Source organism: Protopterus annectens, chromosome 2.part1, assembly GCF_019279795.1.
Source record: "Protopterus annectens isolate FY-2018-M chromosome 2.part1, PAN1.0, whole genome shotgun sequence".
Lineage (NCBI taxonomy): Eukaryota > Metazoa > Chordata > Ceratodontiformes > Protopteridae > Protopterus > Protopterus annectens.
The window spans coordinates 470465037-470609215 of record NC_056729.1 but is presented as its reverse complement, the minus strand read 5'-3'; positions in this window follow the sequence as shown (position 1 = coordinate 470609215).

Genomic DNA, 144179 nt, shown 5'->3' with positions numbered 1-144179 from the left:
ATCCATCTTCTTACCAAGACTTCCAATAGGACAACAATATCTAAGTTATGCATCCAGTTGCAACCCTCAATGTTTATTAACATTAACAATTTCAACTACTTCCATTCTCAGGTCCATTCAACCCCCGAGGTGGTGGTATGATAAAAATGATGCAGATGAAACTCAAGTAATCTATCAGCTGACACAATGTAAGACCATAAACTTGTAAATAATTGTTATACAAAAACATGCATGCTGTTAGCCTAAATTCGAGTATATATCGCAAGAAAACTTATTCTAATAGTTTCTTGCATTTTCAGAGTTGCCATCCCCACTATATCAAGAAGAACTTGGTCAAAGGCCAAATGGTCAGATTATCCAGGCTAATTAGTGAGGATGAACGGCTAAACATTGAGCTGACCAGCTTGACTGCTATGTTTACAGAAAGGGGTTATCCACAAGAAATTTTGTCCAGAGTTAGAAAAGAAATAGAAACTAAGAGAATTACATCTTTTAAACCTATTTTGCATGGGGGTTTAATGAAGAAATTCCAGGAGGGGAATGACTTGGCTTCAGAGTCCCATGCACAACACAAAAAACGGGCTATGATTTTTCCATATAATCGGCAGGCAGGACAAATTATTAGAATTATTAAGGACACTTGGCAGAGTTCTTTTGACAGTGATACAATAAGTATTATAGGTAACACCCCAACTTTTACATATAGTAGAGGTATGAACCTTAAAGAATTGATGGAAGCTGAACCTAACATTGAGACATACAAGAGCTTCAAAATGAGTAAATGTGGAGTTTGTAGTATATGTAAGTTTATTAATAATGGCCCTTATGTGGCAGTTCAAGGCTTCTATAAAACTATTAGGTGTCCTGGATTCTGTAACTGTAACACTAAGATGGTAGTGTACATCTCTACATGTTTGAGCTGTTCTACTTTCTATGTTGGGGAAAACAACAAGAAAGTTAAGGCTCAGAATCCTGGAACACCTAAGAGACATCAGGAACAAAAGAAGTAACAATGCCTTGTATATGCACAGTCTGAGTTGCCCTCATTTTAAGAGATTTCTGTTTTTTGTAATAGGCAGAATTCCATTTAATGACAAAGGAGGTGATTTAAAAGTTTTACTTGAGATGATCTGGCAGTTGAGGCTGGATGCATCTAGACCTCCAGGCATTAATGATCACATCTCAGTCTCTAGTATTTTAAAGTACAAATCTACATTTGTTTGAAGAATGTTAAGTATTATATTATTATTATTTTTTATTTACTATTTTTATTTACTACTTTTATACAAATATGTCTATATAGAGATTTTTTTAAATATTTGTGTTTTAAGTTGAACAACATTTTGTCTAGTTATAAGTTACTGTGCTTTCTAAAAAGCATAGGAGTGATGTTCTAATCTATGAACCTATGAACCTATGATGTTTTACTGTGACTTTAATTTACAAATTGCTTTTTGGCTGGAGTTGGTTGCCTAGAGGGGTGTGTCTGTAACTAATAGCTTTAAATGTAACAAAGATGAAGGGCTCTTTTACTCTGATGATGCCTGACTATGTATGTGGGTTAAATCGCTAAGTTATCTGTTCATATGTACAGAATTATTATGTGTTTTTTCGCTCTTTTGGTCTATTAAAGTTTGCAGTGTCTGGGGAGCTGAGCCGGTTTATTATTTACACAAAACTCAAGTAATATTAAATTTAAATCCATTATATTCAGCATAGATGGATCAAGTACAGTTATAGTGCCTGTTACAGCTGACATGGGGGGATGGGAGTAAGTGGCAGGATCACCTCACCTATGCTCTGGGGTGGGGGGAGGTGTTTCCCAGTTCGGCTATGCTCCAGTGCAAGTGGAGATTTGCACAAAAGCCTATGACTGGGAACAGAGGCTTGGAACCTCATCCTAGTGATGATGATGATAACCCATAGGAGCATGTATGTGCAAGCATGCACACATCTGGGAATACAGGTCCTTCCCAGACGTGTGCATGCTCGCATGCAGTGCCTTCCCAGATGTGTGCATGTGTGTGCATGCCAGGAAGGCACTGCATTCCTTGCATGATGCAGTGCCGACATCACCACCAGAGGAAGGGGTTAGGGTGGGATTAGACTGGGAAAAATGGATCTTTTATCTATGGCAGCATGATGCAGGTCACTGACTGGATAGATTGTCTGCCATTCAGACTAGAAAGATAGGTCTTTCTTCACGTCCTGTAGGTGGGGGTGAAGCATCCATAGTCATGGCTGAATTGGAAGGAATAGCTTCCTTTAGGCTGCAGTCTGTGGGGTAAGAGAGATATGTTCAGCCATGGTGAGGAGGTGTACATCTCTGCAGCTACTAGCTGAAACAGTAACATGCTTGTGGAGGCACCAGGTGTCCTCATAACTGTGACAGTGATCTGACAACCTGAGGAAATTAATTTCTTGAGTCCATTTCAAGAACACATAACAAAAGTAGTTTAAAAATAAAAAGTGTGGCAGTGCAAAATGTCTAAAAGCTTCTACAGCTTTCAAAGCTATTGCTGGTTCTTAACCTGTTTCATCAAGAATCAGGCACAAAGCCAAAAATAACCATGGACAAAGTCCCAAAATGAAGGTACACTTTAAACATTGATACTGTTCAGCCAGAACACTGATATAAAAAGATCTGTTTTACCATTCCTTTTCTGAAAAGTAAGAAGTCTTTACTTGTAATGCTAAGCCTGACTTACTGTAACCATCAGTGTTGTGTCACAAACCGAAAACATTTTGGAGTGACAGAGCATCCTGAGCCAAAATCAAGAACATCCTTGAAAACCCAAATGTTTATCAGCCTTCCCCACCACCATATATCTGCTCCTTGTGTGTTGTTATCTATCCAGTGTCTCTGCACCCTGTTGTGTCTATATCCACCTGTCTCTCTGTCGTGTTTTGTGTTTATCTCTGCTCCTTCATACTGACCTATGCTCCTCCTCTTCCCTTCCCATTTTCCTGTTAACATTCCCATCCATCTGTCTTATTGTATAAATAAACAGGACCCTATCCCCGCAAAATTAAGGATTCCCTGCCTCCCCCAACCTAACATCTCCTATACTTGCTGATTTTCTCTTTTCCTTACTTTCCTATACATCTTCTTCTCTCTTTTTATGCATGTGAGAGGTGTCTATGCATGTGGACTCCATAGCACAGTAATGACAATTACTATATAGTTATATATTATTATGTCCTGCTTTGTGCTGCCCAAATGCAGGATGTGTTAGCACAAGCAGCATTGCCTCCACACACACACACACACACACACACACACACACACACACACACACACACACACACACACACACACACACGCACGCGCGCACGTGTGTGTGTGTGTGTGTGTGTGTGTGTGTGTGTGTGTGTGTGTGTGTAAAATATTGGCAATGCACAGATTAATACCGATATGCAGTGCTTTGTGAAGCAATGGTTTCACCTGTCTTGAAATTTGTGCAAGCTGACATGCAGGTCGTAGGCAACTTTTCCAATGAGCATTTTTAATTCAAAATTTAAGGTTGTGGTGAGTTTCACCACAATGTGCTGTATTGTGCAAGTTGGTAATGCATTTTTAGGGGGGTTTGCCTTTTTCTCCATTGTGGTGTGACTATGGAATTGATGTATATAATATAATGGGTGTAGAGTCCCCACATAGGGTGTGTAGGGGGGGGCTTGCCCCCATCCCCACAATTTTTTTAGGGTTTTCAGCTCACTGTTTTTGATATTTAGCTTTTGGAAAAAGGCAAACCAGAAGAATGTGCTTCGAAAATTCATAGGTAAATTTGCAGTCCCTAGAGATACATATATTTATGTTCATATAGTGTGCCTTGCCTTTCAGTTCTGTGTTCATCTTTCACTGTACAAATGTGTTTGTGTCTTTCATGCACTACTTATCTACCTAGAACTGAGAGCAGTTACCAGCACAAAAGCGCCACCTGTCCAGCTATATATATATATATATATATATATATATATATATATATATATATATATATATATATACAATTAATCTATGTGCTTCTTCTCACTACTGCAAAGAGGTACAAGCCCTGTTTAGGCACACAGTGCTTCCCTGTGAATCCCACACTGTGAATTCAAACCATCAAACACACCTCTAAAGGCCATCATAAAGCCCAGACTGCACTACTGACCGCAACACTGGTGCACAAACCAAAATGGACCTCCAACAACCTAAAGTTTTAACCAGCTGAATCTATGCAAGTCATAAAATTGTCTGCAAAATAAAAATAAAAATAATACAAGCCTAATTAAAAATAAACTACCCTAACTATTGAAGCCCCATTAACTGCCACCTTGACAGTCAAAATCTTCAAGATGCAATAAATAAAATAACCTACCATTACTACATCTGTCTTTTTCACAATGCTTAACTACTCCATTACAAAGTGTACCTGTGGAAAAAAAACTGTTCCCAAAACCCCCTGTTGCATTTAATCTTTTGGACCAAATTTTGGATAGAAGAGGTCTGAAAAGTGCAAGATTACTTAGCAGGAAAAAAAAGAATAGCTGCCCTTTCAGACCTGTCAGAGAAATTTCAATTAAGATGCAGCAGATTATTATACAGCTTGGAAGAAATACATCCTCCTCTTGTGAAGAACCTTCTGACACTGCCAGTTGCTTTGGCAATTAGCAGGCTTAAAGCACAAGCAAGTTTGAAAACGTATTATTTATTTTTATATCCAGATAGGTTGGTTGAAACAGTAAGTTATTGTTCAGCCATAAACCAGGAAAGTAATTCAAAAAATGCAAACTGCAAGTACACATTTCATGAAAAGAATAACATTTTTAGCTAAGGAATACAAATCTGAGTAAATAAATACTTAATGCAATGCTATAGGTGAAGATCATCTTAATGTTACAAGAAATAAAACATTTAAAGATTAATATAAAACAAAATCCAGTTAGTTGATAAAATACAAAATAATATTAGTTTCACACCAGTATATTTTTAATTTTATAAACCAATATATTCTCAATGGCAGTAAGGAAAAACCGCAGACAGAAATACTGGTTCTATAAGTGGTAACCTTGCATTTTAACCTGTTTCTACTTTCCCACGCTGTACTTTTCAGTGAACTAGTAGCTGCATGTCAATAACTGCTCAGCCTTTGCATAAGCCAAACAGTTGTTCTGAGCTAGAATAACCTGTTTTCTTTCAATTTTAAGAGCTGTCTGTGTTTCTGTGTTTATTCTATTTTAAGAAACTGTAAATTATGAATCAGTGTGTGTGTGTGTGTGTGTGTGTGTGTGTGTGTGTGTGTGTGTGTGTGTGTGTGTGTGTGTGTGTGTGAGAGAGAGAGAGTCAGTAAAGATGCCAGTTTAAATTAGCCTGTTTTATTTTCACATTTCTATGATTTCCTAAAAGAGCAGCAAAAATAAACAAGCATTTTCTCAAGTTAAATGATGGCTTGCTATGAAATTAAAAAGCAAAGCGTAACTTGGGCGAACCACAAAACAATGAACCAAAATGTCCAAGAGATGGTCAGTAAAGGCAAGTGACTAATAAACACAATGCTAGCGTAGACAAAAGTTTTATTTCCGTTTTCATCGTGAGACTCCTTCAGAACATAATTCAAACACAATACCAGTTTCCATATAAATAATAAATGAACAACCAAAAATCAATTATTCAATCAATTATTTAATTTAATTAATTAATATCAATCAATTAAACTAAATTAAAATGCTCTTATTGCTAAAATAGTGAACCTAAAAGGTGTACCTTCTTAAACACAAAATCTATGAAAATAAAATATTACACATATACCAATGAAATTTAATCTGACCAGTGTTTTTATTGAGACCAAGTTGTCTATATTTTAAAAAACATTTAATATTAATGTCCTCATTCAAACCTGGTCTTTTGTCTGCACCAAGTTTCACCTGCCATAAAGCCTCTCTTTTTTCTAGGAGATTTTTAACCCCCCCCCCCCGGTCCCCATTAACTACTTCTAAAACGGTGAAGACAAATTTCTTAAACTTACTACAATTAACAGAGTGTTTAAATAAAGTATTTTTATCATCTCTAATTTTAATACTGTAAACATGTTCCCTTATCCTTTCTTTTAAAGTATGAGTAGTCATCCCTACATAAAAATCCCCACATCTGCTACAAAAACTAATATAAACTACCCCTCTTGTTTGACAATTTACATAACCTGGTACTTCAAATGTTCTATTTAAATGTTCACACATAATGTATGGCCCTTCATAGATATATCTACAAAAATTGCAATGTCCACATTTGTGCATCCCCCTCCTATGTGTGACCTATATAGGGTTACTAACTTTGACATGACCTCTATATAACAAACTTTTAATATTAGAATTATTTCTAAAAACTAATGTAGGGTCTATCTCCCATAACTTTTAATACTTCATTATTTCCTTCTATAATTTTCCAATTATTCTCTAGTATATGCTTAATACCTGTATTGTCAACAGTCATATCAAGTGAACAAACAACTCCCTTTGCAACATTGTGCCTGGAAATATTGTTTTGATGGATGTTATTAAAATCCAATTTTATTGACCCCACTAATAATGATGGATATAAGTCATCTCGCTTAGTCATAATTTCAAACTCTCTTAATAAGTCATTATAGTCTGTAGTCATCCGACATGCTCTTATCAATTGCCCTTTAGGTATATTCTTTTTAACATGCATCAGATGATTACTATTGAAGTGCAAATAACCATTCATCAAAGTCTTTTTATGAAAAATCTTACTATGTAATGATTTTGTTCGCTCATCCCACCTTAGTGAGACATCCAAAAATTTTCACCTTTATTTCCCATCACGAATTTCAAAAAAGCAGAAATCAAATTCAGGTTCTTGACAAAATCATCAACAGTGATACTATTTCCTTCAATGATAAAATCATCCACAAACCTAGAGTAATAAAGAATGTTATATTCACTCTTTAACTTTTCCAGTATATTAACCTCCCACCATGCCATCACTATATTGGCATAAGCTGGGGCTGCTGATACCCCATTGCAACCCCCTTTTTTGTCTATAATAGGAACCATTGAACAAAAAGAAATTGTTATTAAGCACTATCTCTAAAAATCTACAGACAAATTTAGCTTTGAAAATATCAATACCAGAATGAAATTATAGAAAATCCGTAATAGATTCAACACCTTCATAGTGGGGAATGCAAGTAAATAATGACACTACATCTAAAGTGAACCTAATGTGTTTAGCACTATCAAAGTGAAATGAAGAAAAAAATGTTTTTAACTTCATTAAAAAATCCTAAGAATCTTTCAAATATGATTTTAAATTCTGCACGACCGGATTTAAAAAAGCATCAATTACTAATGCCATGCCTTCTGTTACCGAATGTGGCGAACACACTATCGGTCTGAAGGGAGGTTTTTCCAAATTTTTATGTGTTTTTGGTATTCCAAAAAGAATACCAACCATTGGTTTTTTCAACCAAACAAAAATCATATAATTCCAAGTCAATTTCACCATTCATAAGTGCATCATACAACAAAGAATGAATACTCCGATTGTTTTCAAAAATATAACGATCAGTAATTACTTCGTATTCATCATTGTTATTCAACAAAACATTAATACTGTCATTACATTGTTCAACAGACATAACGACAATGTTCCCACCCTTGTCGCTCTTCATGAGCCTAAGATGTCTCTTACTCCTAAGCTCATGAAGGGCCTCTCATTCTTTATATGTTAAATTGTCAAACCACTTTTATATTCCTTTTATTTAATAAAGTAAAAACCTCTTTTAAACAGACATCCTCATATACACTAACAGTGCTGTTTAAAACTAGAGTAACTGAAGAGGGTTTTACATATTAACTGTTTTTTTCACATTGTGCATAAGAAACTGAAGGTTCTAATTACGTATGTATTTTTAATGTCTATAACAGTTCTGATATAATCAGCCCTTTTCGTTGGTATAAAATTAAGACCATACCTCAATATTTGCATTTCCATGTCTGTTAAATCAACATTGGACAAGTTTATAACACTAAAACAGTTATGTACACTCACTATTCGTCGTCCGTTGCTGTATTTGAAGTTGTCAAAACTCTGGTTCTTAAAGTCCTTGTTTTTAACCCCTTTGAATCCTTTTTTAAAAAAGATTTCATTCGAGCACCATTGTCCAATTTTTGTTTGTTCACGGGGTTACTCACATCTTCCTCCATTACTGTAGGAGCCGTTTCCTGCACGTCACCGGAACTTGAGCCTTCTCTAGACTCCGAAAAAAAGTTTTTAAAGGGCCAGACACACTCCAAGATGTTTTATTATGACCAAAAGGTTTATAACCTTGTTGAAACTGTTTATTTTGGCTAAACCTACCCTTAGAAATCCCCTCTTTATCCTTATTGTCTTTACGTATAAATATGGGATCAAAGTGGACATAAGCAGTATTGTTCTCATACGCTGCTACATCCCGTAGCAGCTTGTTATGTTTACGTGCAGTTACTTCATTAACATGCTGCCCAGTCTCCTTAAAAGCCCTCTCGTAGTTAGAACTGTCACCAAAATCCACCAAAAGAGGGTTCACTTCAACATCAACCTTAAGTATGTCATCCTTCAATAGTGCCATCTTTTTGCTGTTGTTTTCAATAAGTAATTTCAATAACTCAATACCGGCATTATTAAAGAAGGCAGTTAAGGTCGTGAAAAATGAATCATTACTGTCAGTGCCATTAGGGCACTTAAAAAACCTTAAACCCTTAGGCACAATTTGTAATTCTATACATCTTTCAAAGTATCGGTTCTCTAAGTCCATTGACTTGTATTTCTTCAAAAATTTACCTAATAACTCACATTTTGAATTAAAGTCTTCGGTCTTAGCTCTAGTGACCCTATAATCTGCTTTTCAAAAAGAGTCATACTTAGTGTCCAAAACTGATCAAATATTGTGAAAAGAGACACCCTGTCCCCTCTCACCATTACCATTGTTGTGAGTTACATTTCTAAGATGTTCCACTTCCACTTCTACAATGGTCCTCTGGTTGTCATCAGAACTGGTGGAACCTGGAGTGGAATTGTTGGCATGAATAAAAGTGTCATGTTGTTTGAGAACCAAAGTCTGCAAAGATCTCTGAATATCTTTCATCGTGGTCAATAAAACATGTAAAACCCCCTCTCCCTTCTCCGAAGGATGTAATGACAAATCCATCAAAGGTTCCAATGCTGCCTCGACCATCCAAAATGCCACAAACCAAAACAAAATAAAAAAGCAAAGCGTAACTTGGGTGAACCACAAAACAATGAACAACCAAAAATCAATTATTCAATCAATTCCTTAGAAGTTCTCCTCCTAGTACAAAGAGAGGCTTTATGGCAGGTGAAACTCGGTGCAGACAAAAGACCAGGTTTGAATGAGGCCATTAATATTAAATGTTTTTTTTTAATATAGAAAACTTGGTCTCAATAAAAACACTGGTCAGATTAATTAAATTTCATTGGTATATGTGTAATGTTTTATTTTCATACATTTTTGTGTTTAAGTAGGTACACCTTTTAGGTTCACTATTTTAGCAATAAGAGCATTTTAATTTAGTTTAATTGATTGTTATTAATTATTTAAATTAAGGAATTAATAGAATAATTGATTTTTGGTTGTTCATTTATTATTTATATGGAAACTGGTATTGTGTTTGAATTATGTTTTGAAGAAGTCTCACGACAAAAGCGGAAATAAAACTTAGCATTGTCTTTATTAGTCGCTTGCCTTTATTGACCATCTCTTGGATGTTTTGGTTCATTGCTATGAAATTAAACTGGAGCATCAGTGGTTAAAGATGTGAGGTCAGTAAATTAGGATGGCATACAACATTTGGGGAGCAATGGCATGGCAAGCCTTAGGATGTGAGGCTGATTTCCAGTTAGTACCTTCGTCGGATGCTCCTCATTGTAACAACTGAATAGCAGTGCATTCAGTTTAATAGTGGCACAGTATGCTATAGGTTGTGGGCCTCATTTTGTACACAATCACTTTAGGAATAATTCTGCTATGAAGAGGGGGCTGGTGTTGCACCCATAGCACCTGCTGTCCATGTTGTAATCAGGAATGATACAGTAACAATCAGGGTAAGAAAGCAACAATGATCAGAGGAGCAGAACGCACATTATTTGTAAAAAATGTGTTATTAGAAAATAAATCATTAATATAGGATAAGAAATGAAACAACAATGAAGGGAAGATATTCAGAAACAAAAACAGGCCTTAAATTAGAATAAGTCTGTTTATGAATACTAAAAGAGACAAGTGAAGACAAACCATTTTGCATCTGGCTGTGAGATCATTGAGTACAGTTAATAATATTTAGTGCTGTAGTTCAGTTTCATCTTCTGAATGTGATCTGAATATCAGTAACATATTCATCACAAAGATGGCTGTTCCTTTTCATTGTTTAACCTTACAATAACAGCACTGAGAACAGATTCTCATTCCTTCTATTTAATAAACATCATCATTAAAGGGGGTTAAACATGATATTGACCTGCTTGACCTATCCAGTGACACTGACCAATGATGGGATGCTGTATGTTGTGTTGTTGAATAATATCGGATACCATTCAGTATGATTTGGTTCATTATTGGTACTACATGCCTTAGATTACATGACTGATTTTTGTGCTATAACAAATACAGTTTTAGAATGGTGGTCTGTAGGATGACGTTGGTGATCAAGAAGAGGAGGAGGAGTGTGAAAGCAGTGCCAAGGATTAAATGGTGGAAGTTAAAAAAGGTGATTATGAGGTGGAGTTCAGGGAAGAGTTAAGACAGGCACTGGGAGGCAGTGAAGAGTTACCAAATAGCTGGTTAACTACAGCAGAGCTCGTAAGGGAGACTGCTAGAAATGTGCTTGGTGTGACATCTGGACAGAGGAAGGAGGACAAGGAGACCTGGTGGTGGAATGAAGAAGTACAGGAGAGTATACAGAGAAAGAGGCTGATGAAGAAGAAGTAGGATTGTCAAAGAGATGAAGAAAGTAGACATGAGTTTTAGGAGATGAGGCGCATGGCAAAGAGAGAGGTGGTGAAGGCTAAAGATAAAGCATATGGAGAGTTGTATGAGAGATTGGACACTAAAGAGGGAGAAAAGGACCTGCACCGATTGGCTAGACAGAGGGACAGAGCTGGGAGAGATGTGCAGCAGGTAAGGGTGATAAAGGATAGTGAGGGAAATGTACTCACAAGTGAGGAGAGTGTGTTGAGTAGATGGAAAGAGAACTTTGAAGGGCTGATGAATGAAGAGAATGAGAGAGAGAGAGAGAAGGTTAGATGATGCGGGGATACTGAATCAGGAAGTGAAACAGATTAGCAAGGAGGAAGTAAGGACAGCTATGAAGAGGATGAAGAATGGAAAGGCTGTTGGCCCATATGACATACCAGTGGAAGCATGGAGGTGCTTAGGAGAAATGGCAGTGGAATTTTTAACCAGATTGTTTAATGAAATTTTGGAAAGTCAGAGGATGCCTGAGGAGTGGAGAAAAAGTGTTTTGGTGCCTATCTTTAAGAATAAGGGTGATGTGCAGAGCTGCAGTAACTACAAAGGGATAAAATTGATCAGTCACAGCTTGAAGTTATGGGAAAGAGTAGTGGAAGCTAGGTTAAGAAGGGAGGTGATGATTAGTGATCAGCAGTATGGTTTCATCCCAGGGATGAGCAATACAGATGCAATTTTTGCTCTGAGAGTGTTGGAGAAATACAGAGAAGGTCAGAAGGAGTTGCATTGTGTCTTTGAGGACTTAGAGAAAGCATATGACAGGGTGCCTAGAGAGGAGTTGTGGTATTATATGAGGAAGTCGGGAGTGGCAGAGAAGTATGTAAGAGTGGTATAGGATATGTACGAGGGTAGTGTGACATTGGTGAGGACTGCGGTGGGAGTGACAGATACGTTTAAGGTGGATGTGGGATTACATCAAGGCTCAGCTCTGAGCCCTTTCTTATTTGCAGTGGTGATGGACAGGTTGACAGAGATTAGACAGGAGGCCCCGTGGACTATGATGTTTGCAGATGACATTGTGATATGTAGTGAGAGTAGGGAGCAGGTTGAGAAGACCCTGGAGAGGTGGAGATATGCTTTAGAGAGGATAGGAATGAAGGTCAGCAGGGCTAAAACAGAATATATGTGTGTAAATGAGAGGGAGGGTAGAGGAATGGTGAGGATGCAGAGAGTAGAGTTGGTAAAGGCGGATGAGTTTAAGTACTTGGGATCAACAGTTCAGAGTAATGGTGAGTGTGGAAGAGAGGTGAAGAAGAGAGTACAGGCAGGGTGGAATGGGTGGAGAAGAGTGTCAGGAGTGATTTGTGACAGACGGGTACCAATAAGAGTGAAAGGGAAGGTCTACAAGAGGGTAGTGAGACCAGCTATGTTATATGGGTTGGAGACGGTAGCATTGTCGAAAAGGCAGGAGTCAGAGCTGGATGTGGCAGAGTTAAAAATGTTAAGATTTGCACTGGGAGTGACTAGGATGGACAGGATTAGGAATCAGTATATTAGAGGGTCAGCTCAGGTTGGACAGTTTGGAGACAAAGCAAGAGAGGCAAGATTGCGTTGGTTTGGACATGTGCTGAGGAGGGATGGTGGGTATATTGGGAAAAGGATGCTAAGGATGGAGCTGCCAGGTAAGAGGAAAAAAGGAAGGCCTAAGATAAGGTTTATGGATGTGGTGAGAGAGGACATGCAGGTGGTTGGTGTGACAGAGCATGATGCAGAGGACGGGAGGAAATGGAAACAGATGATCCGCTGTGGCGACCCCTAACGGGAACAGCCGAAAGAAGATGATGATGATGATATCTCATCATTATGGCTTTTTTCCTATCTATTTCTAAGTCTTTCCATAGATCAATGCAATAAAATGTTTTCATAATATTTAAGTACCATTCCTTTCTGTTTTCTCACATATATTCTTTTTTATTTTCCATAACACAGTTTTGGTACTCTTTCATTTCTTCTTTTTTTTTAAACTTCCATTCCTTCCCACAGTTCTTTCTATTTATAATATAGTATAATTTCTGTCAAGTGCTTATTTTCCTTCATAATTTCTTTTAATATCTTATATAAAATTAAAGATGCTGCATGTACTATTGGGTTTATTAAACCCAAGCCTCCTTGCTCTTCTTTCATGTATAGAATCCCTATCTTGACTGGATTCAGTCTAGAGCCCCATTTAAAAGAAAATATAATCATTATTAATTCCTTTTCATACTTAATAGGAATCATAATGATGTTAGCAACATAATCATTTTTTCCTATTACCATGGTGTTCAACAGGTGTGTTTTTTTTCCATATGAAAATCTATATGATTTCCAAAAAATAGTCATAGCCTTTACTTCTTTGAGTACATTATTCCATTGTTGTTGTCTGTATTCATTCTTTCCAAATATTATTCCGAATATATCTATATATTTTTCATGGAACAAAATACCTCCTATCGTACCTTCAAAACCAAATCATTAACTTTTCTCTTTATACTTAAACCAGTTTTTTTAATTTATACTTAATTTTTCATTTACTTCTTCCAGCCATACTTTATTTTTAACAATTAATACAACATCATCAGCATAATTATACATTATTGGCAATTGTACTTCCTTCATTATTTTGTATCCACCGCTACTTGACATTTTATTAATTTTCTTCACTATTACATTGATAACTAATGATAAAATTACACTACTAGCTGGGCAGCCCTGCTTTATTCCACATTCTATTTTTATTTCTTCCCCAATCCAGCCATTTACATTTAGTTTCATGTAGTTCCTTTCATAAATGGATTTTATTACTTGTAATATATTTGCTTACATTATATGCCTGCAAAATTCCCCATAATGATTTATATTGAATATTATCATAGGCTTTACCTATATCCCCTATACATAACCTTTGCTTCTACATTTTTATTTATATCATCAATTATTTCTCTATAATCCATAATAACTCTTGACTTCCTTTTCCTTTTCTTCCAAATACATTTTGTTCATCTATTCTATCCATTTTTGTAAGCTTTTTGTTATTATTCTCATTAAAAATTATAATCCATATTATTCAATGGAGAACATCAATATCTGTGCAGTAACTGAGACCTGGTTCAAGGCTCCAGAGAGCACCCCTGCAGTACCAGGCTACAACTCTTACCACACTTTTTGGCCACCAAACCAGGACCGAAACACTAAAGGTGGAGGAGTGTCCATATTCACCAAGGATATTCACAACACCAGGCTAGCTGCCCAACACAATGTGTCTGAAATTCTCCAGGTGCAACTAACACTAGGTAAGACTGCAGTCCAAATTGTAGCTTGCTACAGATCCCCCACCATGCCCCAAGATTCTCACTATACCTTTCTAAACATACTGGAAAATATTAAGATACAACCAAACACCCTAATACTGGGTGATTTCAACTACCTTGCCATTAACTGGGAAACTACTTGTGTACCAACACCTTTGCCCAACAGTTCTTGGAATTTATAAATTCCAATGCCCTGGATCAACTAATCCTTAGTCCCACCAGGGGCTCCAATATCCTAGACCTGATCATTACCAACATGGGAAATCGATGCTCCACACCTATGGTTACCCCCTCATTTGTCAGGTCTGACCATAAGCTAATCACCCTTGACATCCACACACCCCCCACCCCCACACCCCCAATAAGGAAACCTCTATAAAAAAAACTTCTTCACAGCCAACATCATGCTACTCAAGTCAGAAGTGACAAACTTCATGACACCTATACAGACATGAACTGAAAGTTCGACTGCTGTATCCTACACTAAGACACTGTATGTGCACATCCAATTGTGCATGAATCGTGCCATCCCCAATAGAACTAAGATGCTCTCCTCCAAAAAAAGGAAGCCAATATGGTGGTCCCTTGCCATAAACAAACTTTACAACAAAAGGAAGAAACTGTTGCAGAAAAGAGGAAAATCTCAGGATGGAAAAAAACTCCCTTACCAGCCTCAGTAAGAAGCTGAGATCCCTCATAAAATCCTCCAAAGCTAGTCACAAAAATAAAATTGCCAAAGATTCCAAAGACAACCACAAGGCATTCTATAGCTATGTCAAGAATCTAAACAGCTATGCTCAGATCTGCTCTGAGTTATAACAGAATGGCATTAAATATACTGATCCCAAGGATATTGCCAATATCCTGGCATATCGATTCAGTGGAAACTTCACCCCCCTCTCACCCCCTAAAGGGCCCATTTCAATACCAAAAGATTGCCAAATTCCAGTAATAATGGCCACACAGATAAAAAACACACTCTCCAAAGCTAAGAATACTGCATCCATGGGACCAGACAACATCCCAGGTTGTGTACTACATGAACTACAAAATGAACTGGCACCTCACCTAAGTGTCATGTTTAATCATAGCCTCACCTCAGGCTTTATGCCAACTGAGTGGTGCACAGCTACAGTTATCCCTCTCCACAAAGGGGGATCCACCTTGGATCCTGGGAACTACCGCCCCATCAGTCTGACAAACCTGATCTGCAAGGCCATGGAACGTATTATCATGGAACTTATAAACAAAGACATTGGCAACCTTCAAACACTGGACCCCACACAGTTTGGGTTCATGAAGGGCCGATCATGTCTTCTGAACCTGATTGACTTCTTCTAATCAGTCTCCAGAGCCATGGACAAGGGTAAGGTGGTCCACACAGCCTATCTAGACCTCGCCAAGGCCTTCGACACTATCCCCTACTCTGGAATCATAGATAAACTTACTAAGCTGGGCATTAATCCCTACGTCACTCAATGGGTTGCCAACTGGCTTACTGACAGAACCCACACTGTAAAAGTAGCCAACTCCAAATCCAGCTCCAGACAAGTGACAAGTAGAGTACCTCAGGGTTCAGTCCTGGGACCGCTCTTATTTGTCATCTACTTCTCTGAAGTACAGGCCAACACTAAGGGACTCTAGCTAACAAAGTTCACAGATGATTGCAAACTGGGAGTAATTATTGAATCCCCAAATGATGTGGATATTCTACAAAAGGGCCTTACACAAACAGATGCTTGGTGCCAGAGCCATGGGCTCAAGCTCAATGCCAAGAAATGTATAGTTATCCCCTTTAGGAAAAAACATGTACCCATGAATTACCACATAGGTGGCAGTACACTAAACACAGAAAGTGTGATGAGACTTAGGGACACAGGTGGACAGTGGTCTCACCTTCGATAACCACATCACCACAACAGTCAGGAAATCTTTCTATGTGGCACACCTCATCACTAAGGGCTTTTCATCCAGAAAAAAGGAGGTCATTGTCCCACTGTACTCATCCCTCATTAGACCCGTTATAGAATACAACGCCCCATTTGGTATGTACCTCTCAAGACATCTGCAACAACTGGAAAGGCCACAGAAATAGCTCACTAAAAGAATCACAGGCTTAAAGCAGATGCCCTATGCTTACCATCTAAAAATACTCCACCTATAATCTGTTGCATATTGTCTACTCAGAGGCGATCTCTGCTTAACATACAACGCCATGTCAAACCCAGAGCTGCTGGACATGCTACACTTAAAGAAATCCCAATCCCTCAGAGACACATACTCCAAGGATCTAAACCTTGTCATCACAATTAACAAAACATGCTGGAGGGATAGGTTCCTGACCCAGAGACTCCCCAGACTCTGGAATAGACTGCCATACATGTCAAGCAGTGTGCCTCTTTGGCCCTCTTCAAAAGGAACCTTGATGATTGGATGGGAGATAGGAAATTGGCCCCGGTGATTACGTCAGTCGCCCTGCTAGACAGGGGACCAGGGAAGTAAATACTGTGGGAAGAAATAGCCAGGGAATTGTTAAGGCTAGGCTTGTATAGGCCTAGGGCCGATAGCCTAGTACCAACCTATGAACCTTTAGGCCTCCAATTTTTTATCTCCTCATTATTCTCTTTATTTTTAAATATAAATTTTATAGCTCCTGTACATATCTCTTTCTCCTTAATTCATTCATAACTTTTATAAAAATTATTTTGCCACTCCATTTCTTTATACATACTAAATTCAATTTTGTCCAGTCCTGTTGCAGAATTCATGTTAATATCTTTTAGAATTTCATTCAATTCTTTCATAGTTATTTTTTGTTCTAAATACTCATTATCTTCATTATTTAATTTTTCACCTTTATAATTTTGTTCTCTGTTTTCTTCCCGTTAAACAAATAATTCCAATAACATATTCTTTAACTATTTTGTATATTCCTTCTTGCTGTTTAATTTGCTTACCTTCCTTACTTTTAATTCTCTTATTATTTTTATTCTTTTATTCTTTTAATGAAATATGGTGCTACCTCTTCTTTCTTTCCTTGCAAGCAATGTTTTTGTTTATATAACAAGTTATTAATTTTAATTTGATTCATTTTATATATTTCTCTTTTTTTCAAAAAAGGAAGTTTTATTTTCTAATAAGTCTCTAAATGTTTCTTGACTTAATATCTAATATCTCTCTTTTTCTTTTCTTCTTTTCTTCTTTTCTTCCTTATACATTATAAAAACACTTTTTTATATTTCTCCTTAAAATTAAGTGACCAGGTAGTCTAGTTCTCATAAAACCCTCTTATATTCATATGATTTTTCCATAATTCCATAAGTTCTTTTTCTTTTCTAAATCTAATTCATTTTCATAAATTATCTTTATTCCTTTTCCTATTCTTATATATTCTTCATCTTCCTGTACTTTAACCCATATAGCTACATGATCTGAAAATCCAGTATATTTAATTCCTTTTTTAACTTTTAAACTATCAGATATTAAAAAATGATCAATTTCTGTCCTAATTGTATTCCTTTTGTAGGTTGAGTGGTTATTCTTCCATACACTTAACTTTCCACTTCTCATAACTTCTTTAACCATTTTAACATCACAATTGCTCTTATTTTTTCTTAAATTACAATTAAAATCACCCACCACTATAATGTTTATATTTATACAAACATATTCAAGAATATTTCTTAACATCATTTCTCTCTCTTTTGTGTTACATATGCATATAAAGCTATAATTCTATACACATGTTTTTTCCATCTTAAGTCTATTACCATAATTTGTTCTAGGTCCATATGGTTACATCTAATATTTTAATGTTTTCTTGACATAATATACATATGCCTGAGCATGTTTCTTTCCCCATGTTCCAAATTATCGCACTATTCAAAGTTTTTCAGTTTGTGTTCTTTCTTCCTCTGTTAATAATCTGATATCTTCTAAAACAATAATATGTGCATCTACTGCAGCACTGCATTGTAATATACATATTCTCCTTTTAAGATTTTTCATATTGTTCACATTTAAAGCTAATATTTTCAGAACAGTTAGTATAATAAAATGTTTATCCCTTTCCTTTCTTATTTTCTCTAAGCATTATGTTTTTGAATTTTCTTTTCCATTCTTTAACTCTTTTCCCTATCGAATTCTTTGTATTTCTTACTGTGCACCAATCAGCTTTTTCCTCACTTGTCTCCTTTTTCTCTTTCCTTGTTACTTTCTTTAACTTCATGTATAACCCCTTTATCAGTTACATCTTTTTGTACATTTTCTTGTATAACACATTCTATCTCTTTATCCTGTATAACTTCATTTTCATTTTCTTGCACATCCATTTCACATTCTAGCCATGAATGACAGGTATTGCCACATTTTTTGCACTTTAAATCACATTTTTACACTATGCCCTGTTTTACCACATAAATAACATCTTTTTTATCACATTCATTGATTAAATTATCATTTTTCAACAAAAATAACAAGTCTTTGGTTGACCCTGTATTTCACAAAACCCCTGTTACCATAAACATCAATAATACTAAGTATGTGCATAACATTATCATTTTCCATTTTCAGTATTACTCCACATTCCCATCCCCCAGTCCATAGTCCTCTTTCATCATATATTTTTGTAATGTCCATTACTTCTTTACATATAGTAACACATGTTCTTTCAGCTCTTTTGCTTAAACTTCAGTTCTAAACTGGATCATTATTTTTTGTGGTTTGTCTGTAAAAAGCTTGTACCACATACTCAGACCATGAATAAATATTTTTCTTTTGTTCATATGCACCCAGAAAAATTTCCATGGCCTGCCCAGTCTCAAATATCAAGTCACAAAAAGTTTCTTTATTAACTAAAATACATGTTCTTACCTCTTTTGCTTTGACACCCAGAGGTGCTATGACAGACTCCTAAACCACATAGCTGTCCAAACTTTCTTCTTTTTTCACTGCTCACACATACTGTATACTTCTTTTTTGATTCTTTTATTTTTTTTCTTTCTTGTTTGTTCTTCTCCAACAGTTTGTGCATGCGTTTTTATCTCTGGAACTTTTTCTAACACAGTCTCTTCTTCTTCTTCTCCTTTTTCTTCTTATATTTTTTCCATGATGTCGCTCCATGAAATTGCTGCTCTATTTTCTGGCTCACTTTAGTTTACCATTTTTTCCAAATAATCATCTCGCAACCCCCCCCCCCCCCCGATTGGACGGCTGTAATTATGCATTTTTCAGAGGTAACTGTTTGTCTTTCAAACAATCTCCTCTGAAAGCTTTCCTCTTAATCCATCTCTATTTCAGCTACAATCTCCTTTTTCTCCAATGTCACTGTTTTTTCTGCACCCGCATCATCAGAAAAAACTTCTAGTAGAAATACTACCATTTTGACTGCATTTTCAGCAAAGCTCATTCCTGTTTCAGCACAAGCTGAATCAGCCATGTTTTCTCCCTGTTTCTCCAGGACACTTCCATGCCTGAAACAGGAACAAGAAGTCATTTGTGTCACACACAAATGCTTCCCCTACTACCAAGATTAGGGAAAGTTCTCTGATGCCCAGCCCAAATTTCTCCCAGCAATATAAATACTACCCTTGGAAAGAGGCCGCTAGTTTAGTGAGACTAACTCAGTCAACAAAGGATAAATAAATAAAATAGTTCTGAATAAATAGTAGATAGCAATACATACCTCATCTTGTGCTATACAGTTCTGGGTAATCCATTTGTTGAAAATGGTTTTCCATGTGTCTTTTAGCAGTAATATTTAACCATATGAAGACAGCATGGAACAGGGGATGACAAAACATACGTCTAGGTAGGGGTAGTGACACAATGTTTACTAAATGTTCTGTATGATAGTTTTGATTGAATCTTTTGTCCTTTCCTGGTTAGGGGTTACTACAGCAGAACCCTGGTCTGCTAATGATTGACAGTGGATTTTAACAGTGCTGAGGTGCCAGCCCGATGCCCCACCGTCAAAGAAGGCAAACCCATTCACGCATACACCTACCTGCATGTCTTTAAGCATCACTTGACTGCGGGGAGGACATGCAGACTCCACACAGAAGGTGCTCCAACAAGAATTGAACCGGAGAACCTCTTGCTGTGAGGTGACAAACACTAACCATTGCACCACCACAGCCACTGTATAATAGTTTTGATAATTTCTTAAAACTATCAAAGTATATGTAAATTATAATTTTCCCTGTCTTTAACAACTTCTGTTTTTTTCTTCAATGCATGGAACCTCTAAAAGAATAATAATGTTAAAAGAAAAGTTGTTCTAGCAAAAATCAGCAGTAATAAGTATATTAGACCCTTTTTAAATGTTCCCAGTACCATCTACTCTTTTGTTTACTCTTGCAATAGAGTTTCAGAGGTATAATTCCCACTTTATATATCAGTGAGTGAGGTCATGCTATGCAGCAAGCTACACGTTTCAGCAAATACTGAATAATGCCCATATGCTATCCCCCACCCAACATGTGTGAGTGCATATATATATATATATATATATCTGTGTGTGTGGGGGGGTGGTCTACTTCTGTTGTTCAAAAACACACTAGTTTGAACAACAGAAAGCCGAGACCCATTTCAGAGAAAGTGCACTTAATCAAAAGTGCACTTTCGTGTAAATCAGTTCACCAAGGCATGGTACACTGCGGATAAGGAAATATACCCTTTTCCCCATTGTAGTGTGTTCTTAGAGTTATTATATATAAGTAGCGGGGGTGTGCGGGGCGCAATTCGCAGATGTGGCTGTTCGTGGTTTACAGCGTTCGCTCTGTATTTGTTGATTATTATGTGTTCAAAGAGTAGACTCTTCGATCACATAATATATACCCATAAATACTGCATGGTTTCAACATTCTTTTAAACTTTAAGGCATTTTGACTATTACAGATAATGCTATATGGTCCTATGTCATGTTATTAGTGCAAGAAATGAAATGACAAACTCTGTAATGCTCACATCCAGTCTGGTTTGAACAGCACATTCTCTTTAATACCTTTATTAACACAAAGACTTAGTCATTTGTGTTAGTGATTATACCGATTCAGTAATAGGGGAATTATCTTGTAATTAGCTTCTATTTAACATTTGAATTTTATGTGTTTTATCTTGAGAACGTACTTATGTAAATTCTAGTACAAAATGAACGATGAGCCTTCTATTGAATATTTTGCTATTTTATCAAAAAGCCTTATAACTTTTTATTACTTTTCTGTAACAAATGAGCCATTGGATATTGGTAGTTGCTTCTAAGTAAATGCTCGCTGACTGGGAAGATTCAGCAAGACAGACACCTTACATGTTTTAATGAAAAAAAATATATTAATTTTACAAATGCAGTTCCTAAACTAAAACTAAATAATGTCAGAAAATTAGAGTGGGCAGGTACCCCCAAGCGTTATACCTCTGATAGCTCTCTCAAAGTCATTAGCAGTACTGGATTATTGAATGTTGTCATCTGGTTTTGCCAGTTGTGACCTTACAGTTAACTAGAGCAAATATAATGTTATGTTATTTGGCAACCAAAAAGTACTGTGTAAAGAAAATTGACCATCCCTGTTCCTACTTGTCCATTTTTGTTGTTTTTTTTTTTTTTTTTGGATCATCCAGAAATGGAGTGATTTGTCCTGTTGTCCATTTTTCATTTTGATAACCCAGAGTTTCACACAGTCCATACTGCTTCTTCCTAACTCATAGCTGATTGGTTGAACATGATATGACTGCTTCAAGTTGGCAACTAAACAGAGTGGGGAGACTGAAAATTCTGCATGCAAAAAGTTTAATAAACAGTAGTACAACCAAGCTCTGGCACATTTTGTGGTTAACTTAGAGAATGTATAGGATAACAATTTTACTTTGATGTTTTTTGTTTGTTTGTTTGTTTTCATGGGAGATGGCTGTGTGGGACACTAGGGAGTTGGCCTTGGTTGGCCTTCTGATTCGTGCAGCAGTTGCAACTTTAAACAAATAAGCTAAGCTCTAACTTCTAATTTTGTGTGTTTATTTTATTTGTTGATTTTTTAGTTCTCCTTCCTGTAACTCAGGAACTCAGGTTTTCATTGCAGCAACTCCTTTAATCGTGTGTGTGTGTGTGTGTGTGTGTGTGTGTGTGTGTGTGTGTGTGTGTGTGTGTGTGTGTGTGTGTGTGTGTGTGTGTTTAAAGAAATTCTGATCAGATAATGTCAGTTCAGTAATTGTTTTTTACGACAATCTTCATTTTTTTTACAGTACACTTACTTCCTCAACCGACTAAACACTGAGCTGTTTGCTGTAGGGTCTGAGAAGGAAACCAGAGAAAAAAAGATACTGCTAAGTTGCAAGTACACTAACAGAACTGAGTGAAAACTGTGGCAGTCTCTCTCTCTCCCTATGTGTACTATACAAAGTGGAGTTACTACAACACCTCTCAGCTGTCCCTCATACAGTATTTGACTTTCTGGCATATGTCTCAGAATTATAGTCAGTTAATAAAGCTAAGTTTCATACTTCCTATTGTTCAGAAAAAAGCATATTGATGCAAAATATGTCCTATTAACTTTTTAAGTGAATTACAGTAATATTTAAAAATTGTCCCGAGTTTGGATTTTTGCCTCCCCTCAATACCTTTTTGGCGTTTTCTAGATTTCTTTCAGAAAGAACATTTGAGGTATGCATAAATCCTCAGCAAACAAAGGACATCAATGAGCCAGTTTCATTCTACAGCTGCAAATGTGGAAAAAAACAAATGTGCCAATATTTTCCCCTCACAATGTTTACAGTTTATTTTGTCATTTGCAGCTATACATAATTGCAATTAATCATAATGTCTTTGTTCTGCAGTTAATCAGTAACTTTCAAGCATGCAGACAGAGCAATGAGGGGATATTCTATATCAATTAGTTTATCATTCTTACTGTATAAAACTGTGCAGCTCTTGATAAGTAAATAACCATGAATATATACACTGCCACTGCTTACAGGCAGCAGTCATGTTGTCGTAGGGAAGAGTTTTTAAGCAGCAGCTACTCAGTTTTATTTTATTTTATTTTTACTCACTAGCCAGGGTAGAAGCAGGTTTGGTGATGGGACCAGTGGCTGAGATAGAGGAGTTGCACTATAGTGGGAAGCGGCAGCGGAAAGAATGCAGTGCAGTGGGGACTTGCCTCAGCTGTATATGTTTTGCAAAAATCCCTGATTTTGTCTCAGAAGTTCTTGTCCATCATAAAATATTCAATTTTCTTGAAAATCACTGAGGATCGTAGTCAGCCAATAATGCCAGACTTTAAAGTTACATACTACTCAACTGTCCAGAGTTTTGCATCACATTTTTGGTCCATTCCTGATAAAATCTATGTTTTTTTATAGCAAATCATTGAGAGATGAAGTCACGAAATATTGACAAATATCTCAGACTTCATATCCTTCAGAAAAAAAATGTATTTTAATTAAAAAGATGTTATTCTTGCAACTTTCTAATTTCTAAAGATCAATATTTAACATTTCTCCCAGATTTTGGACCTATAACTCCCCATTATTTTGGATTTTTCCAGAACTCTGTATGTGAAATTCAAGACTAGTGCTTCTGGGTGTGGATTGATAAAAGGTGTGGAGTTACCCAAGGGAAAGGACATGGTTACATCATGCAGGGGAGGGCCTTGCTTATCAAGAAATAGCATGATAGAAAGGTGGCAAGCCTGATATAAATAGAGTTTCCACGTTTCTCTGCAGCAAAAAAAAAAAAAAAAAATTAGCAAAGCCACACTCCCTGTACCACTCATGAGTCAGTCCATCTCCTCCCCTTTCTGCCCACTTTCACTTCCATTTTATGTTGTAAATGGATTAAGGCAGAATGTCTCCCTTAGTCTATTTTTTTCTTATTTTTTTCAACCTAATCTTGGACTCGCCTGCATCGCTTTAGCAAAATAAGACAGGGATTTCTTTTTTAAAATCTCCAGCATTCTGTTCATGCTACTAACCAGAATAATGGGGTTTATACAGTGCTTTCTGGACTACTGACATAGCTGGCCTTAGGCATAGGCCAACTAAACTGCTGCTTAGGGTGCCTCTCTAGCAGGGGTGCTTTTCCAGTAAACTGGATGGTGTAAATAGACCAGGATAAGGGCACCAGGTGGTGTGGGGGGGGGGGTGCTGTGGACACCTTTTGCCTAGGGAACCACTTGACCTAAGGCTGACCCTGACTACTGGAGAATCATTTTGATTTTGGAAGAGTCTGGAAAAATACCATATAGGTGGCAACCATAAAATAATCAACAAAATAAAAGTTCTCTTCAGCAAGCAGTGCAGAATGTCCATTATTTTAACAAAAGAGGAAAGAACAGTAATCAGTAATGGACTATGTCTGTATGTACTTCCTGTACTCACTGCAAATTCAGCCTTGAGGATCCAAATACTGGGAATCCCTGTCAATTCATCAACAGCAGTTTCAGTAAACATAAAAATATCAAAGAACGTTTGCAGTTGCAGATTTAGGCATTGGCGCAGGGGTGTGCACCACCCCCTTTTTAAAGCTGTTGATTGTGGATACGAAAATACATTGCCACCATTTCTTTTTTTTTTTTTGAAAACTGCCAAAACAGTACACTTTCCTATTTCAACTGACAAAACTGTCGAGTTGTTTGTGGAAAAGAAAATGCATTGACTGCACTGTGTTGAAAATGGAAAGTGTACCACCAAAACGGTATATTGTTCCGTGTCAACTTACATTTTCATTGTGATTGGAGGTTGCAGTCAGGTGATGTAGAACTCCCACATTATCTTACATATTTACAATTAACCACTGCACACAAATTTATATACAAGCCATCAAATTGTTCTGCCCTTTCTTCTCTACTTAGTCAGTACCATACAAATAGACCTCTCTGATCTGAAAACCAATTGCTCCTGAATGTAGAAAAGAGAAACCTCTCAGCTGGTCATCTGGTCTACTCCTTTACTATTGCAAAACTATGGAATACCCTCCCATCATCCATTAGGACTACCAGCAATATAGCTCTCTTTAAAAAGTCCCTAAGACAACACCTTTTCTCTCTATGTCAGTGCACATATGCCAAATGGCACTTCCCAAATTCTGACTCTCTCCTCTATACTACCACACCTTCATTTATTACTACTCTGATACATCTATTTCTATCTCAAAACACTTAATTACTGTGCTGGTACTTCCTGCTATATTTGATCTCCTATAGTCAAGCTTATAACTTCTTAAGTGTTAATTACTCAGACTAAGCTACCCACATAAATAATTGAATTATCCTAATTTGTTTTATCCTAATTCTGTAGTCCACTTTATCCTTGATATTGTACTCTAACACTGTACTCTGATTTTAAGCTGTCAGCTGTAACCCTTCTATTTTATTGCACTGATCTTGCTGATCTATTGTACTGTATTGCATGTTATGTATGGTGTATTGTTTATTTTATGCACTGTTCATTTTAGTGTGGCTTTTCTCCCAGGGCCTTCACTGAAAATGGGCTCACTATGGCCCAATGGACCATCCCGGTAAGCAAATGCAAATAAATAAATCTATATGACGATCACCAATTGCTCCTCCAACTGCATCTCCACTGTAGTTGCTTTATGTTCGATAGAGGATTTCAAGGCTTTTTGAAAAGAAATGTATATTATTTGTTGGACAGACATAACTCCTAGAGTGCAAAACATTTTTTCCAGAGTCAAGGTTAGCATTCGGGTATGAGTGATCCGGTAGTAGTGTAGACCAGTAAGATAATTTTTTTTTCCTGAAGCTGTAGGTCTTGAAGGTTCCAAAGTGGTACAGTTGAGACTCTTACTTGCTAGGCTAACTGCTTTGGTGCCTTCAAGCGCTACAACTGAGCATTGGTCATTAGTATCATCTGCTAAGGGATTTCCTTGACTTTGTTGGTTATCTTTCTGAGTGTCATGCATGCTGCTGGATTCCACTTTTTTGAACATCCAAGCTGTTTGCTGGCGAAACAGCTGGAGTATCACAACTTTTATATTTCTGGTATAGTGGTTTAATATCAGCTTATCTCCCTTATACGTTGGGGGCGTAATGCTACTTCATTTGGGCTGACTCCTTAATGCTTGGTGAAACTGAAGCAGTATTCTAAGCCCTCTAACTAAGACTGTGTTTGTTTTTTAAGGAGAACTAGCTTAGAGTTTAGTTGCTACATGTGCAAAACCTTGGCATTGCCTACCTTAGTGAGCATATGCTTACACGACTCTAGTACTGTAGGGGTTACAAAAAATGCTTTAGAATGCAGATGCCAAGTGTCGCAGGGGATTTCTTTACTGCTTTTATGAAATTGGAGTACTTGTCATTATACCTGTCAACTGCACCTCATTATGCAAAATGCTACTCACGCTCAACCTTAAAATTCCACCTTAGACACTCTTCCGTTATGGAAACTTAAGCCACACATTCTTTCTTAAGATTTTTTTTTTTTCAAATAAATATCTATGATAAATTACACTCGACTTGTATTGCTTCATCAAAAGAACTTTCTATAAGCATAACATGGCACGTTATCCTTGCTGTGAGCTTCCGAGTTGAAGTTGCTAGTGAAAGTGTTTTTTACCCATTTGTTCCACAGAATAAAAGGTAGGGTTGCCCATTCTGGTAAATGAAGGCTGAGAGCTATGTTTGTTAGAAGAGTTGCCCTGAGTAGTGTTTCTCGTTTTTCATTCTTATGGCTGCTGGTTAATGGTGATGTCATTTGACTCAGCCCTTGCTTTTTTTATAACTATAATACCGAGGCACTTGTTAGGGTCCAGTGTAAGTATCACAAAAGGAGGGAGGGAGAGAATTGTGTGCACTGTTCTGTAAAGTAATACAGATGGTACTAGTTGTGTTGTCTGAGGGGGCTTTACCTGTCCTAAAGATCCACAACACACTGTTTCTGGACTGAGTATTCATAGAGTAAAAATTTAATGTGCACATGTTTGAATTATCTGCTGCAGAGAAATCATAATGCAGGAGACCCTTTTTACTGAAAGCATGTTTTTTTTCACAAAAAGATAAAGTAATGTTGATGTCCTGAAAGAAAACATTGTGTGACGTAATATCATGATAGAAAATGCTTTGTGAATCCCATAGTTGTGTATGTAAGTGGATGTTGGCAAGTAAACTTCTCACCTTTATGCTTAAATGGTGATTATTGCAGTTTTTGTTGGATACATTGAAGTTTACAGCTATAATAGTATTTTAAAATGTATTTGCAAGACTACTGGATAGTGAAAACAGATCAGATAGTTTGTCGATATATACAACTTTTTGTGGAGAGGCAGTATCATTTTGGCAGCATGCTTAGAGTTCAAAATGCAGCAGGGTGTCTAAAAAACATCCACACAATTTTAAATATAAAAAATAAATTAAAATACATAATGTCTTGTAGAGTAAAAAGATAATTAGATAGAATCGAGAAGGAAGAGAAAGACCCCCGAGCATGTTGTTGTCATTTACACTCCTACTCTGGATTACGTCTAAATTCTAGCTATATAACTTTACTGGAGACTTCCTTTGAAATGGCTCAATCCTGTGTCAAGGATGACAGTGGACTGTTAGGCAACTAGTCCATAGGGGCAGATCATTTTTATTTAGTCAAGCTATTAGTACTATTTAATGCTATCGGTGGAAGGTATAAAGCCATCCCTTTCCCCCAGAGAAAGAACCAGTAAATGTTCTAGGTTTATAAAGTACGGACATCTTTGTAATGGATAACCTGCATATACAGCCAAGCCTTTTTTAGAATCAAGAGTCATGACTCTAAAACCAAGCATTTTTAAAAAATAAAACTGAAAAGAGTCCTAACATCGTGGTTGACTGGTTATAAAGTAGACTACATAATTTGACTTGCATTGATTAAACATGATTTGATTCATATAGGAAATTATTTGGCTGGAACATCAGTTGCCTTTCTGAAAATATAATGGCACTCTGCGTGAGTGAGATGTGTAATGTCGTGTCTCAGTCACACGCTGCATAAATTAACGGACAATAAAAATACAAATGCACAAGTTAGTAAAAACAAAGCTATTGTAGTGTTAAATCTTGTAGAAACATTATGTGAGACTAGAATCATCCTGAATTTTAACTAAATTAGAGAAAAGCAAACAAATATGTTAAGATGATGTGTACCAATATATGGCAGAATTTATGAAGCTGTCTTACTTCCTGTGCATTTTGATGTTGATATATTATGCTATGAGAGTTTTAAGTGGATACACACAGAGGAAAAATAAAAGATGGTTAAGAAAACAATATGAATACATCCACAACTATATTATGTGCAACTGACTGTATATTGTTGTCTCTCCAGACATGGTGTCAGAGCGTCTTAAGGTGATCTTTCCACGACCACCAAACATAGTGTCTCACTTTCCCACTCCCATCATGGTAGTCAACTAACTGCACTGCGCCCCCCCCCTCCCCCTTTGCAAATTCCTGGATCCTACACTGGTTTGCTGAAGTTATTTTCACTAACAGTGGAATTTTCATCTTTTTCCACTGTTGTGCAACTTCAGAGTTGGTATAAGTTTGGGGGGGGGGGGTTGTCCTCTCACATGGAGAATGCCTGAAAAAAATTAAAATTCCACAGACTTTTGGTGAATGTAGCTTCCGCCAACGCTTTCTCAAATTTTTACATTTCAAGAAAGTATTTTTAGTGAGTTGACATGATTCCAATGCTACAAACTAAGCTAGCAAAAAAAAAAAACACAGATTTACTGCCACGTCCCTCAGAAAGAGACTATTGCTGCTGATGTCTAAAGGAGAAATAAAGTGTTTGACAGTCCAGTAGAGCATTAAATTCACAGACACATAGATTCATAAAGTTCACAAACTTCCTACATAGATTCATAGAGTTTACAAGGCAGAGCATGTCTATGGACCATAACCACCTTGCCAATACTCAACTTCATATGACTTCTCCTGTATTTAGGGGGGCAAAACAACTCAAACCCAGGATGAATTTATGTGTTCCTATCCAATCATCAAGGTTTGGTTTAAATGAAACAAGGGTATTAATCTGTTTTAGATAATGGAAGATTGTTCGAAGATGGGGGAGGCCCCTGCAGCATGGCTTATTCCTTTGTTAATGGAGATTCAAGTGTTTAATTTGAGTGTTTACAGAGTTTTGTGAAGGTATAAGAGATCAAGGAGGATTGTGCCCATAAATGCATGGAATGGAAGATATAAATTCCATGTCCGAGTCTATGAAAGACTGAGTATAAGGACAGATCTTCAAGCCTGTCTTGATAACTGAGGATCTTTAGTTCAGTGATTATTTTAGTTAGGAAGCGCTAGGGTCTTTCTAGCTGCATGGTGTGTTTGGATAGATACATACTAAAAAGAGCATTATTTTCTATAATTGGCTTTATCAGCGCAGAGTATGGAGAATAATAATGTCTTTTCACCTGTATGAGATACCTTTAGTTATTAGTTGGACTAGAATGAAGGATTTCATGATTACTGTTGCTACTTGGTGGTCAGATGTTAGAGGGTTGTTTTCAAAGGTGTTGAGATCTCTGATGATCATATCAGATTAGAGTGTAATGTTGTCTGTACTATAAAATGCTGTCAGAATTTGTTTACCAAAGAGAACAATGCTGTACTGCTTTATGTTTAAATTAATTGTATGGTTCATCTCTTGCTGAAATAAAATAGTATCAGAGTATGAATGAGTGAAATCCCCTAGCTTGCAGTCATCAACAAGTTTAGTTAGCCATATGTCTGGGTTAGTGGTTTGGAGATCCAAGAAACAAATGTCAAACAGAAAGGCTCCCAGTCCTGAAATGTGAGGAAAGCCACTAATCACCACAAAGGCCACTAATCATCCCTTTGCTTTCTGAGGTGGCACCATCTACTTGAACTAATATTGATTATATCTTTCAACCAGTTTGTTTTCTAACTTACAGAATAAAGGTCTACATTTAAGTCTTTAAGCTTATTAACAATGCCAGCACTGGAAATAGTTTCAAAGGCCTTGGCCAGATCCACTTATGCTGTGTGAACTGCATGGCCACAATTGACAGCAGCAGTGACTTTCTCAAAGAAGATTACTAAATTAAGTAGACATAATGTCTCTTTGACAAAACCATACTGCCACAGGCTTAGAACAAAATTACTAAGATACATTCTATGGCTTTGTATATTAATCTTGTTAGGCTGCTGGGCCTGTAGTTCCTGGGCTCTGGGGTAGGACCCTTTATGGACTGGCATTAATGATAGCCTTTGCATAGCACAGGAGCACATCCTGTGGCTATGCTTTAAGTCCAACTGTTTTAGGAGGGGCTCATAGCAAATGTGTTTGATGCTGCTGATTAAGTAGCCAGGAATATTATCATTGCCCATACAGCTGGTAATTTTAGCTTTAAAGAGTACATTTACAGCATGCCCCATAATATTTTTTCGGGGAGGAAGCACTCAGGAGTTTGTGGAATGTCAATGACTGTTTTTGATGTGAACCTGGCAATAAATTTATCTACAAGTATATTAGCAATATCTTTAGGGCTGGTGTAGTTACTACCCATTAGATATTAATTCAGGACATTCCTGTGTGTTATTTCTTAATCATTTAGGTAAAGAACAATTTGGTTTTATCCTTGGCTTTGGATGCAAATAATCTGTGTTCTACTTTAATTTTCCATATGGTAACTTTAATACTTCACTGATCTTTAGATAGTCTTTAATGTGGGTAGATTTTTATTATAGACCTTAATTTGCTTTTTATGTTATTATAGTTCTTACTAATGGTGATATTTCACCAAGGTGGTTTATTTTTTACATTCTCTAATGTAGATGGTCTAACCGAGACCATTTGATTTATGTTCTTTGTTACACTGGAATAATAAAATCATCGGCTTAAGTGACAGTTGAGGCTGAAATGAGGCTGGAAATCTTGCAGTTGCATTCTGACAACTCATCATATAGTTGTAACAGGTTTATCTTTTTAAAATCCTTCAATTCAGTCGATCCAGAGGTGTTCGCTTTGGTAGGTTTAGATGCCTTAAAGGAGAAGAGGACCGCCTAGCTTTAGCAAGATTTCTGAAACTCAGAAAAGTCAGAACATTTTATTCCCTCTCATCAACACACCTGTCACAAACATCAGCCATTTTCCTCACTTCAAAATAGCACACATTTTCCAATTTTCTGTCTAAGGCTTGGAATACAAATAAAGCTGTCCAGTAAAGGAAGATTTACTAATGATCCTCTGATTTTATTTAAAATAAAAGATGCAAAAATCTTGCTGTTCTCCTGGGACAACCTATATTGCTTGTTGGATTCTCTAGATTAATGTTGTGTGTGGTGCTTCTGACCATGATCATGAACCAATCCTAACTCAAGCCCTTTTTATTGAATGATTAATTTGTGCCAGTGAAGACTGTTCATTTTTTTTGATATTGCAGCTCACCATCAGTTCACCCCTAGGCCATCTCCTCATTCAGCAGCTCTACCGGACCAATCCTAGCCTTCCTTGGGCTAAGCCCATCAACATCTGTGGTCAGTGAGGAAACGGAGGAGCCTGTTGCAGCACTGTACTGCTGGTAGGTGTGTTTGTGGCTATGCTCTAATGTTCCACCCCTCACACTGTTGTCATGTCCAGGGACAGGCATACAGTGAAGCTCAGTGGTGTATTGGACCATCTTCATGGTGAGTCAGCCAGTGCCCTTGCCTTCCCTTAGATTATACCTCCTACATGTCACCAGCCCCCTTCCTACCTAACGTTATGATCCACATTGCCCTGAGCCAAAATATCCAGCTTCCTTCCTGTTAGGATCAGCCTCTGAGTGTTAGGGAGTGGCTGAGCATCATATGGATCCCAAAAGGAAAGTACAGATTTATAGCAACAGAACTAAACCTCCACAACACTACACAGGCTCATTTCACTACAGAAACTATACATTTTGTGGTATTCTTCAAAGTAGTTTCATCAGGGACATTTATGAGATGGGGTCTTGGTCTTCTAAACCACTTACTGAAAATATTGCAAGTTAGGTTTTCATTCTAAAACTAAGGCAATCTTGTTGAAGACGTAGTTTAAGAAATGATAGTGCAGCCGCCATGCTGTCGATTTATAACTCGCTACTTAGCCCAGATGGTGTGTTTTAACAGACAAGTATGTAGAGTTACACTACAGAGGTGTGAGATACTCACTGTAGCAGTATATATCCAGATCCATTCCAGTGTCTCCAGAATACCCACCAACCCACCCCATCTGAAATGTTCAGGTATGTATACTCATCAATTTGTTGATATATGTTAATTGTCATATTTCCTGTTGTGTGGGTGAAAGATACTTGTTCAGCCTAGCAGGTACAGTGCTGAAAGGAAGTGCCTGTGAAATGTTGTGAAGCACAGTATACAGTAATGGCTAATCTTGCTGGGGTTTGATTACTACTGACAGGAACAACTTATCTAAAAACAACACAAGGAGAAGTGATAATGGAGACTGACCTGTATGATATTCTGCTGGTTTAGAATTGTGGATCTCTTTAACAATTCTGTTGAGGGGGTATACACTGAGATTTTTATGGGACATTAGCTCTATTGATCTAATGCAGTAAGTCCCTTCACCCAATCGTTAGCAGATGGAGAGACATTCCACTCAGCTGGGAAACAAGGTGCACAGTCATTGCTGAAAAAATATAAAGTCAGTCAGTGTATCCTGCTGTATACTCAACATTATGTCTTAGAATAAAAAAAAAAGATTCAAAGTTATGGAGAGTACCTCACTTAAAGGTACTAAACAAACACATACAAACACACACACAGTTCCTTGGCTGAGGTGCCACTGCCAGTGCTAGTACACAATGTATTCCATATCTCTGAATCCAGCTATCCACCTCAAGACTACAAAGCTTTAACCATTTAACAAAAGTTTAACCAGCTGTAAACAAAAAAATATTTATACTAGGCAGTGTCATAATGTCACTAGTAAATTGTAGTAGCTATAACTTTGCTGCAACTTACTTTAGTACCACTCCCTGGATTTTTAATACTTACTCTAGTACCATTCTCTGGAGGCTCCCTATTGAAATGATAACACTCAAAATGCCGAGTGCCAACACAAAGGAAAAAAAAACTGAAAGTGCAGGAAAAGAGCAAATCTTGAAAATTGCTAATCTTGATCATTGCTCTTCTCTTTCAAACTTATTTTTGGAGAGGCAGCAAGCCCCCATGCACCCCCCATGTGGGCATGCAAACCCCTAACCCCCAGACTTATATATAGCAATTTGAAGATTGAAATATCTTGGAGAAAATGGAATTTTCATGGAAATGCCCATCTAGAATTTAGTATATGTAAGTCTGTTATTTCAATCATTCAGCCTCCAGGTTTCAGGTTACCGTCTTCCTATAATGGTTAAGGTGTTTACCTTACAGACACAAGGTACTGGGCTTGATTTTCAACTTTAACAGGAAAAACTGAATAGGCGTAAAATGGCCAACAAGGACAGCTAACTTAGTTTTTACCTATAAACCAAGTTTCCTTCCCTCTAGATCTATAATAACTACAAATTGTCATTGGGAACTGAAGAAGTGTGCAAAGTGCTTTTGACTCTTTGAGAGAGAGCTTATGGCAAAGTCAGGGTTATTTAGGAACTGTTGGTGACTGCATATAAGAAGGAACAGCTATTGTGGCAGTGACAGCAGCTTGAATATATATATATATATATATATATATATATATATATATATATATATATATATAGTTGTTGCTTATCACTCGGTGCACAATGAGCATGATTTCACAGTTACAACACCCCAGCAGAAAGTGCAGTTTTTGGATACTACAGACAAGTATGAGAGTTGTAAAATGAAGTTTAGGTTGGCTTTCACTGCAGAGCTGAAGAAGTTTTCATGGAAAGGCATATGGGCTTTTATTAATGCTGAGGAAGCAATCTTTACAATACCACCATTCTGAATGGATTCAGGTTGCACTTGCAAAGGCTAAGAATGTGGCTAAGGCTCTGAAGGCAATCCAGTGTAAAGCCTTGTGTCTTCTATGTCCCTCGGAGCTGGGCATGAATAAGGCACTCATCTAGATAAAGGTAAATATGAACGGTTATTGAAAAGTAACATCAGATACTGCAACTAGGAAAAGAAGCTAATCCAAAAGTCCAAGAGGCAAAATGGGGTGACGGCACTTTCCGTGACAGTGGAGGATGAAGGGAAGGAATCAAATGAGTTGAATGGAAAAGGAAAAGTGTTTCTTTGTAACACTGCCTGAAAGAAAAGGTGCAACAGGGTTTATAGTGCTTTGTGTGAATTATGGACAATTGGGCTGCAAATGTAAAAAAAATATGTATTTTTTACTTTGTGTTATTAAACTTTTGTTTAGTGCTGATTGTTGTTGACAGGTGAGGTTTTAAATAGCAGAATTGTTTGAAGCTTTATCTATAGGCGTAAAAACTTGGGCTGCCCATTAGATTTATTGAAACTGTTATGTATGGTAATTAAGGGGGCAATCATTCATATTCATTCTCTTTATTCATGTAACAGCTTCAGTCAGACAGTTGAGTAATTTGGATATCAATAAAAATATAGGCTGCCCACTTATGGAAATTGGCATATTAAAGGAGTTATAGAAGTTTTTTTTAATAGGCTATTAAAATAGCTATTAAGATTAATGGGGGAAAGGGGTCCTTTATACACTGGATATAATGAATTTGTCTGAAAATAAAGCAGCACTAGGATTAAGGAAAAGATATTTGTTCACTGTGCTTTTCTAATACATGAGAGGAGAAAGATAAAAATGCAGCTATGTTTGAGGGTTACAAATTCTGAGTTTATTAACTAGTTACTTTGTGTTATTTAAAAGGAAATGTTCATAATCATGCAGGGACATATCCGATGCTGATCTTGAAATTTGACATTCTACTGTCTGTTGTTTATTTGCTACAGGTATAACACTGAAGAGTTACCCATAATATTTATCAGCATTAGTTAAAATGGAAAAAAGTGGGAAACTGATCAGTGTGATTAAAATGATTAATAACAAACTCCTTGACTGATGTTATTTAATAGGAGAGGTCTGCAACTAAATGTGTATACATTTCTCTTTTTTAAAGACCTTTATTAAATTTCCACTTAAGACATAGGCACACACACGTTAATAGAAAAAAAATAACATTTTTCCATTTACATACATTGTACAATGCATATCTTTTCTTTCATTATAATAGCTGACATTTGGTCCAACAGTTGCTCAGTTCTTGCCTTCCCTTAAATCTCACTCCTCCCCTTACAGAGCATTATTCTTCATGTACTGTTCCCACAAAGTCCATATATTTCTATGTAATTCATTCCTTCCATTTCTAAAGATTCAGAATTAATTCCTTTGAATTTCTAAAGATTTTTACAGTATTCAGTACATCAAAGAATAAAGTTTAGATTATTTTAAAAAACTTTTATTAAATTAGCCCTTAAAGGGACAATCCCAGAGTCTAAACTTCTGACTGAAAGAAACTTGTCCTGATACCTCCCAGATGTCACTACCCACTTACCATGTCATCATCAACCCTACTCCTGGTTTCAATTTATTTTATGCAGCCCTGTTTTCATTCCCTCTGGTGAACACAATTAACAATATTCAGTTCCTGTCAAAGCTTTCACTCTACTATTACTGTCAAACAATATGGTTATTACATTTTTGTGTGTGTGTTTGTAGTCGGGATGTTAGGCAAGACTCTCAGTGTTTACTTTTTATGAACTAGTCGAAAAGCTTATCTTAATAGTGCAGCTCTTTGCTTCCTTTTTTTATATTCTGGGTAGCTTAATTGCGAGCTTTATAGTCAAAAGCATACAGTTTAGTGAATTCATACTAAATCTTGGCAGTCTACTGAATTTATACTAAATCTTGGCAGTCTATTGACATATTCCCCTTACTCCGTCGCAAAGCAATCTCAGAATTGGTATATATAACTATCACAGATTGCCCCCATTGTGATAGTAAGTTTTGGACTTTGTTGTTTGAAACAAATCTATTGCTTGTGTCCCACATATGTTTTTTTTACAGCAGGTCAGAAAATCATTAATTACACTTGGCTAGTATTCTGAAATCAACAAACAAAACACAAAAAAGAGGACTGCTTCTACTACTGTTCAAAACTTATATAATTCTGATGATTTCTGCAGAGCAAGTGGCAGTCATGCATAACATCATAGCACTTAGCTAGCATTCAGAAATTTCCACAAAATAAAATATGAAATGAAATGAACAGAAAACTCTGTTTACTAATATTTTAACTTTGCATTGCTCACATGCTTTCCTGCAAGGTAGCAGCAAGTAAGGTCATAAAATTCCTGAAAGGCCACTTTTCTCAGAGGATAAAAAGCACAGGTGAAAGTAATGAATGACTCAGTGAGAGCTGTTGTGAGTATAACTGCAATTTGAGATGGAATTTGACTAAGACCATTGAAACTTTCTGTAAACACCCCACCCCCAACTTCTGTGGCTAAAGCTGGGATATGCTCAGAATGCCAGACTGAAATGTAAACAAAATCCAGAATCAAAACAAAACATCTCTGGGACTGTCCATTTAATACATAGAGAAACATACATTAACAAAAAAAAAAAGAAAACAAATCATTTTAACATTTTTCCATTTAAATACAATAAACATCACATATATTTTCTTTGCTACCATCACCAGTTCAACATTACAAAAAAATTGCTGAATTCCTTATACCTCACTCCTCCTCCTCTTGAACATTATTATGCATATATTGTTCCAACAATTTCCATTCATTTCTATGTAATTTTCTCCTTCTCTTTTCTAAAGATCCCTCTTCCAGTTCTTTTTTCTCTTTTATAATATTCAATACCTCAAATACTGTTGGTGTAGATTTTGATTTCCATTTTCTAGTAATTGTTTTTTTTTTTTTTTTTGCAGCCAACAGAATTAAACTTAATAAGGCCTTACTATGTCAAGGCAATTCAGATCCTGTATCCTGGCTCTAAAGAATAATTTCCTTACCTATAGCCATTTGCTAACCCAATATTTCTGATAGAGTACTCTGTAGAGAACATTTAAAATCTGTGAACTCATTACGCTCCCAAAACATATGTCCCCAGATAACTCTTTCTTCTTTATCACACCTCCAACATCCCCAGATACCTCTTTCCTCTTCATCACACCTCCAACATATGCTATCTACCTGAGGAAAAAAATCTTTGAAGTCTCAGTGATGTATAAAATTCCTATGTAAACACTTTCAAGCAAAGATCTTAAACCTTCTGGATTTGGTTGCATACTTGGGAGCCATGCATATGTCTTCCCATTGTTTTCTTGTAAATTGCTTTTCCCGTCACTCCTCCCAATCTTTTCTAACCTCCTTTGATTGATTCTTGGAATTATCTTGCACTACTTTCTATGCCCTACAAATTATCCCTTTTTAACAGCTGCGTATATGTTACGTTAATCTAAAAACTCTACCAGAACAGGTCCGTCACTTAAAATCCCCCTCACCCTTTCTCTTTGCCTGTACTCTGAGATCAAGCCCTAGGATGGAGGGCAGTCTCTAGTCTACAAGCCAAAGGTCATCTTGGCCTCATACCACTCTATTACCTTTCCTGCTTGAGTTATTTACTCCCAACATCTTGGTTCCTTTACGAGGTTTTTCCAGTACATTCCAGCCTCCTGTTGCCTATTTTCTGTACCCCTACTTGTGGTCATCCTTACTGGCAAAACTTCCTTTTTCCATTCACATTTTGGCTTAGTCCTTAGAATATTTTCTGCTACTTTATGAATATAATATTCTGTATGGTTGTTATTATTCTTATCTGAAATCCCATTCTCTATTTTTTAACTTCCCTCTTGCTTCAGCATCATCTCTATCCACTTTGCATTATAACCTTCTGTTTGTGTTATGTCTATGAGCCTTAACTGTGTAGCTCTAAAATATCCATTCAAATGAGGTAAACCTACAACACCTTGTTCTATTGGAAGGACCATCCCACTTAACTCTTGTCCTCTTCCCCTCCCATATAAATTCCTTCAGTTCTTTATTAATTATTGTCCACAAATTCTCCTCATGTTAATAAAATTATGTCTCACCCATAAACAATGATAAAGGGACTAAAAACATGTGCACTACTTGTGTTTTACTATCCATATCCATAAATAAGAGTTTTCAGTTTCTCAGTTTTTGTATTAGCTTTTGTTTAGTCTCTTCCCACATATCCTTAGCTGCCATAACATAAGCCTATTTTAATCCACAATCCTAAATACTTCATCTTATTATGTCCCTATAAATATGGGTGTTGCTGAACCAATTCATGTGTGGGCATATAATTTATGGCTCTAGCTCTTGTTTTATCTTCATTCATTTTATATCCTGAAAAGACTTGAAATAGTCTCAAAATCTTCCACAACACTGAGATCTCTTTTTCTGGATTTATTAGGTACAAAATAATATCATCTGCAAATAAAGCCAACTTTTATTGATTATGATACCAGTTATATCCTTGCATTTCTGTGTCCCCTTTTTTGCCAAGGGCTCTATATATAAAGCAAATAATAAAGGGGAAAAAGAATACCCCTTCCTGGTTCCACTCTTCCGACACAGCTTATCTAAAAGAACCTTCCCGCTTTAATTATTGCCTTCAGTCCTTCATATATCCTTCAAATTAATCTTATTATTGTATCAGTGAATGCAAATGCTTCCAATGCCCTACTCATAATATCCCAGCTTACTCTGTTAAATGTTTTCAGAACAAAGGTATTTTCTTACATTCTACTTCCCTCTGGATTATCATGCTTCTATTAACATTGTCAAAAGTTGCCTCCCCTCCACAAAACCACACTGATCCATATCTAACAATTTTGTCAACAACTTTGCCATTCTTTTAGGATTATAGACATAAATATTTTATAATTGTGGTTTAAAATTAAAATGGGTCTGTATGAAGCTGGATTAGAAGGGTCTTTGCCATCTTTAGGAAACACAGTTACCACAGCTTTTCTTTGAATATGTTAATGCTTCCCCTCCTTTTAAAATACTGTTAAACAACATCTTCCAGATCTTTATCACTTTTTCCCTCCTAATTTCCAAACTACTGCAGGAATATTATCTGTTCCTGGAAACTTTCCTGAAGATTGTTTATACATCATCTCCTATCTTAACTGTTAGTTGTTGAGCCTTGTCTACCTCTATTCTTGCTATAATGAAGTCTTCCATAAATATTTCCACTTGTACTCTTTCTTGATTTACATATTTCTCTGCTTTATACAGATTTTCATAAATTTTCTAGAATATCTCTAAAACCCCTAAAGGATCTCTGGTTATTTTTCTTGGTACAGGTTCACTGAGTATGATGACAGCCTTTTCAGCATTCTGTTACCTAAGTCACTGTGCTCTGGGATTGTTATCAAAAAAATAGATTAACAGCAATCTTTCTAAATTCAAGCATAATATCTAGATACTCTCTTATTTTTTTCTATAACATTCTGCATTTGTTCCATCTCTTGTTCTGTGAGATTCCCCTTATTCTGCAATACTTTAACCTTTGTCAGCCTCTCTAAATAATTCCTATTACTTTTTAACCGTATCTTGTTTTTCTTTATTTTGACCCTGATTTTAAACTTGATATTCATTTTATCCCAGTCATTAGCTATAATTTCTGAAGATGTTTCTATCGTCCTTATTAACTCTGGAGTAATTTCCACTACCCATTACTTAAATTCCTTTCTTGTTTACTGGTAGGTTTAAAAGCACCAGGATCTTATTTTACTTGATTACCCTGTATTTTTATCTTCGTTTTTATTGGTGCAGGGTCAGAAATAATTATTGGATGTGTTTCAAACCTTTCAATTAAATGCACATGTTCCTGTGAAATATAGTTTCTATGTAGTCTAGCCCAGTTATTGTACCTTGGGGAATAATATGTAAATTCTGTTCAAGTTCCTGCTACTGAATTCACCTCTTCTATACCAAATATTTTCATAAATTTCTTCAGAAATCTACCATCTTTTGTTGCATTGTCCCTTCTAGGTCCCCCTGATACAGCCTCCCTATTGCAAATCAAATTCCAGTCCCTACCTATAAATAGTATTCCCTGCTGAGAACTGATTATTTCTCCTAAAATTTTCTTAAGCTACATAACAGCAGTTTCAGTGTAATATAAATACATGCCATTGTAATTCTCCTCCTTTGCCAGTAGCCCCTTACTACCACAAATCTACAATCTTTGTCTTTTTTTTCTCATCTGTCGCTATAAGAAACCTTCTAGCAATTAGTATAATTACTTCCATTTTCCTCACAGTAAGATGCTGTCTGGTTAGATTCTCAGCTAGAGCATCTTCTGTGTGGAGACATGCATGAATGGGCGTACCTTCGTTGAACGTTGTGCGTCAGGGCTGGTAACTCTGCACGTAAAAATCAACTACCAATCATTAGCGGACCAGAGTTCCGCTGTGGCGACCCCTAACCGGGAAAAGCCAAAAGACACGACAACTTCCATTTTCCTCTGCTCCTGATACTCTGCTAAATATCCATTCTTGAATCCTCTTTTGTCAAATTCACATGCTTATTTCTTTCAAAAAATGTGTCTCCTCCATCTTTACTCTCTCTGGGTAATACAGACACAAAAGCTTTCTTCAAATATGCTGGTGCTCCCCCCTCGTTTTAAATACTATTAAACCAAATTTTCCAGATGTTTATCACTTTTTTTCCTCCTAACTTCCAGACTTCCACAGGCATGTCATTTGTTCCTGCAGACTTCCCTGCAGATTGATTATGCATAACCATTTTATCTCATCTCCTCCTGTCTTAAATTTAGTTGTTAAGCCTCATCTTCCTCTAGTATTGGCATAATTAAGTCTTTCATAAGAATTTCCATTTGCCCTCTTTCTTGGTTTTCACACTCTTCTGCGTTATAAAAATTTTCATAAAATTTCCAAAATATCTCGAATAACTCTAAAGGATCTCTGGTTATTTTTGTTGTCATAGGCTCCCTACATTTGGCAACAAGCCTTTCTGTGTTGCAGGGAAGCCTTCTAGCTTAATTTTGTTTCTTAGAACTAGCCAGTTTTCTAGTTTCAGCACTTAAATCTGTTTCTTTGAGCTCAGCACTTGTTCAGAACTCATTGAGGCACTAAATAAGCTACATATTACTACAGCACTCAACGTTCCTCACTTGTCTAGAGGAAAACAGTTTTTAGTACTTAATAAATAAGCATCTATCCAGGCATGTCTAAGGGTCAGCTCCCAATGTTTTTTCCTGTCTACCTGATGAATCTGGGCATCTTGGGGCAATGCAGCAATTGCCTCATGTACACAGACAACCATCTCCTCCTACCACCCAACACTACAACCTGTGAGAAATGCACTTTTATAACCAAACTGGAAGCAAAGCTCTCTTCACCCAAGACTGGACTAGACAGTCAAGAGGAGAAGGTAAACATTTGCACCACACCACACTTATCACATAGTCCCTCAAAACCTACACCACCAAAACACACACATAGAAACACAAAACACACACCTACATTCATGGTGGCTCTCAAAAAACTCTACCCAAGCAACAGGGACCTCCAAAGCAGAAACGTTAGCAACCTCCACCCCCCAACACAACCCAAATGACACATAGCCCACAAACTCAGTGTTCCACTCAACCACAGCCCATAAGGCATAACAACGTACCTAGCACTCTAGTCGTAGATGACTCTATAGTCAGGCACACTGATGTTCCACTCACCAGGCTAAACAAGGAGAAAGTCACTGTCAGGTGCCAGGATTCGCCACATAATGCATGCACTCAGGTCACTCCACAGCAAGTATAAATATGACTCTGTCATTGTCCATGTTGGTGTGAATGACCTGAGACGTACCTCCCTGGACTACATGAAAAGAGACATGGAGGAGCTTTCTGATCTGGTAGCCCAGGCAGATATGACCGTAGCCCTGAGTAGCATCCTGCCATCACCCAGAATGATACCACAGTACAAGGACAAAATGATTGACTTCAACAATTGGCTAAGCTTCTGGTGTCATTCTAAGGGGATCCAGTATCTGTCTACCTGGGATGACATGATCGACAAACCACAATGCTTTGCCAGAGATGGCCTGCACCTGTCGCTCTTGGGATTCCAGATACAGGCTAAGGCTCTTGACACCCCTATAGTGCCTTTTTTAGGCAAGATTCAAATGACAAATTCACCACCGTAACAGGTACAAGCAAGCAAAATCTGAGGGTAATGCTACTCAATGCTAGAAGTCTAAACCTCAAACTGCACTCACTCGAGGCACTCCTTAAAATGGAGAACATCGACATCTGTGCAGTGACAGAGACCTGGGTCAAGGCTCCAGAGAGCACTCCTGCATTACCAGGCTATAATTCATACCACACCTTTCGGCCACCTAACTTGGACCGAAGCACTAAAGGTGGAGGCGTGTCAATATTCATTAAGGATATCCACACCTCCAGGCTAGTTGCTCAGCATAATGCATCTGAGATTATCCAAGTGCAACTAACTCTGGGCAAAACCGAAATGCAAATTGTAGCTTGCTACAGATCCCCCACCATGCCCCAGGATTCCCACTCCTCATTTCTTGATACACTGGAAAATATTAGGGTACAACCTAACACCCTAATAATGGGCAATTTCAACTACCCCACCATTAACTGGGAAAACTACTCATATATCAACTCTTGTGCTCAACGTTTTCTGTAATTCATAAATTCTAATGCCTTGGATCAACTTATCCACACCCCCACCAGGGGCAGCAATATCCTAGACCTGGTCATAACCAACATGGGCAACCGGTGTTCCACACCAGAGGTCAATTCCTCGTTGGTCAGATCCGACCACAAGCAAATCACCCTAGACATCCACATCCCAGCCCCACCCCCCATTAGGGAAACCACCATAAAAAATTTCTCCAAAGCCAACTTCATGCTTCTTAAGACAGAAGTGGCAAACTTCATGACACCCATGCTGATGGACAGTAGAGATACGGCTGCTGAATCCTATACAATTGCACTTTATAAGCACTTACACGAGTGCATGGATTGTACAATCCCTAACAGAACCAAGATGCTATCCTCCAAAAAAAGGAAGCCAATCTGGTGGTCCCCTGCTATAAACAAACTCTACAACAGAAGAAAGAAACTGTTGCAAAAAAGGGTAAAATCCCATGATTGGAGAAACTTCTTGGTCAGCCTCAGTAAGAAGCTGAGATCCCTCATAAAATCCTCCAAAGCTAGTTACGAAAACAAAATTGCCACTGATTCTAAAGACAACCACAAAGCATTCTATAGCTATGTCAAGAATCTCAATGGCAACACTCAGATCTGCTCTGAGTTACAGCACAATGGCACTAAATATACAGAACCAACTAATATTGCCAACATCCTGGCAGATAGGTTCAGTGCTAACTTTACCTCTCTCATCCCCTAAAGGTCCCATCTCTATATCAGAAGAATGCAAAGTACCTGTAATCATGGTTGTAGAGATAAAAAACACACTCTCCAAAGCCAAGAACACAGCATCCATGGGACCTGACAACATCCCAGGCTGCATTCTACATGAACTACAGAATGTACTGGCACCCCACCTAAGTACCATGTTCAGTCATAGCCTCACCTCAGGTTTTGTGCCCACTGAATGGTCCACAGCAATGGTTATCCCACTCCACAAGGAGGGAGCCACCACGGACCCCTAGAACTACCGCCCCATTAGCCTGACGAGCCTGGTCTGCAGGGCTATGGAGCGTATCATCATGGAACTTATAAACAATGACATTGGTAATCTCCAAATTCTGGACCCTACCCAGTTCGGGTTTGTAAAAGGCAGATCTTGTCTCCTAAACCTGATAGACTTCTTTAAAGTGGTCACCAAAGCTGCAGATGAGGGTAAGGTGGTACACACAGCCTATCTAGATCTCGCCAAGGCTTTCGACCCAATCCCCCACTCTGGAATTATAGACAAACTCACTAAACTAGGTATAAATCCCTATGTCACAAGATGGGTTGCCAACTGGCTCACTGACCAAACCCACACTGTCAAAGTAGCAGACTCTAAATCCAACTTCAGACCAGTGACAAGTGGAGTACCACAGGGTTCAGTCCTAGGTCTTCTTCTGTTTGGTATCTACTTCTCTGAAGTACAGGCTAACACAGAAGGTCTTTGGCTAACAAAGTTTGCAGATGACTGCAAACTAGGAGCCATAATCAAATCTCCTAACAATGTGGACATCCTACAAAAGGGCCTCACTGAGACAGATGCCTGGTGTCAAAGCGATGGCCTCAAGCTCAATGCCAAAAAGTGCATTGTCATCCCTTTTGGTAAAAACTCTGTACTCATGCACTACCACATAGGTGGTAGTCTACTTAACACTGAAAGTGTGATAAGAGACCTTGGGACACAGGTGGACAGTAGTCTCTCCTTTGATAATCACATCGACACAGTTGTCAGGAAATCCTTCTACATGGCACACCTCATCACAAAAGGTTTCTCATCAAGGAAAAAAGAGGTCATTGTTCCCCTCTACTCATCACTCATTAGACCCATTATAGAGTAAAACATCCCTTTTGGTATGTACCTCACAAGACATCTATAACAACTGGAAAGGCCGCAAAAATACCTCACAAAGAGGATTACCAGCCTCAAACAGGTGCCCTATGCAAACCGTCTCAAAAAACTCCAACTTTACTCTGTCGCATATTGCCTACTCAGAGGCAATCTCTGCCTAACATACCAAACTATGTCAAACCCAGAGCTGTTGGACATGCTTCACGTAAAGAAATCCCAATCCCTCCGAGCTACACACTCTAGGGACCAAAACCTTGTCACCACAATAAACAGAACATGCTGGAGGGATAGATTCCTGTCTCAGAGACTTCCCATACTCTGGAAAAAACTACCTATCTATGTCAAGCAAAGCTCCTCATTAGCACTCTTCAAGAAAAATCTTGATGATTGGATGGGAGATAGGAAATTCACCCCGGGGATCACTTCTGTGGCTCTGCTTGACAGAGGCACAGGAAAATAATTTTCTTGGGTGGCAAAAGCCAGGGTACTGTTTGGCTAGGCTTATATATGCCCTAGGACCAATAGCCTAGTACCTACCTATGAACCTATGAACCTACGAACAATCATTTCTATTCATTTTCTTTTTTTGCCTCTTTCACATGATCATTCATCTGACACCCCACTACCTCTAATCGATTGAGTATATTGTTTATGCCTTTTCCTCCCCCATATTGCCAATGAGTGTTTTCTGTTTATGCTCTAAATTTACCCCCACTATACACACCTGGAATATACTGGCTTTGAATAGGAAATATGTTACTGCCTAACTGAGGATGGTGGAAGAAATGTAAGACAAAATGGGGGCCACTGGTACTTATTTGCTATAATTGTCAAGAGTCATAACATAGACTAATATGGAGTTAAGGTTGACTTTGATTTGAAGAATTGTAAACATACAATGGTAATAAAGCAGTGGATGCCCCAGGTGGCCTGTTAGGGTTTCTGATGGGTAAACTGGAGTAAATGTTTGATGGCAACAGTGACATGATAATCTGGCAGGCTGGGTATTCAGGAAAGATGCAAGCCTGATTGATGAATGTAATGAAAGTGATAAAACAGGGCTGCACTCAGAGATCTCTGAATGTTATTCTGAGAGGTGGGGCAATGAATGGACCACATGCACTCATTAGGAAAAAGGAGAACTGCAGGGGCTGCTGGGAAGCATGTGTAGCTTTATAATTGCTGAAGGCAATACACTGGGAATGCCTGCCTGTAATGCTAAAACAGGGCCTATAAGATGTTGCACAGGAGCATCTGCTGTCCTTGAGCTTTCTAATGTGAAGACTTATGGATAAAAGAAGAACAGGTAGATGTAAGTGAATGAGTAATATGTTCATAGGTTCATGGATTAGTACTAAGGTAACTGACCTTCTGGGCCATTTTAAGTCTAGCCAATTACCCTATGTGAGAATCAAACCCTGTACCTTCTGTCTGTAAGGTAAACAACTTAGCCATTATTCCCACCTCCCTACATAACTGCCATAAATATGGGTATGACAGAAAAAAAGAGAGATTACTGATTGCTAATTAATGAAGTACTTCTTGTGCCAAGGGTGCTGGGTTTGAATCTTTCCACCTTCATTTACTTATTGTGTGACCTTGAGCAAGTCACTTAACCAGACAGTGATTCGGGAAAATTGGGAATTTGGGCTAGGCTTCTTAGTGGTTTCCTGCATTGCTTGCCTAGTAACTAGCTATGAACTATGAGGGGTACAGGATAGATTACATGGTGATGCCTGAATTTACTGTGGTAAGGAGAATACTCTAGCAATAATACATAAAGTTAATTTATGAACATATGTTTAAGAGGATGGTTTAAACTCAATATATAGGAATGAAAAGTGGAGCTTTCTATAGAATAGTTTGAAGAAGAAAGCCCTGCTAAGAAGTTACACAGTCAATTTTATTTTAATTAGGTTAGGACCTGAGACATGGAAAAGCTGACTATAAGTTATGCATATTTACATTCGTTTTGTAAATGTGTTGTTTTGCATGCTGTGACATTTTGAGATCAGGAAAGAAGATGTTAATCAGGAGTTATATTACACCAGCAAATATAGGAATACCTCAGAAAAATGATCTTCTAAATAGCTTAAGTGATAATAACAAACTAGAAAAAAACAAAGCTCACAAATAGCTGTGAGCTAAATGGAATAACCAATAAATAGTAGACTTAAACCCAGCACTGTTAGATATAACAGCAGTATTGTTCAGATAGGTGGAAAACAAAGGACACTGTCCCTGTTTACAAAATAAAAAGGATAGAATAGGAACTATGTCAGTTATGGACTTCTACGCTTGCTCTTTAAAGTATTTCCAACTACAGAGGCTAATTCACTGGAACTCTTCAAAACAATATATATGTGTTTATGGAGTGAAGGACATATATTTATTTACTAGGTTTAGGTTTAGCAGGAACAAGTATAATTTTAGTTCTTTAACTTGTAATTGAAAGAATTGAAAGTCAGTATTTTAAGCATTTGTTAACGGTCACAAATGATCAGCTTTACGCCTTAGTTAGAAAGTGTGACCTGACATTACAATTCTGAACTTGAACAAAATCAATTATATTAACAATTGTTATAAGTTTAGCATTGAAATGTACCTGAAATGTCTTTTAAATAGTAACAGAAAGAATGAAAGTGTCACTGAAATGAAACAAATCACAGTCTTGTCAAATCAGTGCATAACAAAGGAAATCACAGTCTTGTCAAATCAGTGCATAACAAAGGAAATCACAGTATTCTCATTGCAAGTAAATGGACAAAAAAGTTCATAGAAAAAAGTACCTTGTTATATATTCTTACAGGGACAAAAAACTCATTGTGGAAAAAAAGAGATGTTGAAAAGAAAACACAATCACATCAGCACAGCATGTCCAATAGACTATCCTTGCATATGGGTACAACACATTTGTGATGTAGAAAAAGTAGTACTGAACAGAACATAATAAAGTGAAAACATATATCTTTTGGTTTTGGGCTGTAACTCCTTTAATCAGAACAAAATTCTTGGGCAATCTCTAAAGCTCAGCATGTTCAAAAAGCCTTACCTGATTAATCATCGCTTACAAAAAACAATACAAAATGACATCTTTATTCACAAGTAATTTATTTTTAGGTCCTTATCCTAGTCCTTGCACTGCTGGTCTTGTCCCTATCTCAACATCTGCCTACAACAAGAGATCTACATGGACTCTTGACTGTAATCCCATTAACCAAAGTTCAGCTGGTGGGCCTGGCTGCAAAGGAGGGATGGGAGAGATGGTGACTGATAACAGCTTCCCATCCTAAAAGAAAGCTGCTGGTCTAAGTGTACAAGCATCACTGGTTGAAGATATGGTGCCAGCTCCTATGCAGACTGTAAATACACAAACTGAGTGTTCCAAGAGGTCTACATACACTGTAGCGAGTCTGGGTGTGTGGAAACATATCGCATGCACCAATACTACAAATCCTATCAGGACAGTGACCTGTCCGGTCACCAGAGAGCGGACAGCATGAAAAGCAAAGAAAACCAAGCCAGCTATGGATGTCAATCACCAGACCCTCAACAATTCCACTCTACTGTCAAATGAACATAACAGAAGGATTTGAAAAACACACTACCCCTGGAATGGTAGAATGGAAGACCCCCCCACACACACACACACAAGGTTATATGGGAGCTAAAACAGTGGGGCAGGATGAAGACAAGGAAAGGAAAAATAATTGCATGTGCTGACAGGAGCTAGGTGGTCACTACAAAACATCTAATTCCTCCTCTTCCACTCTTTCTCTTGTGGTACTAACTTCCTCTCCCATATGAAGTTTTGATTTTAGCCTTCCTCTTGAATAAATGGAAAGTCATGTCAGAGGCAAACTCAGTTTATGGCTTAGAGTTGTGCAAGTATTAATAACAGCTACTGAATTTCCTCCCTTGTACCAAGTGAGGTTGCAAGCCACATATTGTATTTCTTACATCTGTAGCACTGTGCAATGCAATATGCAGCATAACTGTGTGTGTGTGTGTGTGTGTGTGTGTGTGTGTGTGTGTGTGTGTGTGTGTGTGTGTGTGTGTGTGTGTGTGTGTGTGTGTGTGTGTGTCTGTGTCTCTCTCTCTCTCTCTCTCACTCTGTACTTACTGAAAACTTGTTCCAGATTTACACGTCCAGTGCGCTCTTCATCTACTTAGTCAGTCTCTTGCTTCCGAAATTCCTAGTATGTGCTTTGTTCATGTCTCTTATGCACTAAGTGTGTCCTACTTCCACCATACATTAACAGTTAGCAAGTAAACACTGTGATCACAGATATCATGAAATAAGAACATGACAGTACTTATATTACAGGCTAGTCAATACATTTAGTGTGGCCAGAGACCTAAGCCTCACAGGATTTGCTGTATATGCCTCAATGGGAATAGAACAAGGGAGTTATATCACCTGGCCTACAGACTGCAGTGCACAACAATTTCTAAATGGTGCTCAGTGAGCTAACAGAAATATGCAGTGAAACAGTGATCTCATGATGTTTGCCTTCTGAGTGGGCCATTGCATACATGCAAGTCTAACAGGATCACAGTTTTCAACATCATCTATCAAGACTGAGTGATAAAGCTAGAAATAACATGGGGGCATGCAAGCTGCATGGTGCAGATGGATATGGTCATGAGAGCTCTCCAGCCAAAACAGATTTGATCAGGACCTTAAGCATTAGTGGTGTTAACAAGGGAGGGATGATGGTGAACAGCACATGGAGTCTCACCCGTTCTGGAGACAGGCAGTTAGTTGGTCTCAATGTAGGAATGCTGCTGGAAGAAGGCACAGTAAAATAACTAGGAATAAGCATTTGATACTTTCAGATGAAATGAGACTAAAATTATTATTACAAAGCTATTATTATAAATACCCTATTGCTAGTTGTTGTCAGAGGCAAGGCGAAATACATTCTCAAACAAAAGAAGGAATGCAAAGTTCTTTATACCACAAATTGAACAAACCTACTCTTAATAGCTTTTGTAGTGAATTAAAATATGTGCAATGAGTAATAGTGGGGCTCTTGTTAAATGCCAAATCACTATCAGCTCCTTTTCCTGGAAAAGTATGTTACAGAAAATATTATGTCTCATGATTATTCTTCACAAAATGCATATTAACTTCCAGTTTCTTCACAAATGAATCAAATAAAATGTTTATATGTTTATGTTAAAATCAAAAGGTAAAATAGATGCATGATTATGCAAAATATGGTTTCACATAAATTGTAACTTTGTATTTCAAGTGCCTTACAACTGCATTCTCTTTATTAGCAAATTATAGTGTACAGACAGATAACTGAAGGCAAAGGTAGTGCTGAAGGAGTTAAGGGAAGTTACAATGTTATACTATGTATAAACAGTCTGGTATCAGAATGTTAACAGAAAACAAATGTGCCAGGAATCTTTTGAAACCAAATTAATTAGCAGTATGCTCTAGCCCTCTCTGGCAGAGGGATGAGTCTTTGTAAGGATGTCTGTGAGATAGTTTGCACTGACCCTAAATGTTACAAGGTTAAAAGATAAATTGAATAGACCTGGTGGTCTATGTTTTTAAAAGGCATATTGTCAAGTGTTCACATGAAGTTCTAAGAGAAAAGCATGAGGGATGAGGACATTTTTAATTAAATTAAAAATTAATTCATTTTGATTTGTTGAAAGTAATGTAACATCAAAATTCTGCATGCATGAAATTGATAAGAAAAGGAATATATGTAGTGTTATTTTTCTTTGTTCTTTGAGACTGATTGAAAATCTTGCTAGGCAGTCTCCCAGCACTGTTTATGGAATAAACCAGTAATGTGCACATCCTGAAGTATTATTCTTGACTCAAGACTAAAAGGTAAAACTTTGTTATTTATTTGTGAACTTTAACAGTTGGTGCCATGACTTGGATTCTGAACTTTGGTATTGCTGCAGGGCAGTGTGGAATAAATTACAAGGGCACCGCACTGAAAGTTCTTCAGTGAATTCCATGCTGTTTTGTATGGGATAGTCAGAGATTCAGATACCTAACTATTTAGGCAGTGCAAACTGCTGCTAGTCTAAAAAGGGAAAATGGATTTGTGGAAAATATTTTTTTTTCTGTCTTAGATAACTGTAGTTAAAAAGTGGAATGAGTGAATAACTGTTTTGTTGAATGACTAAGTTTGCTTGTTAGGTATATGTAAAGTAATAGTGGGCGGACCCCACAGGAAATAAGGAGAAGTTTATTAATGTGTATGCTCATAGAGAAAAAGAGAACATTAACACAAGGAGGCACCCTGTGTTAAGGGTGGTACCCTCAACACAAAATGGTAAGAGGCATGAGAGATGTTTTGTGTTGTTTAATGTATGAGTGAAAAAAGAGAGAGAGAAAAGAAAAAAGAGATTAAAGTTAATGTTAAATCAAGTTCATGAGTCTATAGCATGTTGGGACACAGGTGTGTGTGTGTTGTTAAATCAAGTTCATGAGCTTATAGCATGTTGAGACATAGTTGTGTGTGTTGTTAAATCAAGTTCATCTGCTTATAGCATGCTGGGACATAGGTTTGTGTGCTGGCAAATCAAATTCATGCACCCATAGCATGTTGGGATGTAGGTGCGACTATGTGAAAATACCCACAGAGGGTCAGAAAGAGTGGTCAGTTCTGGAACAGTACCTATCTACCCTGTTATCCTGATTAAAATGTTGGAGTTGTAAATTTTGAGCTTGTGGCGGGACAAAGGCAAGGGGGTGCTGTGAGAAAAGGCTGACTGAAACCTTTTCTCTCTCATTGCACAATGACAGAATCCCTACCCTTCCTTCCCTGAATGGTGTGTGAACTGGTGTACTCATTTTTTTCCTCTGAATTACTAGGATCCAGGATGTACAAGGTAAGCCTTAATAGGGAAAATGGGAACAAAGTTAAGCAAGCAAGATCAAATACCTGGAAAGGGAACACCTGCATATTTTATGCATCACAATTATGGAAAGGAAAGTTGTAAGTTTTGAATGAGTGGTTTCAGTTTACTAAAAATTGCTCTGGAGAAGTATTTCCATTAAATGAAACTTATGGTAAGAATAAATTAGAGAAATTGAAGGATATTTTTGAAAAAAGAAAAAGAAAAACAAGGTAAGTGGAAACAATGGGCAGTATTTTATTCTTGGTATACTAAAGCTCTTAAAAAGGAAAACGAATTAGCATTAAGGGGATTACAGAATATTAATAAGAAGTTGCTACAACAGGTGAAGAAAGTTAAAAAGGCTGTACAGACCAGTAAAAAGGGATCCCTTTATCCTGTCTTGACAGGTTTGGAAGAAATTGGAGATGACCAAAAAGCAGAGACTTCTAAAGAAGATAATCCTCCAGTAGCTACTGCAACTCTACCCCCATATATACCAGTATGGGTGGCTTTTGTACAAGATTCTGCTGTTTCTCAGACCCCTATATTTTGGACAACTGTCCACTGGACAGTAGGTCAGCATGGTAATGTTACATCTCAGCCTAGTTCCCCTATTCAACCCTCATCTTCAGAACAGACATCTGCAGTCAAGGAGGTTTCATCTTCTTCCTATCATTTTCAACCAGCTTCTATCTCTCCAACAGGAGTACTAGTATCTGACACTCCTGTAACTCATCACACATGCTCACATGATAGGGTAGGACAAGAGGCTATTGCCTCTGGAGAGGATCTTTTGGCACCTCTTGGAGAACTTTTGGGGGGCTAATAATATAGAGCTTCTTCATCACCCTTGGACCCCTGCTGATTTGCATACTGTGTCTACAAGCTTTCCAAATATTAGAGAAGATCCATTAAGGTTTAAGGGGAATAAAAGAAATAAAAAAACAGTTACTTGAGAAGGCTGAAATAACAGATTTTACTTTCACATGAAATGCACTAACAGACAAAATGATAGAGTTGTTAAATAAAATTACACAAGTGTATCAAGTTAGGACAGCTTTTTCTAAGATACAGGCATGTAAGCAAAGTAAAGGGGATGCCTCTACAGATTTGAGTCATCTTAAAGCAGTGTTTCCCAGACATTCAGGAATACCAGATCCAGGCGAAAAGCTAAGTCAGCTATTGCAGCTGCTTTTGTACATGGTCTACAAGCCCCCGTACAAAAACAAATAAAGCAAGTGCTTTTAGACTGGCAGGAAAAAATACTTGGAGTCCTAACTAAGCACTGCAAATGACCATACTGACTATGTCAGAGCAATCAAACAGAAAACACCAAAAACAAGAAGTAGTCAAGTAATAGGATGAAAAAGATAATCCATTTAATACAGCCGTCCTGGTACCTCGGCAATTTGCCTTCAGTGGAACAAATAACCATACAAACACATCCTCTTTTTATTTGCTCATCAATAAATCCATTGAAATACTACTTCATTACATCACTAACCCTTGTGATGCTAACACTTCAAATACAATCAACAAACCACTTTATATAAAGCAATACAAACTCATTACATACTTTTATGAAATACTTAATGCTGAACTGTGTGGAAGACAATAAAAATGTATTTAAAATATATTTAAATGCATATTAATTCATTCAAATTTCATAGATTCTTTACCACATTATATAACATTCATTAAATATTCACTAAATATTAAACTGTATACAATAAATAAACATATAAAGTATTTAAATACATATAAGTTCATTCAGATTTCATTAATATAACTTAAATACTTCACCACTACTATAATCTTTACACTATAGTGCCACTATCTAAATTCATTCCTCTGGGGTACAATGTATGATACCCTAAAATCATTCTATATTCTAACAAGGTAAAAAATTTGCATGGAATGAAAATAAATGGTAAAAGATATTTAGCATTTGAGAGGTTTTGTTGCTTGTCATCTGGGGTGATATATATTTTGGGTTGTGATTGTATCACACCCTTATGGTATATCAGACAAACCACCAGGAAGGTTAAGGTTCATATTTTAGAGCATTTGGGAGATATTAGGAGGGGAAACATGGAAAGTCCTGTGGCCTCTCATTTTATCAAAACACATAATGGCAATATTGAGGGTTTTTCATTTAGTGTATTGGCCAGACCACATTTCTGTGCAGGAAACTTTAAGACTGAATTAAGCAGGTTAGAATATAGAATGATTTTAGGGTATCACTACTGCACTGGGAAATTTGCTAGGGAGAGAGGTGTTATACAAACTGGGTTGTACTGTTTACTGTATACAGAAGGGGGTATATTTGGATGTTCCAACAGAATCAAAGGGGTAAGTATTAGCAGTCCTAACAGAAGCTGAGGAACAGCCTTTTGAAGGCACACAGACAAGTGAAAAATTGCTACAGCAGGTACCTGCTAACTTATAGGTTAAACATGCTAATGAAGTAGGTATATTAAAATCTGCAGAACCAGTAAAAATACAATTGAATCCATCCAAACCTCTCCCTAGAGTATGACAATATCCACTGAAACCAGAAGCACATCAGGAAATAAAACTTGTAATTTAGTCCTTGATGCAACAAGGAATAATATCGCCAGCTAAAATCCCTTCTAATACTCTTATTCTTCCTGTGAAAAAGCTAGGAAAGGATTCGTATAGGTTTGTGCAAGATTTGAGGGTTGTAAACAATGAAGTATTACCAACTTTTCCTGTGGTTCCAAATCTAGCAACAATGCTGAGTTGCATACCACCTACAACAAAAGATTTTTCTGTGATAGATCTGTGTTCAGCATTCTTTTCTATACCTATCCACCCCAGGCCAGAAGTCAGTTTCTGTTTGCTTTTACTTATAAGGGACATCAGTATCCACACAGTTGTCCAAGGATACACTGAACCTCCTTCATTATTTTCTCAAATTCAAAGAAAGGATTTGGAAGATTGGGCATTTCTAGGTATGTCCATGTTACTGCAATATGTAGATGATTTACTAATAGCGTCTGACTCTTTTCAGTAATGTCAACAGGATATCCTACACCTTTTAACTATTCTTGCAGAAAAAGGACACAAGGTGTCAAGAGAAAAATTACAGCTATGGTCATCTCAGGTACATTATCTTGGTTATCTGATATCTCGGGTCTGTATCATTTGAGTGAATGCTTAATTGAGCATATCACTATTTGTTGAACTGAATTAAGCAAAAGCTTAATTAAGCGAACACTCACTTAAGCATAAAGTTTTCTGGGAAAAAACAGTTGCTCACCCACATATTGTAACAAACAAAACAAAAATTAAAACTCTGCAAAGTGGGGGCTCTGTCCCCCCCACACCCCCCTAACTAAATATACCAACTATGAAATCACTCTACAGTGGAGAAAAGGGCAGATTCCTGATGATGGCTAACCAGTTGGCTATCATTGGGGATTTGCCCTTTTAACCATGGTAGTGCGATTCTGGAGTTCGTATATTTAGTTAGGGGGGGTGTGGGGGCACAACCCCCCACATTGGGGGGTGTGGGGGCATAGCCCACCCCCACTAGAATGTTTTTTTTTGGTGATGCTTTTGTGTAGTTTGCTTGGTTGGCCAACTGTTTTTTAACCCAGGGAAAGTTTTCGCTTAAGTTAATGTTCGCTTAATTGAGCTTTCGCTTAGTTCAGTTTGCCAAATAGCGATTCACTCAATTAACCATTCATTCAAATGCTATAGATCGGATATCTCAGTGTAGCAGGCAGATGTTACCATCTCGTATTGAGGTAATAGCTAAAGCCCCACGTCCAACTACTCAGCGTCAGCTTAGATCTTTCTTAGGTATGACAGGATATTGCAGACAGTAGTTTTCTAACTATGCAGAAATTGCTAAACCTTTGACAAACCTTTTAAAACAAGATACACCAGAGCCCCTCCCTTGGGATAGTGAAGAGGAAACTTTATTTCAATATTTAAAGCAAAATTTAGCTATTGTCCCAACTTTAGGGTTACCAGATTATGAAAATACTTCCATTATATTTTGTCATGAAAGAAATGGATTTACTCATGGGGTGCTTGCACAGAAACATGGGGCAACTATCGTCCATTACCTTATTATAGTATAGCACTTGATTCTGTTGCAAAGGGATTTCCACCATGTTAAAGGGCGGTGGCTGCTGCCACCATTCTAGTCTATCTTGCACACTCACTGGTGCTCGGACATGATCTTACAGTAGTCGTCCCTCATACTGTATCATCTATCTTACTTAAAATAAAAACTCAATCCCTCTCAACTGCACATCTAACTAAATATGAACTTAAACTTCTTTCTGATCCATCTATTTATCTCATATGTTGTCTTGTTCTAAATCCTGCATCTTTTTTACCTACTGCTGAGGGTGGTGAAGAGCATGATTGTGTGCATGTGACTAATTATCTGCTTTCTCCTAGGAGTGACTTAAAGGACACTCCTACACCCAATGCTGAACTGGACCTATTTCTGGATGGTTCCTGTGGAAGAGATGGAAATGGAAATCTGGTTGCAGGAATATCTGTCTGCACCAATAATGATGTTTTGCTTCATCAAAGACTAGAGGGCATAAATTCTGCCCAAGTAGCTGAGTTAGTGGCTCTACAAAGTGCTTGTGAGGTAGCCAAAAACCATACTGTTAATACGTTTACTAATACCAGGTATGCCTTTGGCATTGTACGTAATTTTGGGCATCTTTTAAAACAATGGGGATTTTTTCAGCAGAAACTGAAATTAAAAACTATTTCTGTGTCAATGCTCTTTTAGATACTCTTTTGTTACCTACAGACTTAACAGTAGTTAAATGTAATACCCATCAGAAGGGTATGGATACTGTTTCAAAGGGAAATAATTTTGCAGATCAGTCTGATAAGCAAGTTGTACAAGGACTTTGTTCAAATGTTCAGGTAATGTTATTGCAAGAATGTAACAGTGATGATTTATTTGATTTTAAGAGTATCAGCTTTCCAAGCTGAAGCATCACAGGGAGAAGTTCAGAGGTGGCTTAAAGATGGATACAGTAAATCTGCTGATGGTTTATGGCGACATCCGGACAGCCGACTGGCTTGCTACCTTACCTGGTAAGGGCATATCATTTACCAGCTCATGCAGATAAGACAGCTTTATTAGATCAAATTACCCGAAGTTGGTATGCCCCTCATGTCTCCTCTTTGATACTTCAGTATGTTAATAATTGTACAGTATGCCTGACATATAATGTCAGCAAAAAATGCAAATATTAAAGCTGTATGTTTACCACCACCTTGAGGACTTTTTCATAATGTGCAGCTAGACTTTCTCCAGATGCCAAAGGTCTATAATTTACAATTTATGTTGGTGGTGGTTTGCATGTTTTCTGCATGGGCGGAAGCTTACTCATGTTAAAAAGCAGATTCTGTAACAGTTGTTAAAAAAACTTGTATTTGAATGTATACCTAGATTTTGTGTACCTTGTACTATCAATAGTGACCAGGAAACTAATTTTAACAATTCTCTGACTAGAGAGCTATGCAGAATTTTTAATACTAAATTGAGTCTTTACTGCCCAACCATCCACAGTCATCTGGTTTAGTATAGGACCTTTAAAAATAAGATTTTAAAGATTTGTGCTGAAACAAACCTTAAATGACCAGAGGCACTTCCCTTAGCATTAATGAGTATGAGGGGTACATTAAATGCTACAAGGAAATTGAGCCCCTATGAAATATTAATGGAAGATCCATGGCCCTTCCAGCTACTCCTTCTGTATCAAATAAAAAAATGAACTCTAATGAAGTTATATTGTCTTACTGCACATAACTTATTAATTTATTGCAGTGGTAACACAGAACTGTACAAAAAGCTCTTCCTCAACCTTCTGACCTGCCCTGTCACCAACTGTGGCCCGATGATTGGGTTTATGTTAAAACTTTCCAGAGAAATAACTGTTTGAGTCCAAAGTGGAAAGGCCCTTTTCAGGTGCTGCTTACAACTTTTACTGCCATCTGTTGTGTAGGACTCCCAAGTAAATGCATTCTTCGCACTGCAAGAAGACTTACCATGTGGGGGCCCCAGACCAATCATCTTTGTCAGCAAAGGAAGACTGAAGTGCTAAGGATGAATCATCTGTGCCAATGAAGGATTAAAAGAGAAAATCAACACAGACAGCAGTCCATGATGAATTCCGTGACAGCGGGTACTTTTACTTTGTTTTTGTTGCTGTTTCCTTTTATAAACTGGTCAAGAAAAAATAGTTTCCCGTTGATTCTTCAACAATATTCTGTGGACTTAAATGTGACAAACTGTTGGGTGTGTTTATATATACTTTATCATTCTAAGGTGGGGATTCCCATGGTTCCAATCCCTGCATCACAGGTGACATTTGAAAAGGATCTTAATAACACTAATCTAACCTGGTGTAATGTGACTGACTTTTCAAAGGTTGTGTCTCTTCAGCTTGCAGCCACAAATCGTGGAGACACATGCTATACCAGAAATGGAGCTGTACCAGTGGGAATCAGCAAACGCAATGACACTAGACATAAACGTGTGTTGAACTGATTACACTTAAAAAGTTATTACTGGGGCATGGCATGGTTATGCTAGAGAATTGTTACTACATTTGCCATGATCGTGTCTATCTCTGGCTGCCTACAAACTGGTCTGAATGTTGTTTTGTGTGCTATATTTCTCCTGCTATTCAACATTTCAAGAACCCTTCAGCAGGCAGACTGAAAAATAAATGAGCAATTAACTGGGAAGAGCAAGTATATTCAGTCGTTACTCCTGGGTATGGAGTGCAAAGGACAATGCTGGAAATCACCATGCCTGCTCAAATTCTTCAGGAGGTAGCAAATCATGTTTCGCATCACATCAAGATGGCAAATCGAGAAATGACTGAAATTCAAACTGTGGTATTACAAAATCAGCTGGCACTCAACATAATGCTAGCTGCCAAAGGGGGGGGTCATGTGCCCTCAAAGGAAGCCATTGTTGTTTTTATATTAGTGACTGTCATAAGGAACAAGAAAAGTTGGTTCATTTCATGGAGCAGAGGGCCAAGGACCTGGACAGCACATCTAAATAGTGAACACTTTTTGGATGGTTGGGCAGTGCATTTGGTAACCTGGGAACTAGTATATTACAAGCTATCATTGCAATAATTGGTATTATTATTTTAGTCATATTAATATTTTCTGTTCTGAAGGCTGTAATTACAAAATGCTTAACCTCACCTGCACTTGCAATGCAACGTATAAAAATATCTGATAATGAACTTAAGGTAAATGAAAATTCAATCACTGCAGATGATGAATACAATGATGCTGAAGTATATTTTATCAAGTTAAGAAGAATTAAAATATACTTGTGTGTGTTGTGTGACACTGATAGTGTCAACTGGGAGAGAACTGTTACGAAAAATACTATGTCTCATGATTATTTTTCACAAAATGCATATTAACTTGCAGTTTCTTCACAAATGAGTCAAATAAAATGTTTATGACGTTTATGTTAGAATCAAAAGGTAAAATAGATGCATAATTATGCAAAATATAGTTTCACATAAGTTGTAGCTTTATATTTAAAGTGCCTTACAAATGCATTCTCCTTATTAGCAAGTTATATTGTACAGACAGATAATTGAAGGCAAAGTAAGTGCTGAAGGAGTTAAGGGATGTTCTGATGTTATACTATGTTTAAAGACTCTAGTTTTAGAATGTTAATAGAAAAACAAAATGTGCCAAGAATCTTTTGAAGCCGGATTAATTAACAGTATGCCCTAGCCTTCTCAGGCTGGGGGATGAGTCTTTGTAAGGATGTCTGTGAGATACTGTGCACTGAACTTAAATGTTGCAAGGTTAAAAGATAAATTCATAGACCAGGTGGCATATTTGTCAAGTGTTCATGTGAAGCTTTAAGAGAGCATCACAAGGGATGAGGACATTTTTAAATACATTGATTCGTTGAAAGTAATGTAACATCAAAGTTCTGTATGCAAGAAATTGATAAGAAAAGGTATATATGTAGTATTATTTTTCTTTGTTCGTTGAGACTGATTTGAAAATCTTGGTAGGCAGTCTCCCAGCTCTGTTAATGGAATAAATCAGTACTCTTCCCATCCTGAAGCATTATTCTTGACTCAAAACTAAAATATAAAACTCTTTGTTATTTATTTATGAACTTTAACAAGTGTATGAAGACTTGTAATATTTTTCTTTTACAGGGTAGATGGAATTGTCAGGTGTCACCACTTTTTACTTCCTCTCAGACATCTCTGAAAATAAACAGAATTATTTCATGCACATTGTACCCAACAACGTTGTAGAAATAGTCCATGGTTTATCAGAAGAATGTGTTCTTGTACAATACATTAAGTTACATATTCAAGGATGTCTAGTAGTGTCAGTATTAACCTGTCTGCTAATTGCAACACAAAAAAAAATGACATAAAAAAATCAGTGTAGAGAGAGATATACATACTGCAAGACCATGCAAAATATGAATAGTTTCTTCAGTAACTTACAGCTTCCCCCTCAAACTTGTAATTTACCCAAAAAAATATGTTTTGCCCCTACTATCTACCAATTATTAGATCTCTCCCAACCAATGGACCAATTCACTCCCCATTACCAGGTTAAGTCCATCATGCAACACTATAATTTAGGCAGCCATCATAGGTGGTTTGGATTTTATTTCTTTATTGTGCCCTGTCACCTTATTTGCACTCAGCAGAGTGCCAGGGAGGGTGTACAATGTCCTAAATGCAGAGTCTATCCCCTTAATTCCACAAGGACAGTCCCTCTAAGCACCCCCTCCTTACCCAGGAAACATGAGAAGTGTTTCCTCAATCTCTGCCAGGGATACTGCTCTGACTCTGTATGTCCCAAGTGAGCACAACCTTCCCCACTCCCTGGGAGAGGTGAACAGGCCATGCCTCTTCACTTCTCCCCTCCATGCCTGCCTCTTCCAGTGTCACGGCTGGTAAAGGAACCCCAGTCATATGGGTCACAGTAAGGGCTCCATTCCTTCTGCACCATAGAACCAGGCTAATTTATCAAATCAAATGTGCACTTTCAAGGGAGGAAGTAGTTCTAACTTAATCCTGCCTTTGTTGCGACTTGTTATACTCAATAAGATAGAAGCAGAATACAAAAATACATTGTTCTTAAACAATCTTATCAACTGCTTTTCAATAAAAGCAAAATGTCAAGTATAAGTACAAATATTTCAAATGCCAGATATGAAATATTAAATCTTGCTTCTTTACAAATGTCAAAATGCACTTGTTAAATATCTGATCTTGTAACATAATCTTCTGCCAGCATCTTGTTATTTACAGCTGTCAATGTAATGCATTATAGTCATCAAATGGGAACCACGAGAAGAATCTAATTTATCTTACCAGGTAATATACAAGTTCTAATTATATTTAATAAGCTTTCTTTCCACCATTTAGTTTGCTTAACTGTGACGGTAACTTAACATTCATGCTTATGGTAAATCATACAAGCAACAGTATTTTTTGAACTCCTGACATAATCTTTAAACCTCCCTTCCTGATGGTAAAATAAAACACTAAGCTAGTGCTGTGGCACACAGAGGGATACCTCTCTGCCTACTGCCTAGGCAACCTGAATTAGATTAGTGACTCTTTCATGAAAGGTGCTGAGAGGGAGGAAAGTGGGGTATGAAGGGAGGAAAGTGTGCCTGGGGCACACACAGCAGTCTGAAGGCCTGATAAGATACTGGAGAGTCAACTGCAATGTGCTGCTGAGGGTGGGCAGGGCATCCTGCTGATGGCAGCCCTTTGTTAAAGGTAAGTGGCCATTCAGTGCTGACACCCATTGCATGAACAGCCCTTAGGATATTGCTAAACATGTGCAATGATGAAACTCAATAGGAAATACCCCACTGTAGCAGTATGATGCTCTCTCGGGATGTCTCAAGTTCCTTTCTGACCCAACCCTAATGCGGAGAAAGTCTGGCGGAGTCAGGAGGCATCAGAATCAGCTGATGGTCAGCTGTGTGGGAGAAAAAATAATAATAATAAAAAATGAAATACTTGTCTTTACTTTAATAAACCCAAATTTGGTTGTTCTGTTTCAAAACCAAACATTTAAAATACCATGTTCCACACATACTCCTATTTATTTCCTTGTTTATCAACTGCATAATCAATTGATAGCTAATAGCCCTGTAATCATACTTGTCAGTCTCTGAACATTAAAAACCACAGCACTGGTGTGTAAAAATCATATCAGAGGGTTAGAAAAAGAAAAAAAAATGCCCTGTCACTAACAGACTAAAAGTTCTAGAGGTACTAGATCACAAAACAATGTATACACTCTTACAACAGATCTAATCCAATAACAAATCAGTAAATTTAGAAGTAACCAGATTTAAACCAATACCCCAGTCACATATGTTGAGGTATATGCATGCCAGTTATTTTACTAATACACACATTCCCATTTTTAACCATTGCATTCATATATACCTCAACTTCCTTCTCAACTAAAATAATGTGATTGTAGTCAATAATATACTGTTTATAAGAAGCAATATCTTTAAGCCATTTGAAAACATATTATGAATTGCCAATACATATTGGTTACTACTCTTTGCAAGAACTCATATTTCCATGCAGTTTTCCATAAATAACCCTTTTAATGTTAAAATTCCTTGTTTAATCAAGTGAATATGATCCTTGTAGATTTTTGTATGAACATATTAAATTTATATCTGTAGTTTTCTGACACACTAACTTTAAATTAAAATTTCACAGTATGAATTTTACTATGTTAAGTACCAGATATCTAATTCCATGTGTGTCAGATAAGCAATTGCTAGTTAGACAGATATCAAGCGCAATCTTCAGACTAGAATAGTTAAATGTAATATTTTACTTGGTGATTACTATAAATATTTAAAATAATTCATATTCATTGATGTCCCACCAATACAGCAGTTTATTGTTATTTACCTGTTCAGATGTTAACATTGGCCAAAAGCATGTCCGAAATACCCTCTTTCTTATAAACTCATAATAGACCCCGTGAAAAAAGAAATCTTGTTAATCTGGAAAACTTATTTAGTCCTAGCTATGGAACAGTCTCAGACATGTGCTTGAATATTTTCCTTACCCCATCTAAGACTATTGGCTTAATCATCTTCTCCATCTGTTTGTTACCCAGAATGTACATGTTAACAGAGGTAATCCAGAAAGCTTAAGTCAAATCTGGTATCCCACCTGTAACCCAGAGGATGACAAGACCAACAAGAAACAGAATACAAAGGATTAGTCCAGATAAAAATCACTTTCGCTTGCAGATCTGGGAGACTCTCTTCCGCTCTATGATACCCTCCCTGTGGAAGGAATAAAGACACCTTGTTGTTGAAGTTTCAAGTAGTTTATTCAGTCAAGATGGCAGCTGGATGAGTGTTCTTGTTTGATACATTACATTCAACAGGTAATTTATTTAAAGCCGGTTACAGACAATGGTGGGAGTGTCTAGAGGAACTGACTGGAGAAAACTCTGGGACATGGAAAGACAAGAAGCCAGTCCCAAAGCTTAGAGGTTAGTCCCTTATTTGAATATTCCTGAAAGGCCAATGAGGGTTTATCAGCTCAGCCTGTGGAACCTCATTCATAGTTAACAAACAAAACATTACAACACACCATGAGCTACCACTGTAGAACTATATTTAAGAAAATACTTTCACCTGAACTTCATCAGGTCCATCTATTTATTATTTATTTTATTTATTTTACATTTGTTGACCGGGAGTGTCCGGCTGAGCCAAAGCCCTTTTTCAGTGGAGGCCCGGGGAGAAAAGCTCCATAAGTACAAGCAAATTAACAAAATAACAAAAAGGTAGAATACAATGGTAATTTAATGGTAATCTAATACAGAGTTTTACACTTTGATCATTGAAAATGTCTGCTTTTACAAGGCTATTATTAGACTGTTTTGTAACACATGTAATAACATAACAGGCTGTGTCTGTCTTTGTGGGTCTCATATTCCTTGGAGCTAATTATGAAAGCTTTATTATATAACTTTTTCCAGTCTGACTTTACCTAATCAATGCTTGTATCACATGTTATATGAGAAGCTTTACCCACTTTTACTGGGCTCATATCTCCTGAAATACATTATGAAAGGCTACTCTCTTGTATAGGAAAATGTTGACAGTGTCTGCTTATAAGAGGCTCATATAAATAACTGATGTGACCAGTTTCCATTCTTCTTCCTGATGAAATCAGCCCTTTTTATATGCAAGGATTAGTGCTAGACTAGGTGACTCCCATTTTTGGAACAACACATGATCCAGAGAAATAGGTTACAGTGGAAACAAGTCGCAGTGCTCATTTTACAGAGCTCATGGATGTGTACAAATAGGAGGAAAAAATATAAGTGCAGTTTGAGACCTCAGAACCTTTTGTATAGTCTTTCTGTGCCTGTGGCATAAAAACTCCCCCGAATGATGACCTGCAAGTATAAAAAAATCTTTAATAAAAATAAGAATCTCAGATCAACTCAGACCATTAGCAAACTGGGCTTATGGCGTAAAAAATATAGCAGTGTAGAGTGGTGCCCCAGGGTAACAATTTTCATTGTACTGCATATTACAGAAATGTTGTTAAATGCAGACCAAGTGGCTAGAGTATTGATTCCTAGTTTCTGTAGGGTACTTGCAGTGAGAGGGAGAATGCTCCTGGTCTTAGACCATGGTTCTATGGTGTCACAGTCTGGGGTCTTCACTATAGAGCGTCTTCCTGAGTCTAGCAGTTAGTGAGGGCTCTTCTGTTCATATTCTTCCTCTCTTCATGTTCTAAGTGGTGAAGTCAGGAGTGTTTTCTTAAGATTCTTCCTCTCTTCAGGTTCCATCTGGTAAAGTAAGTGAAAAACAGGGCTAGATAGCTCTTTGTCTGGCTGGATAAAGGACTGGAAACTGGGAGGGATCAGATGGAAGAGCAGTTAACCAATGTCCTGAGAGAGGGGGTGGTTCCATGGGGCCCAGGATGGGGTTAGATGATGTAAGAGGCTGATGTAATCAATACGGGTATGGGCTGTCAATCAGATTAGGAGGCTAGTGTTTGGCCTTCTTTTCTCCCTCCTAACAGCAAAATGAAACCCAAGTCCCAAATGAGTAGTAGAAAACAGTTTGAAATAACTGAACATTGCTGTTTAAATTTCTACACATCATGAGGTAAGAAGCTTTTTCAAACTCATGTTAGTTACTTTTTAGATTTATATACATGCTGAGATCACAAAAATAAATAAATAAAATGAACAGAGTGGCTTGTTTCCCATGTTACTAGTTCACCAGATAAGCCATACCAAGGTAGCTGTAGTGATTTGCAAATCTAATTTCCTGATTGGCTTTTTCATACTAATAGTAGCAATTATGTTAATTAACAGTTCGTGTCCAAATTCTGGGTTAAACAGCTCAGGCGTTTTTAGTTATATGATTTATGGTTTAGATTCTGAGTGAAAGCTCACTTTGAATGGAAATGCTTGAGTTTAAAGTCCATTGAATTCAGCGAAGCAAGTGTGTATGCAATAAGCATTTCATTAAAAATTGCAGCTGTGACCTCAGCAAGGATTGCAAGAGGAGTACTGACAGTATCACTCATGTAGTAGATAGCATACTTGTCTCTACTGCAGAAGGCTGTGGGTTCTATTCCCACACCATGTAGCTGGATTGCTGGCATTGTGTGTGTCATCTTTCGAATGAGACACTAAACCGAGGCCCCATATGTCTCATTTTTTGTAGCACAAGTGGATGTTAAAGATCCTATGGCACCTATCAAAAGAATATCTGGAAGTTCCCTAATGCCCGAACCAAATTTCCTCTAGAAAGAAGGTATGTGGCAGCCCTACATGGCAAGGGTGTAGCTAGGCATCTGTAAGAAACCTTATAGTTCAAACAGTGCATGATATTTATAACTGCCTGAACTATTGCCTTCTGCATAGTGCTATAAAAACATGTTTTGCTACAAAGCAAGTACCTCTAAAATAGTCTTTTTATGGTTACAAGGGGCGACAACTGAAAATAAAAACGTCTCTTTCTGAAGTGCACAGGGGCAGCAGTTTGAGAGTTGGGTGCATTTTTTAAATGATAGGTGGCTGGTGGGGCAACAGCATAAGTTTTTTAGTACAAAATACACATTTCTGGCTACACCCCTGCTACATGGTCAAGAGGCATGTGTTGCAATGTATTGTTTGACATAATTATATATGTGCAGAGAATATAACTTGTGGAAGGTAGTATGGGAAATAAAATCAAGGTAGAAAGGTAGAGGAGACAGCAGGGTTACACAAATGACCAAATAACCTAGACAAGACTGCAAAGGGAAGTGGTAACACAAACAGGGATATGGAAAACAATGGATTATTGGGTATGAAACACAAAGATATAAATGTCAACTAAATGAAGGTAAAAACATAAAGCAAATCATAATGGATGGAGTAGAGGAAAGTAACAATCTGTCAACCAAAAGTAGTTACTACTGCAGCAGAATCTGACCACTGTACCTCTACTATAATTCAAATGTCAGGAAACAGGCACACTGCTATAACAATGGAGTACTTATAAGCAACTTCTATGGGACATGGACCCACAATACTTCCCACTTACAGTTTGTAGGACACTTCATTTATGGGTTGAGCTATAAAACATTGAGACAAAAAGCATCCGGGAAGTATACACAGTGGTTGGTGATTACTCACTTGCAAATAAAAGAAAAAAAAAGACAAAAAGCATATCACCCTGAGAGGACATAAACCCACAATGCAGCCAACTTTCAGTGTGCAAAGCACTTCATTTACAAGTTGATCTACAGAAGCAGTGAGACAAACAGCATCAGGCAGGGAAACACACAGCAGTTGAGAATTACAAACTTTCAAAATTAAAGAAAAGAAAGCATACAATGTTAAGGAAAGTTAAACCCACAACCCTCCCCAGTAGAAGTATACAAAGCACTTCATTAACCAGTTGAGCTACAGAATCAGTGAGACAAACAGCATCAGGGGAAACACACAGCAGTTGATGATTGCATACTTGCAGAATGAAAGTGAAAAACAAGCAATCAAAAAGCATGCAAACTGGAGGGGACTTGAACTCATAAGCCATTACACTTCTAATAAGCAAATCATTTCCTTTACAGGTTGAGCTACAGAAGCAGTGAGGCAAATAGCATCAGAGAAGCACACAACAATTGGTGGTTATATACTTGCAGAATAAAAGAATAAGAAAGAAAACAGTGACACATTGGTCACCATCTTTGGGGTCTAATTATTCTATTTTATTTTATTTTATTTACCAGGAAAGTCCACCTAGGCACAAGCCCCTTTTCAGAGGATGCCTGGGGAGAAAAGCACATAAAGTTTAAGATATTCTACTCTCGCATTTTCACATTCTATGCAAATACTATGACATTATATCTGCATAATTGTAATGCATACGAAAATAAACATTTATCCATGACAGTAAGACACAGTAATAGTAAAATAAATATCTTGAAACAAGACCTAGTGCATCCACTCAGATCTCTATTTAACTACCATCTCAAAACAGACAATGCCCCACCTTAACCACTCGGCCACCATTACTACAGTCATCCCTTTGCACCAGGGGGGACCACCAATGGACCCAGAAAACTACTGACCCATAAATATAACTAGCCTCATATGCAAGACTATGGAAAGGATAATCTTGGACCTGATTAACAATGACATAGAAATCTCCAGACTCTAGATCCATCCCAGTTTGGCTTCATCAAGGGCAGGTCCTGCCTGCTCATTCTGGTGGACTTCTTTGAGAAGGTCACCAAGGTCAGGGATGAGGGCAAGACAGTGCATAATACCTACCTTGACCTGGCCAAGGCATTTGGCACAATACCCCACTAGGGTATTATAGATAAACTTACAAAACTGAACATAAACCTCTAGGCCACCAGACTTTAGTTTTGAAGATGACCCACAGATAGGGCACATGTTATTAGAGTGGGGGAATCCACATCCAGCAAGAGGCCAGTAACCAGTGGAGTACCACAGGGCTCAGTGCTGTGCCCCCTCCTGTTTGGGATATACTTTTTAGATGTCAATGCAAATGTAGATGTCATTTGGCTGACCAGGTTTGCTGATTACTGCAAATTGTGCACAATTCTTTGACTCCCCAAATGATGTTGATACCCTACAGAAAGATCTGACGCAGACTAATGATTGGTGTCAGAGCCATAGCCTCAAACTAACTGCAAAGAAGTGCATAATAGTACCCTTTGGGAAATCAAATACCTCTGCAAATTACAACATTGATAGCACCCCCCCCCCCCACATAGTGGAAATAGTGGTGAGAGATCTGGGTACTCAGATAAATAGTAATCTGAACTTTGACTACTATGTGTCCACGGTGGTGGGGAAATCTTTCTATGTGGCTCAGCTTATAAGTAAGGGCATGGCTCTAAGGATAAAACAGAAACTAAAACTAGAAAATAAAAATAAAACAGGTACTGTGGAACAAAAGCCCGAACTAGTGAAACTAGTTGAATGATTTCAAGGTAACTGACTCGTTCATGCTGGTGGGTGGTAGTCTGCCTTTTTTAGTATATTTAAAATTCAAACTTTAGTTTTAGTGGTGGGTTTTCTTTGATTGGTAGCACATGATGCATGTCAGCCTATATATATTTACTTGTTTTCAAGGATGTATTTGTATCTTGTTTTGTTTCTGAAGAAGTTAGCTCATTAAGCTAATGAAAAGCGCTTCAATTAAATATTTGGTCCATCTGTTTCACTAGTTCGGGCTTTTGTTGCACATGGCTCTAAGGATGTAATAGTACCACTGTACTCGGCCCTCATTAAACCAATAATCAAATACAATGCACCCTTCAGCATGTACCTTGCCAGACATCTGCAACTGGTGGAGCTTCCTCAGAGGTTTCTCACCAAAAAAATAGTGTTTAACCTACATGTCATATATGGACCAATTAAAACCCCTGTCATTGTATTCAGATTCCATCAGATTACTGAGGGGTGATCTATGCCTGACCTAAACATTGGTCTCTGACCCAGCCCTGATGGAAATGTTGCATATTCGGAAAACTAACTGTGTGAGGCTTACCCGCTCTGAGGATCTAAACCTGATATCTGAAATGAATAGATCATGGCGGAGAAACAGATATATGTCCCACAGATTGCCCCTCCTCTGGCATAGGCTTTCTATTCACATCAAGTAGAGCCCTTCCCTGACCATCTTCAAGTGCAATATGGACCAATGTATGAAAATCACAAATTCACTCCTGGGGTGGCAACCATGGCCCTTATGGTCTGAGGCAGTCTGTAAAAATAGTCAAAACTCTGCTTGCTGACCCTTGTTATCTTTCCCTGTTGATAGAAAATTGATTAAAATCTGAATAAAACTGGCTAGGCTTGTAAGGGCTCTTGAGCCATTAGCCCAGTAATCAACTATGAACCTATAATACAAAAAGGCTCCAGAATACATACATTATAGGAGTGTTTAAACAATGCTACAGTTTTACTACTAAAGTGGTTCAACAGAATTGTAAGCACAGTACTTTTTATTGCTCTTAGAGAATAACAGTGTCATAGCCACATTTTAAGGAGTTGTTTTACTTTAGTTTTGAAGATGAGTGGGTTTTCAGTGAGCCTAAAAAGGATTGTGAGAGAGTTGCAGGCCTTGGTAACATGGCTGGAGTACAGAGCATCTCCACCTATGTTGTTGGACTTTTGAACCATGAGGAGATGTTTAATACTAGAGTGGAGTTTCCGGTTAGCAGTGTACTTTTGTAGCAAAAAACCTAGGGCAAGGCACCTTTTAGGGTGATTCACCATACTGTGTCCTACTTGTAGTTGAGGGAGAATGAAGTAGTGGGGAAGTCACTGTTAATGTGACACTCTGACCCCATGTGCATAAATGGGAAAAATGAGTTGTGGATGAATGGAGGATTTCATTGGGATTAAAGCTGGTTTGATTACATCCTTCAATAAAGTGATGTTTTTTGAGCACATACTTAGTATTTCTAATTGCAAAAGTGGGGAGAGTAAGGTTCTTGGGGATGATATTTTGCATGGGTTAGTGGTCAGTAGCCAGTCCAGAAGGGATTGTTTATTATTGGGCTTGTTGAACCTAGTTGGGATTTGGATAATATGAGTGTAACCAAATAGATTTAGTGATATGGTGGGGGAGTCAGGAGTGAGAAAGATTCAACCTATGCTTGGGTCCCCAAGAATAGTTGTTTCATACAGGAAACTTGATGTTATTCAGGAAAGGATATATTCTATAGTAGATATGGCTAGATGACTCCTGGTGATATGCAAGGGTATAGCTAAGATTTTCAAATTTGTACTCACAGCTCTCACACTGCTGACCCCCCCTCCACAACCAAGCTACTGCTTGATATACATTTTCTCTTTTTGTTTCAGTTGGCACCCACTAATTGTCAAGCCACCCTCCTGTTGATATGCTGGCTCATTTATTTCTTCATATCCAGGGTGTCAGTTTATGGGGGGGTGTCCTGGATTTTACACTCAGCCAAGAAGTGAAGTAGGATCTGGGAGTGGTGCCATCATCCTAGATGGATATTTTCCCCATAATTTTAAGCCCCTCTCTTAAATTCTAACATTAGTGTTAGCAAAGTAGCCTGAGTGTGTGCCCTGCCCCAGGTCCATCAAGTGGCCTTGCCTACTCTTGTCCTCCTGCCCACCCTAGTTTAGAATCTTTTCAATGAGATCTATCCTCCTCTAGAGAGACACTTAACAATGTCCCTCCTCCCCAGGACAGGCATGCTCATCCCTCTTGCCAACTCCATCAAGGACATAAATTGCTTAAACTCAGGTTACCTTGGGACTTTTGTGACTTAAAAAAAACATGCTGGAGAGACAGATGTGTGCCCCAGAGACTGTCCCTCCTATGGAACAGGCGTCCTATCCATGTGTAGCTGAGTTCATCTGTTACACAATATAAATGTTACCTAGATCAGTGCATGGGGAACAGGAAATTTACTCTGGGCCTGTCACCATATCCCTTATGGACAGAAGTAGCTTATAAATGCCTGGTCCTCACTGTCCTATTTGGATACAAGATATCATTATTCTTTCAGGAAATCTATAACTGTTTTGGTCAGTATACCTTCATTTGTTAGAAAGGAATTTGTACGATCGCACTATTGTGTGACTTTAAATGCCGAAACACAACATGTCGCAAAAAATAATGTTGAAAATGGTAATCTGGGAAACCAGATTCGACCGTTTTTGAACTGCAGCACAACAGTAAATGTCAGGAGACATTTTCAAATATCTCTAAACATCATTATGCAGCTGGGGCTCTCTCTCTCTCTCTCTCTCACACACACACACACACACACACACACACACACACACACACACACACACACACACACACACACTTGCGCTTCAGACAATGCATGCTAACATAAATCCTATTATTCAAGCAACTTTGTTGTTTTATGACAGCAATATTTAAAATATTTTCCTGATTTGAGCCTTTGTTCCCCCTTTACTTTTGGATTTATGCAGATCTCTTGAGCAAAGTGATTGAAAGGTATACAAACCTCTTAACTGCTGCTGCTACAGCTCTATTGTTCTCACTCTTCACATTCTCTCTCTTTCTCTCATACATACACACACACACACACACACACACACACACACACACACACACACACACACACGTCTGCTTTCATACACACAAGCATGCATAGACACACATGCAGACAGAAACATAAACACACTTACTCACACACACACTTTTTTGTGTTTCATTTGTTTTACACTGGTTAAGCAAGGAATGCGCTGCCTAGAGAGCTTGATCAATATTGCTGTCATTCTCATGCATGCATACACTCTCACATACAGACACACACACACACACACACACACACACACACACACACACACACACACACTTTTATTTATTTATTTATTTTATATACTTAAACAGCAAAAGCTCTGCCTAGCAAGCATAAAATAATAGCAACCGTTATGTTACTTTTAGTCTGAGCTCCATGGCAGCTTGATATGCTGCTGTGAAGCAATGGACTCATTTTTCAGTATGCATTACCTGAATGTTCATTCTCCAGTCAATGTGCCAGTCTATAGGTCGTCTATTCTGTAATGTAATTTACATCTCATTATCACCTACTTAAGGGCCAATTAAGGGGTAGGTGTGAAAAAAATGCACCCTTTGTTAAAATCCCATTTAGATGCAAATGCCAATGTAGTCTCATATACTTGTTTTAGATTATTTTTTAACTAAACCATGGTACTTCTTCAGGTTCCTAGTCAGAGCCAGATCAAGGTCAAATGGGGCCCTAAGCAGGGTAATGGATCATACAAAGCCACACCACCCCTCCCCAGTACACAGCCCCCCCCCTGCAGCCATTTCAGTGTCCCATTACTTGACAAGTTATCCTCAGTTACCATAAACACTGTTCATATCTCTCAGGGTGCATATTGTATTCTGCTTTACTTCTACAATAATTATAGCTATTTGGGTTTAATGTAAAACTTTCATTTCAATTTTTATAGCACAAACACTAATAGACATTTGCTAAACAAAGCACTACAGTCTCACAATGAAAACAGCATTAAAGCTTCTCTCTCCTTGAGTCTCACATTCATTGAAACCCACATTCAAAGAAAATGCATCTGTCTAGTGGCGGATTAAGTTTATCTTTGGGCTGTTTTTAAATCATAGCCCCCTTGCACACATGTTTAGGACAATACCAACATGCAAGACTTCTTTGATTCACTTTCCTGATTGTACTAATTTATTTCCCTTGTATAACACAGTACCACTTGTTAGAGCATGTTTTACATTTATAGTTTTGAATATTTTTCCAGTACACAATGAAACAAAACATATGAACCAATAATGACAAAACTGCCCAATTCAGAACATTTCAACCATAAAAGACCACTCAAACTCCAGTACAATCCACCAATATCAGTCAATATACACAATCTCTGCAGAAGTAAAAGTCATCTGAATAATTCCACATTAAAGACATCTGTAACTCATGAAGAGAGTGCTGCTAGCAAACTACTTCATATTTCAGTGTTTCATCTACAAATTCAGTATCTACTGCCCTTGAAGAATAAATTGCCTAAGTTACATTAAAAATGTTAAGCTAGTAATATTGCAATAGGGAATGAATGGCAAAATGATAACAGGTTCATAATTACTAGGCATCTTATCCAAATGAGAACATACTCAGCACCACATCTCCCTTAAATTGCAGCACACTGTCAGCAATCCAGCTACATGCTGATGGAGTAGAACCTACATCATTCTGTATCAGAAGCAAGCATGCTACCTGTTGTGCTACTAAGGTTTTCCATTCTGTCTCACAATAGTGATTCCATTTGCTAAACAACACAGTTGCACATTGTAAACATCATGAGCAGCAGTAACCTTATCTTCCCTTGAAGCTCACAATTCCTTGAAAATGCACTTGAAACTCAATTAACTAAAAAATGCTTAACCTGTAACTCAAACTCAGTTCCTTGAAAATGCATCTGAAATTCAGTGCTTCAAAAAATGCAGCTTGGTAGTTGGTGTAGTGTAGAGGATTCAGGCCCTTGTTTCCTAGAACTAAAGTAGACGTTTTGAGCCTAAGTACATCACTAACCACCTACTATCCCTAAGTAGAGTATTTCACTCACACACACCTCTACCTACCCCTTAGTGCAAGAAATCTGGACCCAGCCTAAAATAAACAGGGACAGATTTAAATAATGCCCTCACGAATTTAGGATGTTGCTAGAATAACAGAATTTGTGTTAATTTGCATTTTTCTAAAGGATATGAAGTCTGAAACCCAAATGTCTGTCATTATTTAGTAACTTCATCCCTCAATGATTTTCCAGAAAATCACAAATTTTATGAGGAACAGACCAAAAATATGGGGCAAAAATCTGGGCATTCTGCAAAATCTGGACAGTTGAGTGGTATGAGTCACAAGCACACACCTACCTATCTACCTCTTACACACACGCACACCCCTACCTACCTACAACTGTTACACACACACACACACACACACACACACACACACACACACACACACACACACACACACACACACACACACGCACACGCACTTACCTCTTACTTGTCCGTCCATGGTCTGCAATCCAAAAGTCTTCTCACATTTGAATTTTGTGCATGCTCGCACACCTGCATGCTTGCACACACACCTCTTACTTGTCCAACCTTCGTCCGTCGTTCACACTTCTTCCTGTATTCAAATTCCATGTGAGCAGAAGATGAAGATGTATACAGGTTGCACAGACACAACGGGCATGTGTGAACAGACGCAAAGGGCGTATTTAAAGAAGAATGCTCTTTAAAAACTAAGTATTTTTTTTCTAAATCTCTGGCCAGTGAGCCCTGTCCCAGCCAGTGGGCCCTAGGTGACTGCCTTGGTCACCTAGTGCTGCATCTGGCTCTGGTCCCAATGCTACCCCCTCTTGCAAAGAACTTTTACTGAAATCAGTACAGTATGTATGCCTCCTGACATCTTTGGTGGGTTGTATAAAGCAATGACACATATTTTTTTTTTCTGTGTTTAGTTTGAAAAGGGAAATGAAGATTTCATAATTCCTGAAAGTCACTAGATTGCCAGGGTACAGAGTGAGTTCAAATGTACTGGAGAACATTATAGCTATGCCTTCTCCCTTCTTTTTAATATGATTGCCTGTAGATGCTGTAGCCTGGGAAGGGGTAGGTGGAGTTAAATTTCTTCATCTTTGATGCCTGGTTTCAGCCAGGTTTCAGAGATGTTAAGAATGTGTGCCAAGTTAGTCATACATGTAGGTCAGTGATTTTGTTAGTAATGCATCTCATGTTAATGTGGAGAAACTTCACCTCCGAATGGGTAGTGGAAGCGTTGTGGGATGACAGCATACGTATCACTGTCCAGAATTTTGCAGAATGTCCAGATTTTTGCCTCATAATTTTGGTCTGGTCATCATAAGACCGGTGGTTTTCTGGCAAAGCAGAGAGGATTGAAGTCACTAAATAATGACATATTTGAGTTCCAGATTTGATATTCTTCCAAAAATACAGGCCAACACAAATCCTGTTATTCTAGTAATTTTCTAAGTTTATAAGAGCAATATTTAAAATTTGTCCCTATTTTGGGTCATTTGTTACCCCAGTACTTCAGGCTTTGCCCAGATTTCTTGCTCTAAGAGGTAGAAAGCTATGCATCACAGGTGGGAATGAGAAAGGGGAGAGTTATATTTGGTCAGTGGGGGTAGTCCAGGATTAGGGTGAATGCCTCCATAAAGCTGGAGTTTGATGAGTGAAAGGCTGTACAGGAAATCTCATTCAGTTTTAATATAAAACTTGTTTTGCAGAGGTGATTCTGCATCACTGGAGAGTTTAAAGAGGTTGTAGAATAGTGTGTATGTGTAGTACCTTTAAAAAGCATTTCATGGACAGCATATGCATATAAATAGCAAGCAGAGTGCTAGCTTCAGTGCCATTTTGAGAGTGCAGCCAAAGAGTGAGAATGTATGAGATAGATAGCTAGGTTGTTTATAAGTTTATCTAAGTTAAAGTTATTAAGCTTCAGTCATGATATGTTTGTACATAATAAAGCTGCTTGAACAGAACCCACAGATGTTTGTCTGTTTCATCCTGACCAGACGAGTGACATGGTGCCAGAACCAGGATTCCAGAGACTGCTTTTCAGAGCTATGAGGTGCAGAGTTAACAGTGAAGGTAAACTAAGTAAACTGAGTACAAAAATGGGCCAGAAACAAACCAAAGGTAATGAAAACTTGCACAAACTATATATTTTATAAAAAAGATAAAATGGAGAATTACAAGGGTACAGAATGCATTATTAAGCAAGTGAGAGGCACAACAGTTTATTAATTAAACAAAATATTTAAAATTAAGATATTTGATAAGACGATTATCAGAAAAGCACATAAAGGGTTTGGAATTACCTCAGAATTGCAAAACGAGCATGTTTAAAGTAAAACGGTCATGTTTACAGTAAAAATGTGCATAAGAAAAGTATAATGGGCATGAAAAAAAGATTAAACAAGCAAAACAAATATAATAAAAAGGACAAAAAGGGCACATTAAGCATAAACAACGCAAGGCAACTGTATGTTTTTATAAGAGTATATTTGTGTGCAAAGTGCAACTATTTTGTAAAGTGCAGACAAAATACTGCCATTTCAAAACATTTCTTGTGCTGGGGGTGCCACCATTACAGAGTATTTTTTGCACTGTAAAGAGTTATTTAGCAAAGTACAGTCATTTTGGGAAAGTTTCAGTGTGTTGTGTACTGTTTATTCGCAAAGTGCAATTACTTTGAAATGTTTTTTACTCTGAGCTTCTTCTGCCCAGTTTATTGCACAGTGCAGTTATTTTGAAATGTTTCTTACACTGATGAGAGGTGATTTCTTACAGTACAGTGATTTCAAGAGTATTCTTGTGCCCAAGAGATTTATTTTGCAAGATTCAGTTATTCAGATGCTTGCTGTGCTATTGGGCATAGTTACAAATATTGTCATAAATTTCAGGCATGTGTATATGTGCATGTTCATACAGTTAAAAGTGGACTTGAGCTGCATTGTGTTTTACTGTAATTTGTTGGCATGGCAGATAGATTTCAAAAACCATTACCACTTGTATTTGATGAGAATATTGCAGAGAACTGAAGAATATTTGAGCAGGAGTACGGTATTTTTATACAAGCAAGTTATTCTGACAAAGATGCATGCACCAGGGCATTCATTTTGCTAAACTTAGCTGGGTCAGAGGCCATTGAAAGAGAGCATTCATTTGTGTATGCACCAGCAATATATGAAGGAGAAGGGGAAAATCATCATATTGCTGTACAGGCTGAATCAAGGGAGGACCCCAATGTTTGAAATGCAAATTCAGGGAAATATGTAACTCACAGGCAAATGTTACATTAGAAAGGCATTTGTTTTACATAAGAAATCAAAAGCAAATAGAAACTTTCGCAGCTTATATTACTGACCTGAGAAACAAAGCTAAAATGTGCAGGTTTGGTAACTTAAAAGATGAGTTAATAAAGGACAGGCTTGTGTGTGGTATTAATAGTGCTACAGTGAGAAAGATTTTGCTTTGAGGCAGTGATTTAAGGCTGAACAAAGCTATTGAGATTTGTCAGATCCATGAAGTTACAGAAAGGCACACAAGTATGCTTGCAAGTGATAAGATCATGGTTTCATCAGGCTCCAGAGCAAATGTAGACAGCATGCAACACATGGCTAGCAGAAGCAGGCCTAAGCACATGGCAGCTGTACACCCTGTAAGTGTGGCAGGTAAAACCCGTAGTTTTCCAGCAAGTTCTAAGAAAAGAGCATGCTCAGTGCAGTACAAGGGTGAGTCAGCAAAACTCAAATCAAGCTTTATGTTACCTGTCACAATTGTGGTGCCAATCATGAGTGTAAAAGAGAAAAGTTCTTAGTATTTGGTCAGCAATGCCATAAGTGTAAGAAATGGAAACATTTTCAAAAGAATCAAGTAAACCTCACACAGTTACAAAGAAAGGTCACTCAAAAAAGCAAGTTGATCATATAAAGAGCTGCAACTCTATTTTCTATATAGATGGTGTGGCAGTAATTGGTGAAAAGGTTGATGCAGTAAATTTGTTGGCAAAGAATGAAGTGTTTTGTACTGTCCAGATCAATAGTAAATCCACCGAACATAAAGTAGACACTGGTTCAAAGTGTAATGTTATGTCAGCAGACACTTTTGCTAAGGTGAGAGCTGGTGAGCAACTTAATGTGGCCAGTTGTGTGAAACTTTTTGCTTATGTAGATGAAGAAATTCAAACTGAAGACTCAGTAATGCTTTCATGTTATTTGGCAAGGAACTGCCACAGCTTACTATTCTATGTAGTCTGAAGACCTATTCAGTCATTATTGGGTCTCAGAGACAGTTTAAGAATGAATTTGCTTTCCTTTACCAAAGAAGTTCATCATATAAACACATGTCCTAGTTCCAATTTTGCTGAAGCTATTTTCTCAGAGTATACTAATGTTTTTGATGGCAAGTTAGGCAAACTTCCACTTGTGTATTCTATGAAGTTAGACCAGAGGTCAGTCCAGTGGTCAGACCAGCAAGAAAAGTTCTAATAGCTATGCAGGATAAAGTCAAAGCTCAGTTGGTGAAAATGGTGCAGCAAGGTATAATTTATCCAGTTACAGAACCAACTGAATGGGTGTCGTCCATGGTAGCAGCCCACAAAAAAAGGCTCAGACGAAATCAGAATATGCATTGACCCAAGAGATTTGAACAAAACATTAAAGAGACCAAATAATCCTATGTGTACAGTCGAGGAAGTTACAGCCCTAATACCAAATGCCACTGTTTTTTCTGTCTTAGATGCAAAAAGTTCATTTTGGTAAGTGATGCTTGATTGCAAATCTTCACTACTGATTACTTTCAGTACCCCATTTTGGAAGATATAGATTTCTCAGGATGCCATTTGGAATAAATTCTGCAAGTAAAGTCTGTCAGCATGCAATGGAGCAAATTTTTTCACGTTATCCTTGTGCCATAATAGTAGATGATTTATTGGTTGGAGGCAGTGGTGAAGCAGAGCATGACAGAAACCTTAGGAGAGATCTAGACAGAGCATATGAAGTGAACTTGAAGCTCAGTCCTCTAAAGTGTAAATTCAGACTACCAGAAGTTACATATGTAGGTCATTTATTTACTAGCACTGACTTGCTACCAGACCCGACCAAGCAAACAGCTATTCTTCAGATGCCAGTACCAGATAATGTTCAAGCTCTACAACATTTTCTTAGTATGGTCAACTGTCTAGGCAAGTTTATACCAGACTTCAGTGAGTAGATAGCACCTTTGAGAGAACTGAAGCTCAAAAATGTTACATGGTCTTGGTTGGAACAGCATCAGAGAGCATTTGAAGACCTTAAGCAGAAAATTGCCACCCAACCTACATTAAGAAACTATGATGTCAATAAAGCAGTAACTCTTTCCTGTGAAGCTTCAAAATTTGGTCTTGGCACAGTTATTCTTCAAGAAGGCAGACCAGTAGCTTATGCATCTAGATCTCTTATCCAAACTGAAATGCAATATGATCAAATTGAGAAGGAACTTCTGGCAATAGTATTTGCATATTCAAAGTTTCATGATTATATTTATGGTCAAGCTAGTCAGATTAAGACTGATTACCAACCGCTAGTCATTATTTTAAACAAACCTATGCATTCAGCTCCAGTGAGATTACAAGGAATGATGCTCAGATTGCAAAAGTACAACTTCAAAATGGTCTATACAAAAGGCAAACTTCTTTATTTGGCTGATACCTTATCCAGATCACCCAGAAATACAATGGAACAGCTTCATGGAGAGAATTTTGACTTTGATGTCATGGAAGTGCATAATTTTTCTACCATGAGACTTGATGAGCTGAGAGATCATACAAAGACTGAATTTTGCAAAAGCTCAACCATTACATTAATACTGGATGTCTGTCAAAGCAATCTAGTATACCACCTGAAGTGCAAACTTATTTCCCTTACAGAGATGAGTTGTTGATGGAAGATGGCATTATTTTCAAAGGTCCTAAAATCATTGTTCCTGCTTCCTCACAATGTAAATATATCCAGATTTTGCATCATGGTCACCCAGGTTCTGAATCTACCAAAAGAAGGGTGAGAGGACTAGAATTTTGGCCTTCTCTAGCAAAAGACATTGATAAAGTACTTTCTTCTTGTACAATATGCAATAGTACTAAACCACATTTGCAAAAAGAACCACTTCAGCTAAGTCAGATTCCTGAACTACCTTGGTCAACATTAGCCACTGAAATATTCAAGTGGAACAATCTGCATTACTTAGTGTTGGTAGACTCTTATTCATACTGGTTCGACATTGATTTACTACCTAATCTAATGTCCACTGCTGTTATCACCAAGTTGAAATATCATTTCTCAGTCCATGGTAGTCCACATAAAGTTATTTCTGACAACGGTACCCAATTTATCATAGTTGTTTCAGAAATTTGCAAAATAATGGGGACTGTGTACATGTTACTAGTAGTCCAGAATACCCACAGTCGAATGACATAGCTGAACGTGGAGTACAGAGTGCAAAGCAATTAATAGAGAAGTCAAACTGTGATAATGATGTGTTTTTGAATTTACTCAATCTCAGAAACATACCCCATGATGATATACTTAGTTTGCCTGCTCAGAGACTTTTATCTAGGCAAACCAGAACAACCTTGCCTATCATTTCCAGTTTGTTGAGGTCTAAAGCAAAGAACAGAACAATCAGAGCCCAAGTATACAAAAAGCGTTCTTTCCAGAAGACCAGCTATATTAAATTGAGCAGATTTCTTTGTCCATTGAAAGAAGGAGAGACAGTGAGGATACAAACAACGAAAGGTTTCAACTAGATTGGTCAAGTAACAGGTATATGTGCCGAGCCGAGATCCTACTTCATAGAATCTGAGTGTGTGGAGTACAGTGGAAATTGCAGACATCTTTTCCTGTACCAGAATAGATATCACAGCATTGTTCCTGTGATACAGACTGTAGAGCTCAGAACAATCCAGACAATGTTCCTGTTGGAGAACGTGTCTTAACTTCCATTCCTGATGATGTTCCTGATGTCCCCAAAGTTGAACATTCAGCAGAGGCAGTCCTAGTTTCTAAATATAGTTCTAATTTCTATGCCACACAATTTGGTCGTATTTCCAGACCTAGTGTGAAATACACAGCAACCTGGACATAATTGTCTATATGTTTTAAGTTCTGTATAATTGCATGACAAAGAATTATTTTGTATTAATTGCATTTCAATTGATGTCATCAATAATGCATGACCCATTTCTCAAAGAAGGAGGATGTGGAATAGTGTATGAATGTATATATGTTGTACCTTTAAGAAGCATTTCAAGGACAGCATGTGCATATAAATAGCCAGCACGTGCTAGCTTCAGTGCCATTTTGAGAGTACAGCCAGAGAGTGAGCATGTATGAGAGAGATAGCTAGTTTGTTTATAAATTTATCTAAGTTAAAGTTATGAAGCCTCAATCCTGATGTGTTTGTACATAATAAAGCTGCTTGAACAGAATCCACGAATCTTCATCTGTTTCATCCTGACCAGATGAGTGATAGGGGTGAATGTAGGAGGTAAATCACTAAAACAGCAGAATACCTTGGGTACAAAAAAGAAAAATAACCACAATCCCCAAATCCACACAGGTGCGATCAAAACAAAAAGTACACTGACTTACAAAAATGTACAAAAAAAAGTCAGTTATATAATCAGACACACTTTATTAGTTTAGTGCTTCTAATCTCTAGGTTTTAACCATTGGCTTCATCAGAACTAACAATTAGGTACAGAAATCTCACAAATATGCTCACTCCTTCTCATCACATGACACAAGACTCCCAAAAGGGAAATTTGAAAACATTTATAATTTTATATCCACAATTAAAAATCATAAATAAATTTTGAAGTACTTGAATAACATAAATTCTTAATAAATATGCTAAGTAACATTGCAGTTCATTAGTTATAAATATGCTTATTGTGGTATATTTTATAACCTAAAGACTATATTAAAAGAAATGCATTGAAAAATAAAGTACTTCTTCATATGTGAACACCAAGTACCATAGGCTGAGGCTCCTAATCTTAAAGGCACACCACCACAAATTTGGTGTGACAAGAAGTATATGCTGTATAGTATATATATATATATATATATATATATATATATATATATATATATATAAATCTTTGTTAATTAATACATACACAGAATTAAGTGTATTCATATATAAACACAACTATGGTTATATACATACATATATACATGTGTATTTATTATAAAATACATTTCTTAAAGGTGATTTCTCCTCCTCTCTCCATTTATCCTCCTGCTCATTTCCATAATTTCTCCTTTCAAATCTCTCTTATCATTAATTTTAAGCTACATTGCTTCTTGTCTGTCTGTAAATTATTACTAAACTCAAAATGACCCAGTCTGATCGTTTGCCTGTAGCCATCATTCTATAAATACATTAACTGTTATTATATTGTGTTTTCTGTTCCATTATTAGCCAATATATGCTAATTTATCTTTCTTTGTGTGTGTTAAAATGCTATGTTCAAGTAAGAAATATTTAAAAATCATGTAAATAAGCTCATGTACCACCATACCTGGTAATGTCTCTATCAGATTAGTACCCACTAACATCCTTTTCACTGTTACCACCACTGTCCACAGTCCCATACTTCCATCACTATTTTTTCCCTGTGAATAACCTATCTTGTCAGTCTTCCCCCCATAGTCTGTCCATATTATTTTGCTGTCCCCCTTATCCTGTGAGTATTCACTCTCTTTTCACTTTCTGTTTTACCCTGCAATTATAAATGTGCATCATGTGTAACTTAAATGTGAAGCTTTTCTCTCTCTGGGCCTCTGCTGAAAGTGAGTTTTACCCAGTCGGACTTTTCCCAGTCAACAAAAACAAATAAATAAATTATGGCTGTGTTACATATGCAAAACTGTATAGAAAATATGAAAAAAGTTCTTACAATTTTGCAGAACAAAGTTTTAAAACACTTACTACAGATGTATTATTATTGCATTCAACCTGAGCTGCCATAATAAATCTTTATACTCTATAGAATTTTCCCGTGTACCACCCATAGAATATACGTTTTGTTATACAGTCATGGAAATGTATGCTTGAAAAAGCTATTGTGACTGGGGAGACCTGGGAAAGGTGACATAATATGAGAAGTATGTAAGAATAATACATGATGTCAGAAATATTATGACAGTAAAATATGCCAGGTAGTGTAGTGCATGACATTAGGACTGAATAAGGAGTATTACACTTATAAGGGAGCGTGACTAAAACTTTAGAAAAGGAGGTAGAAGTACTGGGAATAAAACCTGACAGACAGTAGATGAGTAATCAGTATGTTATAGAAAAGGAAGTAAGAGTGCTGCTTATAATGGGGTATAGACAGTAGCGGTATAATGAGTAAGTACAGTGGTAAAATGGGGGGTGTGTGGATGTGAAGTAATAGGCAATGAGAAGCTGAAACCAGAGGGGGGGAGAGTTTGTGTCATACAGGATGCTGGAGGAGAACAGAAAGTGAAAAGAGAGTGAAGACTCACAGGATAAAGGGAGAAAGCAATAGAATGGGGACAGAATATGGAGGGAAGACTGACAGGATAGGTTATTCATAGGGAAGAAATAGTGGTGGGAGTATGGGACTGTGGATAGTGGTGGTAACAATGAAAAGGATGTTAGTGGGTACTAATCTGATAGAGTAAGTGGGTGATGGAAGCAAAGATAAACTGATATTTATAGACTTCAGTGTGGCAGATTTAAGAAGTGGTATAGTGAATATCTGGAGTATAGTAATGATATGCCCATTGCTCTGCCACGGTTATCAAACTGTTTAAGTAAAGACATACATAAATAAATAAAATGTGTAGAGTAGAATGACGGATGTAGACAAGTGTTGAATATACAGAATATAGAGTATTGGCTAGAAATTGATGCGGTAGTGTTATGGACAAGGAAGAAGAGGATGGGAAGAGGTATGAGGATGTTAGTAGAATGATCCAGAAAGGAAGGAGTGGGTTAATAAAGCAGGAGAGAGTATAAGAGAGAGACAGACATTTAAGAAAAGTATGAAATGACAAAGTATTGGCTATATGTGGTGTTGGGGGAGGTTTAAGAATAGCCTGAAGTTGCACAGGACTGGCTATATGTGGTGCTAGTTTCTTGTATAGGATATGTGGTGATTGTTAGAGATCGATAGAGGGTGGGTGGCATTAGTATAAATGTAGAAAATGAGAAGGTAGGAAATGCGAGTCAGGCAGGGGAGCAGAGTGAGCATGAGTGTAGCGAGGGCAACTGAAGTGTGTCCCAACCCTCCCTCATGATCCAGATATGCAGCCGAAAACAATCAGTGAAAAAGGCAAGTACTATAGAGAAGAGTCTTGCAATGTCAATTTATTATCCACAGGCATATTTTGCATTGGAATTCACTGCAGAGGAAGTAATCAAATCCTGACAGTTGTACCCTATGTAGTATGTGTAAGCTGCCATGCAAAAACACTCAGCTCATGCATGCAGATGGTGCCAGCTGAGGCCAGTACATTCATACATATGGTACACGGCAGCGCATCTCTTTGCCATACAATGAGCAGTGTCATTTCTCATGTGTTGTACATGGGCAATGTATTGCTCTTGGTGATCAGTCTCACAGGCTATGATCACAAAAGACAGTTATTTGGAAGCCCAAGGCAGGCATGTGTGAGCTGTGCTTATCTATTTTTGACTAGATTAAAGGTTGGAAACAGGAAGAGTATAGGAAAATGATGAAAAGGGAAAGCAATCAAAAAGAACAGAGGCTGGAATTTTGGCATCAGTTTTTAAATAACAACAATGTCCATGAATCAAAATTTCTTATAGCTAGATACAACACAAATCACAAGAACTAGCTAAATACACAAGTATTTAGAGATTATATTTCTAATGAATTAAAATTATTCTGGAATTCAAATATAAGCTCATTACCTTAAATGCTAACCCTGTTTTGTGAATTAAATACATTGAATAAAAACAATAGCATGCCTTTGTCAAAGATTTACAAAATTCTAAGTGCTGATTTTCAAATTTCAGGTGAATCCTTATGGAATTATCCAACAAAAATTAATAAAAACAGTTTCTCTGAAAATGAAAAAGCTCTAATATTTAAATCTATCAATAATACAACTTCCTCTCCTTTCTTGAAAATCTTTACATGGAGGTATATACATAGGAGCTTTATTACACCTCACAAAGTTGCTTTGATAGCAAATAAGGATATTGTTGAACGCTGGAGATGCAGTGAAATACTAAATGCAGACTGGGTACATATGTTTCTGAATTGTAAAATGGTAACCACATTTTGGTCTGACTTTACGAATTTCTCTAAAGCATTGTGGTCGGACAAATGTGAATTATCAGATTCTTTGTTGTTGTTTAATGCACCAACACCAATTTGTATTCCAAGAACTCAAGTGCACCTTCTCTGGTCTCTTCTTGTAATTGCAAGGAAGACTATCACTTTAAATTTGAAATGTAAAAAAAGTCCTCTCATTCAAAGATTTTATTTCATTAGCTAAGATTGTTTGTAATAGGGAATTACAAACAATTGTCTCAAAAACTACAAATGTTACTCATAAGCAATTATCATAGTTAAAACTTAGAAAGCTTCTGGATAAAATGTAATAACAACTATGAAATTGTATCTGTTATGGACCTCGTATATAGTTTTTGTTTTTTGCATGTTTTTGATATTCAGTATTTTGCTGTTAATGTGTATTTTCATGCAAAATTCAATAAAAAACTATTTAAAAAAAGAAGAACATAAGGTGAGCAACTAAGAAATGAGCAGGATGGTGGTAGGGAAGGTGGGATACATTTTTTTTGTGGGACAGTTCCAATATTTTACACATAAAGATAAGGTAAGTTGTGGAAAGAAGAAAGAGACATAAGAAGAAGGTAGGAGGTGTAGCTTAGCAAGAAGAGGAAGACAGACATGACTGACAGAGTGTGGGGTAACATGATAAGTGAGTGGGAACACAATAGTGAAGGAGACATCAGACAAAGAGAGGGATAACAATACTGAGGGGAGTAGTGAACAACCAACAGGGGTGGGCATGGGCAGAAAGGGGAGGTAAACACTAGGATGGTGTCCACAGCTGTGGTCTGTGCCAGCTGTGAGCCAGTGGGAGATTACTCACCACCCTGAGTAAAGTCACTGCATGTCCCTATCTCAGATGGTAGAGATAGTGATGGACAAGGACATGACTCAGTGAATCACTGGAGGAGTTTCTGCAACTGGCCAATTCAGCTTACTGTTGATAATTTCCCCACAATGTCTGTCAGCTGCTGATAGGTGACAAAGGTGTCACCTCCAGTAGCACTGCTACTGGCAAATATAATTGTTCCATCATCCAGTGGTAAGCTATCTGAAACAGGTGGTGCAAGTGGTGCAGGTAGAACAGGACATGTGGAGGAGACTGCATAATTCTGGAATCCAGATGTGCTGGGAGTTTCTGGTGGTGGGGGTCGCACTGTAGCTGCCACCTTTAGGGGTCAGTAGGCCTTGCCTGAGGGATGGTAGCAGGTTGTGATTCTGCTGAGTGTGATAGTAAAGTAAATGGAGAGGAAAAAATAATAAACAAAATAAATGTATGTAATAGAGCGTATAGTAACAAAGAGGGTGAGGGGAAAGAGAAATACAAATACAATGAAAACTGACACTGACGTATACACACACACACACACACACACATATATATATATATATATATATATATATATATATATATATATATATATATACCATGATACACTTAATCCTAACATATGTGAAGGACCATAAAACATTTCTCCATTTAATAGTATATTTAGCACATACAACTGACTGAGAGAGGAACCTGAATCAACAGCCATCATCTCATGCATTCTGACAGATATAGGGTTAATGTGGTAAGATATTTGGACAAACCAACAGGTGTCTCTAGCCTGAGATGCAGTAATGATGTCTGAGACAAATTTAGATATATACAAAGAAAGCATGCTGTTCAGATACACATTTCATTTGCAGGTTATAATCACATCACCATAGTAGTCAGGTAATCCTTCTACATGGCACACCTCATCACAAAAGGTTTTTCATCCAGGAAAAAAGAGGTCATTGTTCCCCTCTACTCGTCGCTCATTAGACCCATTATAGAGTACAGCGCCCCTTTTGTATGTACCTCACAAGAGATCTACAACAACTGGAAAAGCCACAGAAATACCTCACAAAGAGGATTACCAGCCTCAAACAGATGCCCTACGCAGACCATATAAAAAAACTCCAGATTTACTCCGTCACATATCGCCTACTCAGAGGCGATCTCTGCCTAACATACAAAGCTATGTCAAACCCAGAGCTGTTGGACATGCTCCCCTTAAAGAAATCCCTCCGAGCTACACACTCTAGGGACCTAAACCTTATCACAACAAATAAACAGAACATGCTGGAAGGATAGATTCCTGTCCCAGAGACTTCCCATACTCTGAAACAAACTACCTATCTATATCAAAAAAAGCTCCTTGTTAGCACTCTTCAAGAAGAATTTTGATGACTGGATGGGAAATAGGAAATTCGCCCCAGCCATCACCTTTGTGGCTCTGCTCGACAGGGGCACAGGAAAATAATTTTCTTGGGTGGCGAAAGCCAGGGTACCTTTTTGGCTAGGCTTGTATAGGCCCTAGGGCCAATAGCCTAGTACCTACCTATGAACCTATAAGCAAAGAAAGCAATTACATTTACAAAGATGTCAACCCACCTAAAGATGTTACTCAGACATATTTATCCAGTCTAATGCAGTAATTAGTATAATAAGACAGTAACCTTAACTGAAATATTTCATGACAGCTCAAATGTGTAGGGGGAGGGGGGTTGAACTCGCAAGCATTCTCACAATGTGGGAGCACAGCCTTAATATCTTGACCCACTCATCCAGGTATATGACAGGTTGCTTGCACAAACACAGTAATAACATTCAACCCTCACGCTGCTACCTTTCATCTATGTCTGTTATCACAGAACTGGTAGTCATGTCTGAAAGTATACTGTTTGGAAATGAATATGTACTGCTATCAATAATAAAAGCTGCACAGTCTGAAGTAAGCATATTCACTGCAGCACTCTCTTAGGCTTGACAATATCCTCCTGTGCAGCTACCTATTTACTTCAATTCCTTCAGGGTATAAAGAGATAAAAAGAACACTGTGTAATATTTGTGGATGGCACACAGTGGCATGTTATAAGTGTAGCTAAGAGAAGTTAGAAGGTGGTGACTGCTGTTTAACTTTATTTTCCCATCAGCACTGGAGGTCAGGATTATATCACCTCATGTCACTGTAATGTTGATGGTACTGTTCCCATGTCCATGGGTTGCCAGTGGAATGGGTGACAGAGTGGACTAAACTATTCCAGATTTCAATCTTACACCAAGGGCTTCAGTAGGGCGCTGCAGGAGACTCTGGCTGTAATCCTTATGGTGGAGGTCCAGAAATATTTTGCACACCTACTCACACAACCTCTGTGCTCTAAATGGAGCATTACCCTCTCCTTCTCCTGCCATATCTTACCATGACAAATGCCATTGAAAATTGATGTTCATATGAGGTCTCGTGTACCATCAGTCACTTGTCAACTGCTGTCTTATAAACTTGCTGGCTTTGTGTCTTGAACAGTCATTTCACAGTTTTAAATATCTGATTGCAATTACTTGTAGTTAATCTAAATGTTTTCTACCAATTCTTTTTGGCTCCATATTGAAATGCTTGCACTCAACAATCAGAAAAAAAATACAGAAAATGAAAAAAAACTGAATATCAAGCATTGCTTTGCTCCTAAAACATTTTTTTAGTGGTACATCCCCCAACACACACACACACACACACATATATATATATATATATATATATATATATATATATATATATATATATATATATATATATATATATGGATCCCTATCAGATGATATATTTTTCAGAAACTCAAAATTCATATTTTTGAGACCATATGATTGAGTTTCTGAAACTTCGAACATCAAAATACAAAAACTCTACCTTTTTTATGCTTTTGCAGGGAGGGCAAGCCCCCCACACCTCCTGAAAATTATATATACCAACTCTGAGATCGCACTACAGTGAGGAAAATGGTAAATTTCCCCATCCATACTGTACTGAGATCTCCATTCAAAACTTAGAGTTTTCAAAAACTCACTCATATGATCCTGACCATATGAATTTCAAGTTTCTGAAAAAATCATCTGATAGGGATATATATACACACACACACACACACACACACACACACACACACACACACACACACACACACACACACACATAGCTGTTTCTTCTCATGTCCATCTGAACCTATGCCACATTTTTCAAGACTTGAAATTTGGAATTTATCCCTTCAGAAGGGAACAATTCTCTGAAACTGATGGCATTATCTAACCAAAGATTAAGGATACCCATGCTAAAAGGTATGCTACAGCCTGCGCTCCCACTTACACTGATTGCTGTCCATTCTTTTCTTATCTCTCTTCCCCTCCCAGATATGAAAAACATGTACGTATGCTTTCAGAAAATGTTGACTTTTAACCCTAACAAAAAGCATACTGTCAATTTTTAAATAAAACTGCACACTATTCTGTTGACTACATTAAAGTATTAAGGCTGCTAGGAAGGTTACCTCTTATACACTTCCCATAATTTCAAACTTATTTTTTCAATGAACTGCTTGCCATTGTACCTTTAAATTTTGCTTTTCCCTCAGAAAAGAATACTCAGAATTCTCAAGATTAACTTCTTACACCTGCAGATAGCTTGTCTCCATGGAATGAGTCTTTGTAAATTTCACTCAGAAAATAATACAGAGCTGCCCCCAGCTGTTGGCATCTCGACTGCACTGAACATTTGCCAGTGGAAAACAAACTAATATCTTTACATTTGTAAGAAGCTTAGCATTTTCATAACTTTCATCATTTTGTCATATTTTTAGAGGCTACATGCTTACAAAAACTCTTTTTTATAGCTTAAGCCTAAGGTAATTTATATATGTAATGTTAAGGGAAGAACAATAAATGGTATGTTGTATTGGGGGGTAGTTTGTGTGGGTTGTAAAGTTTAAGGTTTGTGGAGATGTAGCCGGTCCATGGTATGGATGGATGTCACACCTGAGTTTTAGCTTTGAGGAGATATGTTGGCTGTGGATAAGCATTTCATTTTAATTTCAGCTTATGTATTATGGGTTGTGTAAATGTAGGTTGTGTTTGAAAAAGTCTGTGGCATTTGGAGGGTATAAGGTGAATGTTATCTTGGGTCAGTTAAGGGCTGAGTATGCTGCAGCATTTTGGATAGTACAGCTAGGATGATGGTGATGGGTTGTGTGGTATTGGATGAGTATAAGGTGGGTGTTACCTTGTGTGAATTAAGGGTTGAGTATGCCGGAGCATGCTGGATAGTACAACTAGGATGATGGTGATGGGTTGTATGGTATTGGGAGAGTATAAGGTGGATGTTATCTTGGGTGAATTAAGGGTTGAGTATGCTGCAGCGTGTTTGATGGTGCAGCTAGGATGATGGTGATGGGCTGTGTGGTATTGGGAGAGTATAAGGTGGATGTTATCTTGCGTGAATTAAGGGTTGAGTATGCCGGAGCATGTTGGATAGTACAACTAGGATGATGGTGATGGGTTGTGTGGTATTGGGAGAGTATAAGGTGAATGTTATTTTCGATCAGTTAAAGGTTGAGTATGCTGCAGCATGTTGGATAGTACAACTAGGATGATGGTGATGGGATGTATGGAACTGTGAAGGTAAAGATGTTAAGTGTGGGAGCAGCAGGAGAAGTGAGAGAACTCCTAAAAATGACCCTATTTAAGTGCGACTTAGACAACTGGATGGGAGACAGTAAATTTACCCCAAGTGAATCACCTATGTCCTTCTTGAATAAGGGCAGTCAGTGCTGATTATAGACTCACTCTGCAAATATAGACTGTACAACTTGGTCAGTAAGGGAACAAGGGTATAACATGGCTAGGCTTATATAGGCCCTAGGGCCAATAGCCTAGTAACCTCCTATGAACTCAAGAAGCTATGTATATAATAACTTTGAGACTGCCACAATTGAGAATAAAGGGAATATTCTGAAAGATGGCAGTCTTGGACTTAATATATGAAGTCCAGATATTCAGCCATTTAGTCTGAGCATTACAATGGGTCCTGACATTTCATACAGTTACCTTCATTGTACATTAAACTGCAGCTTAGTTAAAATAGATGATGTGCACTGCTGTGCACTTCTTACTCACCTGGTTGTATAACTAACTGATCTTCCATTTTGTTACACTGAGTGTTCTTTGTAAATGCATTACAGAACAGCTCAATCTGGCTAATGAAAACACATTCCCTGTAACTTTCCACTGTTTTCCTACTTTTACAACTTAATCTTACCATTGGAGTCTTAGTGGTATTTGTTTTATTTGTAATCTTGCATTAAAGTAAAGTTTTCAGTTGGTTTTCTGGTCTAAGTGTAAACTTGCTGAAAGCAGTATTGGTTATTTCACAGCAGGGAATAATTTTCTGCTGTTTCTGAGAGGAAGACATTATTAGCTGGGAGTTCTGACTACTTTCTTATTGGTTCTTTCAATTTTCCACTCAGCTAACCAGTGGTTGCTGGAGCTCTGTGCATTGTGGCACAACACTGTACTTGACACATGCAGGTGCTTTTATTTTTGAATTCTCTGTTAGGAACCTTACTTTAGTCATTCTCCCAGTTGTAGCTGTATAAACCACAGAGTTAAGTAGTAGTACATAGCTGCATATCAAAGGTGATTTTCAGCAAGTCTAGACTAATCACTTACTACCTACCTGGTTTTGGTACTCAAACAAAATTTTCTTTATCCACACTATTTTGTATACCCCAAACCAATATTTTAGCTATGAGTTGAAATGTTCCCTCTCAGTAACTGTGCAAAGAGGCTCTGGTTTTGTTCTAAGAGACACGTTGCTCTTTGTGTGGAGACTTAGATTCTTCTTTCCAGTAAATCACTTCCAAACCACTTAGGCAATATTGCCCTTTTGGCCTACATTAGTAAGCATCTGGAACCACAAATTTGCATTTTCCATCTTTCTCTATAGCCAGCATGATTGAAATGGGCAATCTGAGACAATATAGGAATTATCTCACCTACTACTTAGACAAACTGCGACAGTGTGCAAGAAATATAGTTAGATAATGTTACTGAAGGCAAAACTCTTACAAAAAGTCACTACAAATAACAAACAGGCTGTCAATAACACGCACCACCACATTAAGCCAATCACACATTTCAGACCAAGTACATAGACCTACATACGGTAAACAACAAAGACCTCCTAAATGTAACCATAAAAACAAATTCTCAAAGCAAAGCCACAAACATTCAACGCAGACTGCAACCACCATAAAACATACATCTAGGAGTCATATTGACTCATTTCACAAGCCATAAGGCAAACCTCTTCACAATCCAATATTCTAGTCATAGGTGACTCCATAGTGAGACATACCAAAGCACCACTCACCAGGCTGTACAAAGAAAGGGTGAAGTCAGCTGGCGATCCAAGACTTGGAGAGGCATGGAACTTTGTTACTGATAAATTACTGCATAGTCTGGTGTCTTAAACTGGAGAGGTGTGGAACTTTAATGTTACTGGTAAATTACTGCATATTCTGTCGCCTTAAACTGGAGAGGTGTGGAACTTTAATGTTACTGGTAAATTACTGCATAGTCTGGCACCTTAAACTGGAAAGGTGTGGAACTTTAATGTTACTGGTAAATTACTGCATAGTCTGTTGCCTTAAACTGGAAAGGTGTGGAACTTTAATGTTACTGGTAAATTACTGCATAATCTGGTGCCTTAAACTGGAGAGGTGTGGAACTTTAATGTTACTGGTAAATTACTGCATAGTCTGATGCCTTAAGCTGAAGAGATGTGGAACTTTAATGTTACTGGTAAATTACTGCATAGTCTGGTGCCTTAAACTGGAGAGGTGTGGAACTTTAATGTTACTGGTAAATTACTGCATAGTCTGGTGCCTTAAACTGGAGAGGTGTGGAACTTTAATGTTACTGGTAAATTACTGCATAGGCTTAGGGTTACCACCTGTCCCACTTTGCGAGGGACAGTCCCTCTTTGGGCAGTTCTGTCCTGACAAAAAATTGTAAAAATAGCAAATGTCCTGAGATTTTAGGACAAAATGATTTCCTATATTTTATATAATAGTTGCATAAAACAGATATTCTGTATCGGAAATACCTAAATGTTATAAGAAACAGAATAAGCAACTAAAATGCTACAAGAATAAGCTTTTACTTAGGCAAAAAAGTTAAGTTATTTCCTTTGTACTGGCTGTGGGTATGTGTCAGCCTGTAAAATCTGATGTTTGTACCAAAAATATCCCACTTTGGCCATTTGAAAAGGTGGTAACCCTACATAGGCTGGTGCCTTAAACAGGAGAGGTGTGGAACTTTAATGTTACTGGTAAATTACTGCATAGTCTGGTGCCTTAAACTGGAAAGGTGTGGAACTTTAATGTTACTGGTAAATTACTGCATAGTCTGGTGCTTTAAACTGGAGAGGTATAGAACTTTAATGTTACTGGTAAATTACTGCATAGTCCGGTGCCTTAAACTGGAGAGGTGTGGAACTTTAATGTTACTGGTAAATTACTGCATAGTCCAGTGCCTTAAACTGGAGAGGTGTGGAACTTTAATGTTACTGGTAAATTACTGCATAGTCTGATGCCTTAAACTGAAGAGGTGTGGAACTTTAATGTTACTGGTAAATTACTGCATAGGCTGGTGCCTTAAACTGGAGTAGAAGGTCAATAATGAGAGAACTGTCTATGCTCTAGTTTCTGCTCCACTGCTTTTATATTCTGCTTATCCTTTACCTGCTTAATGTTGCATTCTGTGTCTACGCCATCCCCCACTAACACATTGTGCTAAAAGTTTCTGAAACAGCTCCAACATTGCCTTTATTTGACTGGATAGCTCTCTAGCTAGCTCCTATTTCCAGCAGAGAGCTGCCCCCACCTAATGTCTTTTATCCAAGACTTGGAGAGGTGTGGAACTGTGAGTAACTGGCTTTTCAAAAAAAAAAGAAACAGAACTAAATTATTTTAATTATTTCAATTTTGCTTAAATATTTGAGCTACACTTAGTGAACTATGTGATAATAATGCATTGTACTTTTCTGCTCTGATCCATCTGTTTGTATTTTTAAGTTTGTTCTGGGACCTTAGTTTTGTTATTAACGGTTGTCAGAAGATTGTTTTTCTGTGTTATTGTGCATTTCTATTTCCACAAGTAGAATTACTTGTAAAACCTATATGTTTGTATTTTAAACACTGCTGGCCCATAGTCTTACAGTTTAATCCACAGTGATGGCAGAGTTGTGTAATCCTGTGAGATGTTGAGCCTTTGTCATTTATTATTGCATTTTTTCCATAAATACCATTACTAGTAAATTATTGCATAGTCTGGTGGCTTAAACTATAATAGGTCAATAGTGAGAGAATTGTCTCTGCTCCAGTTGTGCTTCAGTGCTTTTATATTCTATCTTTTACCCACTTAAAGTTGTATTTTGTGGCTCCAATATTGCCTTTATTTGATTTTATGCCTCTCTAGTTCGCCTGGTTGTTTTTCCTCACCCCTCCCACCCTTATTGCTAGTGTTGTTTTATAATAAGGCTGTGTCTGTAGCCTCCATCTCTCATGTCAATCTTATTTCCAAAGTCCCTCCCTCCCCCCTTTTATTGCTATAGGCTGTTGGGTATAAGCCATTTATGTACTCTTCTCACACATTATTTTCCATAGATCCATGATACTGAGTGCCCACCCGGCAAACCAGTGAGCTCTTGAGTAAACCTCCTTTACTACATACTGTCTCCTGCTCAGTTTCCAGGAGTTCAGCAAATCTTGGGGTCCTAGCTTGCATTCACATAGTGGTTTTACTTGTATCCAGTGCCATCCAGGCAAAGTTAAGTTCCTTTGATTTCTAAATCTCATTTAAGCTATTCTGAATGATCACTAGTATTTCCTGCTTTTATGTGTGTATTTCACTGATTTTTTTTTTTTTGTAAAAGCAAACATTTGCTCTTCCTTGCACTGCTATTGCTGTAAGACTATCCTGAAATTCCGTTCAGCAAAGGACTGACAGCTAGCTGTTTATGTGGTTTGTGGTAGCATTGAACCTGAGGACTGGATTTATTCATCTTGTGGCTAGAGATGTTTGCCTGGTCTAAGTTGGGGAATACACACAAGGACTCATAGTGTAGTCATTTTATTGGCTAGAGGGCTCATTAAGTTAGTTGTTTATTTTATTCTGTGCTGCCAGAAATGTTGCATGTTTGCATGGGTTAGCAGTGCCCTGTACAGTAGCAAACACCTAGAAGGAATGGTTCATAAAACTGTACCCTGTAAAACAGCAATATAGCCCAAATACCTTGTGCGCCAACAAGCTTAGAGCAGCTAGTTGGGAGTCAAGTGACAATACCTAGAGATTTAGTTGAATTCGGTAACATTAAAGTTAGTAGAATTTAGAACTGTTTAGCATAATCTGCTCTGATAAAGCATCCTTAATAGCTTTCTAACCCCAATCCACCACCCTCTTGTAGCTCACAAATCAAAGGACTGGACAGTATTCATATGCAATTTCCTAACTTCTCTGTAGCCAGCTTGGTGGATATGGGCAGTTTGAGACAATGTAGCAATTGTCTCATGTTTACTGGCAATCACTTAATCGTTAAAGAAGCAGACACAGTATGTGAGAGGTGTACTCACACAATGACACTAGAGACTAAACTCTCACATACAAGTGCAAATCAAGTTGTCAAAACCACACACAACACCCACCTCACATAGTACACAACATACACATAGACTAACGTATGCTAAGGCACTTAAAGCAATCTTCCTAAACAGCAAAGATTGCCAAGATCACTGGTTGTCAAAGCTATGCCTCAGCAAGCCCAAAGGCACTCAGCAAAAAAACAACACCTAACACAACGAATAGTGTCACTCTCAGTGGATCCCCAAACACTAAGCCCCTAAGACAAGCAAACAAACATCCCAGAACTCTCATCAAAGGGGACTACATTGTGATGTATACTGATGCCCCTATAACCAGGCATGAACAATGTTAGTTGTTTATCTACCAAATCACGGATGCACTCAAGTCATTACACCACAAGTACCAGTATGATTCCATCACAGTCCATGTAGGTGTAAATGACCCGAGATGTACCTCCCGGGACTATATAAAGAAAGACATTATGGAGCTTTCAGACTGTGTGTCTCAGGCTGGTATGAGCCTAACATTGAGCAGCATATTACCATCACTGAGGATGATGTCATAATATGAGCAAACAATGATTGATTTCAACAACTGGCTGTCTTTCTGGTGTCATTCTAAGGTAAACCAATATTTGTCAGGTTAGGAGGACATGGTTACAGACCATGTTGCCTTGCCAACGATTGTCTGCACCTCTCCCCTCTAGGCTATCAAATACTGGCTAAAATTGTATACACCCACATAGTGCCTTTTTTAGGACATGCCAAACTGACAAACCTACCGACATAGCACAATCAACTCAACTGAACCTCAAGGTGTTACTTCTCAAAACTAGAAGCCTAGACAAAAAACTACACTCCCTCCAAACCCTCCTCACACTTGAGAATATAGATATCTATGCAGTTACTGAGGCATAGTTTAAAGTAGCAGAGAGTACCCCAGCTGTGCAAGGTTTCAGTGCCTTCCACACTTTTAGATCAATAGCTACACAGACAAGGGCTAAAGATGAAGGTGTCTCAATATTCATCAGTAACAAGCATACCTCTAGGTTGGTCAAATAGGATGATCACCATAGACAAAATCCTGTATAATATCCTAGCCAGCTATAGGTCACCCTTCATATTCTTAAATGCTCACAATGCATAAACACAAACAATGGTCCAGGGTTTTAAAAAAGGATTCAACATTATACCGAGTAAAAAATAAAAGTTTGGTGGGCATTCTAATTAAGAATTTTTACAAGGAAATTGAATTTAGCAGTTCAGTTTGAGGGTAAGGAATTTATCAATAAAGAGAGGTTTAAAAGGAAAACTACCTACAACCCCTCCAACTCATCCATTGATTAGTGCCTTTGAAAAAGCTTGTGAGACTGATATCCACAAACATAGCTTATCCCATCTTTCCAGAGGATTTAAGAACTTGGGAAAGGAAGAAAGGGTATTATTAGAATCATGAAACCAGACAATAGTGGTGGTGCTGGGGGGGGTCATTTTTGACATTATAAACTATGTAGGGAAAATGTTTAACATTTTACTAGATAGCAACACTTATACTACTATACCACAAAATTAAATTAATATTGCCCATAAAGGGACTTATTTATTCTTAGAAGCTTGTCGCCTATAGGGACTAATTTTTAATCATTTATATGCATTTTTATTTAATAGATCCCCTTTAATTCCAACAATTTTTGGTATCCCCAAGGTTCATAAGAATATTAACCTCACCTCCCTCCCAAGGCCTATCATTTTAACTCATGGTTCAAAGGCGTATCCCTTGGTGTTTTCATCGAAAGATTTTTGAAACTTTTTTTTCAGTGAACTACACACATTTAAAGGATTCATGGAATTTTTAGGATGAATAACACAGGAACTGTGGAGTGATCATTTTTAATTTTTAACTATTGATGTTATAGACTTGTTTTCATGTATTCCCAAGAAAGAAGGACTGGAGATGTTTAATGAGACCCTTCTAAAGTGTGATTTTCTGACAAATGATGACATTTTCTTAGAAATGAATTTGGTGGAGCTAGTTTTGTCCATTAACTTTATTTATTTTGAAGGAGAAACTTATAAACAGATTAAAGGAGCTGCCATGGGGGTGTCCTGAATAGTTGAAAATATTACTTATCAGGACCCCTGGAGTCATTATTTAATTCTTCTTCTTTCGGCTTTTCCCGGTTAGGAGTCGCCACAGTGGATCACATGTCCGCTCATGATTGGCAGTGGAGTTTTACAGTGTCGAGTTGCCAGCCCGGCACCCAACCTTCCACAGAAGGCATACACATACATGCACTCCCACCTAGGGCCAATTTAGAGTGTCCAATCCACCTACAGCATGTTTTTTGAGATGTGGGAGGAAACCAAAGCACCCGGAGGAAACCCACGCGACCACAGAGAGGACATGCAGACACCACACAAAAGCCACCCCAGCCTAGAATCAAACCGGAGAACCTCTTGCTGTGAGGTGACAATGCTAACCGCTGCACCACCATGGCCGCCCTGGAGTCATTATTTAATTACACTCTTAAAACAGGCTTTATGCCATGTAATTAGAGGACTGCAACAATCATCCCCCTTCATAAGGAAGGACCTTCAACAGATCCTAGAAACTACAGATGCCTTAGCCTTACTGGTCTTATTTTCAAAGCCATAAAAAGAATAATCATCAAATTTATCCACAAGGACATAGGAGACCTCCACACACTGTATCCATCCTAGTTTGGCTTTGTCAAAGGAAGGTCATCCTTACTGAATCTGGTAGTCTTCTTTGAAAAGGTCACTAAGACAATGGATGAGAGGAGGTGGTGCATGTTGCCTACCTAGATCTGGCTAAAGCATTTGATACAATACTCCACTTGGGCATTGTCAACAAATTTATGGAACTAGGTATAAACTCCTTTATAACCTGTTGGATAGCTGGCTGGTTCACTGATAGGAGCTAGGATGTTAGAATCAGTGAGGCCACCTCCACAAAGAGGCCACTCACCAGTGGAGTACCCCAGGGCTCTGTGCTGGCCCACTCCTCTTTGGTATCTACTTCTTGGATATCAAAGCCAATGTTAAAGGCCTTTGGCTGACCAAGCTCGCAGATTATTGCAAACTGGGAGCAGTCATTGAATCCCTCCAAGATGAGAGCATCCTTCAGAAAGGTCTAATATAGATAAATGCTTGGTGTCAAAGCCATGGCTTAAAATTCAATACCAATAAATGCATTACAGTACATTTTGGGAAGTCTACAACCCTGGAGAACTAGGTTATCAATAAAACACCCTTAAAGTTGATTCCCTAGTCAGGGATCTGGGAAAATCTAGGCAGTAAACTAGCCTCCGATCAACATGTGTCCAAGATAGTAAGAAAATCCTTCTATGTTGCTCAACTTATAAGCAAGAGCATGGGATCTAAGTCCAGAAGGGTGATCATACCACTGTATTCGGCCCTCATCAGACCCATCATGGAGTATAATGCCCCCTTCAGTATACACCTGACCACTCATGCAGCAAATGGAATGTCCATAAAGGTACCTTAAAAAAGAATACAGGGAGTAAACACAATGTCCTATACCGATCGCCTCAAAGCCTTGTCTCTTTACTCAGTATCATACAGACTTCAGACAGGGGATCTTTCCCTGGCATACAGGACATCCCTGGAACCTGTTCTGATGAACTTTCTGCACATCCGCAAAACAAACAGCATCAGAACTACTAAATTAAAAGACCTAAACTTTGCTTGCAATATAAATAGAACATCTTGGAGAGACAGATAAGTTTCTTAGAGAATTCCCATTCTCTGGAACAGGCTCCCCATCTATGTGAAGCAGAGTTCCTCCCTATCCCTTTTTAAGCGCAACTTGGACCAAGAGATGGGTAATCAGAAATTCACCTGTGATCTGGCTCCCATGTCTCTGATGGACAGAGGCAGTCAGTAAATCACCACCCATATAAATCAAATTTGTGGGTCACATTTGGGTTGCACAGCTAGGCTTATAAGGGTGCTAGTGGTTGTTAGCCTAGTATGCACCTCTGAACCTACTGGGTGCCAGAATTTGCTACATCATGCATGCACTCAAGTTCCTTCACACAATTACACACATAACACAGTCATATTACATGTGAGTGGAAATAAGTTGAGATGTACATCTCTGGATGATTCCAAGAGAGACATGATGGAGCTCTTGGTGTATGTGTCTGAGGCAGGTACAAACCTAGCCTTGAAACACATTCTAACATCACCAAGAATAATGCCACAATATCAACAAAAGATTACTGACTTCAACAATTGGCTTACCTTCTAGTGTCATTCAAAGAGAGTAACAATATATATCTGCCTGAAAGGAGATGGTAGATAGTCCTAACTGCTTTGCCAGGGATGTCCTGAACCTATCCTCCCAAGGCTTTTCTATACTTTCAGTATCCTTGTCTACCCCCATGATGCATTTTTAGGCAACACCAGTCTTTGAAAGCTTCCAACATAACAAAACAAAATCCGGATAACAAAGTTATTGCTGCTCAGTACTAGAAGTCTTAACAAAAAATCCATTCCTTACAAGCACCCCCCCCTCTGGAAAGCATCAATAAATGCATTATCACAGAGATCTGGTCCAGGACCATTGAAAGCACTACATCAGTACAGCATTTCAATAGTTTAGTGTTAACTGTCTCCATCTCTCTTGATTCAATGCCACACTCTTGTCTTCTTCGATACTCATGCCTGACTGTCACAGATCTTCTCTCACGCAATCCATCAACCTCTTTGCTGGGTGCCATCATTTCCTCTTACCTTCTTCCTGTCTGTCCCAAATCATCTTCACCAGTTTGTCTTCTGGTTTTCTGCATGTGCCCAAACCACCATGATCTGTTCTCTTTGATCTTTTCAGCAATCAGAACTACTTTAGCTTCTGTTCTTATGCCCTCATTTCTTCATCTGTCCCATAGTATGCACCCTAACACCCTTCTCAAGCACTTCACTTCCTTCACCTCTAACTTCCTCATCTGCTCTGTCTTTTCTGCCCAGGTTTCTGTACTATACAGTTGTAGTGGTCAAACCACCGTTTTGCACACCTTGCTTTCCAGCTTCTTTGGCATTCTTCTGTCATACACTACACCGGATACTTTATGCTCCTTGACTGCAGATCCCCTGATTCTAGCTCTGACCTCTTCATTCAGACTTCCCTTCTTGTCAACCACCCCTTCCAGATACCTTAAGCTATTAACCTGTTCTGTTATCTTCCCTTCTACCTCACTTCTCAGCTTCTTCTGATTTCCCCAATTTGCTGCCATTACCACTGTCTTGTCTGTAACTAGTTTCATTCCATGTGCCATCAGTTTTGCATTTCATTCCCCTATCTTTTGCTGAAGTTCTTGCTCAAGAGTATACCTGTAATGCCACATCATCTGCATACAGCAACTTTGATGATCTGTCCCCTTCGACCTATTTGCTAATGTAGTCCATCACTAGTATGAACAGCAGCGGGCTCAGAGCTGAACCCTGGTACACACCTACTCCTACAGGGAACCCCTCTGTGAGACTGAACACTGTTCATACTTCAGTCATTGGGTCCTTGAACATAGCCTGCACTAATTCTACCAATGATTCCAAGATATGAAACCATCACAGTACTGCCCAAATCAGCTTTCTTAGGACCTGGTCATATGCTATCTCCCAGTCTAGGAATGCCCAGTTGGACTCTTTCCTCATCTCTAGCTTCTTCTCAACTATCTGTCTCACTGCAAATATTGGCTTAGGTGTGCTGCATCCTGATCTGAATCTGAACTGCTCATCTCCCATCTTACTTTCTACTACTCTGTGCATCCATTTATCAATCACTGTCTCCAGAACTTTCATACAGTGTGACAGGAGCTTGATACCTCTGTACAACCCACTGTTATGGATGTCCCCTTTGTTCTTGTACACTGGCATGAGTATGCTTATTCTCCATTCATCTGGGATATGCCTTTCTCTTCACATTGCTATGGTTACCCTCAGGAGCCATTTCGCCTCTATGTCACCCAGAATTTTTATCATATCTACTGTGACCTCATCTGAGCCTGCTGCTTTCCCTGACTTCATTTTTCTTAGTGCTATTCTTACTTCTTCTAGGGTGGGCTCCTCTTCTTCTCTCATCATAGGCTGTGTCTGGGGCAGTACAGCTTCTGTGTGGTTTTCATAATTCAGAAGCTGCTGGAAGTACACCTTCCATCTGCCTTTGATGTCCTGTGGACTGGTGAGCAGATTGTTGCTGGCATTCCTTATGAAGGGTGCCTGGCTATCTTCTGTATCTTTCTGTCTTTGTCTTGTAACCTTATATAGTTTCTTTGTGAGACCTACTGAGTCACGTTCCAGAAGCTGGTAGAGTGACTCCAAGGCCCTGTTCTTTGCTATTTCAACTCCTTTCTTAGCTTTTTTGTTAGCAAACAGTATTCCTTCCTAGCCTGGTCCATCTTTTCTACCTCCCAATTTTTCCTGCACTCTTTCTTTCTTTTGATGACTTCCTAGACTTCTATATTCCACCACCAACTTTGCTTATGCACCTTATTTCCATACCTGGCTCAGCCACATATATATTCCATAGTCCTCACACATGCTGTTTTGAGGTGCTGCCATTCTTCTGAACTTCACCTATTTCCTCCTGTTCTTGTGTTGTTACAGCCCTGAGTAATTCCTTGAACTGTTGTACTTTCCCTCCAGTTAAGTCTTCAGCCTGGTCTCTGTTAACCTTAGAGCCTTCTCTGACCATTTCTTACAACTGATTGTGGCAACCAGTGGTTTATACTGTGGTCCAACTGTTTCACTAGTGATGACTTTGCAGTCACTGATGCTACCCCAATGTCCTTTCCTTACTATGAGGAAGTCTACCTGAGTTGCATGTTGGCCACTCTTGGATGTAATCTTGTGGCTGTCTCTCTTTCTGAACCATATGTTGGCTACTATCAAGCCATTTGCCAGACAGAAATCTAGAATGGCCTCTCCTTCTTTATTCCTGTTGCCCCATCCATGTGGACCCAGGCAGTCTTCCTATCCAGTTCTGTCTGTCCCGATATGTGCGTTCCAGTCACCCATTATTAACATCAATTCCTGTTATCCTGCTTTATCAAGTAGGTCCCACAACTGCTGCCTGAATGCTCTCTTATTCTCACTATCACAACCCTGCTGTGGGGCACAGCCTGAGATTATGAATACTGCCCTATCATTACCCTGGAGTCTGATTGCTATGAGTCTGTCACTAATTCTGATGAAATCCCTTACTGCTTTCTGAAGCCTCACTCTCACCACAATTCCCACGCCATTTCTAGCATGTCCTCCTCCTAAGTAGTAGACTCTGTATCTCAAGCCAATTGTCTTTGCTGCACTGCCCTTCCATCTTGTCTCTTGGACACATAGGATGCCCAGCCTCCTCTGTACCACCATGTCATACACTTCCAAGCTCCATCCTATCAGTAAACCTACATTGAGTATAGCAAGTCTTAGTTCATGTTTGGCAGGTTAATAGGTTTTATGTCCAGCTTTCGCTCAACAGAGCTATCCCAGGTAACCTAGGCTGGCCAGTAGCTTTATTGGCCCAAGACTGCTGAGCTTTATGGTGGGCACACACTGTCCAATAGGGGCACATACACCTCTCCCACCATTAGTATGGGTCTCTGGTGTAGGTCAGAGTAGACTGGGTTCTCAACCCACTTATCACCAGCAAATACCCATGACCATTTGGTGACATTAGTCAACATGACCAGATCATCTAGAACCATATTTTACACTATTGAGTGGCTAGCCATGCAGTGGTGTGCAATCTGTGATCCATGTTTTCCTAGCTTGAGGATACTGCACACCACAGTAGATGCCCAAAGTGGTTGGTCTATACAACTCCTTGTATATGCTTGTAAGAAATCAGACATTAGCATAATTCTATTTAAAGACAATTATATTTGCAATTACAATTTTTCTGCTGTAGGCATGAAATAGACCTCACATGGGTAGTACTGCCTGCAGGGACCTAGACATGTGCATGGCATGAAATACAATTGAGTGTGATGCATGGCAGGTTGCACAAATTGAATGATTCACAAACAATAATGAGATGAGCCCTAATTAGCATATTGTGCACACCCAGATGAATTTACATGATATAAATGCAATGGTAGGCAGAGGGCCTCATCATGCTGCAGAAGAAAACTGTAGCGAGATCACAACCTGCCAAAGGTGAATTTCAGAAGATTCCTTCAAAATACTACTGCTTGTATAAAGTAAGTACTATTTTTTTACTTCATTCATTTGTAGTATGGCTGCTTTTAATTGCTATTCATCCTACTCATATATTAAGATATATGTTTGTCAGTACTGCTAAGTGTATTGGGGAAAGGTGTATTGAGAGGGGGATTGCAAGGGTACAGCAATTGCTGGGTTGCAGGAATGTTAGGCTTAATGGAAGTATGCCCATGAGCACATAATCAGAGCACACTTCAAAGCATCTGCACAGCGCATATGGCACTACTTTCAGTAAGTACATCTGATTGCTGTATACATGACACATATCTTGGTAGCAAAACTATTTCTTACACTTTATTTGTTCCTTAAATCTATGATTCACCATATTTTGGCATTGTATTTTGTTTGTAAGTTCATTTTTTTGTAATCTTATCTCTTTTTTCAAAATCTTAATAAAATATTTCAGAAAAAAACTAAGAGGCACTGTAATGTCACCTTCATAATTTGCAGTGGTATGTGATTGTTTTGTGGGAGTTGTGTACTCAGTAAATTTATGTGCCTTAGATTAATTAGAGTGTGGATACAGATATATAACTGTCAGGTACACAAATAGCATGTTAAATGGGCAAGGAGGACACTGGTGGTGTTAGGATTTGCAAGGGGCATGCAGGGACAAGGCTGATAATTCCATTGTTATCCATACCAACTGAGCAATACCTAAAATACAAGGCAGGCAGAAGCACACTACTCAATCTGTTGGGGCATCCATGTGTAAGCCTTAGTTCTCAGATGCAGAGAATAAGGTGCTACTCCAGGTCCTCTCTCTCCATGGATTATGGCTCTTTGACCCATATGCAGCTGACCAAGTCTACTGAGACCATGCCAGGGATGATATTGTGTCAAACATTAATAGGGTTGGTGGTTACAACTGTGTTTATGAAATGGTGTACTGCAGGGAAGTGATATTATATGTGGCGCCCCCCCAAAAAAAACTCTTGGCATAGGAAAATAGAGCAACAGGTGGGGGCATCTAATGTAACACCTCTCATGGAGACTGAGTAGTTTCTGGCCTCTTTCAGAGGTAATGGCACCTATACAAAGTTCCCCAGCATGGTGTTGGATGTTAGGGCAGAGTTGGATAGCCCCTACAGACAATTACTGGAGATGCCCCAGGTATGTAGGCCAATTTCTGTGTATAAATAACTGTCAAGTCCTCTCCACCCCTTAGACACTATCAAACTTATTAAAGCTGTCTTGCTTATGGGACTTCAAAGATGGCTGCACACTGATCAATAGCATAACTTCAGCTCTCCCAGTGTGAAAACAGAAACTGAGAAAAAGTACCATTGAAATGTTTTTTGGTAAAATTCAGTTACTGGCTAGTAATTATATTACCTGGATGCCAGCAAAGAAGAAACTTGAAAAACCTGAAAGAAAATCAACCACAAAAGGTGAAGAGAAAACACTGTCTGGGAAGGATTCAGCAGCTGTTCAGAAAAAAGCAGTTCAAGCTTCAGCTTTGTTTCAAAAGATTACTTCCAGTAATTTAGGACTTCCATGATAGCTGCACACTAAGTAACAGCTTGTTTCTAGTCACCCAGTGTGAAAACAGAAACTCAGCAGAGAAGGCCAGTAGACTTATGTTTATGGGTACATTTCAGTAACTGGCTAGTAAGTACACTGCCTGTATGCCAGGAATAAAGAAATACAGAAGTCCTGGAAAAAAATCAGCTACAAAAAGTGAGGAAGAAATGCTGACTGGGGAGAGTTCTGCAGCTCTTCAACAAAAAGTAATGCAACCTTCAGAAATGACGTCCAATAACCTACAGGAAAATATAAGACAACTGCATTGAGGCCTGGTTAAAATAAACAAAACACTAATAGAGTATATCAATACAAACAACAAAAGGCTGGAACAAATGGAAGAGCTTTAAACAGATATTCAGATGAGATGATAAAGCTGCAAAAATCAGAGGGTGAAATGAAGAAAAGGCTGGCTGAATATGAGACTGCTCAGGAAGAGATGTTTAAAAAAATAACAGAATTAGTGGACAGAACACATAGGGAAAACCTGAGATTTTCAGCTATACCAGAAAAGCTGGAAGAAACAGACTGCATTAATTTTATGAAAGCACAAATAAGCAACTAGAGTAGTATTCCACAGCAGGAATTGTTAGTTGAAAGGGCACATTGTGTGTATGCTTCAAACCTAGCTACAAGAAAGCAACTTAGACCTGTAATAGTAAAGATGCAATCCTACCATCAGAAGGAGTTGATTTTGACAAAGCAATGTCAGAACGACAAAATACTAAAAGTGGGAGACAGCAGTGTGTTTGTGAAGAATGATTACTCATTGTACACCAGGCAAAAGAGAAGTAAATTCATTCCACTGTTCAGACAATGTTGAGAATATTGTGTGATTCAAACTGATGTATCCAGCTGTCTTCAAGGTGTTGTTCTCTGGAGGGACAGAATCATTTTTGAAGAACTGCAAGCAAAGGAGGAAATAAAAGTTTGTCCAACAAAAACTGAGCTGTGAAACAGAAGGAGATTCTGCTTCTTGTTCCTTTGGTAATAAAGACCACAGAGAGACTGCACCTGTGAAACCTTTTCCAGTATTTCAACTAAAAATGTTGGAGAGAAGGAAAGGAGCATGAGAGTTGACTAGAAGAATTGAGAGTATGTTAGAAATAAAGCAGAGACAGGATTTGGGTGATGGAGACAAACAGTAATAAAATCAGTAACTTAATGTGAGATTACAATGCAATAATTATATTTGTGAAATAGAACAAGAAAATCTGGAAATATTGAACTTTTTCAAAATTTGTTTGATGTGTGGGGGACTCTAAAGTATATGCCCTACTTCATGTCATTAATGTTTGGAAAATGTTTTGGGGAGGGGAAGCGAGGGGAAAATGCCAACTGTAAGTAAAGAAAACACTTTCTTTTCTTAATAGTACTGTATTTGTGGTGCATGGTTTTCTTTGCATCCTATTTAAGTGTAATGGGGATTATAAGCAGGTGTTATTTTTCTTTTTCTCCCCTCCTCTCTTTTTCTTCTTGTACACATTTAAGAAATATAGGCAATGCAATGATTTAAAAAAGGAGCCTGGTTAAAAAGGCATGACAAAGTTCAAATTAATATACTTTTTTTCATTCTTGCATGAGAAAATGATTGATTAAGGACCTTTGTTCTAAGAGAGTGAGCAAATAAATGAAAAATAATATTTAATATTATAAGGCTTTTTCTAGTAACTGAATGTATGTATACTAAGTAGCATTTCTGCAGCTGAGCTTCATGTCTCCTTGGAGACAATCTGATAAAGAGAAACTGGAGACAATCTGAAAGAGAAACTAAATGGCAAGGAATGCATGATAGTATCCTTTGGGAAGTCATCCATCTCTGGTAACTATCATATTGACAGCACACCACTTAGAGTTGACCCAGTAGTCAGGGACTTAGGGAAACACATAAATAGTAATCTAGCCTTTAACCATCACGTGTCTACAGTGGTGAGGAAATCATTCTATGTTGCGCAACTTATAAACAAAGGTATGGTATCTAAGTCCAAGGATGTCATTGTTCCACTGTATTCAGCATTCATCAGACCTACAGTGCCCCTTTGGTATGAACCTAACCAGGCATATCCAACAACTGGAATGTCCACAGAGGTTCCTCACTAAAAGAATACAGTGCATAAGTAAAATGTCCTCTGCAGACCACCCTATCCCTGTATTTTGTCTCCTACAAGCTTCTGAAGGGAGATCTATGCCTGACATACAGAGCATTGTCAGACCCCACTCTGATGGACCTCCTGCATATCCACAAAACAAACAGCACCAGAATTACCCATTCTAAAGACTTAAACCTTGCCTGTGATATATATAGGACCTGCTGGAGTGATAGGTATGTATCCTAGAGACTACCCCATCTATGGAACAGGGTCTCCATCTATGTGCAACATAGTTCCTCCCTAACCCAATTCTAGTGCAACTTGGACAGTTGTATAGGAAACCAGAAATTCATCCCTGGTTTGGCACCTATATCTCTAATGGACACAGGTAACCTGTAAATGGTTCATCTCCCAGGCCCATGCTTACAGTTATCAAGGGTATCAGAACTTGTCAGAGATTTGGGATGCATGGCTGGGCTTAAAAAGGCCCATGTGGTCATTAGTCTAGTAAATAACTATGAACCAATGAAATAGTCTGGTGGAAGAGGATTGGCTGAGGGAAAAGAATGAAAAGAACAGAGAATTGGCTAGGACATAATGTTCTCTGAAAACAATCAGGGTTTTTCCCCAGGTGTGACAGCTTTAAAGATAATACAAAACCAATTAGACTTGAAGTAAAGCTTTCTCAGTTTTTTAATGCAATGGGGATACTAATATAAACAGTTGCTTTTGTTTTCTTTTCTTTTCTTTTTCACCCTTCTCTGTTGTTCTTTCTTCAGTTTTAAGAGATATAGGCACAGCAATAAAAAAGGAGGGGTTGAGATGGTGAGAGAGCAGAGGGGTCTGATTAGGAGAGTATGACAAAAGAAAAATCAGTGTGCTTTTTCCCATGCTTGCATAGGGAAGTGACTGGGTTAAAAACCTAGAAGTTATCCAGTTGTTGTTGTGTCTTTCAGCTTTTCCTGGTTAGGGGTCGCCACAGCGGAACTCCGGTCCGCTAATGATTGACAATGGATTTTTACATGCCGAGTTGCCAGCCCTGATGCACAACCTTCAATGAAGGTACGCCCATTCATGCATGTCTCCACACAGAAGATGCTCTAGCTGAGAATCGAACAGGACAACGTCTTACTATGACGCGAAAATGCTACTGCAGCACCACCACCGCAGTCAGTAACAAGTGTATTACAAAGCATGTAAATGAAAAAGAATATTGAATATTGTAAGGCTTTTTTTTTTTGATAAACAAAGTACCCTTTGCAGTTATGTGTCTGGTTTGCATGCCACTAGAAGACAATTTGATAAAGAGAACTGGCTTGGAGAAAGTATTTACTGAAAGCATTCAAGTGTTTACTCAACTGGGAGAGCTGTAAAGATATACAAAATCAAATAACACTTACTAATACCACAGGCTGTATGATGCATCTTAGCATGACTAACCTTTCTTTTTGGTTAACTTTAGGCTGTCTGTATAGCTATCAACTTAGAACTTATGTTTTTATTAAGAAGCAAAAACATCAATATTTGAAGATGTGCATAGTTTTGTGTTATTATTAAGTTAATAGGTTTTAGGAGTGTTTTTTGGGGGGTTGTTGGCTCTGTTTGAGTGTGTTCAAAAAAACAAAAAATCATGTAAGATGTGGCATAGGCACAAATGGATATGACAAGAAATAACAGTATAGAAGACCAACCTGCTGAACAGTATATACATGTAACATAAAAGCTGGAACTAGACATTTAACAAAAAATCAGTTATACATAAAAGGTGGTAATAATAACTATATAAGAAAATGATGCTTTCTGTAATGTATTTCAATCTGAATGTTCTTACAGATAAATATAAAAAAATGTAGAGCGCACATAGAAATACCACAGGAGACATACCTGGAAAGAACTGAACATGTGAATTTGATAAAGAAATGTTTTCAGGATGGTTATTCAGTGGAATACCTGGGGCAAAGGAAAAGAAAAGTACTTATATTAATTGCAAGTGGAGCACCAACAGTGATAGAAGAGGAAAAAAAGATAATAATGGAAGATATATAGTACTAAGGGGCTACTGGCTAGGGAGGAAGATTACACTGGCATGCATTTACACCCCCCAAAAACTGCTATAATGGAGCTTAAATAAATTCTGAAATAAATAATTAGCTTTCAGCAAGGAATATTACTTATAGGTGGAGACTGGAATTTGGTTTGCAACAGTGAAGATGTGTTTGGGAGGTCTAGAAGGGAAAATATAACAAAGGAGGGTAGGTTTTTGAAGAAATGTATGAAAATGTTTGGAATGGAAGATGTGAATTCAGTACTAGGAGTACAGAGTGAATTTACATATTACTCACCGAGATGCAAAACCTGGGCTAGACTAGATAGATTTTATATCTCACAGGAACATGTGCATTTAATTGGATGTCTTGAAATGCATCCAATAACTATTTCAGATCATGTGCTAATAATTACTAAAATAAAAACACAAGGTAATGGAATAAAAATGAGACACTGGTGCTTTCCCACCTATTGGTTGAAAAGAGAGGAATTTAAGGAGTGGGTTTTGGAATTAATTCAGGAGATACTAGAGAAGATAGAATTTTCTTCTGAAAACATAGCTAGGGAGTGGGATAAAATTAAAGTGGGGTCTAAAACTAGGCTGGAAATAAAAGAAAGGGAAATATGGTTAAACAGTAACAATAATTATTTAGAGGGATTGACAAATGTTAAAGTATTGCAAAATAGGGGGAATTTCTTAGAACAAGAAAAACTGCAGAATACAAAACAGAAAATAAGGGATTACCTCGATACTATGCATGAGTTTAGAAAGATTGCTGTTAAGCAATTATTTTTTGATAATAATTCTAGAGCAAAAAAAAACTTTTAGCACAATAACTCAGGTAACAGAAAGTGGAAAGGGCTGTCACCAAACTTAGGGAGCCTATAACAAGGAAGATAACAAGAGGCCCTGTAGAAGTATTAGAAATATTTTGGAAATTTAATGAAAGTTTGTATAAATCAGAGAAATATGGAAATCAAGAAAAGGTGCAAATGGAAATGTTTATGGAGGAGTTAAATATGCCAAGGTTAAAGGTAGATGAGGCTCAATTACTAACAGTTAGGATAAAAAGGGATGAGATAAAAATTGCTATGTATAACCAATCTACAGGAAATCCCCAGGAATAAACGGTATTCCTGTGGAAGTTTGGAAGTTAGGAAGGAAAAACTGTTAAAGACCTAGAAGTTTTTGTTTAACAGTATTTTAAGAGAAGGAGAAGAACCAGCATCCTGGAAGAAGGCAATGGTAATGGTAATACCTACAGAGGGTAAAGATCCATCGGATCCAGCTTCATACAACCACATTTCAATACTAAACCATGATTATAAAGTGTTTATGTCTATAATGGCTAAAATAATGGCAAAAGTGATACCAAAATTGATAGATATGGATCAGTGTGGTTTTGTGGAGGGGAGGCAAACATTTGACAATATTAACAGAACACTGATGATCCAGAGGGAAGCAGAATGTAAGAAAAAAACACTTTTATTGGTGGGTCATGATGCAGAGAAAGCATTTGACAGAGTAGACTGGGACTTCATGAGCAGGACAATGGAAGCATTTGCTTTCCCTGATATAATTAGAAGGTTGATTAGACGAATATATGAGGGATCAGAGACTCAAATTAAAGTGGGTGGGTCCTCTCTAGTAATTTTTGCTTGAGTAGAGAAACCAAGCAGGGTTGTCCACTTTCCCCTTTGTTGTTTGCATTATATTTAGAACCACTGGCAATGAAAATAAGAGACTTAGAGATTCAAGATATCATTGATATGGTAGTTAGGAAAAGCTGGCTCTATTTACAGATGATATTATTTTATACATGACAAAACCAGAAAGGGACATTACAATGCTGTGGAACATTTTAAGACAGTTTCAAATCTTCTCAGGATACAAAATTAATGAAGCTAAAACAAAGGCAATAGTGGTAAACTATGTACCCACAAATGAATTGTTCCAACAATATCCATATTTATGGGGACATGATAAAATTAAGTATTTTGGAGTATGGATTAGAATTGACTCTGTTGTGGCAGCCAAGGATATTTGGGAAGAGACTAAACAGAAGATAACACAAAAACTGAGAAACTAAAAGCTTTGTTATATGGATATGGATACTAAGATACAAATAATTAAATAGGTCAGGCATATTTTTATCAACCAGTGGAGATGCTGTGGATAGCAATTTAAAAAAGAGTTGAAGGATTTTATCTGGGAAGGGAAGAGAGCAAGGGTCAAGTACAATGAGCTGATTATTCCAACAGAACAAGGCAGACTAGGATTACTCAATTTGAGGGGGTATTTTAGAGCAATAAAATTAAGACTCATATATAGCACAAGAAGAAAACTATAATTCAAAGTGGAAAGGAATGATACTGACAGAGAAAGGGAGCTCAAGAAATAAGGAGAGATTGGGATTTTGGATGCAGAATCTTAAGGAGAACAACAAAAATCATACAGACTATTATATTCATAAAATAGCAGGGAGTATTCTAAGAACCAAACAAGCATGACAATGGAGAAAAGAGATTTTTCTGATAGGGACTGTGGTCAGGGATACAGACAATAGGCAAGAGGGGGCTGGAATTCATTGGAGAAAACTGGCAAAGGAACAGAGATATTGTCAGCCAATAACTAGAAAAGGAAAGCTAATAAAATGGGAAGAAGCCAAGAATTTATTTGGACTGCAGGTTAGAAATTGCCTTTCCTATCAAGGAGTATAGGCAAAGATTTTGAAGAGAAAGAAACAGGGGAATCCCGAATAAAAGACCAGCACAGTTTTTAATAGGATCTAGAACAGAAGCTGTCATTAAAAAAAATGAATAATTAGTAAAGCATATAAAATATTGCATGATAATTATAAGAATCAATCAGAGGAGCTTAGAAAGGATTGGGAAGAGAGACTGGATAAGCAGTTCACAAAGAGACAATGGAGGGACATATGTATATATCCCAAATATGCAACAAAGTCTAGAAGATTAAGGATCTTTGCCTGGAAGTGTTTACATAGGTATTTTTATACCCAAGTAGACTCCAAAGAATTTTTTCCTCAGGTAGACAGTGAATGTTGGAGGTGTGATGGGCAAGGAAGAGATAGCTGAGAACATATTTTCTGGGAGTGTAATGAGCTGGCAGACTTTAGGGATTCCCTGCAGACCCCTCTGTTAGAGATGCTGGGTGAGCAGATTGGATTGACTGGGGAGCAGATTTCTTTGAGTTATGATACAGAATCTGAATTTTCTAGACAAAGTAAAGCCTTGCTAAGTGTAACTATGGTGGCTGCCAAAAAAGCAATTGCTAGAAAATGGAAATCAAAGTCAAGAATAACTTTGTTAGAAGTAGTGAATAAAGTAACAGAGATAAAACAACTGTAATTGGGTCTTTAGAAAAGGGAAGGCGCAAACTACGTAGGGAAAATGGAAATTGTGGGAATAATATATGCAGAGTAGGAATGAGGTTTAAAAGGCAGAATTTGAATGAGTCATATAATGCTTAACTGGCAATGACTGGATGGATTATAAGAGAGATATATAATGTTTGCAACTACAGTTGTTTCACTGATGTCTGTGATATATACTGTTTGCAACTAAAGTGGTGTCAGCTTGTTTATTTTTCATTTATATAAATGTAAGATTGCCTATGTCATATGTGAAAATTTAATGAAGATGTCTGTTGGAAAAAAAAGAGATGACTTCCAGTAATTTAGAGGAAAAAAATAAAGCAAATGTATTGGAAGGTGATTATAATAAATAAAACAGTAGAGAAACATATCAATTCAAACAACAAAAGGCTGGAAAATAGAAGAATCTTAACTGGCTATTCAGTTGAACTGATAAAACTGTGAAGTTTACCAAGAAGAACTGATTAAAAAAATAGTAGAGTCAGAGGAAATTGAACACAAAGAAACCCTGAGATTTTCTGCTGTACCAGAGAAACTGGAATAAACAGACTATTAATTTTATGAAAGCTCAAATAAGCAAATGGACTGGTGTTCCACAGCAGAATTTTTTAAATTGAAAGGGCGTATCAAATGTATGGTCCAAACTTGGCCATAAGAAAGCAGCCAAGACCTATATTAGTGAAGTTGCAATCATATCAGCAGAAAGAGTTGATCCTGACAAAATTAAGGCAGAAGGGCAAAGTTTCAAAAACTGGAGACAGCAACGTGTTTGTAGAAAATGGTTATTTACTGCACACCAGTCAGAAGAGAAGCAAATTTATCTCAGCAATCATTGAATGTCAAGAGGTAGGTGTGAGATTCAAGCTGCTGTATCCAGCAGTCTTCAATGTTTTTTTTTTTTTTTTTACTGGAGGACCAAAATCATTTGTTGATGCAGAATAAGCTAAGGAGGAAATAAAAATGTTTATCCAACAAAAAGTGAATCAGCAAGCAAAAGGGGATTCTGCTTCTCATTCTTCTGATGGCAGGGTTCATAGAAAAACTTTGTAAGTGAAACCCTTTCCAAGGCTCCAAAGGAAAATGCTTCAAAAACAGAAAAAAGCACAGGAGTTGACTAGAAGCATCAACAGTACCTTGGACTCTTGTTGGGAGATGGAGATGCACAGGAAGAAGACCAGCAACTCTGAATTTAGTGAATAAATGGAAGATTATAAATTATCTTATCACATTTGTAGAATATGGTTTTGCAAGAAAAAGTGACTGAAAACACTGGTCTTTTGTTGACTTTACTAAACTTGTGGGTGGACTGTAAAACATATACCCCACTTTATATCATTAATGTTTAGAAGGACACTAAAAGGGGGAAAACTAAATGTAAGTGTGATGTCCCCACACTGGGCCAGTAATGAAGGAGCCTTAATTATCACCACTGGCACTGGAGAGGGATGTTCACTTGGAATACAAATGCATACACTCAGTATTTCCAGATGCAGACCTCTCTGCATTGAGCACAATTTCCTTAAGAAGACACAGGGAACATACTCAGCCCAGGTTCTGGGTTTCTATATCTGTCTCCTTCCAGGTCCCCAGTAAGACTCCCCACTGGTACAGCTGTAGAGTTATGTCCTCAGCCGAAAACCAAAGCCAAGTCCGCTACCACTTTCTCTGTGAAACCAGTGCTTCATGTCCCTGCTCCAAGTAGCTGACACACACATACTGTGAGATTTGATTTTACACACACACACACACACACACACACACACACACACACACACACACACACACACACACACACACACACACAAGGCTGGCACAGATTTACCTGCTGTACCTCCTTCTGCCCAGAGTATAAGATAATCATCACTGCCACCAGACACTCTACAATCAGCTAAGACAACTGGGCCTTCAGGAGTGGCCCACACAGTGTTATCAAATACATATAAGCACTCTCAAATGTTAAATACTTTCTAAAAGTACAAGCTACAATAAATGCTTTAAATATATTGAATAATAAGTAATAAAAGAAAATGAAATACTAAATATATATTTACAGTAAACCACAAAGTTCAAATCACAGGCAATACTGAAAATAACATTGATGGACAGTCTTAGACAAATAAAGAAAAACAATATCTAAACTAAGCTTCACTATATTTTTCTGACAGAATCTAGAATTACTATTCCCTACTTACTTAATAGAGGAAGGTAGATGATGTGGTGAATGGTCCTTCTTGTTGTCAGGCCCAACACAGAATACTCAATACTGAGAGATTTTCCTTTGTAATATCTAAAATTTCCAAGATGACTGGCAGAATGACCTCATCTGGTCACCTCAGTCTAGGGTCTCACACTATTCCCCTTTGAAGAAGCTTGAAACCGGATGTTAGCATATATGTGATAAGATGCATATCTAAAGTTTTGCTAATATTTATGGCAGTGCCTGGGATTTCCTCTCTTTTTATTGAGATAATGAACAAAGGCTTTTTACAGACATGCTGTCTCCGGTCCTATTCAGAGCAGTGAGATAAGTACTTCCATGGTCCAACAGGTGGTCCAATTAACAGTATTTTTCTTAAAGTAAAAAGTAAGCAAGCTGTTCAACTCCTTCTCTAACATGTGTCCTTTGCTAACATATATACACACAGTTTCACATATATGTTCCTTCTCTGTCCAGCAGGAACCACTGTTGATACATTTTTTAACACTAGCAACTTTACAAACACATTTTGATTTTCAAATAACATACAGTTCGAATACATTTGTAACATGAGCATTTGGCATATCAGTTTGATAATCAAATGCCATACAGTTCTAACACCTTAACCATTAGGCCACCCTCCCTCCCTAACACATTTATAACACAAACATCTTGTATAAATCAGTTTGATATTCAAAGGACATATTCTTTATAGAACTCCAGCCGGCTATGCTGGCACTAGCCCATATCATCACAGAAAGTAAAACATTTTTTTTTCTTATTAGTATTTGTATAAAACATTTCATGATATAAACTGCATATTATATACAGTAAAGCAGTTTTGTGTAGTGTGTAGTCATGGGTATTTTAAATGTGGTGGAAATCTTTTCCTTGACTGTTGTATGTGTTAAAGATATTAAAGTAATCAAGTACATTTTTGTAAGAAATATAGGTTTTATAATATAATAAGAAAAAAGGCTGGACAAAAGCAAGTGCTGTGATCCTGGGCCAGTGGGTTGAGGGTAGGATGTAAAAGCACCCTGATTATATTATATGTAGAATCAGGATATTTTCTGTTTTTATTCTTACAAGGGTGAATGTCTAGATCACTACCTTTGTCTTAAGCTGTAAACAGGTGTTTTTGTAAGCATGTAGACTTTACAAATAAGATAAAATGATGAAAGCCATGAAAATGTTCAGCTTCTTACAACTGCAAAGATATTAGCTTGTTTGTTTTCCACTGGCAAATGTTCAGTGGAGTTCAGTGGAGTTGAGATGCCTGCAGCTGAGGGCTGCTGTGCATTCTTTTCTGCATGAAATTTACAAAGACTCATCACTGAGTAGACTTCTCTGGAGACAAGCTGTCTGCAGCTGCAAGTACTTAATCCTGAGAATTCTGAGTATTCTTTGCTGAGGGATATGCAAAACTTAAAGATACAGTGGCAAGCAGTTTACTGAAAAAGTGTTAGAAATTATGGGAAGTGAATAAGAGGTAACAACCTCCTTACTAGCCTTAATACTTTGATGCAGTTAATAGAATAGTGTGCAATTTAGTTTCATTTAGACAGTGTACTTCTTCTTAGGGTTAAAAGTTAATGTTTTCTGAAAGCATACAAGCTGTTTTTCATATCTGGGAAGGGGAGTGAGATAAGAAAAGAACAGACAGCGATCAGTGTAAGTGGGAGCACAGGGTCTATATTAGAACATCAAAGTTTCAAAACTTCGAATGTTCTAATATCGACCCCTATTCATTGAACGCTTACAACATCGAACATGCAGAACAGCAAATTTTTTCCTAGGGAAAAAATTTGCTGTTCCAAAACACATAGACACAACACAAGCACACCAAACAAACAGCAATCCACACACATACACCTAAAATCTTACATCTAACCTTACACTAAACTGTACATACACCACTAACTATCCACTTACCTTAACCCAAACCCTAACCCTAAGATCCGTCACTATCTCACACTCACCTCACCTGCACCCTAACCCTAACTCACCTACCCCACTCTAACCCTCACATCCACACAATTGCACACTTACCTGACCCGCGCCCTAACTCACCTAACCCACCCTAACCCTCACATCCACACAATTGCACACATACCTAACCTGCACCCTAACCCTAACTCACCTAACCCATTCCTTATCGCACACTTACCTGAACCCGACCTGTAACTTTCCACCACAGTGCTGAAAATAATGAAGCAACAGAAAAGGACAACTGAACTCTTTCCCTAGGAAAAAAACTGGTTTTCTGTAGCTTCACTATTTTCAGCGTTCGCTGAATAGGGGTCGATATTAGAACATTCAAAGTTTTGAAACTTCGATGTTCTAATATAGACCTGGAGCACAGGCTGTAGCATAAGTTTTAGCACAGGTAATTTTAGGTTAGATAATGCTTGTAGGTGCAGCTGTCAATTTTGTCCAATTGTTCCCTTCTGGAGGGTTGAATTTCATATTTTGAAGATGCACAGAGTTACTTTAATGAAGAGCCTTACAGGTATAGATAAAAAGGAAAAGGTATTGAATTATATTAAGAAATGCAGAGTACAAATAGCAATGCTGCAGAAGGCAAATTTGGAAAGAAATGTGCATGTGAATTTGGCAAAGAGAAGATTTCAGAATGGATATTCAGCAGTATATCTGTGACAGAGGAAAAGGGGAGTAATACTAATTGCTAGAGGGGTTCCAATAATGATAAATTAGGTAAAAAGATAAAAACTGGTTGATTTGTGGTAGTAAGGGGCCATTGGCAAGGGAGGAGGCTTACAATAACATGTAATTAAATTCCACAAAAGCTGCTATGATGGAGCTTTAGAAAATGTTGAGAGAAATAATTAGCTTTCAGCAGGGAATATTATTTATAGGTGGGGACAACTGGAATTGATTTGCAGTAGACAAGATGTATTATTGAGGACCTTGAAGGGACAATATAACAGAAAAAGGTAGATTTCTGAAGAAAGTTATGATAATATTGGTGTGAAAGATGTGAATTCAGTAGTAGGAATTCAGAATGTACATATTACTCCCCAAGGTACAATAACAGGGCTAAACTAGGTAGAAATTATATTTCACAGGTATGTTTGCATTTAATTGAAAGCTTCGACACACATCCAGTAATTATTTCTGATCATGCACCAACAAAAAATTAGATAAAAATGCATGGTAATGAAGTAAAAATAAGATACTGGTGCTTAGTCTTGTATATGGGTCAGGCATACTTTTATCAACCCAAGGAGAAGTTGTGGACAACAATTAATAAGGAATTGAAGGAATTTATCTGGGAAGGAAAAAGGGCAAGAGTTAAGTGGGATAAGTTGACCTTTCCAATAGGAAAAGGTGGTTTAGATTTACCTGATTTGAAGGGATATTTCAGAGCAACACAGTTAAGTCTCATTTATATAATATAAGCAGAAGGTTATAAGTCAAACTGGAAAGGGATGATGATGAAGCAAGGGAGAAGTACAAAAATAGAGAGAGAGGATGAGATTTTGGATGCAGATCCTTAATGAGAATAATAACAATCATACAGAATATTATGTTCATAAAGTAGCAGAAAGTATTCCAAGAACTAAGCCAATATGAGAATGGAGAAATGAGATTTTGACAATAGGGATGACTGCAAGTAAGGGTACAAAAAATAAGCAAGAGGGAGCTGGAATTTACTGGAGAAACCTGGCAAAGAAACCAAGACATTGGGAGCAAATATTTTATGGAGGATAGGTAATAGAGTGGAACGAGGACAAGAAGACATTTGAATTGTTGATTAGAGATTGCCTTCCCTACCAGGGCTTGATCTCAGAGTACAGGCAAAGACAAAGGGATAGGGGAATTTTAAGTGAAAGATCTGCTCTGGTAGAGTTTTTAGTTGAATCTAGAACAGAAGCAGCTGATAAAAAATGGATATTTAGTAGGGCATATAAATACTGTATAACTATAAGAATCAATCAGAGGAAGTTAACAAAGATTGGAAAGAAAGACTGTAAAAGCAATTTACAAGAAAACAATGGGAAGACATATGAATGGCTCCCAAGTATGTAGCCAAGTCCAGAAAGTTTAGGACCTTTGCTTGGATGTGTTTGCATATATATTTTTATACCCCAAGCAGACTTTAAAACATTTTTCCTAGAGAAGAAAGCGATAACTGGGAAAATATGTTTTGGGAGTATAATGTGTTGACAGATTTTAAAAATTCCATACTGAGTACTCTATCAAAAATATCGGGTGAGCAAATTGCTGTAAGCAAGGAAATAATTCTTTTGAACAGGGATACAGGATCTGAATTGCTCAGACATAGTAAGGTCTTGCTAAGTTTAATTCTGTTGACTGACAAAAAAACAATTAGTATAAAATGGAAATCACAGTATACACCAACTTATTTGAGGCATTAAATATTACAAAAGGGATAAAAGAACTGGAAGGTGGATCTTAAGAAGTTATGTAGAAGTTACATAGAAGTAAAATGGAAATTGTGGGAACAATGCATGCGTAATAATACTCAGGAGGAGGAGTGAGGTTTAAGGGAAGGCAAGAATTCAACACTTTTTTGTAATGTTAGACTAATGATAGTAGCAAAGAAAATATATGGGATGTATATTGCATTTAAATGGAAAAATGTTAAAATGGTTTGTTTTCTTTTTTGTTAATGTATATTTGCCTCTATTTTAAGTGATAATTTAATAAAGGTGTTTAAAAAAGTTGTCTGACTTATAGTGTACAGCTACATCAAGGTTCAACATCCACAGCCATTTGCACAAGGCATGTGCATGAAGAATTGCTGCTGATCATGTTTATATCTTTAAAATCTTGATTTAATTTCTACTTCTGGTGCTGAGTGATATTTACATTGCATATTTTGTACTTTGCTATATTCACAGGTAACTCTTTATTTGGTGCCAGCACTGTGGAACTGTCCTCACCTAATGTTGGAAGATTTATAGAATGATGGTGGGGATGAGCTGGCACAGTCAGATTGCACAGAGTGTGTGCTGGACAAAGGGAATATGACCACCACATTCCCAACACTGACCATGGATGCAGTTTCTATGCCTGCAGATACACAAGCTACCCACACCTCACAGGGATGACAGGTTAATGGGGACATTATCAATCAGGGAAGTGTGCTGGTCTCTAGCAAACAGATATCAGAATCTGCCCCCAATACTCATGGGCAGGGAGGTCCACACACCTGTTGGGAGGTGTCTACACTCAGGAAAGGTCATCACCATGGTCATGGTCATCAACACAATGGCACATTTCACAGCAGACATCACTCATGGTCATGCAGCACACCAGCATCTAGCCAGAGTTGAGGTACATCCAATGCACCTCATGGTGGAGCCAGCTCTCATGGGTGGGCCACATGCAGGATGATTAAACCTCTGCTATGCATTTCCTGGTACTGTGTGGTAAATTGAACCACAGTGCTACATTTACTGCTGAGGCTGTCCCAGCAGAGCTACACTCTCATTAGCACAGCTCAAAGTACATCACATGCTTCCACTGATACCAGCCCTTCTCAAACAGCTTTATATGTTAAAGGCCCCCATACAGAACTGACAGGACACACAAATGTACATTTTACTTTCATAATCCCCAGCATTCACATACTCCTCTGTGAGAGACATCCATTCCTATGCTCCCTCCCCACCTGTGCAAATAACTGTGCCTGTCCTTTCTACATCGATACTTTGGTTGCCTATATTTAATGCACAGCATGGCCAGCCTATGCGTGCATACAGCCTAGTGTTGGTTTTGCATTCATCATTTTTACTGTAGTGTATCTGATTTTCTCTTGTCTACTGTGTTCTAAAGCTATATATACTGCTGCATACTGCACATGCCTCCACCTGGCATGATCATCCCCTGCTGTTGGTTCCTCCACTGACTCCTCATCTGACTAAGTATTCAGTGCCCTCTATGCTGGGGATTGCTGCCAATGCAAGTGCACATCCTGCTGTAACTGCTTTCTAAGTATGATATAAAATAGCATTGTGTATACTGACACTATTTTCAATATGTGCTAATGGCATACTGCAGGGTACTACCAGACGAATCACAACAATGAAATTGTGCCTTCCGTAGCCGAAACACACAATCAATAATGTTTCTTGTCTGTGATTGGGCATGGTTGTACCCATGATCTATTTAATTTTGTGAATTTCTTTTGGCTGTCAAGAGCCACGACTCCAGGGTATATCTAGCATCACCAAGAAGGAGCTCCTGTTGGAAGTCACCCATCACAAACTGCTGGAGCAGGTCACAGGTGTGTCATATGTTGGAGTTGTGATAAATGCCTGGCTAGTCTGCATGCACATTGTAGACAATATCCTGTGTACTACAGACCACCCGGCAGTTGATGGAGTGAAACCCTTTGTGGTTCCTGTACCTCCTTCCCAACTCACCAACTGGGGCCTTTATTTCAGTGTGGGTACACAGTCTATGGGCCTCAGTACCCCAGGGAAATGAGCAATGTCTTACAGTTCCCAAATAGTGTTGGCTCTCTCCTCTGTGCTATGTAGGAACAACAAATACATCCCACATGCTGAAGCATGGCACTGAGAAACCAATACGGGTATTCTTGCGGCAAATGCCTGAGATACCCCCACTGTATCCCCAGTAGGTTGCCGAAAGGCCTCTGCTGCTAATATATGTAAAACCACATACAACTTAGCATCCTCTGGGATAGGCACTCCATGAGGGTGCAGATGAGGCCATACATGTCCACAGCTTCTTGGATGGTGTCCCTATCTACATGGTACCAGCCCGCAAAAAGAATTGTCCACTTCTCCTGGCTAACCCGGACCTTAGGAAAGTGTTAGACAAGAAACCAATGTTTTCTTTTAGAAATAATTTATCACTCAAGCAACAATTATGTTATAAGAGTTTTGAACAGATTCCTCATGAGCTATCAGAAAGGCGTGATACATATCACTGTCAAAAAGTGTAGGGCATGTCAGTACATCTTAAGTTGTTCTTCCTTTTTATGTCCACATACTAAGCAAGAGATTCGTCTTGACTTCTATGCAGATTGTAGAACTAAAAATGTGATATCTTATGCCAGCTGTACTATTTGTAGTGCTTTTTATATTGGTAAAACTAATAGAATATTTAAAGACAGAATATTGGAACATGTAGATGATAAACAGAAATGTAAGAATACTAGTGCTTTAAAGAAACATAGATAGTGGCAATGAGCATAGTTTTAAGTTTCTCGGAGTTGGTTTTTGAAAATATGAGGGGTGGTGACTTCAAATGTAGCATGGAGAAGAAGGAAATTAAATGGATATTATTATTGAAGGGAAAAGTGTATCCTGGCTTAAATGAACATGTGTCTTTGAAGCCAGTTTTCACGTCCCATCCCCTTAAACATTAATATTCATTAATTATCATACATATTTGGGGTATGTGCCTTTCTCACGTGAATATTTAAGACTTCAATAACTGTGCCGATTTGATGCCTCTGGACTGGTCATTTGGATCCTCAGTGGGCTGTATTGCTAAACTGTTTGTTTCTGGGATTGGCTGTTTTAACCCTTTGTGGGCTGTATCTTTAAATTGTTACATTGTTTCTATTGGAGTTTGTTTTTTAAATTTTTTATAAATGTAATTAAATCCTGTGGAGTCGGTTAATGGTCTGAAGAAGCAGAGGTTGTTTCCATGAAACCACTTACCTGTTTATTACATCTGTCAACAGTTTTTATTTTATTAAAGTGTGCATTTTAGCCATGGTGACCGGAATTCTTTCATTTGGAATTCTACTGGTTTTGCAGGATTTCTGGTTTTCATCTGACCACTCAACGTTGCTTTGCTGCAGATTCAAATATACAGCAGGTGCAGCATCCTTGCATGCCACTTATACATTTCTGAATTGCTCTAACATCTTATGTTCCTTCATTAACATAGACAGAGTCACTCATTTTAATAATAATACTACTCTTTACAACATCATTATATGGCCATTAGCATATACTGCACCCAACCATGCTGCTTGGCCCAGCCGTATTGCAGAACTTGTTTTTCTGAGTCACACACAGCCTGCCTAGGGCTGCATGTCATGCAAATTCATCATAATGTGGCATGGTTTTGTGAATCCATCCCCTTCCCTGGAAAAGGCATAGACATATGTCTCAGGATTCGATAAACTCTGTGTAGGCTTTGCACAGAGCCTACATGGACTTTACATATGTGAGCGGTGGTGCATGGTGAGCAGCAGCATGCAGCATCATGCAATACATATTCATACATGCCATGTTTAAGAGAGGTTTCATGGCTGGTAACAGTGTTGCTGGCCAGGAAACCATGTAAGCGAACATGAATAGCAAATCAGAGCACTTACGATCTGCGGTTTTAAGCAGAATGCCATAGTGATCACCATGGCTTCACTGGTAGCTCTCAATCTCTTAGTGCAAGATATCCATACAAAAAACAACATAATGTGGGGACAATGACCCAGAAATAGGGACATATTTGACAAATATACACTACAGAAATGTGCTAGAATTACCAGGGGTTTGTGTTAAGATACATGCTCTGAAGGATTTCAAGTATGAAACTCAAACATACCTCTCAACCACTTACAGCAAGAAATCTGGACAAAGCATTAAATAATGGGGGGACAAAGGCCCAAAAATAAGGACATTTTTGAAATATTGCTATTATAAATATAGAACGTTGATAGAATATGTTTTACATTAGCATGAATTTTCTGAAGAGCATGAAGTTTGAAACTCAAATGTCTGTCATTATATTCTGACTTCAATCCGCAATGACATGCCAATGATTTGCTAGAAAACCAAAGTTTTATGAGGAAAAGATCAAAAATATAAGACAAAAATATGGACATTCTGCAAAAATCTGGACAGTAGAGAGGTATAAACTCAAATGTATGTAATATTGAGTGACATCAGTACTGAGATAATCCCAGTGATATGGCAGAAAGCCACAAATTTGGTAAGGAGCACATCTTTACATCCTGTTGATATCTGGACAGTTGAGAGGTATGAATGCAAAGTATATAGTCCAAACACAGTAGAGGACAGTGTATCTACAGTGCAGAGTATAATGATATCTAACTCCTGGCATTCTGCACTGAAGCTGTGTAAATGACCTGTAACAGTACATGGACTTCCATGTAAAATAAACACTCAAGGAAAGTGTGTGTATTGAATAGGGACACACAGATGAAAAGTAGGAATGAACACAGGAAAGAGGACATGTGAAACAACCAAATGTACAGGTACAGCAGATGAGGGCATGTCAATGGAAGATGGTTGTAGCAGCAACACCAATTATGTATCTGTATGGTACAGTAGGGACTGAACAGTGAAAATATGTATTATGTGACTGTCACACAAGGTGACATAACAATGGAGAGAATGTCTGTGTGAGATAAGCATCCTTACATGAATAATAGAGAGGGCATCTACCAGGGTTCTGACATGCAATTGGGGTAGGGTGCATACTGTGAAGCTGTGCAAACTGATTTGCCTGAATATGAGTGCAATCTCAGCAGAGGTCTCCAGCAAGTGGGACACAGTTACAGACTCATGGAAAACATTGAAAGAATCAACAACAATCATGGACAATATCAGAATAATACCACCAGTAATCCCATGCCTCTGACATAACATATGTGATTTAGAGTGATAACAAATGATTCTGCACAAACACACTTGAACAACTATTATGATACATCCACACTCATGCACACTGTCTAATCATTGTAACATCTGCTGGAGGTGTTAGGAGGGACACTGCTATACCTGTATGTGACATTATGAGATTAGATTAATGGTGTGCATGGCATATATATATATATATATATATATATATATATATATATATATATATATATATATAGCACCACTGTCACAAATTATATCTATGCCATTAATGTTGGCAAACACCTATGTATGTAGTGTGTGCATCACCAGAACAGATAGCACACATGCATCTGGTGTAACAACTTGATTGGTGTTCTGCACCATCAGACAGTCATGTGTACGCCACAAAAAGAATACCTAGGCATGACCAATAAGCTGTATGACAGCTCACTGTGACAAAGGTGGTACACTTCAGTTACACATCACATTGTACTCATTTATTGGTGTGATGGAGGCTGGGAACTATGGAGGTATTATGGCCTCTAATGTGGATGTCCTTCACATACTCAGTATTTGTATTACATACAAGGGAGCAGCAGTCTGACCACATGCTGGTGGACGTTCCACTTACCATCTACCCCAGGACACAGGTCGCATACCTATCGGTCTGATTATAGGGTGTGATGTCCACAGTATACTTGGGTTGTGTGTTTGTTTTCCTGACTTAATAAATCTCCCTATGTTTTCTTGTCATTACAGCTGTTGTCATGGCTATAACAGCAATCTTTGGTATGTGTTGATACTGTCTGTATTATACTAATATCACAGTTGGAGTCAATTATTGCCCACAATCTGTAGTCCTTCAGGCAGCTGTCTGAACACAGGATGTGTATGTCATATGTGATGTCCTTCACTTAAATAATGGACAGGAGAGGGCCTAGCAGACAGCTCTGATGTACAGACCTGATCACTGGACCTGAGATATAGGTCATGTCACACATTTTAACATAGTGGGATGCTACGTATTTGATGCACTGGTCTAACCATTTGGTGATATAGTTGTTTATGGGCACATATGACAGTGTTGATTGAATAACTCAGTGTGGACTTGTGTCAAATGCCTTGATCAGGTCAAGTTCCAGAAAGTAATAGTGTTGCCATCATGCATGCCCTTGATGAGCTCTTTGAGGACACCTATCCTATGTAATAGACATAATGTAGCATTAACAACTCACACAGGTCAGTTGTACACAGCTAGGATATTACCAGTGTCTATTTAGAAGAGATCCATGATGACATGTTGATCTACCTCACAGTTGAGGAGAGTCAGGATGTGTCTATACATGCTTGCATTGTTCCCCCCAACTCATATGGATGCGTGTTGATGTACACCCTTCAATGGGAAAATAGCAAATACAGAGGGTGTGTTGAAGTGGGTATTCAACCATATCAGGAAAGTGCATGTGCTGAAACATGCCATAGGCAATCTGTAATGTTGTCACAGCCCATTGATTCCATGTGATAGGCCTGGATGAAGGTAAGACAGTGCATACTGGCTATCCTGATCTGGCCTACAGTTTGAATACAATCCCCCATGCAGGTATCATTGAGAACCTCTCCCAGCTGGGGAGAAACCCTTATTTCACTAGATGGGTAACCAATTGGCTCATTGACAGAATACATACTGTGAAAGTTGGTGAATCAACCTGTACCAGTAGACCTGTCACCCCTGGCAAAGCCCAGGAACCTTGCTCGGCCCTTTACTGTTCGGACTCTATTTCTTGACAGTTCAGGCTAAACTATATGGCCTTTGGCTTGCCAGGTTTGCTGATTCTTGCATATTGGGTGCAACAGTCCTGCTATGGTGAAACCCAGAGATACAGACACTGGAAACACATGTAGATAGCAATCAAAACATCGTCCACCAAGTGTCCACACTGGTATTGAAAGCCTATGTTGTGCACATTATAAGTCACTCTGTCATATTTAGATTATAAGATTGTATGACAACACTGTACTCAAAGTTCATCAAGATACTAATAAAGTATAATGCTTTATTTTGTGTGTACCTCACCAGACACATGTAGCAGCTGGAGGACCACAGGGCTTTCTCATCAAGAAAACACAGGGCCTACAAACCATGCCATGACTTATGTAGATAGATTGAAAGCCATGTCACTGTAATCCATAAGTTATAGGATGAGGTGACTTCCGCCTTGCCTCCAGGCCAGTCTCTGACCATACCCTGGTGGAATAGTGCATATCCACAAATCTGATATAGCTGATGACATCAGCAGTAAAAAACAAAAAAAGATCATGATAGTTCCAACAAACACGTTTATTGTTAGCACTTTCGTCTACTACAATCAGTATCAGACATCAACCATTCATACACACAAGTTTAAATAGCATGTGTAAGCATGACATCACTTCCTGAGATTCTTAAAGCTGCATTCCACATAAAATTCACTTGTCAATGCAAATATATATATATATATATATATATATATATATATATATATATATATATATATATATATATATATATATATATATATATATATATACACACACACACACACACACACACACACACTTGACTGCAGTGAGAATAAAACCCCTACCTTTCTAAATACAAAGGCTACAGAACATAGTATTTTAAATAAGCACCACGGCACAAATCTGACTTGGAGTGGCTCAGACATCACTTTATAGCTGATGACACCAGCAGTGTCTGTTGAGGAGAATGTGGTAATAACAGTATCCCAGATGCTGGTGTAAAAGAGTCTCTGTAATGTCAAGCAAGAGCACAAATCCCCACACACACCCACTCATTTAACTGCAGTGAGAATAGAATCCCTACCTAAGTTCACAGGCTACAGAACTCATAACTTTACACAAGCGCAATGGCACAAGTCTGACTTGGAGTGTCTAAAACAACACTTTACAGCTGATGACATCAGTGGTGGCTGTTGAGGAGAATATGGTAATAACAGTGTCCCACATGCTGGTGTAAAAGGGTGGATGCAATGTCAGGTGGGAAAACACACACACACACACACACACACACACACACACACACACACACACACACACACACACACACAGTTGACTGCAGTTTAAATAGAACTGATACCTATCTAGGTATACAGACTACAGAACTCAGTACTTTATGCAAGCACCATGGCACAAGTCTGACTTATACAAGACTACAAGTCATCTTATAGTCGATTACATCAGCAGGCCATGTGGGAGAAAACATGTTGGAAAGCCTGCATAGGTTCATAGCTTCATAGGTTCATAGAAGGTTACTAGCTAATGACCCTAGGGCATTTACAAGCCTAGCTATGTAAAAACACATGTACCCTTATTGAGCATAGTTAGAAGGTTGTTGTTACCAGAGCAATTTTGTGAGCAGCACTGACAGGCCCTGTCCATGAGGGGCATAAGTGCCACCCCAGGGGTGAATTTACAATCACCCATCCAGTTGTCAAGCTTGTTCTTGAATACATTAATTGAGAAGCACTGTTTCACATGCAGTGGGAGCCTATTACAGAGGAGTGTCAATCGTTGGGATATATAGCTTTCTTCCTAGTATGTTCTGTTTATGTCACATGCTAGGTTAACATCAATGGAGTAAGTTATTCTTGTCCCATTTGATTTGCAGATGTCCAGCATTTCCAGTAGAGCAAGGTCTGAGACTGATCTGTAGGCCAGACATAGGTCAGCTCTCAGCACTCTACATGATGCTGAGTACAGTGACAGGTTTTTCAGTCTTTCCATGTATGTCATGCTTTGGAGCATCTGGATTCTCCTGGTCACAAACCTCTGTGTTTTCTCCAGTTGCTGCAGGTGCCTGGTGAGGTACAGCCAGAAGGGAGCATTGTACTCAATTAGTGGTCTGATAAGGGTAGAGTACAGCAGAGCTATGACCTCTATGGTCTTGAATGTGATGGCCTTATTTATGAGGTCTGCAATGTAGAATGTGTATCTCACCACTACGGACATATAGTGGTTGAAGTGTAAATTGCTATCAACATGTGTTCCCAAGTCTTGCAACACTGTGTTTGAGCTTAGTGGGGTGCTATGTGTATCATACTTAGCAAGGGGTACGTCATTGCCAAAGGGGACAATGAAGTATTGTTTGCTTTAAGGTTCAGTCCATGAGTTTGGCACCAATCTTTTGTCTGTGTCAGCCCCTTCTGTAATATGTTACCATCACTGCAGGACTCTATATGACTGCATCCAGTTAACAGTCATCTGCAAACTTGGTAAACCACAGGCCAACTACCTTTGTCTGGGCTTCAGAGAAATAGTTTCTAAACAGTTGAGGGCCCAGCACAGATCCTTGTGCTATTTCACTGGTAAGGGGTCGAGTGGTGAAGGTGCAGTCCCCAAATTTGACAGTGTGTGTTCTGTCAGTGAGACCAGTGGCTATCCATCTAGTAAAGTATAGGTTAATTCCCAGATGGGAGATTTTCTCTGTGCTACAAGAATGGAGTATAGTGTCAAAGGCCTTGGGTAACTCATCAAGGTGGTATGAACTGTTAAACCTCATCCATGTCTTTGGGTTCAGTATCAAAGAAGTCCACTAAGTTTATTAATCAAGAGCTATCCTTGACAAAACCAACATGGGTTGAGTCATGTGTGTTGAAGGTCACCTATTTCCCTGTGGATAACGTCCATGCTGATTTCTACCCTAGTCTTCCAAATAAAACATTTTAGGCTTATGGGTCAATAGTTCTAGTTCTGCATGTTACCAGATTGATGTACTTTGTATATCACACAATTAATATTAACTGCTGCAGTTTAGTTGATATATGTGTACAAAAAAGTACTGAGACACCAGGGTTGCAGTGGTTGGAGGGAGTCAACACATGGCTGTATTGTAAATAGGTAACATATTGTTAGATAGGGCCTTCAGTCTGTTATGTTCCCACATGTAATTTCATGTCATAGACAGGAAAGGGGCAGTAAATAGCAACAATAAATAATAATATTTACTTTTCCATAGCTCAGTGGGTTTGCCCAATGGTTGGTAAAGTGTTCATGCATGTGAGATACACATTTCCAATACTATTCATGTTTGCATATAGCTAAGCAGTGCGCAAACATGAGCTGCATTGCTAAAGACTGAGAGTTAGTACTGAGTCTATGAAACACACCTGCTGCTTAACTAACTCTGTGGCAACAGGTGTAAATTCATTGACAAATTTTTTTTTTGAGCCCAGATGATACTGGGTTTGAATCCAGGTGTATCTAATAATTTTAAATACTTTTAAATAAACACTGATAATTCAGTAATATGCATTCTTTATAGTACATATGTTGCTGTGTGTTGGCATAGCACAATGTGTTTGAGAGACATTGCATGGATGTAACCGCAGCATTTTGCTGCTGCTCGCTGTCACTGCACATTAATGTGAAATACACATCTCCACACAAACACAGAGCCCAAAAGTGAAGGGATCCATTGCTTTTTCTGCTACTTATGTGTGTTATGCATGATTCTATTTTTTGACTGGATTAAAGTGGTGAAAATTTGGTAGATAGGAAAGTGGTGAATTGGGGAGCAAGCAGGGGGAAGAACAAAGGGAAATTAGTACAGGAATGTGCGGGAGGGAGGTAAGAAAAAACATAGCTATCCATTGCTTTAACAGTGTAAACTGTTAAACATATGGACATATTTTGATGACACATAATAAAAACAATAAAATAAAATAAAAGTAAAACAAAAACAAATTTTATTTTATTAAAAATAAAATAAAAATAAAGAAAATAAAAAGAGACATAAGAGTTGGGGATGAGAGAAAAAAAGGTAAAATTAGTACCATCATATGTGACATACGATGCACTAGTACAATTAAACAACACTTTTATCTTAAGTTTTACATTTAAGTATATCTCCTAACAGATACACACTATACTACAGATTGCTGCAAGTAATCCTTGAAATATGCATATATTGCACATATGTGTGTTCCAGTTATACAAATTACAGTTTAAGGAAGGGCATTTGTGCTGCCGGTATAGAGTTTTTAATTTAACATAAATATTATTGAAGACGTAACAGTATTGTATAATTGTGAATTGTGGTATTTGAACCCATAAACTGTGACTAAAGTCTAATATTGGACTTTTACAACTGATTTGTGCTACAGACTAATTCATGCATACTTGCTTTTACAGTTGGGATATGCATGCTCAATTTGATACAACTCTATAAAATACAAAAAAATATATATATATTTAACTTTTAATGCTACAATAATACTTATCTTCTGCTGCATACATACCACTTGCTTCCCTCAGCCTATCCAGTCTAGCTTCATGGGCCCAGACATTGAACTCCAGATCCCTGGCAGCTGGGGAAATAACAGAACAGCATTATGCATACCAATTTTAACTATATTAAGCTTTCTTAGTCTTACAAGTACTCTCTTTAGTTGATACGTACCCAGCTGTGGGATGTCCGCACACCTGAATTCCTCCAAACAACGGTTAAGAGTATCCCTCTTTTTCCATTGTAGGTCATTAAAACGATGCCTACATTGGTCTCCAGTGTGCAGGATACCAGTAGTACTGGATGCAGCCGGCGCTAAACTATTCCATGTCTCAGACTTGTACTGGGAGAAGCCTTTGGCTGTGGTTCTAACCAGGAGACACTCCACCTCTGTGGCCTAAACCTGGCATCTTTCCCACTAATGCATACCATGTCTACCAGCAGACCTACAGATATGGAGACTGTTGTTTTCCTGCCAATTCCAGTTATCACATCTACTGAAGTGTACACACCTGAGCAATGTGTTTGTGCAACGGTAAGTGGAGAGCAGCACTGCCAAGCAATGAGGAATTAAATAATTGCAATTTGAAGGTTAATCTGACACTTGGCCTTAGTTTGAGGGGTGGCTACTGATGTAGCCTGGAAATATATATTGGAAATTGAAAGGTAACTGTTATGTAAGTTAAGTTTGCAGACATACACTGGGGCATACATGTAATGATCTGACTCATTTTTTTTTTCAAATCTGATATTTATTGAGGTTTTTGTACAGTGAAAGTGATAAAAAAAACAGAACAACCAAATTCGGATGAACAGTAGTAATAGTCAGTTAATAACAGTTTTACAGCATTAACTATTACAATATATAAAACATATTTACAATATATTTACAAAATACAATGTCACGTGTAATAATTTTCATTTATCCTTTCCCCAGTCAATTTTATCAAATCTATTGTTGTTATTTGACAATGGCTTTCTCCACTGTTAGTAGAATTGATAGTGATGTATATTTCAAGATTTGTCAATTAGGATAGTATCAAAAAGGTAGATCCAATATTTTTGGAAATAAGTCTTCTTGTTTGGATTTTTTTTGTCATTACTCTATGAGAAGACATGAGTTTCATTGCCATGGGTTTGAAATTTTTCCAGGTAATTTTTAATTTATCCAACCAGTTTATTGCAATGAAATGTTTAATTAAGGCACATATTGTGATAAATACATGTTTATAGATACCCATTAAGAATTTGGAAGTTATATGTAGAATTGCTGTTTCCCAAGAAAAAGTGTTTTTTTCATAACCCATCTTTTGCAATTTAGTTTTTAGTGAACACCATAATTTAAAGACTGTTTTACAACTCCAAAAAATGTGTAGTATATTGGTGTTTTCCTGGGGACAGAAAGGGCAAATTAGTATTTATTTTTGTAGCCAAAGTTTTTAAGAATCGCTGGGGTATAGTACGCATTATTGTTGATCATGAGCTGCATGTAGATTAATGTTTTGAAAGGTGTTAATTCTAGTGTGTTTTTGATCACTCAGTATTGCTGTTCAGTAGCTATATTATTGTTCATCTTGTCCCAATATTTGGAGAAGAGAATTGAGGATTGGAATTTTATTGAGGATATCAATTTCCATGCATTTGAAAACATTTTTGCTTTGTAGGTTAACATTTTAAAGATTTGTTTGATGAGTTCAATGTTATGTTCATTTGTTTTGATTTTTGAGAATTTAATATTTGCAATTAACTTAACTTATCTAAGTATAGGGTCATATTGTTTAGTTACTCCAAGGATGGTTCTTAAGTCTGTACCATTTAGGTTTTTTAATTTTAGTATTTGCATATAGTTATGCCTTTAATCTGGGGATAATTTGTGAGATCAATCATTTTGTTATTAATTTCAAATTTGGGTTGAGGTGAATTGGTTGTAGTAGTTCTAGAGTATCTTCAAGGTGAAGTGATTTTATTAAGTTTTGGAAAATTATTATTTTGTGTTTAATCATGGGATGGCTTTTAGGAGGATTGTTGCTCTTTAGATTTATAAAAGAATGAGCTTTTGGATTTATTTTAATTGATTTTGTTTGATTGAACCAGATTTTCCTCCATAGTAGAGTCAATTTTTGGCTGTTTCGGTCATGATTTGTGATTTGGACTAGTCTACTTGCATAGATGACGTCATAGTATAATTTGAAATCAGATAGACCTAAGCCCCCTTTATCCTTTGGTAATGTTAATTTGTCATAACATATTTTAGTGGTTTTGGGGTGCCAAATAAATTTTGAGAGGACTGATTTCATTTTAGCAAATAATTTTTTGGGCATGTTTAAGTTAACGGAGTTACACTGGTATAATATTCTAGGTAAGATATTCATTTTAAGGATTGCTGCTTTCAGCAAGGGTGATAGATTTATATTTTTCCATCTAGTTAAGTCTTGACTGATTTTTCCCAAACTTTCTATATTATTTTCTTTCATCAAATCATTTTGGTTATGTACAAAATTGATACCTAAATATTTTATTTGGTATTTTACTGAGATTGGGGTGAGGAAATATGATTCATTGTGTTTATAAGGGTTGATAGGGAATACGGATGATTTCAGGGGGTTAATTTTGTAGTTTGATATTTTTGAAAAAATTTTCAATTGTTTTTAAGATTTTTTGCAGTTCTGTGTTTGGAAGCTCAAAGTAAATACTGAGATTGTAAGCAAATGCAGTATACTTTATAATGATATTATTTATTCTTGGGATATGGAGGTAGGTCTTTTGAGCAACACAGACTAAGAGTGGTTCAAGGTACATATTGAAAAGATAGTGGGATAGTGGGCATCCTTGTTTGGTTCCATCTGTTATTTCGATTGGTTTTGATTGAGTTTTGTTTATAAATAATGTGGTTGATGCATTTTTGTAGATGATTTTAATCACATTGATGAAGGATTCAGGAATATTGAAATATGGCATGACCTTAAAAAGGAAATTTAGATCCACTCTGTCAAAGGCTTTGCTTGCATCGACCGTTAAAGAGTATAGCTAGGAAATTTGTCTTTTTTAATAGTATCATTATAGTGTCAAGAGTTAAAGTATTGTCCCATACTTGTCGACTTTGCATGAAGCCTAGTTGCTCAGGTGAGATTATGTATGATATTACTTTTTATAGTCTACGTGATAAAAGTGTGAAAAATATTTTTATGTCTAAGTTAATGACAGCGATAGGTCTATAGTTATTTGGATTTGTTGTGTCAGAGTTTGGTTTAGGAATCAGAATTGTTTTAGAATTATTTATATAGTGTCTGATATACCATTTTTTATAATATGGTTGTAAACTTTAAGTAAGTCCCTACATGCTATATCAACACAATAATTCAGCAAATAAATACACATATTTCTCTCTAACCCATAAAACATGGTCGAGAATAGACTTCTTCCTAATATCTGGTGACCTAGTAAATGCAATCACCGAATACCATGTTGATGTCAGATCAATCTCTGATCATTTAAAAATCTCAATCAATATTAACACTACCAACTCAAAAAACATAATCAATAACAATCCAAGCTAGTTACTCAATGCAAACCTTATTAACAATGCAGATGTTGTACAAGAAATTAATCTCATACTATCAAAACTGGAACAGGACTTCAGCAGTAGTGAAATACCCTTAGACATACAATGGGCTGCCAGAAAGGTGGTAATCCATGGGATACTTATACAAAAATCCTCAATTCTCAAAAGACAAGAGAAAATGGAAAAAAAAAACAAAACTTGAAAGACAACTAAAAAACACAGAAGAACAACTCCAAAATAAATACTCACTCGAGACTGAAAAAAATGCTAAACCAAAAAAAATATATATAATTTGCAGATAAAAAAAAATCCCTCACAGAGCTTAGACTCCTCTACAGCTATTCCAAATGGGCACAAATACCCTCCAAAACATTAGCCAGACTAATAAACATCAAAAAATACCCTCCTGAAATAACCAAATTAAAATATAAAGGTAAAGTAATAAACAAAAACTCAGACATAATAGAGTTATTTACCAAGATATATAACAACCTATATAATCCCCAGGTATAAAATCATTCTGAATCAGATGACAAATTTATGAAAGAACTAAAATTCCCAATATTAAATGAAGAACAGGTAAGACTGTAAACAAACCCACTCACATCAGAAGAAATCCAACTTGTTATAAACAAAATGAAAATTCATAAAGCTCCTGGCCCGGATGGCTTCACAACTGAGTTTTACAAAAAAAGGAAACACACAACTCTCTGACATCTTAATGACCTGACTCATTTGTTTTTACCTTTATACACTGAGAAATTTGATTTTTACACTGTGGGATTCAAACCTAGGCATAAGAGACAAAACATTTTCTTCAACAGTGTTGATTTTCCATCTTTGCCACAAAAGAAGTGCTGCTCAAACATAGTCAGGAATCATAAATAAATACAGGTGACAGTTTGAGCTCTTACACATGTATGTGTGTGACCTGACAAGGTTATTGGATATAGATCTAGTTGTGTATGTATCTTACGTAAATGTGAAGCCCATGCAAGTCCAGATAGCAGAATTATACTTACAGAAATATAGTACACAGTATACCCTCGGTCATACATCTGAAAACACAATAATGGCGTCCTGTCATTCATCACATATAATTCATATCAGCTCCACTATCTAAAATGCTATGAGACAGAATATAATGGGAAGTGGAACAACAGTAAAATTGTATGAAATATCCTGTATTAGAACCCAGGACCATGTGTAAGGCAATCCTACACTTACAACTGTTGCCACAAGAAAGTTAAAATAACACTTGTCTATGTTTCAGTTCATTGCTGTAAACTGCACTGTCACAACAGTAAAAAAAAAAGTTGCACACCCTGTACGAGAACCAAGGACCATCTGTACTTCAGCCCTACACTTACACCTGCTACCCCAGAACTAGTTACATGACATTCCCTAATTTACCAATCAGTCTTAAGGTCTCTGTGTTAACCACTGTGCAGTGCTACTTAGCTAGTTTGCATGGTGCACAACAGAATTAATTGAATGTATCTGGTTTCTATTTTTGGCTGTCTGAGTCCTGGCTGCTTTTTGTGTTGTCCAGTTTGCTCACTGCCATGGTTTGCACAAATGAGATAAGCACAGCCAAACCCACCATTCATTTCCTCCATTCCTGTGATTGCTCTAAGTGCCGTATCAGACAAACACTGCCCCCCTCAAAAAAAAGCAATTAAAAAAAAGTAAGACAGACAAAGAAAAAAAGGATAAGTAGTTGAAATGAGGAAAATCAATCTATGACATACAGACTAGAAACTGTAGGTTCACATGAGATATATCCACATAGATCTGTATTTGAACTCTAATGTCAATGAACCTTCAGAACACAGGATGGGTGCCTTATCCCTGTTTACCACGCAAACCGCTTTGCAGCAAGGAACTGAAATCATTCAGCACACAACCAACTGCAACATTATCTACAGTAATATGAAACCACACAACTGTTATTAATTTTGGATGTAGTCCACTAAGTGATCACACAACCAGTTATGATTATTCCTTGCAAATATAAGCTCTGTCTTACCTGTCTGTGTTTGTTGGTCATTCTTCACTTATCTGACCAGCAATCTGAGACATGCCTGTAAGCAATTCTATATCACTGGCCTTAAAATGTGAGAAGATATTATCTGGAAATAATATCATAGCAGTAGCCAACAAATGAAGGGGAGGTTGGATGTTAATGAACGCAACCTGTGAATTGTGTGCTGCTTACTTGCGCTTCCAACCTTACATCTAATCCTTTGTAAGTCTAACCTGACACACCCACTGGATATAAGGCAGCCTGCAGTTCTGTTGTGTTTTCCTACCCCCAACCAGTAATCATTCACAGTTGCAATTCATTAAAAACAAACACTGAGGGAGGGCCTAAACTATGTTCATATATCCTACACAGATCCAAGTACTTGGGATTCAGCAATTCTGATCAGTTCACACCTCATTTGCATCTTCACTGTGCTAACAGCCCTGAATCTACATCATATAAAAAGGCAACTGTGTAGCTAGGCAAACTGAAGGTGAGGAGACTTGTTTATGTGGAGAAGACTGAACATACGCCATTACTTTGGGATATATCTGCACAGAGGATTACTGAACTTTAGAAGGTATGGTTGCATTTTGTCAGCTACATACTGCATATGCTGGAATGTAATTACGAAAAATATGAAGGAAAGGCTTTTACACTTTTATCTGTATGAATTAGTTAGAAATTTACTGAAGCCATGGGTGTTTGCCAAGGCATTTCACAGGTATACATGATTGCCAATATTTTAAAATGGAATGTTCTGTGATATATATATATGTACAAATGTTTCAAGCACAGTTCGATAGCACTTTTGTCATTTCAAATTATTTGTTAGAAAAATGTGCCATTTGCCTGTTCTTTTGGGGGAGCAAAGCTGCATTTCTGTTATGGCACAAACAAGGATATGTTGCTGTTGTTACTCTCCTTTTTTTTTGCATCCAGCCTGTCGTTTGTATTTCACATCTCTAGACTGTTTTATGTTTCTCCAGTGGATAATACTGAGATGCTACCTGTTCTGTTTTATCTGGGAACAGTTATTTTGTAGTTATGTGATACTTATGTGTATTACCCTTCTGTTTTCTTTTACTACACCTAGGACTGTCACCCAGCCATGTCAGTCTTCAAAGACCACCCTTCACTGATGCTGAAATTCAGAGTGCAGAGAAAAAAGCACAAGTATGGAAACACAGAAATCACAGTTCAAAATATCCAAAGATAAAGTACACCGCAAACAGCAGGCAACAGGTAAAATAAATCCAAGTTTAATGCATATACAAACTGGTAAGTGCTTTCGCTATGGAATCATAGCTTTTTCAGAGCCTAATAAAACAGCATCTTCACTAAACATTTATATAGCAATGCTGCATAAAAGGAGCTAGCAAGTTAGGCTGGTGCACGGCAAGTGAACATGATAGATCCACAAAATAAAAAAGCCAGCACCCAGGAGGAACTGTAAAGAATAAGTTTATTTCAAACTGAAACTAGACCGGTTTCAGCGACAAGGCTTTCTTCAGTAGTACATTGAGCCATAGTAGTGAGTCATAGTCTTATATCATTTCCATAAGTGGATCAAGTGACATCACTTCCTGTATTTTTGGGAAGAACAAACAGAAAAAGTTGAAAAATATTAAAAATAAACATGCAAAAACACCATTTAGACATGAATAAGATAAAATAAACATGTTTATAGGCTGAGGTTGGTGCATATAATTCCTGATAACAGACCTGGTATAATAGAGTCAAAGTAATTACATAATATATCTGAACATAAAAATTATAATATAGTATTGCATAAAGCAACATCCTAAATATTAACACAATAAAAATCTAGAAATATGCTATACTTCTTAGTATAATTGTACCGGGAACATCACCATTTATGTGATGGGATGCAAAAAGTTAAGTAATTCCACATAAGTCAACCATGTGTAGTTCACTCCAAATAATATTGGTCATAATTTGTCATTTAATCCCGCGGAAAAGCCCCCCAAGTTTAATAATCCATCTTCTTTCTTTAGCGTTTAATATTTCATGCCAGCCTGTCTTGAATGATCGATTACCTGTGATGCAATCAATAATAACGAATGAAAATTTAGCAGTGGAATGCTTAATGGTATGTCTGTATAGTGCATTAGTCAGTCTCTTATTCCTAATATCTCCAAGATGTTCAGAAATCCTGATACGAAATTGTCTAGATGTTTGGCCAATATAAAATGCCTGGCATGTGCATGTAGCAAGATATATTATCCAGTCCGAGCTACAATTGCCAAAAAATTGAATATTATATATTTGTCCGGTATTTTTGCTGGTAAAACTGGTTGTTTTGAAAATATAACTACAAAACCTGCAGTGTCCACATGGGTAAATGCCTATAAGTTTGTCACCAGTGAGTGTCCTTTGTGTAAAATGATCATCCATTGCTCTAGTCCTTTTGTAGTGTGAGAATAGTGAGCCTAATGTTTTGCCTTTCCTATATGAAAAATAACATCGTTCTTCTAAGTGGTCTGAAAAAAGGGGATGTGAGTTAAGTATGTTCCAATGGTTGTGATGATAATAACTAGGTTTCCACTATTTCTGCCATAGGTCGTGACAAATCTACATAGATCAAAATCCTGGTTTCTGGGTCTAGTGTTATATTGAAGAAGGGAATCCCTGGATTTAGTATGACTGAATTGGATTGCTGAATCAATAATTTGAGGGGAATAGCCCCTGGACAGAAATCTACTGGTTAGGTCCATTTGATGGTTGTTGAAATCATCATCAGAAGAACAAATTCTTTTAATGCGCAAGAATTGAGATTTTGGTATATTCCTAATGATGTGTTTAGGATGATGACTTTCCGCATGCAATAGAGTATTGTACTGTGGGAATTTTCTGTGAACAGACGTTTTCAGTGTATTGTCAGACTGCCTGGTTAGGTGAACGTCCAGAAAATTAATTGCACTCCGATTATATTCCACAGTAAATTCAATACCCCAGATATTACCATTCAAATGCTGAATAAATTCCTGGAGGTATTCCTGACCTCCTTTCCATACTAACCAACAGTCGTCCAGGTACCTCCTCCATATATCCATATCTGGTAAATATATATTATGCATAGGATCATATATGATTTGTTCCTCGATGTAACCCATAAAGAGATCTGCATATATGGGTGCAAAAGATGCACCCATAGCTGTGCCTTGTAGTTGCCAATAGCAGTCTTGCTGGAAATAAAAGACATTCTTTGTGAGAATATGTTCCACCATACATACCAGTAATGTATTCATCCCAGGGGGGTATAGATTAGATTTATTCAACCAAAACTCCAAGGCCATGAGACCCGCCCAATGTGGGATACTGGTATATAAAGAGGACACATCAAGAGTACACATCAACCATGCTGGGTCCAGTTGAGATTCAGAAACAATCTGCAGAAATTCCGTCGTATCCTGGATTCTGGCCCGAACATATGATAATAGAGGTTTCAATTTATCAGTGAGGAACACAGATAAAGGTTCGGTAAGTGACCCAATACCAGATACAATTGGTCTACCTGGTGGCTGATGACAGGACTTATGAATTTTGGGAAGTAAATAAAGTTGTTGTTTGGCAGGATCCTTAACCGTCAAATGTGTTTTCGTTTTCTCAGAGATGATCCCAGATTCCACTGCTTGTTCCAAAAATTCATTAATTTCTAATTGGAAACCAGGTGTAGGATCAATCACCATTTTCATGTAATGATGACGGTTGGAAAGTTGCCGAAGGCCTTCATTGACATAATAGTCATTGTCCATAACAACAACCGCACCCCCTTTATCAGCAGGAATAATAACAATGTCTGTATTATTCTTAAGTTGTGTCAGGGCCATATGTTCCTTCCTCGATAGATTCTGCCTCATAGTGTCACCAGAGCCAGACTGAAAGTGTATATCTTTAATGACTGCCTGCTGAAAAACAGCAACATGTTTGTCCATGGGAGGATTAAATCTAGATTTGTGGAATCTGAAATCAGATGATCTTTGAGTGTCATCCCTTTGGTCCTGTTGTTTAAAGAATAATTTAAGGTTAATCTTTCTACAGAACTCTATAGTATCACTAACCATGGAACTTTCATCAATAAAGAAACCAGGAATGAAACCAAGGCCTTTATTAAGTAGGGAATATTGATCATCAGTTAAAACATGTTTTGAAATGTTCAAAACATTTGTACATTTTTGAATCATTTCACTATCGACATGAAAAGTTCTTCTAAGTTTGTGACCCCTGTGTTTCCTACCTGCCCGGTGTTTTTTGCCCCTAAAGGGGCCTCAGTTTTTCTACCCCTTTTGGCATTTGGTGAGTCACCAATGCTAGATGTTTCTGTATCTGTAGTTGAGGATTCTTCCCCTGACGTAATATAATTGGACCCTGTTTTTTTCAAAATGGATCTTGGTCTCTTTTTACGTGCAAAAGAGACATTCTTTGTACCATAAGCAAACCTAACACCCTTGTGTGATTCAAATTGTCTGCCCTTATCATAGTCATCCTTATCTCGGGCAAATTTGTGCAATTTCTTGCTTTTCAGATTGCTTTCCAAAATGGATAGTTCTTTGGACAATTTGCTCAGACAACCCTGAAAACTAGTGTTATGTTCAAACTGTTTGAGATTATTACAAGTTTTTTCAACTTCATTGATATTGCCCTGTATTGTTCTCTCATAGAAAGACGCCAAAATATTAACTCTGGCCATGGCAGCCTCCTGTTGTGCTTGTTGCCATTCCTTGAGCAGGATCTCATCCGGTGTACCAACCAACGGTTGGATTTTACATCTCAATCCCCTAGGGGAAATATTCTGTACTTGGTAAGCTTTGAACAATTTATGATGCCAAATGTTCGTTCTTAATGTTTTAATTTGTTTGCCTAATTTGAAAAATATGTTATCGCAACCGTCAACTGGATCAATGGTTTCCAAATCTACCATTTCTCTAGATTCAGTACCAATTCCAAAAATTTTTAGATCATCCTTATCGGAGCATAGACCAGATAATAAGTTTTTGAGATCCATGACAATGAGTTGCTTAGAATCGGAACAGGAGTATTGACTAAACCTACAAAAGATACAGGTTGAAAGAGCAAATTATAAGTATCATCCAATAAGATAACCACAATTTGAATCACAAAAGAGTGTTGGTCCAAATAATCATAGAAAAAGAAAAAACAAGGCAAAATGTGTATTTATGTCTCTGGGTAATATATGTTCAAATATGATTCCCAGGATAAAATGGTACAAAAAAATTCCAAAACTAAAGTCAATGTATAGGTATGATATTAGAATATGTATGTCAGACTGAAAACCATGAAAAAAGCTTATGTTATTCAGAATAGATGAATGGCATAGATCGAGATAACAATTGTGAACATAGGAATCACTAAAGAGTGATGTCAACTGCTATAATCAAAGTAGTAAACCGGTCAAAATATGAAATGCAAAATCATTGAAAAGATTAATATATCTGAGTATATTATTCAACACAAATATAGTATCCCATGAAAACAAGGAAATCAATATTGCATATAACCATTTAGACAGGCTGCATAAAGAGAGTGGATGTGCATGTACTCCCTTTTAGGTGATTACCTAGTCACAGTGGTTTCACATTTATAAAATGAACATATTGTTGACCAAAAACATTTTTAAAGCATCAGACGATGGAACAACACATCAAACCAATCCCCATGTATAGCAAATAACAATAGTACTCCTACAAAAAAAGTTTTGATGGTAAACAGTTTAATTTGTTCCAAAAAACATATAGTAATATCTTGCCCTATGAGTCAACCAATGGTAACATTCATCACAAGTGAGAATTGACCTATGTATTAATGCAAAATACCATTAATAATGAGCAGTTAAATAATTGTGAAATATATAGCAGTATCCTGCACTATATGCCTTCCAGAGATTCAAAGAACTTGATAATTGTAAAACAAGTTAAATCATCAAAAGTAATGATATAATAATATATGTAACCAATACCATATCTCAGAATAGAACAATATTCTTCTAGAAAAAATCTAAATAGTCACGAATGTCACCCAGATAAAAAACATGGAATCGGTCAGAAAACCAATATCAAAATAGATCAATAAGAACCCAATATCTGGATAAATCCCAGAGACAAATGCTTATAAAGCAATATTCTTCTAGAAAAATACTAAATAGTCAGGAGTGTCACCCAGATAAAAAGTATAGAATTGGTCGAAAAAACCAATACAAAAATGGGTCAGTAAGAACTCAATACCTGGATAAATCCCAGAGACAAATGCTTAAACTTGTTATAAAATGTCCAATTAATAACCGTAGCCCTAAGAAATGGAAGCAACAGAATGTGTTTGAGTGTAGACACACTGAACAGCTAATGTATGCTGTAATGAGGCAAATGTTGCCCTAAAAAAAGCCTCCGTCTTACAAAAATATGTCCAAAATACAAAAAATTAGTCTTGAATACAGATACGACACTGCATTTGAATGGTAATATCTGGGGTATTGAATTTACTGTGGAATATAATCGGAGTGAAATTAATTTTCTGGATGTTCACCTAACCAGGCAGTCTGACAATACACTGAAAACATCAACACAGTACAATACTCTATTGCATGCGGAAAGTCATCATCCTAAACACATCATTAGGAATATACCAAAATCTCAATTCTTGCGCATTAAAAGAATTTGTTCTTCTGATGACGATTTCAACAACCATCAAATGGACCTAACCAGTAGATTTCTGTCCAGGGGCTATTCCCCTCAAATTATTGATTCAGCAATCCAATTCAGTCATACTAAATCCAGGGATTCCCTTCTTCAATATAACACTAGACCCAGAAACCAGGATTTTGATCTATGTAGATTTGTCACGACCTATGGCAGAAATAGTGGAAACCTAGTTAATATCATCAACAACCATTGGAACATACTTAACTCACATCCCCTTTTGTCAGACCACTTAGGAGAACGATGTTATTTTTCATATAGGAAAGGCAAAACATTAGGCTCACTATTCTCACACTACAAAAGAACTAGAGCAATGGATGATCATTTTACACAAAGGACACTCACTGGTGACAAACTTATAGGCATTTACCCATGTGGACACTGCAGTTTTTGTAGTTATATTTTCAAAACAACCAGTTTTACCAGCAAAAATACCGGACAAATATATAATATTCAATTTTTTGGCAATTGTAGCTCGGACTGGATAATATATCTTGCTACATGCACATGCCAGGCATTTTATATTGGCCAAACATCTAGACAATTTCGTATCAGGATTTCTGAACATCTTGGAGATATTAGGAATAAGAGACTGACTAATGCACTATACAGACATACCATTAAGCATTCCACTGCTAAATTTTCATTCGTTATTATTGATTGCATCACAGGTAATCGATCATTCAAGACAGGCTGGCATGAAATATTAAACGCTAAAGAAAGAAGATGGATTATTAAACTTGGGGGGCTTTTCCCGCCGGGATTAAATGACAAATTATGACCAATATTATTTGGAGTGAACTACACATGGTTGACTTATGTGGAATTACTTAACTTTTTGCATCCCATCACATAAATGGTGATGTTCCCGGTACAATTATACTAAGAAGTATAGCATATTTCTAGATTTTTCTTGTGTTAATATTTAGGATGTTGCTTTATGCAATACTATATTATAATTTTTATGTTCAGATATATTATGTAATTACTTTGACTCTATTATACCAGGTCTGTTATCAGGAATTATATGCACCAACCTCAGCCTATAAACATGTTTATTTTATCTTATTCATGTCTAAATGGTGTTTTTGCATGTTTATTTTTAATATTTTTCAACTTTTTCTGTTTGTTCTTCCCAAAAATACAGGAAGTGATGTCACTTGATCCACTTATGGAAATTATATAAGACTATGACTCACTACTATGGCTC